This window comes from Calidris pugnax, unplaced genomic scaffold (genome assembly GCF_001431845.1).
Source record: "Calidris pugnax isolate Ruff unplaced genomic scaffold, ASM143184v1 scaffold407, whole genome shotgun sequence".
Classification (NCBI taxonomy): Eukaryota; Metazoa; Chordata; class Aves; order Charadriiformes; family Scolopacidae; genus Calidris; species Calidris pugnax.
The window spans coordinates 1-105,389 of record NW_015091179.1 but is presented as its reverse complement, the minus strand read 5'-3'; the positions used below and the strand labels follow the sequence as shown (position 1 = coordinate 105,389).

Sequence of the window (105,389 nt, the reverse complement as noted above, 5' to 3'; positions counted from 1 at the left end):
CATCCGACTGCGACGGCGCTGGCGCGCCGACATGGCGGCGGCCGAGGGCGGCGGGGCGCGGCCGGAGACGACGGTGCAGCGGGCCGAGCTGGGACCGCTGCTGGCCACGGCCCTGAGGCCGGGGGAGTCCTGGTGAGCGTGGCCGGCCGGTCCTCCCCTCCGTCCCCCTTCCCCTCTGGGCGCTCGGGGCCTGTGGGAGCGGGCCGGGCCCCGCCGCCGCTGAGGGGGCCGCGCCGCCCGGTGCCGTGTGTTGCAGGTACCTGGTGGACAGCCGGTGGTTCAAGCAGTGGAAGAAGTACGTTGGCTTCGACAGCTGGGACATGTTCGGCGCCGGTGATCCCAGCGTCTTCCCCGGGCCCATCGACAACTCGGGGCTGTTCAGCGGTGAGTGGCGGCGGGGAGTGGGGCTCGGGCGGCGGGGCCTGGCGCTCGGGTCGCAGCCCCGGGCTGGGGTGAGCGGCTGCCGCGGGCAGTCCTCTCGTCGGGAGCTTTCGCTTTCGGAGCTCTGTGCTCTGGGAGGATACCAGCCGCTGTCCCGGCCTCGTCCGCCAGGAGACCGGCACGGTTCCTGCCTACCTGTGGGAGCGATGGGGTCTTTTGGGGTCACGGTAGTGCGTGGGTCAGCACTGAGGGGAAAGGGTTCTGTTTGATGCCGTGTTTTCTTATGTCTCCCTTTCAGATCCAGAAACTCAGAGTTTAAAAGAACACCTCATTGATGAGCTGGATTACGTATTGGTTCCCACCGAAGCCTGGAATAAACTAGTAGCGTGGTACGGCTGCATAGATGGGCAGCAGCCTATTGTGAGAAAAGTAAGTATGGGTGTACCGAGTGCTTTTCAGCCTGGTTTCATTACCTGATCTCTACCAGACTCAGATGATGCTTATTTTGCTAGATGTGACTTAAGAAAGGATCCTTGGCAGTTCTTCAGAGATAACGGGGTCTTTTTTCCTTGTTGTCTGAATGAATAACCTTCCAGTATTACAGTTGAAATGCCTGATTCTTGGCTGATTCTCAGTTGATGGGTTATATGGGGTGTGAACCATGAGCTTTGTTTTGGTGACCTTCTTGTGTTATGATTGTTTGGACTGGTGCAGTGCTTTTATGTTGCATGGAATAGCTTGTGCTTTGTTGAAAAATATAAGTGTTAGTGAAGCTTTAATGATCTTCTGGGATGGAATGAAGCATTGGAATAAATTGTCTTTTAGTATAGATGGCTTAGGGACTTCCTCTGAAGTTCAAAGTGGTTCTTGTTTTCTCTTCCAAAGTTCTGTGATTCTAAAATCATGAGAAGAGACATTAGTGGGTTTGTTCCCTAAGTCTTGGCAAAGTCATGAATGCATTCTGAGTATATGATCTGTTTCAGAAGGTGAAATTTGCAAGTTGCTTTTTTTTTTTTTTTGAAATATATTAAATGCTTCTTTATGGCTAAAAGTGTTTTTGTTTTTATTTTAGTCTTGGGTTTTTGCACTGACTCAATTGAGCAGTGCCAGTCTGTGGGGTTCATAAAGACTAATCACTGTACCAAGTAAATAATGTTGATATAATGTATGGAGTTAACATTGCTTAAGTTTAAGTGGTGTTACGTTACAGCAAGGGCTGCCTTAAGGTATGCAAGACCTGTGTGGCACCAGAATGGTAGAAGGAAGTAAGATCCCTCTCTTGCAGACTCAGTTATGCTGATCAGTGGTACTGGAACATTGTCATTCGGTGTGGGTTAGAAACTGTATGTAACAAGAAATTCTGATGTCTTCAGAAAGCGTGAATGATCCCAGGTTCACTCTGCTGAGTAGACAGAACTCCTGTGTAAAGCAGAAGCGGGGGGAGTGGAAATGAATTGTAGCTTATAAAGGAGATGTGTTTTTAGTAGAGACAGTTAATTTCTTGAGGAATAGAAAGTCTATACTGAGAAGAAAACCTGGAAGTATTACTAACAGCGCCTCTGTGAATGAGGAAGCTTTCGTTCCTGAACTGGTGAAGTGCTTTCACAAAGCCTGGCATGTGAGGAGACACTCCCTTTTCCGAAAAACTCAGAAGTTGGACAAGGTGTTTGAAGCTGTTGGGGGAGACACTTGGGTGACAGGCTTAACTGTATGAGCCTCCTTGTCTTGGGGTATCAGGGGTCACTCTTCAGCACTGTAATTAGTGAGGGCTAGGGCTTAAATTTAGTACTCTTTTACAGACAGAAGATGCTGAGTTATTGTGATCCAGTTTTTAAGTTTTGAATTACTATGAGAGTTTCAGTCTGTGTTTAATATTAACCTGGTAACTGAAGTGGATTTTAAATGTAAAAAAATATTGAAATATATAGCAAAAGAGTAGGTTTGTGGGGTGTTACAGACTCTTATTAAAAATATTAAGTGAAAGATCAGTGAAATACATAAACTGCAGCACTGCACCTGAGTAGAATGTGGTCAGTATCTAGTCACAGTGTTCTTCAGATAGCATTGGAGGTAAAGCACTTAAATTTGTGGTCCTTGAACACTTTAATTCTTTTCCTGAAGCTGGATCAACTGTAATTCATACATCAAAATATTCATAAAAATAAAATTTGGGAAGTATTTTTTAGGCATCTTTGCAATTTTACAAGCTGGTGTATGTACCTGACGATCAGGGACAAGCACGGGAGGATCAGATTGGATTTGTTTGTGGTTCAGGTTTCTTTTGATAATCTCAGACTGGGCTTTTGGACAGTCTTCTATAGAGTCCCACTGCAAAGTGTATTAATGTGCAAAATATAGAACAGTGTGCTTTCTCAGCAGCTGAATGTGTGTTGTGCTGAGATTTTTGTCCAGTGGGATGACCTGACTTTGGCAGACTCTGTACAGAGAACAAGTGAGCTGATCAGATGCTGTTTAAAAAACATCTGCAGGCGATTAGAGATTCTCCTTGCCATTCGTCTCTCTTAGTGGACATGATGATCTGATCAGGAACTTCTTCTTGGAAAGAGTTCTTCCATGTCTAAATACAGTTCCTATTTGTTTCTAACTATAGAGTTCTGGAAAGCAGGAAGTCCCATTTAATGAAATTCTTTCTAAAAAAGAAATGGAGAACTTGTGAGTTGTTTCCTTTGCAGTCTTTTAAAAAAAAAATCTAATTTGCCTGTCAAGAAGGTATTTAAACAGGGACTTTTACTTTCTGTTGTAACAGCAAAATAGTGAAGATCTTTCCAAAGGTATTTGTTAATTATTTACCTTTTAAAGGACCTTGCACATTTAAGACAGCCCCGTAAAAGCTCAGAAGAGGGAAGCATTATTTAGCCAAATTCTCACAATAAATCTTAGTCTTAATTTTTTTTTTCTTTCCAAAGCTGGGTAAAGTTGTTTTCTTTTCTGTGAAATGATACAGATGTAGGTCGTAGCAAGTCTGTAAATCGAATAGAGTAGAATATTTCAGTTAAAAGGGACCTACAACGATCATCTAGTCCGGCTGCCTGATTACTTCAAGACTGACCAAAAGTTAAAGCAAGTTATTAAGGGCATTACCAAAATGCCTGTTAAACACTGTTACTTTTAAAAATTATACCTGCTGGTGCAATGAAATATGATCTCAATTTCATGGGCTTTCTAGCTGCAAAGAACTGTGGAGAGAATTTAGGTGTGTTTTGTTTTGTTTCTTCTCTGGTTATCTGACAGTTGTCTCAGAACTGGTCTCTGAAATGTGCTTTTCTTTCTGGCATAATGTGTTTTATGATCTGTAGGTGAAGAGCAGTGCCTAGTCTTACAGAATACCTTTCTAAAAATACGCTGAAAGCTAGTGGGATGGGTAGATGTAACTGTTGGAGTATTCTATCAAATGCAAAATTGATTTGAAAATGACTCTGGAAAAAAAAGCAGTGTCATCAAAACAAGTTCTGACATTTGACTGTTTTTGCAAGGAGAGAGTAATGAGGCAGATTCTGTATGCCATGCTGAAAATAATGCTTTGTCTTACCCTCTTCTAATGGAAAGGATTTTGCTCCAGTGTTCCAGGCTTGTTTCTTTTTTTTTTTTTGTTAACCTTGACAAAGACTAGAGGCAAAAGATACATTATTTTTCTAGAATGCTTTGATTGTGTGATCAGATACTTTTCATGGCTGATTAGATGGCATTATCAGTTCAGCTGTGGTGATAGACCTTTGGAACTTTGCACTGTGGAAGGAAAGCACTGGGATTTATTACAATTTAAAATCCAAACAAAACCCCAAAACAAGCTGGCAGAGCTTGTGACTGAATCTAGACTTGAGAGCAAGTCGGTGTTCTGTTTATGGCTTGACTTGCAAAACTCCTAAAGACTTAAAATATTTAGACAAATGCACCTTACGGAGGACTGCTCAGTATTTTAACTTTGTGTTATTTTGTTTATTGCATCTGCCTTCTGTTTGCAGGTAGTGGAATACGGTCTGTTCGTGAAGCACTATAAGGTTGAAGTTTATCTTCTTGAGCTGAAGCTGTGTGAGAGCAGCGATCCGGACAATGCAATTAGCTGCCACTTTAGCAAAGCAGATACTGTTGGTAAGTAGTTCTCATACATGAAGCTGTGCTCTGATGCTACCTCAGGAGGTATTTTGGAACAATGTTGAGAAACTGGAGCGAGTGTAGTGGATACCAACAGGACAAGTGGGTTGGAGTGTGTGATGTGTGAGAAGAGGCTGAGGGAGTTGAGTTTAGCCTGGAGAAGGCTTTAGGGGGACCTCGTAGCTCCTGTGAGGAGGTTACTGAGAACATAGTCAGGCTATTTACTGAGTTCCAAAGGGAGAAGGCAATAGATAATAGTTATAAATTGAAATAGGAAGAATTCCAACTGAATATAATGAAAACATTTTCACTGTTAGGACAACTAGACATCTGATCAGGGCCCAGAGGGGCCGGGGAATCTCCTTACTTGAACACCTGGTTGGATAAGCCCTAAGCAGCCTGGTCTGAATTCAGTGTAGACCTGGCTTTAAGTCATTGGAATAGGAACATCCCGAGTTTCTGCCAGCCACAGTAATTCTGCTGTGGTTAAGAGCTTTGAGGAGCACATTGTTGACTAGCTCATGTCCTGAATAAACATCCACATCACTCCTGTAAAGGAATTCTGTCTCTGGTTCTCCTATGATTCCTTCTTCCTAGTGTGTCAATATTTTTAGGCATCTTCTTAATGGCTTTTCCTACGCTTCTGTTGTTTCTGAAATTTCACCCATCTCTCTGTTTCTCTGTATCATGGCTATGTTTTCCTGTGTAAAAATTCTGAATGTTGGGTGCCATGTGTGTTCATAAAGATGCTTTATTTTTTTTTCAGTTTGCTGAAATGGTGAATGTTTCACAGAAGTTGGCCTTTGGGCAGAAACTTCTCAATGTGTCTCATTATTGGTTTGAGGACTTGACAGGCAAATACATGACTGAAAACAGAAATTTTAATTTTTTTAGACTGTGTTAGACAAGCTATATAAGCAATTGTAACTTCCATGATACACTTCCTACCCAACGAATTTTGAAGAATCAATGATAGAACTCCTTGCTGAATGTCTGGCTTCTCATTTGCTTTTTCTTTTTTCGAAAGCACTCATGTTTTAGGAATCTTGGTGTTTTTTCCTCCTGAACAGCTACCATCGAGAAAGAAATGAGAAAACTATTTAATATCCCAGCTGAGAAGGAGACAAGGTTATGGAACAGGTATACGACTAACACTTACGAGCAGCTCAGCAAGCTGGATAGCACTGTGCAAGATGCAGGGCTCTATCAGGGGCAGGTAAGGGCATAACGTTTGTTTCCTTTTGGATTCTCGTGTACTGCTTTCTCTGATATGTCTCTTTTTTTACTTTATGTACTTTGAGCAAACATTGAAAATGTGATTTGTTAATGATTTTGCAAAATGTGTAGCAGACTTGCAGATACCTTTCTTTATTACCTGACCTCTCTTTCAGGTTGTTCTAATAGAAGTGAAAAATGAAGATGGCACGTGGCCTGGACAGCATTTCCTGGCAAAGTAAGCAAGAATGTCTAAAGGTTTCCACTGTTTTGTCTGGCTTGTTCGCTTGATTTTAGTGACTACCGTGTTCTTTGTGAAAGCCTAGTTATCACTGGCTGTTGTGGATTTCTTTGTTTTGGGTATTTTGAAGAAGGAGAGAAAGTCTTGAACGTAAATATTCTTCACTGGCTCTGCTGCTGGTTTCTTGTGTTGGCAGCAGTCTTCTGTTTTTTAAAGCCCATTTCGAATAGGTTGTGTAAGGATTAAATAGCTTAGGTTTCTACAGTGCTTAAGAGACGAAAGTGCTATTTATGTTGAGCTAGTCTACTTAAAAACCTACCTTTGCAGACAGTGGAAAAAAAAAAAAAAAAATCTGTCCTCTACCGTTGTAGAACTAAAAGGATCTTGTAGTATATTTCCAAAGCTGCCAGTAGTGAATGCTCAGAGTTCTGGTAGTTCCTCCTTGAAAAGGGAATAGAAATATCTAGGTGCCAAAGACAATTATCGAAATTTCTAAATATTGACACGCTCTCTCTACTACCTAATCTAGAGAAGAGAGGAGTAAGAGGAGGACTTTTATAATTACAAAATTGTCTAGGTTGGAAGGGACCTTTAAGATCATAGAGTCCAACCGTTACCCTAACACTGCCAAGTCCACCACTAAACCATGTCCCTCAGCACCATGTCTACCCATCTTTTAAATACCTCCAGGGATGGTGATTCAACTGCTTCCCTGGGCAGCCCATTCCTATGCTTAATAACCTAATATCCAATCTAAACCTCCCCTGGTGCAACTTAAGGCCATTTCTTCTTGTTCTGTAGCTTGTTACTTAGGAGACAAGACCAACCACTACCTTTGCATGCAATGATGATAAGGAACTGCTCTTCCCAAGTCATACTACAGAAACTAGAATTCTGTGATTATACTGCTCTGATGGCCTACTCACTTTCCCATGAGTAAGCCCTCAGACTTGATACTGATGAAGAAAATGTTTTTATCCACAATGCAATTGACTTATAAAAAATGCTGCAAAGTGATCTCGCTTGAGATCAAGATCTTAATAGTGTTAAACTTGAAGAGTGGATCAAATAGGTCAGTGAAACCTATTTTGAAACAATACTGAGATATAATACTGGGTAGATGGATCAGGAGAATGTTCATAGGATTATAATGAACGTTCTGTAAGGGTGCAATGTGAAAAGCATCTAAACATTCATACCGTGTACATAATCGAGTACCAGTTGACAGTCAGTGTTAGAGAGGCAGCTGGGCAAGACCAGATCATAACCTTTTGTTTCCTTGTGAAGCAAAGCTAAAAAGGAGCCCTGTAGCATTCCCAGGCCTCATCTCTTCTTCTTTTTTTTTTTTTTTTCCTGGCAGCTTGTCTGACAGGTAAATATTTTTAATTAATGTTTAGTGATATTTGAATGAAAATGGTTATCAGTATGCAGATTAATATTTTCTAACAACGTAGAAATAAAGATTTGCTTATTATAATGTAGAACTCGTAAAATTGTTTGACTTGATGCTGATAGTGGTGGCTGAAAGAATTGTAGTATGTCATAGAGGTAGGATTATCTGTTCCTTTGTGCTTTGTCTTGGCTGTTTCTTTGCCCTTATCTCTGTTAATGAAGAAACTAAGCATGTATATTCCACCTAATGTCTTCCTTATACAGTTGCCTGTATTGGTTTAGCAAACTGCTCTCTAGCTGTTGTGCCCTTATTTAGTCTTGTAGGTTAAATGCATAATACCAAAATGTCCAAAAACACTTGGAAGGGAAGGGAAGAAGCTGGACTGTTCCTCCTCTTTAGGATTGATGTTAATGTACTGGTCAGTGAACAAACTGTGGATCAAATGAGAAGGACCTTTTTATGTGGCCGGACCAAAGACTGTCTCTCAGGAAAGCAGTATGATTTAATGTCTTCGGGTTATAACAACTAACATTGTGCCTTCCTATGCCAAAGGTGGCTGTGTCATGTAAGGCAAGTCAGGTAGAAAGATTGCATTTTAAAATTCTTTCTGTGTTTGAAATGGGCAGAGGAAAAAGTTAAGAACTTACTCTTTCATAGGCATATGATAACAAAAGATAATGAGCAGTAAGTATTTCCCTGTTAAGTTCAGTTTTGTTTTCTATGCTATTTTATGTCTTTAAGCTACTAATATTGTACAGCAGTTGCCTTGATAGCCCAAAACAGATACGAATTGTACTCATACCGTTGAAAATAATACACTATACTGGATCTGGACCAGGTGTGTCTAGTAGCCTGCCTTGTAGTGTGGGCAGACGTAGCAGATGTAGATAGGAGAAGTAAAACCAGTTCTCTATAAGATGACATAATTAGCAATGCATCTGCCGCAGTGTATTGCTGCTTCTGGTAGCCTGCAGCTGAGACTTTTCCCGAAATGGTTGAGTCTAGATATTTGTGTTGAATATATGTTGACAGTCTGGGGGGACTTCTGCTCTGCATCGTGGTGCTTCCTCTGTTGCATGTCATCACTCCCTGTCAAATGGGAGTGGGCTGGTGACAGTCTAGGCTGGATCATTTGTAGATGTTTTCTTCTGCTCTTTCAAGGGTTATTTCACAAACCTTTTATCCTATTTTTAAGGGATTTATGTTTAAAAAAGAAATAGTGAAGCTCTGTTTTCTTTGTTATGTAGTATATTCTGAGTAAGCTGAATTTAATTTCTTTCTTGAATCATTGGCTTCATATTAATGCATTTATATTTGCTCTGTGCTTTGCTTTCACATCCGTCATAATTCTGAAGCTTATTTGGTTTCCTTCCCTTCTTTTAGCATATTTTCATATAAACACATAAATACTTAACACTCTGTAGTTTGTGATTTGTTTAATGTTTGAATATCCTCCAGCTAGTTCTCATGTTTTGTTGTGAATTCTTTTTTTTTTTTTAAGACATTCACTTAAAGGTAGTTGTGTGTTTCATTTAGTTTTGAATACACTGTGGGCAGTAGTGTGTAAATTCCACCTCCCTATGAAGTTGAAATCTAGGAAAGCACAGTACAAAGATTTCTTGTTAATTTCAGGTTGAGTCTTTTACATAAAATAATCTTGGAGCAGCATGGACTATTTTTTTTTTTCTTCTATTGGAGAGTGCTAATTTAATAAATAAAATCATTAATAAAACTTTTCAGAATAACTAAAAAAAATCCAACTACTTGTTTAACCAGGTTCTTTCATTTGCTAGAAATCTCAGTGTACAAACCCCAAAGCATACTCTGTGACTTAGTTCTGAGTTGATCTTTGTAATTTTTTTTCTTTTGCTGTGGAAACATTAGATGTCTGTACTGCAGTGAAATGTTGCCAGCATTTTAGCTGTTTCTGTGGGCTGGTAAAAGGCTCTCTAGCCTTGCGTGTAGGGTTCAAATCTCATTACTGGGTTGGGGTGTGTGGTTTGTCTTTCCATGGGTGTGTGCATGCATATGTTTAAGACTCCAGATTAATGAGTTTAGTGCAAAGTCATAGGGACTGTTGATAAGTGTAAAATCTGTGGGTGATTGTGAGCAATTGAACTAGACAGAACTGGTGAGAGAGGATGGAGAAGAGGAGCCAGAGAGAAGATAGAGAGTTCCCAGCCCAGCAGAGTATGACTATCTTACCCTACTCACTGATGAGGTGTTCAGGGTAGGTTATGCTGTATTAATATTGCAGAAAGTAACTTTGTAGTAAAGGAGGTTCCTGTCTGTGGGAAACAACTGATGCTTTTTGTTGCCAAAGCCGATACTGGAAGTGAGTTGGAAGCTACATGGCTAAGGATAAGTGAGACTATCGCCCTGAAAATCTGTTCTGCTCTTTTGTGAGGCTAAGCAAGTCTGTAATGTTGATAAACTGTTATGCTTTCTCAACAAACTTACATTTTAAAGTTCTGAAGAACTGGACTCCTCCTAGCTACATCTAGTGTCAGCAGTGCTCTGTGCTGAGCTGTGGTTCGGAAAAGTTGAGTAACTCTGAATTTTAATGCTGTGTCAGGCAAATATTTTGCTCCAATATTCTGTTTCTCAGCTGGAGAAAATTTTACTTAGCTAAGACTATGGGAAACTTTATAGTTGAAGAGCTTTCTTTGGGCGGCATCACTTTAGTATTAAAAACTTGCAGGAAAGTTTTTCCTTATTTAGAGTTTTGATGGCACAAAGAAATGGGATGTAGAGCATTCTGCTGTTGGTAGCAGGGTGGTGAGCATCTGCACGGCCACCCGTGTGCCAGGAGAGACCTCGGAAAGCCAGGAGTTGGTGTTACTGTTTGCAGAATACATGTGTGCAAGGTGACTGTAGGTGGGTGGGTTCCCTGTCACAGGGATTTCTCCCCAACATTTGCTGCTTGTCAGAGGCACTGGACCCTACCAGGGAATACCACTTTTCCACATGTTTGGCAGCCTTCCACGTGTTTCCCCTGCCATCAAGCTGGCTCACATTTTACAGAAAAAATGCTCTTAAACTGCCTAGCAATCCTTGGGTGGTATATTCAGAGTATGCCTGGCTGCTGCTGTTTGTTAGTTTGCTCCCTAAGGAACACAGTATTTTCTTGTAGTTTGAAGCTGTTTTAACTACTAGACAAGGTTTTAGACTAAGGAATGGATTATGCTTTAGGAATTTCAGAATTGGAGGCATATTTTGTGAAGTGAGATTGTATCAATGACTTTGTGGAACTTAGTCCTCTTGTGAGACTCCCAAAATAAAATCCAGAGCTAGCAGAGTTCCAGCTCAGTCCTAGCATATAAGTTTTTGTGGTTTTTTTTTTTTTATCCTGGGTATCATTTCTTAGCACAAAAGAAAAAGAAATTGTGTTAGAGCTATAAAAATAGCACCTTTTCCATCAGGTACTGATTTTGAAAAGAGGAGTGAGGTTGTATTTAATATGTGCCTGCTACCTGTCTAATGCCTTTTGCAGTATGCAGCAGGAAAATACCTTTTGGTTCTTTGGTTGCTGCTAGAATTTTCTTGCTGTTTCCTCTTCCTGCTCTTCTATTTACTGATGGCACCGTGTACTCGGTGGACTTCCCCCTGTCCCCCCGGTACTCTCATTAAAAATATTGAGGAGTTTTTGCTTAATTCACTTATCTTGTAACAGATGTGGATTTGCTCAAGGGCTCTGTCTTGATTTAGGCATCTCTTCAACCTGATAGACCATTCAGTCATGTTACGTGCCAGAAATTCCTGTGCAATTTTAAGACCTCAGTGGTTGATATGTATTTCGTAGGTACATGATACCATAATGAAAAGCCCTTTCTTATTTAAAGTTGATCTCATTCCCCTATTTCCTTGTGTGCTGGTGATTTCAGAGGACCCTTTCAGCAACTGGGCTAAACATTCTGTGGGCAGATCTTCATTCATGACTTTTAAATGCTTGAGTTTGCAGCAGGTACCATGATTTCAGGGTGGCATTGAGTATGTAAGATAAGTTAAGAAGGCTTTTGCATGTAAGAACTTTCTAAATGAAAATTTATCATGGCCTCTGCTTTGCCAATTAAGTATAAAGTTTAGCTTTTCCTGCTTTGACAAAAATATATCATCACATTGGTTTTAATTTTTTTTTTTATATTGGTAGTTTAAAGGAGAAGGGCTAATTCTACTGCATGCTCTGAAAGTAGCCTCAACTGAACTGAAATACTTTATCTATCTCTGTCTTCCAACCACTTGAAAGCCTCTTACAATATTTTTTCAAGCTGTTCAACTTAGCAGTTTTTCTACTTATCAACCATATGGCCTCACAATTTCTGAGCTGGATTAATCTAACTTTGTCCTCTTTGTGCTGCTAGTCTCCAGATTCCTTCCCGCTTGCCATTTGTGTGTGCTTTTGAGATGTTGCATGACAAGATATAAAAAGGCTGTCTTTAATTGGCAGATGTGGGGCAATGTGCATCAGTATTGTGAAGCATGAAGTTGTGTACATGAGGATGAAGAGCATGAGTCCAAAATACGTGCTGGACTCTGTGGGAATGTGATTCCAGTCCTGGTTCAGTCTCCTGACTGTGAGCTCTTGTAGCAACCTTGAGGCAAAAACAAACAAATGACCTCAGTGGTTTGGTAGGGAAGTGCTGAGTGTGCGTCAGAAGACTCTTTTGGTAGCTGGCACACTGATAAAACTGCACGTGGAATGATCACGTCTTGTGAGGTTGACAACAAATTTGAAAAGTAGGCTAATGAGAGGTTTCAGAAGGAGCCAAGTGAATTGTTGAAGAACTAACAAATAATTTTTGTTCTAGAAGACTTAGAAGTTAAAGTATTGTATCAGTGAGAAACTTGTAAGTTGATTTTAATGCTTAAAAGCTTCTGTGGGATATGAGAAATGGAAATTGAAGAAGTAACTTTACAGGTAGCAGATGGAGACGAGCACAAACTGATGTCCAGGTGATGATCATGCTGCAAATGAAATGCAAGTTTCTTCTGACTGTAAGGATTATCGATCATTGGAACAGTTTAGCTCTGGTCTGCTGGATTGGCTGTTGCTGACCTCTGTGAAACCATGATGGTAGGTTTTTCTAGAAGAGATACTTTAGTTCAGACAAGAGTTATCTTGAGGGACTCGAATTGTGCTTAAGGTGGGGGACTGATTCAGCAGTCATAGCTCGCAATCTCATCCTCAGACCTGTGAAATTATTTTCTGACATCCCTGTAGTGTTACATGGCTAGATGAAGTCTTTGCTATAGCTTACTCCTGTATAGATTTTGTTGATGAAATGGAATGTATTTATCCCTGTCGGAAACATTGCAGTGGTGATCAAAAGGAAGCTGCAGGAGCTTGGCACCTTCCAGGCCAGTGTCTGTTGTGCCTACAAAGAGGAAACTAAGCAAACTGACAGGACACACAACAGACAATACTGCACCTCCTGTACAGAATATTTTGTAAGGTTCCAAGTCATGAACTTCAAAGAAGTAATGTTCATCCCTTGCTTCAAAGCAAGGTGTTGGGGCCTCCATTTCCAAGGGAGCAGAAGTCACATACTGTGAGAGATGGCAGTGGAGGGGCTGAGTGGCTTTGACTGCTCAAAGTCTGCATGTTCCACAGAAACCCTTCTTGGGACACTGGGGATAAATGCTTGGCCCTCAGAACTTCTGTTGTCACCTCTCTGTGCAAATGAGGCAGTCTCCTCAAGAGCTTAGAGTGTTGTGGAGTCATTAACAGTAGCTTCCTGGGTTTAACATGGGGAGCTTTCAGAGAAAAACATTTTTCTTAGCTGCTATCTGTGCCTTTCACCTGGAATCACAGCTACCTTTGTGACCATCTTATGAAATGAGGGAGAACAGCTGTGCTTAGTAAATTCTCAATCTTTCTTCAGTTGTTACAGATAGACAAGTCACTTCTAAAATGTAAGAGTGCTTAGAATTTTTACCTTTTCAAGTTTATTTGGTTTCTTTCTTTTTTTTTTTTTCTTGGAAAGCTGTTGGCCTTTCTTTCATTGCTTTACTTCTTAGATTCTTCCTAATTTTTCTAACAAGAATTCACTCAAGAACTTTGGCTTTCTAGGCAGACTGTTTCTTGCTCTGACTTGTCTCCTATCTTTGCTTTCTGATGCACGCGTAATCTTCCCCATTGCTCTAGCTTTTTTATGTGTGCAGGATACTATTGAACTTCTTGGAACTCTTTGGTTGCTATCTGACTCTTAAGTACTACCTCTATGCTTCTATTGGAAATTTTGAAATCCCTTAAGAGGTCATCCTCATTTTCTTTTCTTCCTCTTAGATGTTCTTGGTATTATTTTCTGAGCATCTTATTCTAAACTCTCACTGAGGTCAAACATGTCAAGTAGAGATGCTACATTTTCAAGTCTGGCATTTTCTAGATTGCTCTCCTTTGCTTCTAGACAATTCACTCCTCCTTCAGACTTTAAAAAATGTTTTCTTAATGGATTTACAGACTATTTTTAGCTTAATTACTTTATTCTTGACCCTCAAAACTCCTGCATGTAGAGCATGAGTCTGGTAATTGTTGTTTTAGTCTGGACCCCCTTGTTCTTCTCTCATTGATCTTATCTTTGTGTCCAGGTAGTCTTGAGAAGTTCCACCTCCAACATGTAATTGTCTTTTCATCTGGAAGCTTCTGTTGTAACTTGTTTCCTTCTGTATTTATTTTGCTGCTATGTTTCCAAACTGGTGAGGCTGTCCAGTTGTTGTGCTTCCCAGTGGCTGTTATGGCTTGGTTTTTGTTTTTTAGTTTTGGCTTCACAGAGGTTTGCCAAGACTGATTTCTTAGTAGCATCTCAGCTATGAATATGCATTTTTAGTTTGCATCATTGAAGAATCAGGGCCACATTAAAAGAGATACAGGAACAAGCTCAAGTTTGAGGGCACTGTCCTCTGCTGGTGTTCTACTGTGCTTTGGGTGGATTAGCCACTGTCGTGTGGTTGTTGGTGTCCTGCACCTTTTTGCATTCAGTTTTGCACATTTATTTGGACAAAGATGGAGAGAATAGACTATTTGCCAGTTAGTTCTTGCTATAGAGAAATGAATCAGTATCAAAATAGTTTCTTTAAGCCTATTTAGGTAGTACTATCTTGTGGTTTTGCTGCATTTTTTTATGGAGCCGAAGCTGTCTGTGACAGAACATTGCTGAATTTTGGTGCCTTGTTGGTCTTTTCTAACATTATGTTCTGGTTCTTTTCCAGACCAGGAGAGTGGTAGTGTGGAATAGCCTGGGATTCACAGCAGAGAGACTTGAGGCTTATGAACTTTTTCCATCTATTTCATTATGTCCAGTGTCAAAACACTGAGGATTGCTGTGTGTGCTGCACCTACACAGCAGTGTGTTTGCCACCAAGCAACGTACTTGTATCAAGTAGGCTTGGTAACAAACTGTTTTATGCCCACCCTGGGTATCTTCTTACTAATGAACCTTCTGTTTGAGGGAGTGATTTGAGTTTCAAGTAGGGAAGGACAGACTTTGTCGCTTTTAATGTGGGCAAGTGTTTTGTGGTTTTAAGATTGAGATTTTTTTTTTGCTTGCTTGTTTTTTGGAAGCTTGTTTCCCTGTCACTCGTGCCATCTGAATTGCCTCCTTATTTCAGTCTGGGACCCAGATTTTGCTTTGAGCGAGAATTGTTACTCCTGCTTCTGATACTTTTGTCTGAGGTTTCTGTTCCAGACAAGTGTTTGGAAGTGTGATCATGCAGATAGAAACAGTAAATTCTGTATGGGGGGACTAACTGTAATGTGCCAAGTCCCTGAAGTTTTGTGGGAGGTGGGACTGGGGGTGAAAAAAGTAGTAGCACTATTTCTACTTCTTTTTCCTTTCTCCCAGATCAAGCACTGCAACTAGCAGAAACTTTACTACCTCTTCAAAATCATCAGCAAGTTCTTATTCCCCAATGTCTGCCACTTCTGTCATTACTAATGGTGATAGCAGTAACTCCTATGGACTGAACAGCTCCCACCTGGGCAGGGGGTAAGAGCAGGAATGTTCTTTTTGTTTCTTTGTCCTTCCTGTGAATAATCCTGAGCATCCTTGCCTGCATGAAAAAGGAGTGTGTTGGTGCCCTATGAGGGGTTCTGCTGCTCGTTGTGTACCTGTTTATCAAACTTTGCTTTTGAAATCACTGCTTTCTGCTATTCCTTGCTCACTTGCAAAAGTAGCACATGTTCTGGAGCTTACTAACCTACTGATTTTTAGTCATTTAGCGTTGCCTGATTTTAAGGGAATTGAGACAGAAGGGATTGTATTATTTTCTCCATCTGCCAATCTAGTAGAAGCCCTTCCAGGTAGAAATCATAGTTTTCTTGTTAGGTCTTACAAGATATCATATAGACTTAAATAGACTTTTGCTGCATTAGCGTGCTGTGTACTTCTAGACAGAGGAAATTACTATGTAATGAGCCATAAATTAATAATAGACTGTGTAATGATTAATGTTTCCAAAGTTAGCATGTATACTCCACATTCCTGGTATTCAATATTAGCCACTATGAAGTAGCAGAAACATATAAACTGGTTAAAAAATTTCATTAAACAGTTTTTTGACTCTTATTTGATGTGACCCTTAGGCAGTATTGAGACTCAGTAAACTCATTGTGGAGTTCACTGTGTTGTCTTTCTTCCAGAGGTTCTGGATTTGTCTGTAACTCTTACAACTGCAGGGACAATGCTTCCCTGTCACAGCCTGGACTCTGTGGACTCAGTAACCTTGGAAATACCTGCTTCATGAATTCTGCATTACAGGTAAGAATTGAAAAGAGCCCTGGTTAGAATTAAATCAAAGAGCAGTCTCGCAGAGATTGTGGATTAAATCTGTGGAAAGGAAGTTGTGTTTTAATGTGATTTGATGAGGAAACTGCACCTGGAATAAAATAAACAAACAACAAACCCCAACCAAAAAATCAGTTCATATTTAGTTTGCTTTATGCGTAGGATGTTGTACTATGTTGTACTATGTTGTACTATGAAACATAATACAGTGTTAAGGACTGGATCTGAAATACACGGCTTCTGAAAAGGCTGTGGGCAAAGTCACACTAAACAGATGCCTAACTGTAAGGTTGCAGTGCTGTGCTCTGACAAAAATGCACTGATGTGGAGGACGTTTTCACTTGTGTGGGCCACATAAGTAACATGAGCAGGTCAACACATGCAAAGTCTGTGTTTCAAGATTTCTGAAAAATTAAAGGGTATGAAAAGCCCCAGGAAGGATTCAGAGTCATTGTGTGGGGTGTTAAGGTTGTAACAGTTATGCAAAGCTAATAATTATTAGTATAGTTATCTCTTAGGTTTATTTGGTTCATTTTAAAAATGCAGAAACTTGTTAGGCATAGTTGTTTGCTAAGAAATTAAAGCAGAATATGAGCCAACTGTAACGAACTTTGATTTAAGCAGTGGGCAAACTTCTAGGGTGGTTCAAGTGCTACGTAGTGACTTCTGTCACTCTGTGGTGGCTTTGAAAGCTGGAACAGGTCTTAAAATAACTATAATGCATTATGCATGTGGTATTCAGGATACCACAATAAACTTGGACTGCCTCACTTCTTTGTTCGGCCTATTTTCAGTTGTCTTGGTAATCTTAAACCATATTGTGTTTTCTTGAACTTTATACCTAAGACACAAGTTTTAAAATTTATTTTTTTTATTGACAATGTAACTTAATCCAAACACACTTCAATCTTAATTTTGCATGCAAGCTAGTTGTTTTAAGGACTAATTACTTTTTTTCCCTTGTATTTACCATTAGGCTTTAATTTTCTACACTTTCAAGTGTGAATTTCTGTCTTAATTTTTGGAATTTTGTCAGCAACAGTCTCCCAGCGAGAGGCTGGTGTCAAATGATAGCAGGCTACAGGCACTTCATTGTCATTTGCCTGGAGAAAGACACTTAACACCTGGGCGTTGGAACTGGAAAAATGTGGTAGGAAGTAAATTCCACAAATAACACATCAAGACAGTGAAAGTGGAGTTGGCTAAAGGACAGGACTGCACTTTTCTGACCCTGTCCAGGTTGCCTGGTATAACTGTGCTGAGAGATCTGTGTACCTGCACCCAGCTGGGGTAGCACTGGACAGGCATCTGCTATGGGACCCAAAATCTCAGGAATTCAGAAAGAGCCCAGTTTAATATTTTCTTGATACTATAGTGCCTTGAAGCCCTAGTAATTTTGATCATATCTCAGATTTGTTGTTTTTTTTTTTAGTTCATGCATCCAAGTCTTGCCTTACTTATCACAGTGCTGTATCTTGCTATAGCTTTGAGTCTTTGAATTACTGAATTAGGGAAACTACTTCTTGTGCTAGTTTTACTTGTGTCCTGAGGTTTGTGGTGATTTCCCAGGATGTATTAAATCATTACCATGATATGCTGATAATAAGTATATAAATGGGAGAGTAGATATGGAGTGGTATCCTTCCTGCCTTTTTGATAGTGACTGTTTTTAATGGCATTAGGTTCTCTGTAGGACAATAGCTTGTGTTCCACATCAAGGAGGAACAACCACTCTTACTCTCACTGTTCCTTGTATTAGGACTTCAAGGTTAGAGAGTGAATATGGGATGTAGACTTGAGAACATTAAGGTGGCATCTCTAAAGACCTTCTGTGCAGATTTCTGTGTCACGTGTCAGTAAGGTACCCTACCACCTCAGTACTGCGTGGAAAAACAGGTCTACATATATTAATTACAGAATTGGTGAGCATTGGCAGGACTGTGATTGTGATCTTTACTCTTCTGACACTTGCAGGTTTGGTTTTTTTGGTAAGACTCCAGCATTGCACTTGGCAGTGTTAGGTTAGTGGTTGGACTAGACCTTAAAGCTTTTTTCCAACTTACATGATTCTATCATTACACCAAGAGACTCTACTGAAGTGTCAGTGGAAGTTACAGAACAAAATAACAAAACGTGGAGGGACATGATACCAAGAGCAGATCTCTTCCTCCCAAAAGTCTGTAGCTTTTTTTTGGAAGGTTGTTTGCCATTTGCTTTCTTGAACTACTAAATACAGTAACTTTAAATGAATGCCTAAAATTATTCTGCACCAAAGAAATCGAAGGGGACAAATGTGACGCCAATTTTAAAGAAATTTCTGAAGAAGAACCAAGGAGCTGTAGACCAGTGACCCTTGTGCTTCAAGCTAGATAAACCAGTAGAAACTGCTCCAGAGGGGAGGCTTACACCCTGGGGGTAAATGCACTGTGTAGGAGAGAAGTCAGTGTGGCACCTGCAAGATAAATCACGTTTCAGAAATGAGCTGATAGTCTTTTGAAGGCTGGGGTATTTGGTGGTGTTTCTTTTATTTCAGCCATGCTCTGAGTTGCAATGGTTACGGTATCCCACCCTTATAATAGGTTTGGGTTTTGTTTTGGTTTTTTTTACTAAATATGTACTCAAGTTCAGTCTCACCAGTTTTGTTAATAGCTTAGTACATGTTCTGATGTGAAGGCTGGGTTTCTTATTTCATTGTCACACAGATTTATTGTCCTGTGCAGTAAATTTGTTTTCTTAATGCTTTTTCAGTGTCTGAGCAATACCCCTCCTCTGACTGACTATTTCCTGGAAGATAAATATGAAGCTGAAATAAATCAGAACAATCCACTGGGGATGAGAGGAGAAATTGCAGAAGCCTATGCAGAGCTCATTAAACAGATTTGGTCTGGGAGGCAGTCTCATGTGGCCCCACGTATGTTTAAAGTAAGTACTCCATGTTCTTGTAGCAGAGGAAGCTAATGCGCCTTCCACTTATTTTGCTGTTATTAAAACTGTAATTGCTGCAGTGTTGTTTCATGTTTTATGCAAATGCTTTTCAGGGTACAGGGAAGAACTTGCCAGTGAGTAGTGTCATAGCCCGGAACCGGTTACTGCTCTTTAATGTTAAATGCCCTTCTCATAAATGACCTTCCAGCCTGAGAGTTGCTTTACAGATGCATCAAAATGATCTTTGCCACAAAACTAGGCAAGGTCATGAGAACTGCCAGCCGTGAAAAGGCGTGCAGGTTATAAATTGGAGAAAATGAAATTATAAAGTTGTGAGCAAAATGCACGCCCTTGTCTATAAAGTTATTTATTGGTTTAGTGTGCAAGCATTTTCAGTCTTGCAGTCCACCTGCTTCAAGATGCTGCCTTATGGCAAGTCTGCACTGTGGGAACTGTAGGTTGCTGAAAGAGAAATTAAAGTGCAAAATGCATCAGGCAGACAGGTCTTGTGTACTGGTTGTTTTGTTTGTAGGTTCTTAAATTACTATTGATAACTTAGATTTCCACTGTCACAGCACTGAATGCATTCTTCCCTCTCAACACTAGGGGGGGGAATAAAAATAGTTGGGAAATTTATTCTGGCACCCTTTCTGCATTAGCATCCAGCTCACTGTGGTCTCCTGCTAACATAAGGTAGCACAGAGGTGATCTCTGCAAAAGCCAGGTTGAGTGTTTTTATTCCTGTCTCTTACACATAGATCACGCTCACCCCCCTCTAACTCTTGCCTTCTTGTTTCAGACACAGGTTGGCCGATTTGCGCCTCAGTTTTCAGGATACCAGCAGCAAGATTCCCAGGAGCTCTTGGCTTTTCTTCTAGATGGCTTGCATGAGGATTTGAACAGAGTGAAGAAGAAGCCCTACTTGGAGCTGAAGGATGCCAATGGCAGGCCTGACTCGGTATGGTGCCCTGTACTTGAGGGCAGGGCAGATAGTGCTTCTGAGGGATTTTAATTGGGTTTTGTGATACTTCCTGGCCTTCCTGCTCACAGGCCACACAATCATCCTCTCGCAAAGCAGTGTACCAGGGAGGAGAGAACTCTGTTGTGCTTTATGGCCTGGGTGGCTCTTTGTGATACCTCATGGCATTGCTGTTGCTCTGCCTTACAGCAGAATGTTCTTGTAATGGTGTGCAGGAAGACATGCTTATGGGACAATGCGGCAGTGGAAAGAAAGTTTATCTTGTAGCATAACAGCTGCCCAACAGTAGGCTGTAGTTACTACCATAAGCTTTACTCTGACCACTCAGGCCCACCTTCTTCCTCCAGGTAGATTGAGCTGTAGCATTAGCATCAGTTTGAGGAGAGTGCTTACACTGCAGGCCATCATACTTGATGAACTTGGGTGGGACTGGCAGCATTCTCACATGGAGATGCTGGGATGTCTCTCAAATGAGGGTCAGAACACATGCCCTGGGCACAGGGTTTAAGCAGCCATTCTGGTGTCCCACTGGTAGGCGTCAAATGGGATGAGCTTTTAGGCCAGACTTCTCATGTGTGCTCCCTCATGGCCTCTAGACAAATATAATCCTTGAGCTAGATTTAAAACCAGGCTGAATAGAGTCTGTGAAAGCACTGGTCAAGGCAGGGAGAGAGCCAGGGTATAAGTGATTTGGTACAGCTATGGATCTTGATGAATTCCTAGTGCTTCGTCAACTACCTACATCTCCTAAAGAAGTTTGACTTGCTTTTTCTTTTTTTTTGGTGCTGTGGAAATGGGTACACTGCTATTAAAGAAACCTTACATTTTATTTAATTGAAATTTGAATTTAAACACCATTGGGCTCTGGTTACCCACTCTACCTAGATAGAAAACTCTTATGCCATTTTCCTGAGAAGAGGCCAGAAGAGTCTCTTCTGTTCATTTTTTTTATTTTTCATTTCCTCCCTTTTCCCTATCCTCTGTTTCCCAGTCAATGCTGATACACGAGGCCTTTGCAGACACTTCTTTGTTCCCCTGAAGCTGGCAAACACTATGCTTACGTTAAAATGAGACACGTAATAGTGAAATGTCTTTCCCTAAGAGAACTCATGTTCTCCTGATCAGGCTTTTGCCACTCGTCACAATCCAAACGGCTGCAACATACTGACAAATGCAGAGTGCAGGGTAAATATATTGGGTGGAAAGATGCATAAGGAGCCTCTAAAAGCCAGATGCAGTGATTATTTTTAGGAAGTATATGTGACTAGTTGTTTTTCCTCTTAACGGGCAATAATGTAATGTCTTCCGCCTTTTCTTGCATAATACAGTGCATGTGGCAACACCACAAGAAGTAGTATATTTAATCTCTCCAAGAAGCGCTGATAATTGTGGGATGGAGAGGATGCCCAGCATCATTTTATGCCTTCATTTTATTTAGGTGCTTCCTTCCCCCGCTGTAGGAGGCGCGCACATGTTTCTGGTTTGCATCCGTATCACTGCAGTTGTTGGAGCAGTTACTCTGTTCCCATCTCAGCATCCTGGTTAGTGACAGTAGCATTGCAGTGTGTGTATATCTATGGCTCTTACTTCACTTAATATATATATATATTAAAAATATAAGGTGCCATGAGCTAGAAGCCTCATGCTAAGAAGAGGCTCTGATGCCATTGAATTGACAAATGCCAGTTACCAGGTGCCCTTAGGTGAGGAGTTTATAAGTTGTGTTGTGAAAGTCTTCAAGGGTTTATAATTTGTCGTCTTTTATACTTTCTCTGTGAGACATGGACCATCAGTTTCCAAGAAGAAAAAGCTCACTGTTTTTTTTTTTTTTTTCTTTTTTGAAGCTGTAACTGTGGTTGTCTTTCAGAAGCAGGGGGCAGCAGTCCCTTCCTCATAGAGGAGAGCAGAGCATGTCTTCTTAGCAGCTTGCTGTCCTGAAGAGCAGCCTGTAACCCAGTCACTGTCCCCTTGGCTCCATTCATGGTTCTGGCATTGCGTGCACCAAGGAATACCTGACCAAGTGATTTGGCTAAAATTATATGTATTACACTTGACTTGATGCAAGGCCATAGTTTCACTGAGAAGAAATCCCAGTGTGTTACGCTGGATGCACTAGTAGACCACCACCACTCCTTTTATGTGAAATTTACTTGTTAGTATCAATGTTCTGAGTTTTCTTTGATCCCTGGGCTTGCCATGCTATGGAAATATTTGTGAGGAATAACTTCTCTTTCTTTTTCTTTTTTTTTTCTTTTTATAGGAGGTGGCGAAAGAGGCCTGGGAGAATCATAGGCTGAGGAATGATTCTATCATTGTGGATATTTTTCACGGTCTTTTCAAATCTACCCTTGTTTGTCCCAAATGCTCCAAGGTTTCTGTGACCTTTGATCCCTTTTGTTACTTAACCCTTCCCCTGCCCTTGAGGAGAGATCGCCTCATGGAAGTTACCCTGGTATATGCAGACCCACAACGTAGACCTGTCCAGGTGAGGCATGTTGAAGACACAAATTTCTTAAGTCATCCTAGTCTTTCTCTTAGGTTTTAAAGTAGAGACTTTTCAAGTAATCTAAAGGACATTGATGTCCATTGATGTGAGGTGGGATGGGTTTTCTAATGTAAAAACTGGGAACTGAACATGTGAAATCAAGTGACTTTGTAAAATCTTGGTTCGTGAGACTGGTCATGGGTCAGCTGGAAGTGGCTCCCCTGTTCCTGTGATGAGATGATCTGTGTGTGAGGTACTGCTCCCTGAAAGCAGTAATGTGTTTGCATTGTCATGTTTACCTCGTTACCTTGCAAATGTAAAGGTGAAACTTATCTCAAAGGATAAGGCCTCTGAACTTCAAACAGGAATGAAAAACAACCCCTTTTTAAAAAAACTGAAAAATTACTTGATTGCTTTTAAACTCAGCTTGATTCTAATGTAGGCTGATTTTTGATTTTATTTTCAAATGGTCCTGTGGGTGGGCACAGCCATACCTAATGTAACCTTGTGCTTGCCACACGTGTCAAGAGCAGCACAAGATGTGGGAGGCCCAAGCAGAGTGACTGGGTGCCTTGATGTAGTTTTGGAGGCACTGACTGGCAATATTTGCATGTGCTTTGGATTTTAACTGCAGATGCTAAACTTTTGCTTTGTATATGTACTGTTAGTTTCAGGGGGATGATAGGTAGTGGAGAATGATGTATACTGAATTCACAATAAATTGTCCTGCCTTTTGTACAACTGTGAAATCAAGGATGGCTACGCTTGTTCTTGTCACCAAGACTTTATAAAGGGCAAGAACAGAGAATGGATTCATTGAGAAAATGAGCAAGATTACCAATAGCGTAGAGACTGAAAGGGTAAATTGTTCTACTTTAAAGAATCAAGATTAACAGAACTTCTGCTCCCTGGAGCTCTTCTAGATGAGTTGGCCACATGCATGTTCTACCTCCCACGTTCAGTCTCCCTGTGAGCAGTTCTCCTCTGGTGTGTGACACAAGGAGGAATTGTGTCTCTGCCGTGTGGGTTGTGCTAAGAAAAAGTGAACTGAAAGCCTCTGGAATATGCATATGGCTAGTATAACTGAGAAGATCCCAGTGTATATTGATACATAATTCCTTTTTTCAGGGCATGCATATTCCACATAATTCTGAGTGTGTGCCTATCTATGAGCTACTGTGCCTTTTGAATCCTCCTCTAAAGCATATGGTACTGATTACTTGATGGAGGAAGGATGCTGGGTTAAACCAAACTAAAGATCCTTGTGTTCTGTCCACCTGTATTCTTGTGTTCATGCGCTTTCCTGGTTGCAGAACATCACTTAGCCATGTTAAAAGCTCACAGATCTGTCTTCAGGGAAGTGTTTAGAGCACTGGAAGTGGAGCTGATAGATTATCATTTGTTTAGCATCTGAGGCAGAGCATTCCCACTGCCTTACAAGGTGTTTCTGCTTAGGAGTGTGAGAGGCTTCCTGACTGTGCTTCTTGTGCTTTCTGTAGCTTAACGTAAGTGGTGTGTTGACCCAGGCCAGCAGCCAGGGACCCATGCAGCCTGTTGCTCATTCCCCCTTGCCCTTCTCCTAGCAGGAATGAGGGGAGACTGGAAAGAACAAAAGCAAGAAAACATATGGCTGAAATAAAGAAAGCTTAAATAGGTGAAGAAGTGGGGAGGTGGGGACAATGACATAAATGATGCAAAGGAAATCACTTGCCACTTCCCAGACCAGTCAGTGGCTGAGCAATAACCTTGAAAGCCAAAACCACCTTTTAATTCTCTACCATAATTTTTACTGCTGAGCATCACATTATATAATACAGAATAGCTTTTTGAGCAGTTCAGGACAGCTGTCCTTAACTGCCCAGTGTCCCCTTCCAGCTTCTTGCTTGTGCCCAGTTGATGGGGTGTGGTAGGGACAGAGGGAGTGCCTTGATGCCACACAAGCACTGTCTGGTGATTTTATTTATTTTTTTTAAATTTATGGTGCGTTTTACTACTGCTGAGCATGAACAAAGCAGGCTGACTGTTTAAGGCCCTTTCATTCCCTCCAAATCCCTGCTTTGTGAGGTGGAGCTGAGATCCAGAAGACCTTGAAGCGTGTAGCTATGACCTGAACTTCAGCAGAACTCTTACGAACTAAGGGCTTGATTTCCATTTTCTTGTTTTGAGCCTTGCATGGATTTATTTTGCCTGGTGTAAGCATGATGTTATCTTTGTTTCTAGTACCGGGTTGTGGTGCCGATGATGGGGGCCATCTCGGATCTGTGTGAATCACTCTCCAAACTCTCTGGTGTTCCTGCAGAAAATGTAAGGATAAATGCAGCACAGTAATTCTGATAAATGTTTCTTGTTCTTGAAGGATTTTGGTGGCTTAGCTTTTAGATGGGTGATAAGCTTGAACTTAATGGAATAGTGGCAAAACCCTAACAAGTTTGAATGCGGTTCTTTGATTGTAAAACAAATGGATGCATGAAACAATCTGTTTATTCTGATACTTCCATTGCCATAGAGAGGCTTAAGAGAAGGGGCAGAAAGCTAGCCCCCACCCTCAACACTTCTGGTAGTGTAGTTTCCTAGTACTGAGAGATGTTCAGTGTCTGTTTTGGGTCCACCTCTTCTTGGACATCCTTTTAATAACAGAGCTTTTCAAGAGGGAATGGTTTAGTAGTTGGTGGGATATTTTTAGGATGCCAGTGTAGCACTTCAATTGATTTTAGTTGTAGATGTGAGTGATCTGTGCCTGAAATCCTAGCCTTTTCCCACTTTGATGTTGGGATCTGATCCACCAGGCTGACTTGCAGCTGTTGGAATTGTATCTCCTCGGTACCTCTGCAAAATCAGTCTATTTGCTTTGGTTTTTGGATCTATCTTAACAAATACAGCTGATTAGCTGCTGGGTGCTGTTAGAGAAAACACTACTGGTGTTCGTGCGCTGAAAATTCTGATAAAGAATAGGAATAAACTGTTGCTTGAATTTAAAGTTAGTTTATCTAAATTTATGTAAAGTTTTATTATAATATTTTTGCAAATATCACTTGCTGTTCTAGATGGTGGTGACAGACGTGTATAATCATCGATTCCACAAAATATTCCAAATGGATGAAGGTTTAAATCATATCATGCCAAAAGACGACATCTTTGTGTGAGTAAAGTGGGAAGATGCCATGATGAGAAGAATACTGCAAAACATTTGCTTTGGTTTCAGGATATAAAACCCGATATTTTTTTAATTCCTGCCCCCCACCTACCCCGAAACCTAAGTTTTCCAGTAGATCTTTTGCATGATTTAGCAGTAATACAGCACTTCTCCTAGCAGCAGATCAGCATGTGCAGTGTTTAGCGGTTGCTTTCCTAACACAAAGGAAGTCATGGCCCCGGGTAAAAATGGACTCTTTGGTTAGTGTTCTGCAGTTTGGAACTTTCTACAAGTCTATTTCAGAGATGATAATCTGTGTCTGGATTACAGTTACGCTTTCACTGGCGTTTTTAGACAAGCTCAAGATTACTGTTATTATGCTCCAAATCAACCAAAAAGTCTTGGAGCCATTACTAGGAAAGCATGAAGTCTAAGCTGTTGTACTCTGACTTTCCAAAAACCATCATCCGTTTTGTGAGGGTATTGTAAAGTGTTAGATTGTAAATTAGTCTGTCTCCAAAGCTAGAAAAAAAAAATTGGGGGTGGGGGGGAAGCGTGATACTACAATGGCAATTACAAAAATCTCCACTTTCCTACAGGCATAACATGTTGCATATCCCTTCACAGAAAACAACTGTGCCTGAATCAGGTCAGCTCCAGGGTGGGAGGGAAGGATTAGCTGAACTGCAGCTCCACGTGTGTTTTCCTCTGCAGTCACCACTTCCTTTTATGTGCAGGCACAACTGTGAGTGAGGTGATGCTGTGAGTCATAGTGAGTGAACTGACCCGGGTTAAAAATAATCCTCCAAGGAAGAGGGGAGGTAGCAGGAGGAAGTCTTGCTGATCCTGTTTTTCTGTGTACACTCTTTAAGATGTTTTCAGCACTGTGGAGTAAGGGCAAGCAGCCAGGCACTAGGGCAAGAATTAGGAGAAAGCTGCTCATAGGAACTCCCTTTAATGGGTGATGCTGCCAGGAAAAAGATATGTAAAAAATATTCTAACCTACAGCTAAAAACCAGCATTCTTTTATTGGGAGGAAGTCTTGTCTCAAAAACAAAATAGCGAAACAGTTGTTCATGAAGAGCAAAGGTTCTTATTTAAAGGCAAATGCTTAATTGCTTTTATTATGGACAATCTGCTTGCTTTGTCTCGTTGTAAAAAGTCTGCTCTTAGGTGTCCTAAGGCTTAATTAAATCATTTGAGAAATAGTAATAGAATCATAGAATAGTAATAATAGTAGTGTGAATGTTCTTAAGTTCCACTCTGATTCCATCTATTAAGGTCTTAATATCTGCTGAAGCGGGTATGAAAGGAGGGATTTGACCATACATCATAGAATGGATTTGGTTGGAAGGGGCTTTCAAGTTCATCAAGTTCCAACCTCCCTGCCATGGGCAGGGGCACCTCCCACTAGACCAGGTTGCTTAAAGCCCCATCCAGCCTGGCCTTGAACCCCTCCACAACTTCTCTGGGCAACCTTTTCCAGTGTCTCACCACCCTCAGGGTGAAAAATTTCTTTCTGATATTTAATCTAAATCTCCCCTCTTTCAGTTGGAAGCAGTTACCCCTTGTCCTATCACTACCCTCCCTGACAAAGAGTCTTTCCCCATCTCTCCTGTAGGGCCCCTTCAGGTAATGGAAGGGGCTATAAGGTCTCTCCCTAGAGCCTTCTCTTCTCCAGGTTGAACCACCCCAACTCTCTCAGCCTGTCTTGACAGGAGAGATGCTCCAGCCCTCTGATCATCCTGGTGTCCCTCCTCTGGACCCGCTTATCAGTTTTGTGTTAAGATTAGGACCAAGTGGGATTGATTGGGGTGGGTCTTCAGTTTGGGATTTAGGAACTGCAGGTTTGAGTGATTCTTTAGGGACTTTTATCCTTTTGCTGTTACTTGCTTGTAGAGCCTGAGGTGAACAGGCTGTGAGAGTGTTCTCCCAGAGCACTTGGAGAAACTTTGAGAAAAAGGGCTCGGTTGAATTTCAGAGTAGCTGTGTTAAATTTTGGGTTCATTGGGCTCTGGTAAACCGGTGACATGGAGGATGTGCTGAAGGCTTGCTTTTTCTTTTGTTTATTTTTTTTACTGCATGTGTTATGTGTTTCTAGTATCTTTCTAAGAAATAGTGATATTTTTTTTCTTTAGTTTTTCCTTGCATGAAATGTTTTGGTTTTTTTTTTTATTATTGCAGTCTGAGGAATATTTGGGAATCTCTGTGAGCTGAAAGTCTTCATTAAGTTGAAACTGGGTTTATAAAGTGTTTGGCTGGATGGTTTTTTCCAGGCTTTTTAAATCTTAATCTAAAATGATGAGGATTACCTGAGTTGCTTTTGGAGGGATAATATTGCCTGTTTGGACTTTGTACATCATTGCTAAAAAAGGACATAACTTCAAAAGTAACATGAATATTTTTGTCCAACTTGGGTTGCCTGCTTGCTTTTTTTGATCAGAAGCAAATGCTGCTCTGACTTGCATCTGCCACCACTACCTGCCCTGGGGCTGGACCCAGGCACTGCCACATCTATTCTCTTTGTGGGCCTCTTCTCCAAAACCAAGGCGGCAGCAGCTGTGTTTGCTCCCCCTGGGTTCCCTGGTTAACTTGTTCCTTCTAGCCTAACTGGTTTAGTGTTCCTCAAATTTCCTGCTTTTTATGTTTTTAGCATGAAAACATAGCTTGTGCTTATTCTGAGTGCCGGCTGAGTACCACCCAGCATTCGTTCCTGTACCGTAGCTGGGCTGATGTAACTGGAACCACGAGGTAACCTGTGTTGGGGTGCAGGGCAGTGTTAAAACAACCGTTCTCTGGTCCAGTGTGGGGTGCCGTGTTGCTCTGCACACCTCTGTCCTGGTGTATGTGTGGAAGTGGCTCAAGAATGGGGCAGGGGTGGATTAAACAGAAGACTTCTTAAGTGCTTCTCAAGCTGTCGGCCCAGTTTTAACATTTCTGGCAGAAGTTATCTGCAGTGACGTGTCGGATCAGGGCTTGCTGCCTTCCTGAAGATGCTGGGTGATCCATGGCTAGTGAATGGGGCAGCCTGGTGGTTGTATGTTCAGGTTGCTGCTGCTGCCAGTAACTTCAGGAGTTTCTGATATTGCAGCATCTTAGTTACCTCCTTAGATTACAGGCAAATATCTCACTGTTTATTAAACAGATGAATAAAAAGTATTGTAAAAAATCTTAAGTCTTTTGAAATCTTCCACCTTTAAAGATCAAACTTGCTTCCACTTGAAACTAAAAATATGTGATTGAAATAACGTATAGTTAAGAGATATTTTATTTCCCCAAAGTAAGTGAAGAAGACTTTGAGTGCCCCCTAAAAAGCATTCTGTTTTTTTAGTTTTAAATTAAGGCCAATTCTTTAGAGAAGTGGCAGGAAAAGATTTGCTTCTTATGACTTAAAGGATGGCTCTGTTGGCCTGCATAGTCTGCAAAATGTTTAGCTTGGAAAAGATCCTCTTGTGCTGACTGGTGATGTAGTTGTGGGATGTACCGCCGGTCACACTGAGTAATGTGTGTCTGTTCCTCAAAGAAAACTGTCTCTGTGTCAGTTAATGAAGGGGAGCAGCTGCCTTTTATTAGAAAGTATTACTGTGTAATGTTTTACAGTGACAGTCTTTTCACGCCAAATCCACGATTGAAATAAATAGCAAACTAAAAAAAGTGCAGTATATCATGCTAACCCATCAAAAGGGTTTTTTTTTTTTTTTTTGCGTTATATTTATACTGGATATTGCCACAAAATAAACTTCAAAGAGGACTTTCTGGAGTGTTAACTTGGGCTGACAAAACAGCATTTGATTTTTAAGCAAGGAAGAAACCCTCCGGAAGTTGCTTGCCTACCATGCTTTGAAAACATAGTTTTTCCTAATTTTTTTTGAATCACTTAATTGCCTTATGTAAAGGCAATATAAGGTCTTAAACATACCAGCTGCTACTCTAGGAGAATAGAAGTAACAGAAAAGATGAGTTTTTTAATAGAGTTGCTTCTGTTACAAATCAAGTAGGAAATCTGCATCGTTTCAGGACACTGTGCTAACAGTGCAGCAAAGCCAAGTGAGAGGTCTGTTGGCTCTTAGCTGGGAAAAATAAACTGGAGAGGGATATCTGGTAATTATAGTACTCTTTGCAGGGTGTGTTCTTAGGTAGTAAATGTTAACCTAGAAGTGTTTAAATTTGACATATATGCAACCTGGGATATGACTGAGGACCATTGGCTCATAGTTTTCTAGAATCAAAACATCTTTTCTACTTAAACTACCATGATAGTCACTGTCTCATGTACTTAAACTCTTTCCTAACTCATGTTTTATTAATCTCAGTGCATCCTCATCCCTTTTATATACTGATCAGCTGTTCTTATTTTCCAGTAACATCCAGTGGCAGGCCTTCCTGCTTGATAAATTGCAATGTGTACGTCTCATCAATAAGTTTTAAGTAGTTGAGGTTAGACATAAATTTCTTGTACAGTTTATTGTCCATTAATTGCTAGTATCAGCTCTGTAGCCTTCTTTAAGCTATAGATGAAGTATTTTATCTAAGATTATTTTTCTTGGGTTGTTTTTTTTTTAGAAGGGATGACTCTTGCTGTAGAGACTTGGAATGTGGCAGCTCCTGATTCTGATACATCTGCCTCTAACACTAGTGTGTAAAAGCTGTTCTGAGGTGGAGTGGGTAAAGGGGCACCTGAGTAACCACATTTCTTCTCTCTCAGTGAGAAGTGTGCAAGATGCTTTTTTGCAGAACGTTATTATACTCAGCTTTTTTTTTTCTAACCCATCTATTCCATCATATGGGCAGGGCTTCATTCAGGACATGCATGAGAGTGGAGTGTTAATTGCTGCTCGTGGAGCAGTGTAGGTGGTGTGAGAGGCAGTCACAAGAATGTTGAGGAACATGTGCAGGTTGTGTACTGATCTGTTTTATAGGGGTCCAGCCTAAAGGTCTCATAGGACCTGGAGTTAATCATAGGTGATGTTCTGGGACTGAGCATGGTCTTTTGTTATTTAATCAGTGCTGAGTAAAATAATAAATCTCTTTGTGGTGCTGTTTCTCAGGAAACTTTAGAAGGTGCAAACCGTTTCCAGTGTTGGTGTCCAACTGAGTAGCATTGACAGGATAGAAAACCTCGAAAGCCGTTTGTGTTGGACTGTCTTATGCTGACTCTGATCTCTAATGCTCTTAGAGGGCTGGGTTGAGGTTCTCCAGAAGGATAATTTTCTTTGTGTACTCTGCTGACTCAGTGCAGGCCCCAGGCTGGGATCCCTTGTTTTACGTAGGATGTAGCAGAACTACAATTCTGAATTTCTTTTTTTTCTCCTCCCTGCTCTACAAAGACATCTTGAACACAGGAATAAAAAAATCTTCTTCCTTGACCCTTCAGAGAATGGGAGTAGCATGTCTAAAGCTGTGAAGAGTTGGTACATCAGATGCTTGATTGTGGGCTTGGTCGTTAGCGTAGTGACATCTTCCATGAAGTCTTTTTTTCTCTTTCAGTTTCAAGATAAGTATGGGAGAGCAGATTAAAGAGCAGTGTGACTTGCCATTCCTGAAAATTAATCTTTTGTAATAAATAGTCCTGAAATCCATATTGTGAGCCATCACTGTGGTACCATTGGACCACATGGTTTCTTTTGACTCTGACATCTGTGAATATCTCATTTGTTGTTTTGTCCGGTAGCACAAGCTGTGTCTCAGTCTTCTCACTGTTCTCCAGAGCTGTTTGTTTTCTTGAATGTTTTTCTTGTGTGCTTACTGACCTTGGATTTTTCTGCAAAGCAGATGTTTCCAAACTCTTTGTTTTCTGAAATGATGGCTGCTGAGTGATGTGAGCTCAGGCCATTAACCGTACGAGAGGCTGGGAGAATGCAAGACCCAAGGTGTTAAGAGGGTTTCTTTCTCCAGAGGGAGCAAACACTGCCTGAGGTATTTCAAAGTGCATTTGGTATTTTTTACTGAGGCCATGATCTAGATAAAGCAACATGTAGTTGTCGGGGTAATATCTTGAGAGGTGAGTGGCAATAGGGGTGTGAATTAGGAGTAAAGACAGAGGGAAGGTGGCAGTTGAGTTGGTGGTAGGTCCGTATCCCGTGCTATTGTGTGCCATGAGAAGTGTTCAGGAAACTGCCTGTCTGTAGCATGAAGACAGAGTACAACCCCTTTTTGTCCTTCTCAGGAGGACCCGTTGGAGAGACTTGTTGGACTGAGTTCATATTGGTTCTACCTGCTGTGCTTCTTGGCAGTGGAAATAACCCCTGGAAATACCTGTCTTTCGAACAGATATGAAGTTTGCAAGCCAAGTGAGGATGGCTCCGAGTACATTACTCTCTCTGTTTACTTTCGGGAAAAGACAATGAGGCAATCCAGCAATACTTCAGGGACCATACTCTTTGGTCAGCCGCTGTTAATATCTGTGCCGAAACACAAGCTCACTGTGGATCACTTGTACAGTGTGATTTTGGAGCAGATCAGGTAAGTCATGTCTGTGCCTTTCCTTCCTATGCAAAGTTCTAGTGGTTGGTCATTCAATTACACTGTAATAGGATTACTGCATCCTGGTTAACAGGAAGGGTTTTCCTTGATTTGTATGTGACTTATAAACCAGGATTTGTGTTACATTAGTGTCTGAAGGCCCCCGGGGACACTTCAAGGTCCTGTTTTATTGGGCTCTGTAAAAGCAGTCTGTAAGAAAGCGGTGGTGGTGGTCACAAGGGAAGCTGCCTGCTTGCTGTTGCTAAGTGGGTCAGGAGCAGAACTCGGGCTGTGTTTTCAGGGCTCTTAGTTGGGGCCACCCAATGTATTTTTTTTCCTTTTCCATCTAGTGCCAGTAGAACTTAAAATAAGCGTCAAGAACAGAGACTTACTGAGTTGTCATTGTTTGACTCATTCTGAGACCTCGTGGCCCATAAATGGTGCTGCACAGGATGGGCTCTGGTTTGCTAAGGGGGATTGGACAGCAAGAACTGATGATGGAGAGAGGTGCTGTTCCTTCTGATGCACAGCTTTGATATCATAATTGTGTGATAAACATTCCCTCTGTTTAGCCGCTACGTGAAACTCCCTTTGGAAGAGTACTCTACACCCTGCTCAGACAAGGGAACTTGCAATGGCTCCAATGGTGTGGTTGAAGGTAAGGTCCTTTCAAAATTGGCTGGAAGCTTTTCAACACTTAAAGCTTTTTATTGGCATTTGGCATTGAGCGCTCTCCATCGGGTCTGATGCTACGATATAAACCTGGCATCCGCTAAAGGAAACGTCAGAAGTAGCGGTTAGCAAGCGGAGATTTCTTTTTCTGTGTGTCTTTTTGTTACTTTGAGGAATCGGTGTGTGTCATAACAGGCTCATGCGAATGGCTGTGCGTGTGAGGTGTCAGTCTAAACTTTCATTAAAGCTCTTTAATATTGTGCGTGTTTTAAATCTTGCCAGGTGACATTGAAGAGATGGAGCATCAGGATGGTGGGCAGGAAGGCAAGGAAAAGCTGGTGGAAGGTGATCCCTGTCACTCTGAAGGCTGTATGCAGATCGAGCCAGCAAGAGACCTGCAGCCTTGCAAGAAGCAGCATTTCACTTTTAGCCTCGTGAATTCCTCTGGGACCTCTGAGATAAACTCCATTGTAGAAGGGAAACTCTTAAAAGTGAATGGTAATTATTATATTGCTATTTCTTTTTCTTCCTTCTCTTTACACATTTGCAATAAATATCTTGTCTTTCTTGTAGCTTTTTCTGCACTTGCCATTGACTGGGATTCTGACACGCGGAGGCTACTTTTTGATGAACAGGAGGCACAGGTTGTAGTATGCTCTTGTCATAAATAAGCTGTATGTAAACTTGCATGGTACTTAAAAGATTACACTAAATGGTGAAATGTAAGTGTAGCTCTCTTCATAAAAATTGGAGTCACCAGCATGAAGTACGTTTACTTAATCTTTCAGTGATAAGGTCTATAGATCTATAATTACACTTTAATTTCAAAGCTACGTAGTCTAGTTCATAATCTGCTCAACAAAAAAAAAAAAATCCCAAAACTTGAAACCTGAAACCAAATTCATAGAGCCTAGTAGAGATCTCAGTATTCTTTCTGTGAGAGTTCTGCTGGATTGTGTTTTGCAACAGAATAACCCGTTGTTACTCTTTTGCAAAAAAACTTTGAAATAAGGTCATATTATATTTTCTCTTATGGACTGTTTGTAATGCCAGAAAGGAGTGGGTGGAAGCTTGAGGTGATTGTGTGGCTGGGGAAGGGGGTGGGCAGAAATAGTCAGCATGGTGAAGGTGAGCATGTTCCTTTTTGTGGTGGCAAGGGTTAAAGACGACATGGAATTGAATAAAGCAGGCATCTCTTTCACTAGGCATTTGAAAAACATGGAAGTATGGTACAACCACAGAAAAAGAAGGCTGTTGTAGCCCTCAGAGACTGCATAGAGCTCTTCACTACTATGGAAACTCTTGGTGAACATGACCCATGGTAAGAGGCTCTGCCTGCCATGTTTATCGTAAAATACTGTAGCTATTTGAATTCACAGTATTTGTCATGGGATTCTGGTAATTTCCCAGGTCTGTCCTTCTGTCTTCCTCTGTGAGAAATCAGCCAAAACGCCTTCTATAAGGCAGGGACTGTATTGCACTGTTGAGGCATCTTTTAATAGAAGGCCAAAAGCTTTTCTTCTAAGATACCCATTCATTTCCTTGTTTGTTACTCTTTCCTCAGGTACTGCCCTAACTGTAAGAAGCATCAACAGGCCACAAAGAAGTTTGACTTGTGGTCTTTGCCCAGGATCTTGGTCGTGCATTTAAAACGCTTCTCATACAGCAGATACTGGAGGGATAAACTTGACACTGTTGTGGAGTTCCCCATCAGGTAGGATTCTTCTCTCAGGCTAGGAAGAGCTTGAAGAAGCTGGTCAAGAGAAATCTACTTCTGATGTTGCTGCTGGGTGGGCTTGTTATTAAAGCTGTAGCTGCAACAGCTCTGCCTTCTGGGTTTGTACTGCAAGACAGCAGGTATGAGTTCGGTTGGTTGTTTTGGGGGTGGTTTTTTTTTGGTTAATCTTAACCTTAATCAGTTCTACACATCTCAAAGAATGCTCTTTGCTACCAGGTGGTGTTTCTTCTGAAATTAGGTTAAAACAGTGTGATTTTGCTGAACTAAGGGAACTTCCACAGAGAATTTAGCAAATTTCTTGGGCAGAGCTGTACTTGTACTGAGGATTACACAAGTACAGGATGAAAGTCTGCCTCATTCCTCTGCTTCTGCTTGTCAGCATCCTGCCACAGGATCAAGCTTATCCCTTACAACTACACTTTTCATGCCTACACAGGGACACTGAACTGTCTTTTGTTCAGCACCTCCCTCTAAATCTTCTGGCAGCGCTTGGATGTGTTTACAGGGACCTGCCCTGTGTGGGAGGGATGACATGTCTGGTCTTTACACGAGTAACATCTGGCTGTTGAGCAGCAGAGTGTGGTGCTTCTCCACCAGTGCCGCAGAGCTTCACTGGTGCCATGCATCACTTCCTTAAAAAGTGCTGGTGACTGGTGTACTGATACATTTGGATTTCCTTCCAGGGGTTTAAACATGTCCGAGTTTGTCTGCGACCCAAGAGCAGGCTCATACGTGTACGACCTCATTGCAGTTTCCAATCACTATGGAGCCATGGGAGTGGGCCACTGTGAGTAACTGCTTTTGTTCTTTGTACACAAGGACGTATAGGCGGAGGGCTGTGTGTGTTGCAGCAGTCCTCACCAAGGTGTCTAGTCCAAAGTTGACCTATATTCTGGGTGCAGGTGAATATCATCTTGGAAGGCAGTGTCCTTCCTGTTAGGGTTTGCAGAGCAGTTAGCTGGTTTGTGTAGTTTGCAGCTGCCTGAGATCTGACTCTGTTGCCTGTGGGACCTTGGTTAGTAGTCATTAGAAGGTGCGATGGTGTTGCCCAGTTTGAGTGGAGTCAAGACTTTTCAATACCAAACATGGCATTCTGTAAAGGAGTGTGCTGGGGAGAGTCTCTGGTGTAAGCTGTCAGTTCAGCTCCAAGACTCAGCTTCTTGCCCTGCAGCACACTGGAGGGCAGCTGATAGTCCAGTGTGGGTGCAGCATCACAACTGCAGAGCAGAGACTGCCAGCAGTTGAGCCAGGCAAGCAGGAGCTTGCCAGGTTCCCTCAGTGGTGGTGAGACAAGGTCTGACAAGCAGCAGTTGCCCCTAGGCCAGGAAGACAGAGCAGAGGACATACCTTGTCATGGAACCTGGGTCTAATGCCATTTTGCATTTCCTATTCAGAGTTTTGTTTGCTGCAGTAGCAATTTTAAAGCAGATTATTTTTTTTCCCTTTAATTTTCCTTTGTTCCAGACTTTTTCTAAAACCAGCCGCAAACATGTGGTTCTTGTGACCTTGGTTGCACAGCTGGTGTTAGCTTGCAGTAGAATGTCTCCACCTTTGCACTGACAAGGGCTCATGTCATGCCATCAGGAAAAAAACACCTTTGTTATATGTGACAAGACTGTATTTTCTGTCACTGGTTTTGTTGCAGCACTTGTTGCATCTGTAAGCGGAGTTCCCTCTGTCAGGTGCCTGTGCAGATCCGTGCTGTAGGTGACCACCCAGAACCATTTTACTAAGACAGGATGATGAAGTCCCATTTGGCAACATGTGTGCTTAACTCATAGGGTATGTCACTGAAGGGTAGCACTAGCTGAAGGCAGATATATTTTGAGATTGGAGATCATAGTCATGGAAGTCTTGATTGGAAGAGACTGCAGGACTTTAGTCCAGTTTCCTTCTTGAGTGAGGACGCTTGCAAGCACTAAACCAGATCCGTCATCAACAGAAACCTTCTCTTTCATGTGAAAAATGTGAAAATGCAGAGTCTTAAACTGCGTGTTTGGGAAAGCTCAAGGGGGGTGAACAAAGAACTGTATTTTTTTCCTAAGTTGCTTTGTCCAATATCTCACCTGTCAGGGGTTAAGTCTGGTATGTGGGATGTGGATTTAGGCTAGCTGGGCCAGCTGGCATGCTCTAGAAGATGAGTATGTTGGTGAAGTAGGTTTGGGGTAGAGCCCCCTCCTGCGCAGGCTCAGTTTGAGCCTCGAGCGCTGCCCGTGCAGCCCCGCTGGCGTGGTGCTACCTGCCCTCCCTCCCCGGGGCACTGAGCTGCAGTTTCTCCTGACAGACACCGCCTACGCCAAGAACAAGGTGAACGGCAAGTGGTACTACTTTGACGACAGCAGCGTATCGCTGGCTTCAGAAGACCAAATAGTGGTGAGTATTTGGCCTGAGGCCACCCTGAGCTTGTGCTGAAAGTGCAGTTCCCTGCTTCGGGCGTTACGTTTCCAGCCAAGCTGCCTGGATTGTTTCAGATGGTTTTCTTCTTTCTTTGGTAGACAAAAGCTGCGTACGTGCTGTTTTATCAGCGCCGAACCAGTGAGGAACATACTGCCCCATCTCCTCCCCAAGAAGAGTGTGACGGCATGGATACCAACTAAACATCATGGATACCAACTAAACATCGCCTCCAGCGCTTGGCCATCACCTTAGCGGTCGCTCTTCTAAAGCCATGCCTGAGGCATCTGAAACTTTTTCTTCCTTCTGTAGGAGTCAAGCAGAAAATCTAGCACTGAAAGATTCAGTGCTGGGGGTTGCAGAATAGCACTGGAGACTTGGGTATTTAGAGGCCAAAAATAATATATATTGGAGCTTCAATAAAGTTCTTTTTAAAATCTGGTTGAGCTGTGTGGCTAGAGGCAGGGGCTGGGGCTGAGCTGGGCTGGGGCTGTGGGTCTTGGACTGAGGGTTGTAGCTGGGGTCGGGAGAGAACAGCCTGAGCTGGAGGCCAGGTCACAGCTGAGCCTTGCAGGGCCTGGGGAGCAAGTTGGTGGGTACGATTCTGTGAATTGGTGTGGGGGCTCCTTGCCAGCCCTCTGGTGTTGCTGTTGGGCTCTGCCTGTGTCAGGGAGGCTTGCTGCACCCTTTGTGGAAGCTGACCTCAAATCTTTGTCTATCTGGCCTGTCTGTTGCAGTCTCTGCCATCATACTTTTGGCCCCCTTGCTACACAGCAAACGTTTCTCTCTCTCCTGTGTCCTTTCATCAATGCATTTGAGACTCTTCTGGGCAGTTTTGACTCGGCCTTTTTCACGTGAACACTGAATCCTGTAATGTGGGAAACTTCACCAGAAGTGAATCCTGGCATAGGCACAGGCTGATCCGCACAGCGGTGCAGGATACAGCTCTTCTGGCTCCCGTGCTTCTGCAGAGAAAACAGCCATCCATGAGGTTGGTGACTTCTTGTCCTCTCCATCCATCTCCTACACCCCTCACATCCAGGCTGCTCCGCAAGCACATTCTGCCTCCACTGTTTCTCCTATGGTTTGTGCAGTGGCAGCATTTTTATCCTTTTTTTGCTCATTTAGGTGGCTTCTTGAAGCTTTTTCTCTAGCAAAGCTCAGCACTGTGTCCCCAGAGCTGTCACCTGTAAGGATGACAGCCCAATTGAATGGATTGTATGAGTTTTTAGCCTTTCTCTTGTGACTTTAGTTTATTTTGGACTGCTTTTTCAGCCTTTCCTCCTCCCTTGAGCGCTGCCCTTTAGATCCTCCACCCCATCATCTTCTGCGAGGCTGCAGGTGTGACCGTGCTGTCCGAGGTCTGTCTTTGCCTTCACTGTTCGGTAGTTCTGCTCCATCTTTTCAGCACAGTTGGCAAATGGCTCTTCCCTCTGTCCTCCTTTACTGTCTGTGTTATTTGTAGGACTCCAGTCCAGCTTTCTTCTTGAAGGAGGACTCCTGTGAGCACTAGATGCCATCAGTTCTCAGTGGAGAACTGGTCTTCCATGGGAAAAATCTAGAGCCTTAGTCTGTGGTTTTTTTAGGGAAAGATCTAGCTTGAGGTGGTGAACAAAACGGGAGAGATTTTCTTGAAGCCAAGTGCTTTGGCAGAACAAAAGTGTAAGACAGGCTACTGCCCAGCTGTTTTTCCCTCTGCACCGTGTGTGCTTGTGGCGACTCAGTCCCCTGTGCCCGGTCCCTGTGGCTTTGTCACTGCCCATAACCTCTTCTGATGCTCAGCTTAACAGCGCTCTTCTGTGTACCCCCAGACACCCCAGCTCACTGCCCCTTCCACAGCTCTCAGCAACAAGCCCTGCAGGAAGCTGTTGTGTGCCCGTCCCTGCACCCAGCGAAAGCCCAGCCGCTCGCTCTGTGCCCTGCTCCGAGCCAAGGGCAGGGGGGACAGCACCGGGTGGCCCCTTGGCCAGGGCTGCTTCTAGCTGGCACAGTAGTGCTGTGATCCTCTTCAGTGGAATTCTGCTTTTAAAGCCTTGAAACTTTGAGATCTCAATTGCTTAATTGCTTCTGCTGGTCTGGTTTTGGGGCTGTTTGGGATTTTTAGGTCTCTTAATCTTTTTTTTTTTCCTCATTATTGAGGGGGAGCATCCAAAAAGCAAGTTTTAAGCTGTAGCACTGCACTGAATTACTCTGATCATCGTTTGTTTAGTTCATTTTACCCTGAAAGAAAATCACGTGGGCATTCCGAAATAGGGAAGAGAGGAAAGAGAGGGGAGTAAAAGATCTTTTTAAAAGAAAAAGAAAATCAATCTGAACCAGCCTTTGTTCTCCTCCTCCCCTCCCTACCTGTGCTGACACTCGGAAACGGGTCGGTGGGGCTAAATCTCCGCTGGGCTGGGATGCTGAACAGACTCTGGTGTGCTGCAGGAGAAGTGGCCCAGCTCTAACTTTCTCTGCCCTGGAGCTGCTGGGCTTGGGCTGGTGTGTGTGTGTGTGCTGTGATACCAGACCTGGTTCTTAGACTAGCACTTTGTAAGTGGCTGGCTCTGTTGTACAAAGAGGAAAATTAAAGAGTGGTTTGCACTGAAACTGGGTTTTGTTGTGTTTTCAGCTTTTGTGACGTGAACCTGAGGCTGCTGGTTGTGGGAGTGCCTGGTCCCCAGGAGCTCTTTGGGCTGGGGAGGGTGAGTCCTGCCGAGACGTCCCCTGCTTGGCCAGTGGGGATTTGGGGAGAGAAGTAGCTCTTGGCTGCACCTCTCCCTGCATCTGAGGGTTCGTGCTCACTCCAGGGTTGCCTTTTCCTGGTGCTGTAGCAAAGCCTGTCCTTGCCTTTCTGTGGCACTGGGAAGCCTCAGCTGTGGCTTCCTCATCATTCCTCTTCCTCCATGGATCTCAGGGAGGGCTCCTGGCCTCCCTTCTCTCAATTTTTTTCCAGGGGATCAAGGCTGCTTGTGGCTATGCCACCAAAATAGTTGTCCTGCAGTCACTAAGATGTCCTCAAACCAACCTGAACAAGTACATGGGAGCAGGCTGGAAAAGACTGAGGAGGTTAAATGTGAGAAATTTGTGCATTTAATGTTGGGGTGAGTGCTGGGGGGCTGGCGATTGCCAAATCTGGCAGGTCAAGGTGGGCTGTGAAGCCCCAGTAAGTTTTGAAGTCTCTGTGTCGCGATTACAGTGTGACAGTGGAGGAGCTTCATCTCAGGTGGAGCCTCAGAGAGGGTGAGAAGAGCATCGCTGTGGAAGCTCACAATCTGCAGTTCTATGTGAGATGTTGACCTCCAAAGCGTGGCATGAAACCCATCACGGGAAGCAGGGAAAGCGAAGTGGCAGCTTTGGGACACAGAGGTGTTTGGGTAGTCTGAGGTGGAGCCTCAGAGAGGGTGAGAAGAGCATCGCTGTGGAAGCTCACAATCTGCAGTTCTATGTGAGATGTTGACCTCCAAAGCGTGGCATGAAACCCATCACGGGAAGCAGGGAAAGCGAAGTGGCAGCTTTGGGACAGGGAGGTGTTGGGTAGTCTGTGCAGCCCTGCAGGAAGGGCTTGTGCAAGAACACTGAGGGCGTGAAGCGAGATGAAATTCCCCATTGCAAAAGGCAGGGGAAAACCAACCTGAAACACTAGTTGTGTTGCCAATGAGGCACTCTTATTAGCCTTCTGGAAAGAGATCTCTGAGGTGGCGAAGAACATCTCTGACCTAATGCTCCTCTTCAGAGGGGAGATGATTTTGGCAAGAACAGAAAACAGGCTGTGTCTGAAAACAAGTTATTCTGTAAATAACTGAACGGGGAGTACAGGCACCAGCCAGGCAGCCTTGCTAGGTGTACGCCTGCTGAGGGTGGTGGGCAGGAGGGCTCTGCAGGCATTATGAGGTGCTAATTAATGGACTTGGGAAAAATTAGATTAATGGGGAGTAGTCTGTGTGTTTGCTACCTCTGCGTAGAAATGCCATCTCTGGCTCTCCATCGCCCAAAGACCTCTGAGGAGCTGCTCTGCCCAGGAAGGAAAGCAGTGAAGAGGGGGCCAGAAGTTGCCCCTGTGACCACTGGTGTATCCACCAGCAGGTTGAGGGGGGCAGAACACAGATGGGATTTTGGGGCAGTGGGGAGCCTTGGCACAGGCTGGGTATGCGAGGAAGGTGAGCTGTCCCACGCTCTGCCATGGGCAAATGGTGAGTATCTCCCTCTGGCTTTTGTTGTTCTGTTGTGGGGTTTTTTCCGAGAGCTTCAAACCCCAATTATTGTAACAGGGAAAAAAAAAGTATAAAAAGGAGAACCACTGTTTTCAGAAACTGAATGCCCACGCTGCTTCTGAAGATGCGTTAGATGCTTTGTCGCTGTGAGTTTTGAATTGCTAACGTGATGATGGCTTAATTATTCAAAAGCTAAGGATACCTATGTGTTTGTTTAAAGGGATAAAACCAGGAACACAGGCACTCCTTGTACTTTTTCAGCCTCATGAAGTTTTAAGTTCCTTAACTGAAACAGGCTTGCACTTTGTGTATTAGAACTAGAAATTTTAGGTCTTTTCTCCAGCATACGTTTCCCAGGATGAGAAACACAACTCAGTGAGAAACCCACACCCAAAGCCTTTGGCTCAAATGCAACATACTCACTGCTGGGGCTCAAATCAGAGTTAGGGAACTGCAGCTCTGAACACGGTGGTTTTCTTTTATTCTCAGCCTTGCTAAAATACATTATATAGTTTTAAGGAACATTTATTTTCAAATGACTTTTACAAGAAGAGACAAAAGCATGTTCTCTAGTTCAGAAGATGGAGGTCTGAAGTTCTTCCTTAAACATGCCTTCAAAATGGAGGTCCTTTGCCATGAGCTCTTCTTCTACATCTTCTAAGGCCCACTGATGATCAGTCAGTTCTAGAGCTTCCCATTCCGTCTGTGTTGATAATAAACAGAGAAAGGAAAACAACACAGTATTAAAGAACTACACAAAGCAGTGCTTACCTTAGAACTGCAACAAAGCCCAAGCTCTATTAAAAACCTGGCAATCATTTTATGCTTAATTGCATATTAGATGTTGGTCAATACCTCATAGAAATGAGAAAAATTACATTATGTGCTTTTTGAAAACCCTCTGACCTTCTGGAATAGTCCATTTCTAAAAGAGCTGTCTCTAGAAACAGAGCCGGTTCTGTTCTGGGGGCGTCAAGTGCTTTGTGGTTACTTAATCCTTAAGTTCAGAGACATTTAATAAAAACAGTTACAGGCCAAAAATTTCAAAACTGAACAGAGACATGATGTGCCTCGTTAAACCAACAAGCTTCCTGGAGCTGCAGAGTTATTAATTCATTAAGCCAGGGGTTTGTACCACCCCAAGACCTAAGAACAGAATTTCATCCTAAACCTGAGGATGATCCCCCCTCACTACTCATATTCCACCATCCATGAACACAAACCTCTCCTCATCTTACTCCATTAAGTGTTGCTCCAGTAAGTATTGTGAAATAAGCTGCAAAAATCACGCTATGTGATGCCCAGCAAGGGACATTTTGAGAACTTCAAGCCACTGTCAGACCCTGGCAGATTTTCCATTGAGCTGACTCGCTCACTTGATCTTCTTACCCACATTGCACTGTGTGCCTGCTGGACTTGTGTTAATAGTGCAGCTGAGCACAACTTTTTGGGAGCCAGCTTCTGCTTTGGAACTAGATCTCAACAGAAAGAGAAAAAAAATCTTCCTCTGCAAAAGCAGAAGACGGCTCATGAATTCAGCTTTTTTTATCAGGAATGACTAACCCATCAGGTTTACTCTGCCAGACCCAGGGCAACTTCCATACCCTTCATCAGTTGTCAGCTCTAATTTTAGGAACAGGAATCCAGAGCAATTCCCTTACTTGGCACAGGGAGAGGCCGAGTTCCATACAGCCCACAATGCTGTAAGTTCACAGCAGACAGGAAGACTGTACCTTAAATGCTTTGTTGGTATCTGCTGGCATGGCCATTGCCGCCCCCGTCATTTGCTCCTGCATCACCCTAGACTGGTCTGCAGCTACAAGAGAGAAATGCAAGATTGTTTTTTATTTGTGCTATTTAAACAGCATTTCTTGGAGCACAGTACCACCAGGCTGGTTTCTAGCTATAAAGTTGCAGAAACACCCAGAATGCAATACTAACATGCCAGAAAGAATTCTTATAGGCTGGTTTCTAGCTATAAAGTTGCAGAAACACCCAGAATGCAATACTAACACGCCAGAAAGAATTCTTACAAGACATCTTGTTCCCTCCCTCTACATCTTAGCTAAATTTACATAAAATATGCAGACAAATTGAGGAAAATACAGTCTACTAGATTCCCAGTACCCTAAGAAACAGTATCTGTCCTGCCCCACATCTAGCATTAAGAAAGCTTTGCAGATTTTGTTAAAACTGATACTTGATAGAAATAAAAGCAAGCCCAAGAGCAAAACTTCTGCACGCCACTTTGCTGGGAAGGAAAGCTCAGGTTAATTAGCATGCAATTTTACCAGCAGTTGGCAATGCCTGGTGTATTAGATTTGGGTGCTTGCTGCAGGTGATGTCAAAGCTGGCCAGCAGACAATAACCTCACAGAAGAGAGGCTCTCAAAAGCTTTTTGGCTGGAAATCTAGAAATCCTTCCCCAGCCTCCCTCAGGAGTCCTCCCGTGGAAGAAGTCGTCGGCTTTTTCACAGAAATGACAGTGTCTTACCGTTATCTTGGCCCAGGATGAGAGTATAAATGCTTCTGAGTCCAAACACATTCAAGAAGTACCAGGAAGCAGAGCTCACCCTGATAAATCAGAACAAGCACAGTTGATTTCAGTTCAAAGCAATCTCCCTTCAGAAGCACACACAGACCGTTCAAGGGTTATTAACACATTCAGAATTTTCCTTGCTTGCGGAGGCCACAGGCTTACCAGGACGCATCTAAAGTGAGAAGTTCAATTCCCTGCTGCAACATTGGTTTGAAACGCAGTGTCAGAGGGAACGGGACCTTTGCTGCAGGATAAGAAAAAAAAAAACAACAACACAACAAACCTCACTTAACAAAGCGCCACTACATAATTGCAAAGCAAATGGCAAGGCAAGTAGATAGTTCTTTTATTAAACTTAACATAGCCTGAATGCAATACATACAATAACAAGTTAACACATACTTTTGAAAAAGCTGTAGTTCATATTTTAATATGATAAGACTTTTTGAAGCTTAATGGTTGAACATCATAGATTTTGTTTCAGTGACTGTGAAGGGGAACATCTATTGCTAAGGAAACAGTTATCACATAAAAGTAATAAAAAGAAACAGAACTGCGTATTTAAGGAAGTATTCTTGATCCATACACCCTGCATTACACAGTAACCGACTCCTTGGATAGGTTCAGAGGAAAATTCACTGTATCAACTTGAAGTTTTGGCAGTTTCAATAAATGTAAGTATTGATTTTGCCATTACAATTCTTCCTGAATACACGAGCTGTTCTCTTTGTGACCATGGCTGGTGCTCTGAAAACCACTTTCCCTCCTTTGCTATGGGGCAAGCGAATCAATGCAGCTCATGGAGTGAATAGTGACAGTGCCACAAGCCAAAGTCACTTGGCAGAACCTTCTAATTGACTGCTTTTAGGTAGAGCAGCAAGTCTCCGATGCAGCCCAGGCCCTTGAGGTCATCATCAGAAACACAGCCTGACCCATGGGCTGTTATTCCAGACACCTACTTGTGACAAATCCCGAAAATGTCATGTTGATCCAGCCACCGATGAGGATCATAGGCAGAACATTGGTTACATTCCCTTTCATCATATCTGTCAACATGGTAGGATCTGCAATTCAAAGATTTGATGTGAAGTAGCAGCGTATCACAATAAAGCGAAACAAGAGATGACTTTACCAACGTCAGCTATTTTAACTAAGAAACTGCATGAGAGGTAGCAGCCCCATCCCACTCTCCAGCCCCTTTCTATTATTTTCCACTGTTGTAAAATACTTTGCAAAATGCGAAGGGCAGCCCGTGTGGTGGTGGCGGGTGCTGCTGCTGAAAGGGTCTTGTGTTCTCTGCTGTGCCTGACCCCAGCTGCTTTGTCTGTTTAACCCCATCCCTTGCTCCAGATCTCTGACCTCGCTGGGCCCCTCTGTGAGCTAAGTAGAAAAGAGACAACAAATACCCAGCTAATTTGCTGCAGAGGTCTTTGGCCACGTTAATAAATTACATCAGTTTAGAAAAGATCCTGCAGGAGCTGGGGCAAAAAACTGACAAAAGGACATGAGTGAGAGCAGGACTTCATATTTCTGGCAACACTGAGGTGGTCGTGCTCTCCTGAGACACTGCAGGTAGCTGGAGGCTGAAGTTAAGCAAAATGAAGTGACCTAACACGTTGCTAGCAAAGAGAGGGATCTCGCTGCCCCCTCCTCCCCAGTACCCATCTGCACAGTTCCACCCCCTCCCTCACATTCACTGAGCTCTTTCCAAAGTTGATTCACCTTCCTGCTTGGCAGAAAATTACTGTTTTCCTGCCTGGCTGTATTTATGGTACCTTAACGTACCTGTCATTGGTGACGGAGGCACTACCTTTCTTTTCGTTTTCTTAAAAAATCCATCCTCCGGGTTATTAAAGTAATATTTCCGGGTCAGGAAAGACTGAAAACAAAAAGAGCCAATGCCGTAAGAAATTAAGGGTTTTATTTAATATTTCCGGGTCAGGAAAGACTGAAAACAGAAAGAGCCAACGCTGTAAGAAATTAAGGGTTTTTATTGCTTGCTCAGACATGCAGACATCTGATGAGCTCTTTCATAGCACATCCTTCTTTCTTGCAGAGATATGTCACTGCCCCCGTGCTCTACAGCTCCTCGCTTTTCCGTTTCCCTGGATCCAGAGTACCAGCTCTCTGGCTTCCTAAAATTCTTGAAATAATTCTAAGAATTCCCTGAAGAAGTATCTCCATTAATTAAAGGGCTTTTAGCACTTTGTGCAGAGTTCTTGCTGGCTAAGTACTGACACCAGCATTTTCATTCCCCAAGCTAACTTCCAGATTTTACAACACACATATTTGGCAGCAACTGAGCCAGTAGGAGCAACTGATTTTTAGTTCAGCAAATGTTACAGCTGACATTGTACGAGAGCTAACTTCCAGATTTTACAACACACATACTTGGCAGCAACTGAGCCAGAAGGAGCAACTGATTTTTAGTTCAGCAAACGTTACAGCTGACATTGTACGACCCCCTCATTATCCTGAGCTTTTATTAAACCCCAGTGTGTTTCCTGGTAGACACTAAAGACGATGGTTTGGACGCAGACTTCATTTTAGCATGCAGTTAAAGCACCAAATAGTGGAAGCTAACATTAATGTCAGGGGACAGGCATGCACAGTGGTCCTGTGTCCACCTTTCCTCAGAAGCTCCCCACTTCTAGACACAGTTCTGGGCTGGGGGAGCCCCATCCAGGCCACCCCACTCCAGGGGGCACTTGTGCAGAAGGTGTCCCGCACCCGAGAGCAGCCCTAACCACGGCGCTCCCCTAATGCAGCTTCTGGGTTTTGTGCTGGAATCCAAGCTATCCTCCATGCCAAGCAGAAAGCCCTTCGCGCCATCTCCCTACCTGTTTTGGAATGTATTTTCCGTTTTCCCGCAGGACTCTGCTCCGAATCAGGACTTGGCTGGAAAAAGAGACATGTGGCGTTAGCGGCACGGCGGGAGCGGGCCTGCCGCTGCCCCCGGGGCCGGGGGAGCCCGGGGAGAGGCCGACGAGAGGCGGCGGCAGGTCCGAGGCGGGTGGCGGGGCCGGGGCCGAGACGAGGGGGGTCCCGGCGGCGGCCCTGACCTGTCGGACACCTGCTCCTGCGTGAGCCTCTTGTCGCTCTGGAGGAGGATGGAGACGTAGTGCCGGATCATGCCCACGAAGAAGGTGATGAAGACGATGGGCAGCACCACCCATAGCCGGATGTTGGAGTCCAGCAGCAGCTCCGGCTCGCTCATCGTGGCGGTACCGCTGACCGGACCCTCAGACCCGGCCGCCACCGGGCCGCCCCAGGCCCCGGCTCCTCTTCCGCTTCCGGGCCCAGCCCTTCCGCCGCCGCCGGAAGGACGTCACCGCGCGCTCAGCGGCGGGAAGCTCGAGCGGCGGCTGTGGGACGGCGGAAGGCGGCTCCCGGCGGAGGAGGCGGTAGAGCAGAACCCGAGGTGACCAACCTGTTTCGTGCCCCGAACGGCCCCCCGAGCGCCCCGGCGGGGTCGGCTGGCGGGCACGGGAGTCTCTGAGGAGCCGGGAGTGGATGGGCTGAGGAGGGGCCCGACCCGCGGCCTGTCAGGGCGGGTCCAGATGAGCTGCCTGATGCTCATCGCGTTTATTTTATTTTAATTCTTCCATTCTGATATTTTCCTGCTCTACTCGGCGCTGATGAGGCCGCACCTCGAGTGCTGTGTTCAGTTCTGGGCCCCTCACAGCAAAACAGGCATTGAGGGGCTGGAGTGTGTCCAGAGAAGGGCAACAAAACTGGTGAGGGGTCTGGAGAATAAGCCTTATGAGGAGCAGCTGAGAGAGCTGGGGTTGTTCAGCCTGGAGAAAAGGAGGCTGAGGGGAGACCTTATCACTCTCTATAACTCCCTGAAAGAAGGGTGTAATGAGGTGGGGGTCAGTCTCTTCTCCCAAGTAACAAGTGATAGGACAAGAGGAAATGGCCTCAAGTTGCACCAGGGGAGGTTTAGGATGGATATTGGGAAAATTTCATCACGAAAAGGGTTGTCAAGCCTTGGAACAGTCTGCCCAGGGAAATGGTTGAATCACCATCCCTGGAAGTATTGAAAAGATGGGCAGATGTGGTTTGGTGATGCTTTTTGTCAGTGTTAGGCTAATGGTTGCACTCAATGATCTTAAAGTTCCCTTCCAACCTAGACTATTCTATGATATTTTATGTAACTAATTTTAATAGTCTCTGCCAAATAGTTGAAATGGAGCATGAGGTGATCGAGTGTCTTCTTTAAATAATTTTTAACTTTTAAAGGTGAGCCAAGATTTATTAATTCATTTTTCATCACTGCCACCCACCAAAAGAAGATGAGTTGGATGGAGGTTAGTGCTGACAGAACCTGCAGATGTACCGGGTTAGGAGCGTGAGTGGGGCCAGCTGACGTGGCTGGGCTCCTGGGCACTAAATTGCTAGTACTTTGTAGCTTTGTTTGGGCTTTAGATCAGTTTAAATCAGCGGATTTAAGACCTCTGAGTATCACTTTCCATTTAAGGTGCTTGGCATCTGAATGAAAAGCCAAGCCTTGTTTTATGAGAAACTGAATTTTAGAAAAAGTGATGTATCACACCATTTAAATACAACAAACTCCAAAATCACAACCTCTACAGTAGAAAAATGTGGTATGGTACTGGTTAACCAGGCAATCTGCCTTTGTGCAATTTCAATTTCTGGAGCATTTTCCTTCACTATTCACTAGTACATTCTACGTTTGCTTGAAAAAAAAAAAGAAAAGAATTAAAGTCACGTCACCTTGGCTTACTTGTATTTTTCCTGCGTTTTTATAGGCAACAACAAAGGTTTTGTTACCATGGTTTCAAAAAGGAAATTGTCAAAAGTTGATGCTTCTGGAGAGAGCTGCAAGACAGACTTGCCAAGTAGGTGCTCAGGTATAAACTATGGGGGAATGGAGACTTTTGGTAGAGGCAGCTGCCTCCGGGCAAGAAGAAGGCCAAAATGTAGGTTAAAAGGTTTGATAATGCTAATTGTTAATGATACTTCTGACCTTTAAACACTTTTTTCTTTTAACCACAATAAAACAACACTGAAAGCAGTACCATATCTTTTCTCAGTCCCTCTGTTCTCATGCCTTTGTTTGGCATTTACCATCTTGAGCTTCACAGTCTGCAGATTAATCACATTTGATCAAAACTGATATCTCTAAATCAAACCAAAGTAATATGTAGCTGCAGAGAAGATAGTTATTCTTCATGTTAGCAGATGGGTGGATGCCTAAGAGACAGAGCTGGTGGGAGAACCTGTATTAGGTTTGTGTTTTCCAGGCTAGAGGAAAGTATGTGCTGTAGCATTGCTCATTATCTCTTAGTGGGTATGTCTCTCACGGGAGTAAGCCACTGAAGGTGTATTCTAACTGTCACTAAATGAGTGAGTAAGAAATGTCCCTTTTCTGGTGTCATGCTGGAGGGATAACTGCTTTATACATCTGTGAATTGGCATCTGAGGCAGGTAATGACTCCCCTCAAATAGCAGTACAGTTTGTTGGTCTGGTCCCATAAATGTATTCCTGTGTTCCTCCAATTTCTTACCAGAAGGTTAATTGTGAATTAGTTGTTTATATGAAGGAACCTTGCTATTTTTATTGCAGAGTATATTTGATATAGCCTGTCTTGTTTTCTCAGAAACAAAGAAGTCACGGATTTCTGATAAGGAAAAAGAGTCAGCCTGTGGTGGACTGGAGAATGAGGGAGTCTTTGAAGAACTCCTTAGAACATCAGGAATTGTACTGAAAGCTGGGGAGGGACAGAATGAAATAGGTACGGGTTTACCACTTGCTCTCTCTGTTTCTGTCTGAAAACCTGCAAAGATGGCTGGTACAAAGTAAAGATGCATTTTACTTGTAGAGCAAAAATGTTTGAGTCTGCTTGTTCCAAAGTTCAAGCAAACGTTCATCTGGCCTCTTATTTGTCACACACCTCTTGAATTGCACAGTTCCTGCTGAATTCAGTTCATCACCTAAACTCCAGCTCTTGGGTGTATAAATGCTAAGCCAAAATACTTCTGAAAAATTATTGCAGGTAGAGGGATTAAGATAAGACTGCATCTGTGATTACAATATTGAGTTACAGAGGCAGGAGCTCTGAAACAGGAAAATGAACGTGTCACGTTGCCTTTCGGCTCCGACAAGGCTTTCAGGAATTTGTGTATTAAGCATTTTTAATGCTATTAGCTCCTGTCAGCCCAGACTGGAGAAGGCACAAGTGGTGATACCACTCAGGCTTTTGCAAACTGGACTTCTCAATAGAGCAAAGGCAGAGGTACTGGTGGATGGGCTTGAGAGCTTGCACTTAGTGTAGCTGTTGTATGTCTAAAATGTGTCTTATTTTCTTTTTAAACTTTCTCCTTAGCTGTGGACCAAATGACTTTCCAGAAGAAGCTCTGCCTGGCCCTAGAGAAGCACCCTACTTACCCAGGCGTAAGTAACAGCTTATGCTTTGGCAGGAGCCAGCTTTAAAACTGTTTGCTGTGTAGCAGAAGGTGCAAATGCAACTGCCTGTTGCTGCTAGTCTTATATAAAAGTAGGCAACTCAGTAGCTTGTCTTGGATTTCTGTGGTCCAGACTCCCCAGTTCTCTCATTGTTGCTGTTCCAGCCTTTTGTTCCCATTGTCCTTCTGCTACATCTGTCTCTTCTCAGCTGTTATGTCTGAACAGTCAGAAGAAGACTGTGCCTCCGTTAAACCCGCCTTGGTGTGCAAACTCCCAGACTCGTTTCGTGCAATTCCAAGCAAAAGTTTTGCACTTCCACCGCCATGCCCTGTCAAAGTAATTAATTGGCAATATTATTCAATAAACAAAGGGAGAAAAATTGCTTCCTTAATTTTCTAGTGGAAGCTGTGTTTGGTTTTGTGCTGCCTGGGAGCTGGCAGCAGTAAAACTGCCACAATGTGGTGCTCCTCTCCAGTCAACAAGCCCAGTGTGGAAGTCCTGAGGCCGGTGATCTGACTGCAAATGTTTTCTGGGTGCATCTCTTGTCACATTAAATGTTGCTGTCTCAGCTGAACCAGAAGAAAGGCAAAGCCCTTTTAAATCAAAGTAAAATGTAAGACTGTTGCTTTAGAGTTATTCTGCAGAACAATCAGTGTTTCCTTTTGGAAGTGGTTTAGACTAGAGTTCATTTATTATTCGGCATTCCTTCCAGGACAGTTTCTGTCTGTCTGCAGTTTACTGGCCAGGTCCTCACTGTCCTCCTCATCTGCTCACAAAGAGCATCCTCAAGGACAGCAGTGGATCAGGGCGTCTTTTCCAGGTGTGGATAACTTCTCTTTGCTTTGCAGGTTGTGAAGCAATTTATCAGCGGCTTGGAATCTCACATCAAGGACAGAAACCAGTTCAAGAACTGTCTCTTGCCATGCACTCCTGTTCGGGCTGAGGGGTCGAGGTCAGAGAAAATGTATTTTGTCTTCCTCTTCAGTCAGAGGTGGTCTCTGGTTAATTGTCACAGAATGTTGAGCAGAGTGGAGGGAAAGGCCGTAGCTCCAGCTGAATCACAGCAAGACTTGTTTCTTACGGAAAAGGGACTAGTGTAGTACTTTGCTGTTTAATAGCAGAAAGTATGAAGTGGTAGATCACAGAATTTACTAGCTGCCTGTGGCATGCCTTGGGCTCCATGGCATTTTATGGCAAGAACCAAATACTGGGGAAAAGAAAATTAACAAGGTCAACAGTTTTGACAGTTTTTCCAGGAGATAGAGCTTAACCACAGAGACTGTTGCATTTCCAGCTCACACTAGTCTTGTAGAGAGTAAACTCATTTAGACCTAAAGTGCAATTTTAAATGTTTTTATGTGTGTCCGAGGTCACCATACATTACCATAAGTCATTGTAAGTGTTTGTTTGTTTTTTTAAACAAAAAAGAACTAAACAACAAACCAGTAATTGAAAGACTTACAGCCTGTTCTCCTCACATGTTTTTATCACAACTGTAGTGGAATCTTTCATCTTGCAGGACTCTGGTGCACTCATATTGTGAAAGCCTCATTAAACTGCTTCTTGGAATTAAGGTCTTACAGGTATGGACATTGTGGCTTGCTCTTTATAGTGGTGTTTATTTGTTTATTGATCCTTCTGCTTGTGTCAGTAGAGGATTAGTAGAACTGGTTATGAAGAAGGTGAGGCTGCAGCTGGAATAGCGTCCAATTTCTTGTTTCTTTAGGGACATAAAGATGCTCAGGGCCTGGAGCACATGGCATATAAGAAAAGACAGAGGGAACTGGGTTTGTTCAGTCTTAAGAAGAGAAGATTAAGGGAGATCTTGTGGTCTAAAAATATCTAGTTGCATGGTGTAGGGAAAACAGAGCCAGACTCTTCTCAAAGATGAACAGGGGCAGGATAAGAGCTTAAGAGATAACAGCTCGGGTCAATCAGGGGACACTCTGATGGGATATAACCACTTCCACTGTGGAGAATGTCTTCCTTAAGTGCTAGAACAGGTTGGCTGGAGAGGTGATGGAAACCCCGTTATTGGAGGAATTTGAATCTTGGAGGTGTTTAAAAATGGGCAAGACGCTGAGCAACTTGATCTGACCTTGATAGTTTGCCCTGTTTTGAGCAGGGGGTTGGACCTCCAAAGTTCCCTTCCGACCTAATTTTTTGAATTATTAAATTACATCCCTGAACAAGGGTTTACATGGAGCCAATCCATACGAAAGGACAGAGGCCCTTCCAAGACTTCCTTGGGTGTAGCAGGAACCTTTGTTCACTCCTTGAGTCAGTCGCCTCCCCTTCCTGCAGCTGCTAGCAGCAGATGTGGAAGTGGGAAAGGACAATGGATCTTCTCTTTGCTTCCTCTGTGTTACCTTGGGGCAACAGAGTAAGCCAAGGAAGGGGAAAATGCCCGAGGACCAGCCTCTAGGTTGAAGGAATGTTGGGACAATAAGATGGTGTATGGTTCTGTCTTTACCCTCTTCTGTATTTTCCCTTCCCCTTTTCAAACCTAGCTCCAAAGACAATTGCTTTCAGTCCTATAGTGCAGGTAAATCTCCTTTCTGGCAACTGGTATGGGACCCCCTTAAAAGAACCATAGGACAAAGGTACTTTGTTCTTGTTGCAAAGCATTGCTGGCAAGAACAAGTTCTGTTAAGTTCTACTAAAGTTGCATCAAGATGTATATGGAGTTGACGATGATTGATATCTCACCGAGGCATGGGAAACCTGACAGCAATTGTAGATTTAAATCCTCTTTTAATTAAAATGTTTTAAAAGTTCTTGTCTTAAGTATATTTTTGGAGTTGCTTTTGGGTGAGAATTAAAAGGGGGAAGGTTTAGAGCTGCAAAAGGAACGGCAAAAGCATGTCAGCGCTGTTTTCAAACTTATCTAAAGTTGATGCTTTAGATTCCTACGTGTTGGTGCTTTAGATTCCAGCAACTCATCTGGGTGTGAGACAGAGTTTCATTTGGTGTAGAGGAATTGTACGTCCTGCCTGTATGCTCTGCTTCTGTTAGATTATATGAATAGTTTATACCTCTTTATATATAGCATTTGTGGTTTTCTGCTTTCAGGCTGTATGCCTCCTTTCTGGCATTAGGGAAGACATTTCTTATACAGGAAAGATTTTATTTGTCCTTTTGAGTCTTTTATTCTCTGTGCATATTTCATCTTCTGTGAAAGATCAGTTTTGGTGGCAATGCCACAGCACAAGCAGTAAATCACCATCCTAACACTGTCTTTCTGCCTTTCTTCTAGCCTGCTGTCATAACGCTCTTGTTGGAAAAGATACCCGAATTCTTTTTTGACATGTGAGTATATAGACTGTCTTCTCTCTGCCTTGAAATGAGATTTCTTCTTTTGGATCATCACTAGCTGTTTCACTTCAACTGTTTCTTCAAATTTACTTGAATGGATGTTTGCACTGATTGTTTTTTCTTCATACCCTTGTAAAATTACCTGTGAGGTACCATTTTTAAAACCTGTGGGTGCGTAAAGCAGAAGAAAAATTTATAGAAGCTAAAATACAGACATACCCTATGATTCATTATGTTTTTTGTAGCTACTGGCACAAGCTTTGAAAGTATTTCAGCAGAAGGACTATGGAGTATTGCTTTATTTAGAAAAGGATAAAAGTGGCTGGCAGGATAAATGTACTGGCAGGATAAATGTACTGCAGGACAGCAGATGTGGAGTGGGTACCAGCTTCTGCCTTGGGGATTTGCTAAACTGCTTATTGTTGGAGAGTGAATGGAAACTATGAAAAGATTGCTCAGTGAATGCCCTGCTACCCAAAATTTACCCAAAACCATCTAATACTGACTACAGCTGGGGACAGGGATACTGGGCTCAAAGGAGATGTAGGCTAAGCTCACTTAGCCACTCTTACGATAGGTAGCGCAGGAGATCTGCAGTAATGTCACGTTGTGTGTTTTGCTCTTTGTGCCATAACTGAGAATGTTGTTGTTGGTGGTGTATTGAAACAGGCTGGTAGTATCCCTGCTTTGTTTGTGTAGCAAGTAAGAAGTAGTGTTCTCCTTAGATCGTGCTAAAATCTGTAGGGGTGTTAATGATATTTTCACAATATGGTTTCAATAGTTGGTTAATGTGAATCGCATCTTGTGGTCTGGCAGACCAGCAGCAAAGCTTTTGAGCCTGTCTGTAGGTCTGACTAATCTGTGCTTCACTTTCTGCTGTTTTAGCGTGGGCACCTTTGGAACAAATTTTCCCCGGCTGAATTGTACGTCCTGCCTGTATGCTCTGCTTCTGTTAGATTATATGAATAGTTTATGCCTCTTTAGATATAGCATTTGTGGTTTTCTGCTTTCAGGCTGTATGCCTCCTTTCTGGCATTAGGGAAGACATTTCTTATACAGGAAAGATTTTATTTGTCCTTTTGAGTCTTTTATTCTCTGTGCATATTTCATCTTCTGTGAAAGATCAGTTTTGGTGGCAATGCCACAGCACAAGCAGTAAATCACCATCCTAACACTGTCTTTCTGCCTTTCTTCTAGCCTGCTGTCATAACGCTCTTGTTGGAAAAGATACCCGAATTCTTTTTTGACATGTGAGTATATAGACTGTCTTCTCTCTGCCTTGAAATGAGATTTCTTCTTTTGGATCATCACTAGCTGTTTCACTTCAACTGTTTCTTCAAATTTACTTGAATGGATGTTTGCACTGATTGTTTTTTCTTCATACCCTTGTAAAATTACCTGTGAGGTACCATTTTTAAAACCTGTGGGTGCGTAAAGCAGAAGAAAAATTTATAGAAGCTAAAATACAGACATACCCTATGATTCATTATGTTTTTTGTAGCTACTGGCACAAGCTTTGAAAGTATTTCAGCAGAAGGACTATGGAGTATTGCTTTATTTAGAAAAGGATAAAAGTGGCTGGCAGGATAAATGTACTGGCAGGATAAATGTACTGCAGGACAGCAGATGTGGAGTGGGTACCAGCTTCTGCCTTGGGGATTTGCTAAACTGCTTATTGTTGGAGAGTGAATGGAAACTATGAAAAGATTGCTCAGTGAATGCCCTGCTACCCAAAATTTACCCAAAACCATCTAATACTGACTACAGCTGGGGACAGGGATACTGGGCTCAAAGGAGATGTAGGCTAAGCTCACTTAGCCACTCTTACAATAGGTAGTGCAGGAGATCTGCAGTAATGTCACGTTGTGTGTTTTGCTTTTTGTGCCATAACTGAGAATGTTGGTGGTGGTGGCGTATTGAAACAGGCTGGTAGTATCCCTGCTTTGTTTGTGTAGCAAGTAAGAAGTAGTGTTCTCCTTAGATCGTGCTAAAATCTGTAGGGGTGTTAATGATATTTTCACAATATGGTTTCAATAGTTGGTTAATGTGAATCGCATCTTGTGGTCTGGCAGACCAGCAGCAAAGCTTTTGAGCCTGTCTGTAGGTCTGACTAATCTGTGCTTCACTTTCTGCTGTTTTAGCGTGGGCACCTTTGGAACAAATTTTCCCCGGCTCATCGTCAATCAGTTTAAATGGCTTGACAGGCTTCTTGACAGCCAGGTGGGTGCTGATGGTGCAATCACATCTATGCTTTTTCCAGTCAACTTCTGGAACGTCTCTCAGGTGGGATGAGATCAATTATTATGCTAATGAGAACAGTGGTTGTTTTCATATTCACATGCTGAAGGAGAAGTTTAATTCTTTCTGTTTTATTATGATGCCTCCAGTGACTTTTGAACATCGCCTTTTACTATTTTTCTTCTTCCCTTGATCTCTCCTTCTTCATGAATTTGTATCTGTACATATGTAGCCAGATGGGTGGCCCCACTTTGAAGCTGTTGCTGACCAGAAGTTACAATCCCCTCTTGTTTAATTTTAACAAGAGATACTGGATACTTGCAAGCATCTGGGGATGAATTCTCTGATCCTGCTTTGGTCATTCTTTTCCTTCTTTCCTGAAGTCAGTCAGTCTCTCTGGGTTACTTTGTACTGGAAGGCTGTTACTCGAGAGCCCCGGCATGGACTGAATCAAGAAGTCACACTAAACACTGAAAAACTTCCCAGTTTCCTTTGCTCACCAAGATAGTTATGCCCTACAAAATACCATTGTTCCATAAAAGTCTATGCTACGAATCGTGACTTAAGGAAGAGTTGGCATAAATCCAGACAAATGACTTGCTGAGTGACCTTATCTGCGTAATATTGTTGCAGCCCTAATGAACTTCTTCCTCACTGTTTTACACTGTTTTAAAAACTCACGCGTTTTACAAGTGTTCCCCTTGTCTGCAGGGGCTCGTCAAGAAGTTGGTGGAGATGGTTGGTGTCTCTCCAGTGCCAATCCAGCATGATATTATCACCAGTTTACCTGAGATCCTGGAGGATTCCCAGCAAAGTGAGGTTGCCAGAGAGCTCAGGTACAGATGATTCTCTTAGTTGGGTTTTTGAAAACCACATGTTGAGAGAGGAGCGATAATTCAGGGAACAAGTTTTCCATAATGCCAGTTGTTGTCAGTTTCAGAGACTTTTTTTGCTGTGACCACAAAAACTACTGGAATCACATGTTTGTTTTCTTTTCCTTGTATCAGCTGCTTACTGAAACAGGGCAGACGGCTGACAGTTCCAGTCCTGGATGCCCTTTCTCGTCTGGATCTCGATGCAGAACTTCTGGCTGAGGTAAGAGCTTTTACTGAGCAGCTGAGCAGAGCCCAGCCCCTGCTTGGCAACACAAGAACTGGAGCTGTTTGGTTGTTTGAAGTATTTTGCTAAACCTGACTCCTGTCAGCCTTGAAAAGTCCCAAGCTCACTGAAAATGGAAAGGAGTCAGAGAAGCTAAAACTGGTTTTGGAAACATGCGTGAGGGGTTCAGTGAGAAGTTTTCTGGCTATTACAGTTTGCATCCAGAGATTTAAACACAACTGTTTTAGCAAATGCAAAAGCACTTTGTCCTGCTGCAGTAAATGTTTACTGCTCATCTTAAACCTGCTTATTGTCACTATTTCTTTTTTTGAGAAAAGTGACCAGGCTAGACTTCTATATTCTAAGGGAGACTGGTGATTGGATAATTGCATGATGTTAGTTTTTCTCTGCAGAATGCTGATAAAGGATACAAGATGACGTGCCTTGGGACTTCTGGACATGCTGAATTGTTGCACTTCTTGCAGTTAGGCTTCTTAAGAATAGAATAAAATTGGTTCATTTGAGTTCATGAAATACTATTTTATGTAGTCCCCAAAGGCTAGTTCTGCCTATCAGGTTACACATCTTCCATGTTTTTCCCTTTTGAAAGCCAGTTAAAAAATGATGGAGCCAAGCTCTTCTTGGTGCCAAGTGAGGTGACAAGGGGCAATGGCCATGAATTACAGTGTAGGAGGTTCAGGTTGGACATCTAGAAGAAATGAGTTAGGGTCTGCAGCACTGATGTAAATTATCAAAGAGGTGTCAGGGCTGTGGGGTTTCCTCTGTCCTTGGGTATCTTCAATATGCCGTTGGCAAAGCCAAGGCTGGTCTGCTTTAGTGCTGCCAATATCCATGCTCTGAGCAGAAGGCTGGACTATCAGCCTCTAAAGTTTCCTTCCCACTAACAGAACTATGTCTCTGTGAACCATAGTCTTCCAGCTGATCCAGTGTTGCTTTCTCCTCAGGTGCGGCAGTCTGCCATGACCATTGTGCCTTCTGTAAAACTGGAAGATTTGCCTGTAGTAGTAAAATTCATCCTCAATAATGTCAAGGCAGCAGATGCAGTAGAGGTACAATATTTTCTCTATACTAAAGACTAAGAAGTTGTCTAATCTAGTCTGTGTTCTAACAGAGAGCAGTTGTTTCACACAGAGGTGTATGCTTTAATGTTTCCAAGTAAATTTTTTAATATTGCCAAGGATCTACAAGGATGTAGAAACTGTATCTGTCCTTTGACATGCATTTGGCTCTACTGTCAGGCATGAGAATTGAAACCTCCTCCTTTCTGCTGGCTATTGCAGATTTTTCTCATTTTTTCTTAAATTTGGCTTTTTTTGGTGTAAACATCTTAACTGACAGCATTCAAATTGTCTTGAGTTAAACTCTTAGACTGAAAAAAAATGTAGACAGGTGACGACTTTAAGCCTTTGAATTTTATGTAAGAATTTTGCACTGTACAGACTTTTAAAGGGTTTTAAATTCCAGAAATCTCAAACAGACACGGGACTGCCACTTGGTAATTCTCCTCATTTACTCTACTGAGTTCTGTTCTAAGTCATGTTTTGGAAACACCCCTACAAGGGTGCTTCTCCTGTTGGAGGACTGTTTTCATTTGAAGATGTGAGCTTCCTCAGTTTTTGAAGTTGCTTTATTTAAGGAAATGTACTCAGAATATTTTTTAAATGAACCAGATGTCGAGCCAGCCTTGCTGAACTATTGAACATGCTTTTTTTTTTTTTTTCCTTTTTTTTTTTTTTTTTTTTAAATACTTGGAGAAAGCCTCAGCTTAAGCCAGATGTGGATTGTGATCTGCCCAAATCTTTCATGGAGACCACTCTGAAAACATGCAACCCAGTCTGTGCTGATCCACCTCAATTAAAACTAGTTCACAGCAACACAGAGCAGATCTAGATGGCAATTTCATGGAGAAACTCTTAAGAAATCCTCTTCTGTTTTCTGAGTACAGTGCATGACAGTGAAGATCAAAGTGTGACTGGTTCACCTTCTACATATTAAAAAAAAGCACACGTTTGAGCACAGTCAAATGATTATAAGTCTTTACAAACATGTGAGGTTTTGATTTGTAATTTTAAGGTTACTCTGTGAGATTGGTGTGGTTTTTTGTTTTGTTTTGTTTTTTTTCCTCACATGTCACAGTGGTTTGTGCTGGGATTTGTGTTTTACAGGTCATTTCTGATCTTCGTAAGAGCTTGGATCTGTCATCGTGTGTTCTGCCCCTGCAGATCCTCAGTTCCCAGAAGAAGCTAAAAAGCCAAGTCCAGGCCAGGTAGTTAAGCTGATTTACATGATTCTCCAAGGGTAAGATGGGACAAGAGAACTTCAGCATGTCTTTACCTGGTCTCTGGCACACGTGGTTACATACATCAGCCTAATTTATCCCAAGTAAAGGTGTGGACATTTTTATTCCTTCCTGCTTGGTGCTAATATAACACATTTGTCAATCCATGTGGAGCCAGCTTCCCCTGACATGCATGTAGTTCCTTTTGAGCCATCTGCATCCATGTCTGCATGGGGACATGCAATTCCATTTATAATAATGTTGTTGTTAGTTCATCTAAGTTCCCCCTGGTTTGTCTTCGGTTGATTCTGCGACCTCTTCTTCCACCCTTTTCTGAAACTCTTCTGAAATTCCATGTCCTTGCTGAATGGCTGCTTTAAGTAACTGCTGTGACTGCTGGGCTGCCTTGGTCCTTTTACTACAGTATTTACAATGACTGAGTGTCCTCCTTTCTGATCATTTACAGCTCTTCCATGAGCCAAGTAACCACCAGCCAAAATTGTGTGAAGCTACTTTTTGATGTGATCAAGTTAGCTGTGAGATTTCAGAAAGACGTCTCCGAAGCTTGGATTAAGGTTAGATGCTTCCGACCTTGTTTCCTTATTTAATTGGGCTCCTAGGTAGAGACTGAGCCTTTCTTGTAATCAAATGTGTTATCAAATGACAAATGTTAGCCCTTCATTTTACTGATACAGATTTCATTCTGCTTTCCAAATTAGCAGTGTTTTTTCAGGAGTCTGCTTTCTTCCTCAGCTGCTGATTTCACAGTGCTTGCAAGGTGGCCACTGGGCTCCACTGGACAGACCCCGCGTCTTGAAATGCAGGATAAATCTGGTTCTGCATGTTTACAAGAGAATTTGGGAAAATATAATATTTTTTTTTCTGTCTGCAGGAGAGCAAAAAATTATGTTTAGAGTGAGCTGTGTAAAGCCTTAAGGTGCTTGAAAATGTCCAGCAAGAAATCAATCCTGGCTGGTATTGGTATTGGCTAAAGTTAATTTGAAATTGCATTTCAGTGTAAACTATGAGACTGTTTGTTGTTCTCAGCCTTTCGTTGCTCAGTACCTTAGTTCCTTTTTCAAGCCTGATGTTATTTGAGAACATCTTCACTCAAGCTGAACTTCCATGCTGGTTTTTTGAGTGCCTTCTGGGTTCTGTGCTGTTGGCAAGATCCAATTTGCTGGCTTTGATAGCTGTCATGGCGTAGAGGAGAGAAATCTGTGAGGAGTATTTCTTTCAGTGTCTGCCTTTTATCATTTGGTTTTGTAATATAGTATCATACTCCAGCATAACAGCTTTCTTGTGGATTTTTTTTTTCTCCTCTTAGGCTATTGAGAACTGCACGTCTGTATCTGACCATAAGGTAATACTTCTGACTCTGACTTGTCTCTGGGGGTGTCCTCTTCTGCTGGTGTTTTCAAGAGCTTTCTTCGTGGTTGTAGGCAAAGAGATTTTTCTGTTGCATGGGTGGTTCTTTTGATATTTGACTTGTTCCTACTACAACAGCTATCCATTTTCTTTGTAATTCTTAGTTCATCTCTTCTAAATGTCACGGGATAGAGTTATCCTGCTTTAATTCTCTCCTGTTGGACTGAGGAGGTTTTTCTATGCTTGAGGCTGTCGGAGCTTTTTGAGCTCTTGAGTTTCTTCTCAGTTTTGATTTCAAAGTGTGTAGTTGTCTGGACTGTTTAATATCTTTTCAACATAATGATTGGTGGTCATTTCCTCAAAAAGGTTCTGGATCTGATAGTTTTGCTGCTAATCCATTCTACAAACACCAAGAACAGGAAGCAAACTGAGAAAGTATTGAAGAGCAAAATTCGACTGGGCTGCATGCCAGAAGAGCTGATGCAGAATGCTTTCCAAAATCATTCAATGGTCAGTGCTGATTCTGCTTTGGGACTCCCTCTTCTCTTTTATCTCTCAAAGATCTTGTCAGATGATAATTTAACCCCGTGCTGCGTTATTTTTAATATTCCTGTTATGTACACCAACTTGTGTTTTTAAATTGTTGGTCCCAGATCCATCTCCCAAGGCACGTGTCTGCTGTTGTAACTGTCACATGGTATTTTGGAGAGGAGCTTTCCTCAGAATTGGGTGGGCTTTTTATTTTGGTGCAAACCCTCTCAGCCTAAGAGATGTGGTCTAGCTCAGGATCTCTTCTGTGTGTTCCAGACATGCTCTTATCTCCCACAGTGCTTTTAATTCATATGTTTACATGCACTGTTCTTTCAAGTGTAATGGTTTCTTGGTCTAGGTTTCAAGATCTGAATATGTGTATATATTTGGCTTATTGTCGGAGCTTTTTGAGCTCTTGAGTTTCTTCTCAGTTTTGATTTCAAAGTGTGTAGTTGTCTGGACTGTTTAATATCTTTTCAACATAATGATTGGTGGTCATTTCCTCAAAAAGGTTCTGGATCTGATAGTTTTGCTGCTAATCCATTCTACAAACACCAAGAACAGGAAGCAAACTGAGAAAGTATTGAAGAGCAAAATTCGACTGGGCTGCATGCCAGAAGAGCTGATGCAGAATGCTTTCCAAAATCATTCAATGGTCAGTGCTGATTCTGCTTTGGGACTCCCTCTTCTCTTTTATCTCTCAAAGATCTTGTCAGATGATAATTTAACCCCGTGCTGCGTTATTTTTAATATTCCTGTTATGTACACCTACTTGTGTTTTTAAATTTTTGGTCCCAGATCCATCTCCCAAGGCATGTGTCCTCTGTTGTAACTGTCACATGGTATTTTGGAGAGGAGCTTTCCTCAGAATTGGGTGGGCTTTTTATTTTGGTGCAAACCCTCTCAGCCTAAGAGATGTGGTCTAGCTCAGGATGTGTGTTCCAGACATGCTCCTGTCTCCCACAGTACTTTTAATTCATATGTTTATGTGCGCTGTTCTTTCAAGTGTAATGGTTTCTAGGTCTAAATATATGTATATATTTGGCTTATGTAAGGTAATGTAAATTACCATTTACTATGAGAAAACTGAAAAAATCAACAAAACGGTGACACAGCGCTGCTTGTTGGAGGTAGAGGGCAGTTGAGAAACACTGAGTTAGGAAATTAACTGAACTGTAATAAAGCCTTAAGTAAGTATGTTTTATTCTGAATATAAGTGATTTTAGTTTAGTCTTGGTTTAACTCCCAGAATAAATTAAGATGAGGTAAATTAGGCCACTTTACATCTGAATAAGAGCTTGTTGTTCGAAGGAGCTCTGTGTGATGAAGCTAACTTTAAAGTTAACTTAGATTTTTCTGAATATCTTGATGTAGTGGAGTCCTTCTGTTAAAGCAAGGCCACGAGGGTGTCTGTGGAGCTTTCATTTTGTATACGTTGCTGTAATGTCACTTCCCTGGTGCCACCCGTAAGGGATATGTTGCTGTGAGCTCTGCAGCTGTGCAGATTGCCTTCTTACCCAATCTGTAAATCCTCTGTGTGGAGAAACCCGTTCTGGTGTGCCTTATCTGCTCTCATTGCCCGTTTGTGCCAGAGAGACTGGCAGAGATGGCAGGAAAGCACCCGCTAAACTAGACAAAGCTTTTGGGATAAGCTGTTGCACATTCTTTATTTAGAGTGTGTTTGAAATGAGCAGCAATAACCTCCTCTTTCATGATGTCTGTATTTCAGGTTATCAAAGACTTTTTCCCTTCGATCCTAGCACTTGCACAGACGTTCCTGCACTCTGCACACCCAGCCATAGTCTCCTTTGGCAGCTGCATGTACAAACAGGCCTTTGCAGCCTTTGACTCTTACTGCCAGCAGGTATAGTGTGATGGATGGCATCTGTTTTACTCGTGTTTGCACTTTTTTCTGGAATGTATGTCATTATCCTTTAGGGGGAGAGGATGTGAGGCAGTTGGAAGCCTTTGGAGAGAGGTCTATGCTGTAGAGTAGGCCAAGCAGAAGATGGGGAAGAGTCACAGCGAAGCCCTGGTAGCAAGTGACTCAAGCACAGAGACTGCTGGAAGCAAACAGGCAGGGCCTCAGAAGTGACAGAATGAAAAGTACTTAAGGAGCAGACTGAATAAAATTAAGGTTCAAGGAGAAAGAGAAATGTCAACAGAAAAATGTCTGCCCTGTTCTGCTCCTATAGAATATGTCAGTCAAGTGCAGATAACCATCCTGAAACTCAACCATATTATTCTAAGTCCTTTCTCAGTTTGCTCCTTATTTCCTGATATCCACATTATTCTATGTCAATGTCTGTTGACGTTTCTCTGGGGGCTGTTTCTTCAGGAGGTTGTGACTGCTCTGGTGACTCATGTCTGCAGTGGAAATGAGACAGAATTGGACATTTCTCTGGATGTGCTGACTGATCTGGTGGTGCTGCACACATCCCTTCTGATGCGCTATGCCACCTTCGTGAAGGTATGAATATTTCAGGGGTAATACTGCATTTCAGGACCCTCACACCACTTTGCCCCACATCCAGAATAGGTCAGCACTTTTTCCGAAATCAGGGTTATGAAACAACTCATACCTATAAAGCTGTCTGTCTTGGGAAATGCAGTGGTGAGAAGTGAGAGGTATCTACTATGAGCTGTAAGATAGGACTGTATGATTTTTTTGGCAGATGAAAATGAGATAGACAAAGGAAAAAATTACACTTCCCTGGAACTGGAGAACGCTTAAATTGCAGGTGTGGAATGACAGTTATTATGGAAGGAAAATGCTCTCTTTATTAACCTCAGCTCTTTAAAATACTTGGCAAAAACCTGCCCCCTTTGCTGACTGCCTGTTCTACCACATTGAAAGACTGGCAGTACTTTAGCCAGTATTTGAATCCTAATACAAAACTCTTGGCAGGGATTGAAAAAGACTTACGTCCTGCAATTTAAAAGAAGAAAGTACTCAATGGGGATTAAAAAATGGGTTCTTAACTCTTCTAAGAGTGACAGGCAGAGTCAGGCCTGCCCAGTTGCCTGTTTTTCTAAAACTAGTAAGTACTCAATGGGGATTAAAAAAATGGGTTCTTAACTCTTCTAAGAGTGACAAGCAGAGTCAGGCCAGCCCAGTTGCCTGTTTTTCTAAAAGTAGGAAAAGTGGAGATTGAGAGAAGAGCAAATCAGCAAGGCAAGCATGTGGCAGTACTCTCCTTGAACACTCTCCTAGCTGTGCTGATTTGTAGCTTAAGGACATCCTGTATTTAAGAGCCCTTGAAGAGTCTGGGTATGTGTATTCCCCCCACCCCTCTGACTTTTTTGATGCCCACTTGGTGTCGGTGGATTGTACGGTTTTAAGTACACACTGTGGGAAAGCTATATACTTCTTGCTGTTTAGCTGGTTGACAAATTTAAATTACTTGCTTAAAATATGCTAAAAAGGCATTAAAACCTGCCATAAGAGTTTGCGGTGCAATCTGTCACACATTCAATGGCTTTAACAGGAACAAATAGAACTTGCTTGCCTCCTGGTAGAGGGAGGATGTGATAAGGACTCGGGATTGAAAGTAGTTCTTGAAAGAGATATAACCTAAAACTGCTGCTCAGGAGTGTGATGGGGAGTGCTTGCCCTCATCAGTCTGCTGAGACCTGTTGCCCTTCCTGCTGACCTTGTTGGCGTGTTCTTGTGCTGGCAGATCACTGTGGGCCAATCTTTGATGCATTACCAAAGAGTGTATATGAAACACAATCAGTGTTCTGGCCAGAGCTCAAGGTCTGGCAGTGTACCATGTTTGGCACCATCTCAGAGTGGCTGAGACACCAGCCAGTGACCTGTAGAAAGATCTGTAGAGCTGCAGATGCCTGGTGTTTTTGACACTGAGCTGGAGCCTCTTCAGCACAAAGAGAACATGCAGATTTTAGCACAAATCATATCCCCAAGCAGCTATTTTTTAATCTTAAAACTAAGTGAATTTTCTTGAGGGTTTCAAAAGTGGTTATCTAATCCTGTCAAACTCGACACCTCATTCCAAATTCTGCTTGAGGTCAGCCAATAGTAGGAGAAATGTAATGGCAGCAAAATGCCGTGTCCGTGGTAGAACAGCTACCGTGGCTCTGGGAAATAGTTGGACTGTCTTCACCAAAGCACAAAGAAGAGATACTGTGAAGATGCAACCAGCACAGAAAATTCCACACCCAAATTATTAACAGTTTAGCTGTTACAGGCCTTGTAATGGAAATATTAACAAAATCCCATAATGTTCATTTTGTAAAATACTTTGAATGCTGTAACCAAACCTGCAATAAAAGATAAATAGCTGTCACTAATGAGATGGGAGCAATCCCAAAACACTTATCGTAGCCAGATTGTTCTTCCCATTTAGCCTCTGATAAAACAAACTGTGCTAATCGAGGCCAGAGCAATAGTTCTGAATTTATGTTTATTTAATTTGAATGTAGCTTTTTCCTGCCTGTACAAAAAAGGTAAAGTTAATTGGGTTCCCTGCAATTGATAATTGTGTATTACTGGGAACATAAAAATGGATTCTTGATATATCTGAGCTAGTTTGTGGCTTCTCTCTTACAGACCATTTTAGACTCTACCCAGAAACTGAATCCATGCCAGATTCGGAAGCTCTTCTACATTCTGAGCATGCTGGCGTTCAGCCAGAGGCAAGAAGGAAGCTATATTCAGGTAAGCAGAGACACAACAGAACGGAGTTCAGGCTGTTCCTTAGTTCTTTTTGCCAGGTTAACTTCCAGAGATCGTGTTGTGCAAATAGTGGCCTCATGTGTGAACAGTGATTGATGTCAGGGTTTCCTTCAGCTTAGAATTCTCCTCTTCCCAACTGGCTGCAAGCCAACTTGTGGCTCCAGACTTTTCACCCTGTGTAGTAAGGGCATATCACAGTGACTGCATACCTAATATCTTTCCTGGAAAGGTCCTCTTCTCTTGCACATCTAAGAAAGGTAGAGTTAATAGAAATGTTGGTGCAAGGGGACTGATGGCAATCTCTAGTCTAACCTGCCAGTCAAAGTGGGATTGTCACCAACACAATACAAGGTTGGCTGTGACTTTGACAAGCTGAGCCTTGAAGACTTACTAAAGTATAAATTCAGCAACTTCTTCATTAAGCTTTGTTTCTTCATCTCTTGGAAGCATTCAGAAAGCATAGTTCAGCTGCTTCTCCGAGATGTTCATCTCGATTCAGCTGCTTAATGCTTGTACAACAAGCTTGGACAACAAAGACATTCATGTTAGAACAACTGAACTACACAGAACAGAAGATTCTGCTGTGAGGTGGTAGACTTCACACCTCTTGCACCTCTAGTTTAAACACAGGAAACTATCAAACCTAGTCTGCCTAAATTTTACATAGGATACCTTGTATGACTCATAATAGGGGTGGTCCCCAATACCTATGTCTGGATTTCTGGCTCCTTGAGCATGGCAGTGATCAGATAAAGACAGTGGAGATGTCTGAGTTTAAAATTTTTCCATTTGTAAAGCTGGGCACCTAGAAATTAGGACTGTCTGTCTTTGAGTGCCTGCATAGTTCCTAGTTGCGGGTATGTTTGCACATGCAGCTTGAGACTCTGAAGGAAAACTGCTCTTCATCTCTTCCTGATTGGTCTGTGGCCTGTAAAACAGCATGTCTGTAGTCATTTGTTCCCACTCACTGTCCTGTTAAGCTGGAGCTCTTCACTGCCAAAGTTTCCAGTAGTATGGTATGTTTAGCTCCTTTCTGAACTACTTTACTCAGTAATTTCTTTCCCATAGCCCCAAGTTGTTCTTTCTTACATGCAACTTGTAAAAATTGCCTTGGCAATGCACAAGGTGACTTTGCAGCCCAGAAGGACGATTGTCAGGAAAAAATGTTCTGCCTGTCACCCTCATAAATTGGAAAAGGAAGGGGAGGGGTGTAAGCTCTAGAATTTATTCTGAACTGAGAGTTTGTGACTGGGGGGGTCCAAGGTTGGCAGTTTGACTCTCCTCTGAACCGAAGACTCTGGGGGTAGATAACAAAAGAAACCAGTATCCAAATTCCTCTTTGCTGTCTCTTAACTATACTTCTAAAACTGATGCCTCTTGGACATGAGAATCTCTACAGGCAGATTAGGTGTTTGTCCTTGCACTGCACAGGTCATTCCAGAGCCATCTTGCCTAGTGAAGGTCAAGAAAAGTTGGCATAACCATGTACTGTCCTTTTCTCTGCTACCTGTTTGATCTTGTTGGCACTGGTAGTTTGCACAGCATGATTCAAGCCTTCATCACCTCCATCGCCTCCATCTCTCTGGTGTCTGCTACCTGTTTGATCTTGTTGGCACTGGCAGTTTGCACGGCATGATTCAAGCCTCCATTGCCTCCATCTCTCTGGTCAGAGCTTTCATGCAGCTCTCAACCCCTGAGGATCTCTGTATGGGCTAACCCTCCTCCTTTGCAGGACCAGTAGGGAGAGTTAAGAAGAATCGATGCAACCGAGGCTGTTTTGATTCCATAATGTTTTTCAGTGGCCTGCAAGATCTTTCCTGCTTTTATGGAGCTGCTTCTGATTTCTCACACGTGCTCTGTTGCAGTCTGAGGATGCTGCCTCTCATCTCAGGGAGGCTGCTTTTCCACAGTGGTCGCTCCGTAAGCTAGCAATAGGGCTGTTGCTAACTGGCCTTTGCAAAGCTGTAATCCCAATAAACCATCCCTCTGCAGCCTTTGGAGATGATGTTAAGTGAAGATGCCAATGGAATTGTGAGTGACGCACACAAGTACCTCTGTGGTGACGTGGTTTGTGTCTTTCTTTCTAGGATGATATGCACATGGTGATCAGGAAGTGGCTCTCCAGCACCGTTCCCAACCACAAACAAATGGGGATTATTGGTGCTGTTACCATGATAGGCAGCGTGGCATTAAAAAGGTGAGGAAGAACGTAACAGAGGTGAATTTAACGTGCTTTCAGTTCAGACCAAGCCTGGAGTGGAACAAAGAAAAGGGGGCGTTGCCTTCAAGCTCACGCACATTTTGGTCAAATTCAGGAACTTAAAACTCTTTTCTGCAGACTGTGGTGTTTGGCGTTATAACCCGTTCAATACTGCTCACCTGCTGCTAATCTCAAAGGCATCCCCAATTTCTTGTTTATGCCTATTCCTGGATGCCCTGACCAGCACACCAGCAGGACCTATTGCTTGGAAAAACATCTCAACGCTCTGGTGGGCTGATTGCAGATCAGCTTCTGACACGGGGCTGAATAACCTGTTGTGCTCCATGTTTAAATACAGGGAAATCTAAAGGAGAAATAAGGAGAAAGATTGTTACTGCTGTGCTGGGCATTGGCATGACAATTTCCAATGTAGCATATAAATAAATAAACAGCATTTGTAAAACAGGCAAACTGCTGATAAGAGCTGTGGCAAAGGTTAAAGCATGTGAAAAATATAGATTTGACTGGTTTTATATAGATTTATATATCTATATATAGATATAGATTCCCAAATATAGATTTGGGAAGCATTATTTAGCACGCTGATTTTGCTCTTCTTAATAAAATGGTTTAGCTGTTTGTTACATGAAGAGAAAAGTTTATTTTAGGTCCAGGCCCTGAGTCAGTGGATTTCATTATGGTTGCACCTATAGCACTGACATCAGACTTGCTAATTTAGAGGCAATGGTTCAAGTCTACGCAGGGTATGCCAATATAGTTATTTCAAGAGGAGATTTAGAAAGTCCTAAAATAAGAATTAGAGGGAAAAAAAAACCAGAAGAGCTTGTGGGGTTATCAGTGCGTCAAGGCACCTTTGGTGGCAGGGAGTTTGCTGGGTAAAGCACACACAAATGATCCCAGCAGGTGGAACATCTGTGCCTTGGAAAAAGGAGTAAATACCCAGGGAACCTGTTTGGCCTGTAGAGAAACTCCTTCCCACTCAAATCTGACCCAAATTCATGGGGAAAATCTGTCTGCTGGCACTTGAGAAATACCTTGTGTTCCAAAGAACATCTTTTTCATGCATAATTCTCCAATTTCTGGAGAGAGAACTTTGTGTGTGTGATGGATTTGCCATCTCTTCAGTGTTGTGCAACAAAAGCAAGGTTATCAATTGCTTTCAGAAATGAAGGAGATGGTAGTTCATTGGAGAGACCAGAGCTGAACAGCGAGCGCGATGGGCAGGTGAGTACCCAGAATGGGGCAGTGTGGGAGAGAGGGAGGATATGGTCAGCAAGGAGGTGTGACTGGAAACACAGTCTTAAATGAAGTTGTCTGTGTGTGTTTACTGAGCCTGGGATTCTCAAACATCCTTGGCAGAGCCAAGGATCTATTAAAAATTGTTTTGGAGAAACAAAGGTCTATATTAAGATATCACCCACTAGTCTTGCCCACTGCTTGTCTAGGACAGCAGTGCTGCAGCCATCTAGTGAAAGTCTTATACCCAGACATTATTTCAAACACAGAGGAAACAAACAGGACAATCTGCTTCAGTGAGCCAAAGCCAAACCTTCACCTTCCTCTCAGCTTGGCAGCAGTTAATTTCAGGCCATTTAGAGAAAGTACTTCTGCTGTACAGGGTTGGCCTAGCCTTGGCCTCTTTCTTTAAATCCTGTTGAAGAACCTTCTTCCAGGATGGCACTTCATTTAAGGGTGGTCCTGGGCAGACTCTTTTGTTATTTCATGGTGGAGCAGGGTCAGGACCTTAAAAGACCCGTGTTCCTTCTTAAACTGTGTCTTTGCAAGACAAGTCACCATGGGCTGTTACCCTAGAGATGAGGCTTTGGATACGCCTCAGAGTAAATTAATGTAAAAGGGACTCAAGGTAAAAGCTTGAGTTGGATCCATTTACCTCTCTCTCTCCTTTCAGCTTTCTACCTTGCTGGACCTTGTGGGCTTCTGCTGTGAGCAGACACCGGAGGTCTTGGCTCTGTACTATGATGAACTCGCCGGTTTGATTGAGAAGCAGAAGGGGAATTTGGACTTGCAGCTCCTGGTATGTTGCAGAGTAGTTTGAACTTAATCACTTAAATGAATTCTTCAGAAACGTGGTGTTTTTCAGGCATTGACAGGACAAAGTCGATTTGAGGATTTCACTACAGTCTGAGATTGATCTGATACAAAATCCTCTTTCAGCGCTATCAGCTTTTTTTGATTATGGCAGATTCCTCATTGTGCTTTAACAACTCCCTTAATGTGAACTTTTACAGGACAACTGGGAAGCCTTTTAAAGGAAATCAAATGACATTTCAGAGCATGCTTTTAAGATTTATAGATAAAAGCAGAATCTGAAAGAACTTTAAACTTAGTATTGAAATTGGCTTCTGGTCAGACTACGAAGGCTGTTTGATGTCTAAGAACTTGGAGTAGCCACAGTCATAATAAATAAATAAACAAAACCCATTTATGGTAATGGGAAGAGTTTTGTGAAGGGCACTGGACAGCTCTTTCTTCTTGCTGGGGGCTCTTTCACATGTGCTGTGCCTGCCCAGAGGGTAACAAGCTGTGCTGGGGCCCAGGAGGGCATTGAATGCTGCTGTGGAACACACAAGTGCTTTTTGCACCTGCTGGTTACAGAGGGGAGGAAACTCATGTTAGAACGAGGGGAGGCAACCAGGGAGCTGTGAAGAGCTGGCAGTCACTCTAAACAGCTCTCTGCTTAGTGCTAGAAATGCCAGTCTCCTGAGGTCCAGCTGAGTGCTCTAAGGAGGAAAAGCAAAGGAGGGTTTCTCCTTTTTCCTTGCAAGACTGAAATGCAAAAACAAGCTAAGGTTCTTCTCACAACTTGTATGCAGGTTTTTTGGGGTCTTTTCATTGTTTGCCCAGACTCTGTCACATCTACTACCTCTCCCTTAATTGTTTCTAACAATGTAAGCATGTGAAGAATTTCACATTGTGTGAAATAAAACTTTGCCAGCACTTTATAACCATTTCACCCTGATCATCGGCACAGAGAACTTCCCATGGCTGCTTTCCCCTTCCAGCCAGCTGCTCAGCCTCTCTGCAGCTCTGTGGAACCTGTAGATGAGCCCACACTCCAAGAGCAGGGAAGAAGTTGTGCATGCTTAGAGGTGCTTCCTGGCTTTGTCTCCAAAGGCAGGCCTTGGCTCTCCTTGCAGGCACTGGGCTTCATTGCTGTGACTGTTCCAGGATACTTTCACTTAGCCCTATCTTCTGTGTTTTCCACTGCTGCTGTTGGGCTTCATTGCTGTGACTGTTCCAGGATACTCTCACTTGGCCCTATCTTCTGCGTTTAAGGTTTCTTCACTGAGGCCCTTTCTTGAGCAGGTTTTTTTCCTTTCTTTATAGGACAAGTTTGGAAAGAGTTTGGTGGAGGACTTTCCCTGTGACTTTGTGGTGGATCTCAGCCCTACAGTGGAGGGGTAGGCTAATCACAGGCTAAGTATTTGTAGTGTTGCTGTCACTGAGAACTCAGTTTGTCACCAAGAGCTTGTCTGTCTTTCCTTGCAGTTCGTTCTTGTTCCCAGTGAAGTCCTTGTACAATCTGGATGAAGATGAAAGTCAGGGAGCAATTGCTATTAACCTCTTACCATTGGTGTCGCAGAGCGAGCTTGGCAAGCTCACCGATGGAACGAGTAACCAGAGTAAAAGGTACTTTGCCACTTAACTGGGATGACTGCAAAGGTAAAGGAATTGTTTTCATTTGGTGCACTTCACTACTATCAGCCCTGCCTGCAAAGTGCCTGATGTGGAGAACTTACCTGTTTCCAGAGTTCTTTTCCTTCTCTTGCTGTTAGACATATTCAGATAGATCTAGAGGCATAAGCTGGTTGGGAACTGGCAGTCTGTTCTGGCTCAGGCTGTTTAGGTGATCTTGGGAAAGTCATGCTGCGTCTGCCTTGTTCCCCATCTCTCAAAGGAGAATAGTAGCTCTTTCTTCTACTGTTATGGTGATACTGAATGCCATATTGAGATGGATAGGCAACTTTGAGCTAGCAAAATTCATATTTTGAGCAAGGATTCTCAAACAGAGACCCACGAAGGACTTAGTGTGCGTCAACAGTACACAATTTTTCTCACCTTCCGTTGTACTTGGACATCACAGACTGTGCCTTAGCGCAAACCCACAAACATGCAGCCACAATGAAATTCGACAGAGAAGTTGTACTTGGACATCACAGACTGTGCCTTAGAGCAAACCCACAAACATGCAGCCACAAGTGAATCTCGACAGAGAAATAAGGGCTTTGTCTTTGGAGAATGGAACAGGAAGCATGTAAGAAATAAAGAAGTCTAATTAAACAGCAGGGCATCAAAGTTAAAAATAATAAAAGGCTATTTTAAACTGGCACCTTCATATCCTGCATAATTTATTGTCATAAGATTTTGTTGAGATTTTAGTTATGCTTAAAAAAAGACATGATCACTTTAAAATAAAAGGAAATTTAGCTATTTTATATGCATCTATGGAAAAATGTTAACTTTCCTCACTCAGAGTGTGAGCAGTGGCATGCTACAAAACATTCAAGAGGTTTCTCCAGTGTGAGCAGCTGTGTTTTGCACAATTTCTTATGGTTTCTTCTGAATTATTCGACTTTGATTTCACCAGAAATAAATCTCACCCCATTTTTGTTCATTACAGCCATTTTTCTGCCCTTATATGCTTTTCCAGAGAACGGGTGATCACTATTTTTTAAATTATTTTTTATTTAACCATATGGTGCATTTCTGCTCTGTGTTTCTGGGATTTGTAAGAAGCAAACCAGCAGACGTAGGCAAGCTGGCATGGGGAGGACATAGGACATAATGGAAAAGCAATGGGCTTTCTGGAGATATGTAAAACATAGGACCCACTCCATATTATTTTTTTTCCCCAGGGTAGTGTCACCGATATGTCTGTCACCCTGTTTTCGATTGCTGAGGCTCTACACTGGAGAGCAAAACAGTGGAAGCCTGGAGGAGATTGATGCCCTGTTAGGTATGGGGAATGGACCTTTCATAGAGTTTGTCTGGCTGCCTTGTTCCTGTCCCAGTTCCTCCTGCAGTTGTAGGAAGAATTGTGCAGCTTGTGATGGAGGCTGAGGTGCTCTGTTGCCCACAAAGTGGGAGGGAGGGCAGGGGAGGCAATTGCTTTGTCTGGGTGGCTTAGAAGCTGACTGCAGATAGCCCCTGGAATTGGTACAAGCTTTAGTAAGAGTCTTTGTCCACCCAAAGATCAAAGGATGGGTAGCAAACACAGTCCCACATGTTCTTTTCTTCCTCTGTCCCAGGTTGCCCCCTGTACATGACTGACCTGGAGGTTGAAGGGAAGCTGGACTCTCTGTCCAAGCAGGAACGGGAATTTCTGTGCTCACTCCTGTTCTATGCTCTCAACTGGTTTCGTGAGGTGAGTAGAGCCTTGTCTGCAGGATCTGGAGTGGCACTGAGGAGTAGCACTTACAAACACAAACCTTAGGCTTCAGGGGTGCAATTGTTTTTGAAGAAGAGTCTTGCCTCTTGAAAACCTTTTAACCATATGGTGCATTTCTGCTCTGTGTTTCTGGGATTTGTAAGAAGCAAACCAGCAGACGTAGGCAAGCTGGCATGGGGAGGACATAGGACATAATGGAAAAGCAATGGGCTTTCTGGAGGTATGTAAAACATAGGACCCACTCCATATTATTTTTTTTCCCCAGGGTAGTGTCACCGATATGTCTGTCACCCTGTTTTCGATTGCTGAGGCTCTACACTGGAGAGCAAAACAGTGGAAGCCTGGAGGAGATTGATGCCCTGTTAGGTATGGGGAATGGACCTTTCATAGAGTTTGTCTGGCTGCCTTGTTCCTGTCCCAGTTCCTCCTGCAGTTGTAGGAAGAATTGTGCAGCTTGTGATGGAGGCTGAGGTGCTCTGTTGCCCGCAAAGTGGGAGGGAGGGCAGGGGAGGCAATTGCTTGGTCTGGGTGGCTTAGAAGCTGACTGCAGATAGCCCCTGGAATTGGTACAAGCTTTAGTAAGAGTCTTTGTCCACCCGAAGATCAAAGGATGGGTAGCAAACACAGTCCCACATGTTCTTTTCTTCCTCTGTCCCAGGTTGCCCCCTGTACATGACTGACCTGGAGGTTGAAGGGAAGCTGGACTCTCTGTCCAAGCAGGAACGGGAATTTCTGTGCTCACTCCTGTTCTATGCTCTCAACTGGTTTCGTGAGGTGAGTAGAGCCTTGTCTGCAGGATCTGGAGTGGCACTGAGGAGTAGCACTTACAAACACAAACCTTAGGCTTCAGGGGTGCAATTGTTTTTGAAGAAGAGTCTTGCTTCTGGAAAACCTCTAGCAAGATCCTGGTGACCTCTTTATTATCATTTGTTCTTTATCCTGCTGCTAGCAGCAACTGATCCTGGTGACCTCTTTATTATCATTTGTTTTTTATCCTGCTGCTAGCAGCAACTCTGCTTGGTCAAAGGCTCTAGGGCCTGCCTTCCTGATCTGAGTTTTCCACCTGCTACTCAGCTGCAGTTTGTACACTCTGGCACATTTTGGTGCATGAAGCTCGGTTTTGCTCTTGCAGGGAGGGTGCTGTAAACCCCAAATATATGTCTAAACTATGAAGGGAGCATCAGAAAGAAAGGCCATTCTCACCATGCTGGAGAGCAGAGGAATCACCAGCTGGTCAAAGGCATGGATCATTGCCTTCTGTTTGGCACAAATGAGGCCCTGCCTGCAGTACTGTGTCCAGTTTGGGGCTCCCATTGTCATTCTGGAGTGAGTCCAGCAGAGGCAACCAGGCTGGTGAGGGGCTGGAGCACATGTCCTATAAGAGGAGGCTGGGAGAGCGGAGGTTGTTCAGCCTGGAGAAATGAAGTCAGAGGGGAGGGCATACTGTGGTCTTTTACCATGGTCTTCTGTCACCTAACAGAGAGGTTGTGCTCCACTTCTAGAGAAGCTGTGGGCTCACCTTTCTTGCAGATGCTCAGTGCTCCACTAGGAAAGGCTCTAAGCAACCTCTTCAGTAGACCCTCTTTTGAGCAGAGTGTTGGACTAGAGGCTTCCACAGGTCCCTTGCAGACTCGGTGGTGATTGTCCACTTAGTTCTGTACCTCTGTGAGCTTACAGAAGAGTGAAATGCAGTACCCTCAAGCAGATTTGGACCATGTATTTGCTACCATCGATGGTCAGTGGGAATGTTCCCTGATGGGGTTATTCTGATAACATGAACTATGTCAGAGTTGGTGCACTTCCACATCCCCAGTGCTCCCTGTTCCTGCTCTTCTCCCAGGACTGCCTCTTTCCTGGCAGACCTAGGAAGTGCCAAGGGGTCTCCAGAGCCACAAGCGGCACAGAATCCAACAATGTGCTGTCTGCTATTTCCTCTTCTTCAGTTAATATTTCATCTGTAGGTGTTGCTCTATTGCTTTTGTTAGATTGCACCAATTATGCCTATGTTCTCATGGGCTTCTGAAGAGCTTTGTTCATGCAGTCTGGATCTGATCACACAGGCCACTTGTGCCATGTTGTGTGCTTATTCAGGAATGGGCTTCTGAAAAGCTTTGTTCATGCAGTCTGAATCTGATCACACAGGCCACTTGTGGCATGTTGTGTGCTTATTCAGGAGCTGAGGATGCTATTCAGAAAAGAAAAAGTAGTAGAAGTGGGTACAAATCTCCCTAAGTCAGTGAGTTTTGTTTGTATCTCTAGGTTGTAAATGCCTTCTGCCAGCAACAGGATGCTGAGATGAAGGGGAAAGTTTTGACTCGCTTACAGAACATCACAGAGCTGCAGGCTGTGCTGGGAAAATGCTTGGCGGGTGAGTATGAAACATTTGTATATTCCGGGCCTGTGCCAGCTGTGCAATGAAGGGATTGACTTAAACATCAATGGAGGAAGTATATGGTAACACACACTGTGTTTTTACAGTGGCCTTTTTTTTTCCTCCCATCTTATCAGTTACAAAGTCCAGGTGTCTATTCCCAAACCATGCCTGCAGTTTCTTAATGGCCCATCAATTCAAAACTGGAGACTTTTGGTCTTTGACATTGTCTCTGTTATCCCTTGTCTACCAGGTTTGTGTCTGTCTGTTCTTGTTTATGGCTTTTCCCTTTACTTACTATCTCCTTTTACATCAAAAAAGTCTTTGAGAAGCTCAGCATAATGAAGAATACACTGTCACTTTCCACATACAGTACACAAGCTATCCATTAAGAGCTGTGTTTGTAAACCAACAGACCAGCTTAATCCAAAATGAAGTGCAGCTTCAACACCTTTCTGCTGCTCCAAGGACCTACAAGCCCAGGACAGAAAGGGCTTAGACGTGCTAGGACAGCCCTTTAAGCTTCACCAACGTGGACAGATGTCCAGCCTGCAGTTTCTTAATGGCCCATCAATTCAAAACTGGAGACTTTTGGTCTTTGACATTGTCTCTGTTATCCCTTGTCTACCAGGTTTGTGTCTGTCTGTTCTTGTTTATGGCTTTTCCCTTTACTTACTATCTCCTTTTACATCAAAAAAGTCTTTGAGAAGCTCAGCATAATGAAGAATACACTGTCACTTTCCACATACAGTACACAAGCTATCCATTAAGAGCTGTGTTTGTAAACCAACAGACCAGCTTAATCCAAAATGAAGTGCAGCTTCAACACTTTTCTGCTGCTCCAAGAGCACTACAAGCCCAGGACAGAAAGGGCTTAGACGTGCTAGGACAGCCCTTTAAGCTTCACCAACGTGGACAGATGTCCAAGGGCAGCTGGGCACTTGTTATTCTCCCTTGATAGAGGAATGCAAAGAGCTGTAATTCCAGTGCAGTGTGGACATATGATAAAGCTAATTAGAGCTAAATGCACTTAAACATAAGAGTTAGAGGGACGTTCACCAGGATAGTGAAACTTATGGTACTTGTTCTTGCCTGTATTTTGTCATTCAGTAGCTGAACTAACCCAGTTTCTACACTTTGGCTCTTTCAGCAACGCCTGGCTACGTCCCACCACCAGCTACTTTTGATTCTGAGGGCCTGGAGGCCGTATCATCCATTAATGCTGTTGGTCCAGCGAGAAAAAGGAATGGTAATGAAAGTTTAAAATATTTAAGCAAACAGATGTGATGTGAGTTTTGACTGGCATATTGCACTGCAGCCATTGCACTTGTGTGTGCATAAAGCACAGAATGTAGGCAAGCTGGCATGGGGAGGACATAGGACATAATGGAAAAGCAATGGGCTTTCTGGAGATATGTAAAACATAGGACCCACTCCATATTATTTTTTTTCCCCAGGGTAGTGTCACCGATATGTCTGTCACCCTGTTTTCGATTGCTGAGGCTCTACACTGGAGAGCAAAACAGTGGAAGCCTGGAGGAGATTGATGCCCTGTTAGGTATGGGGAATGGACCTTTCATAGAGTTTGTCTGGCTGCCTTGTTCCTGTCCCAGTTCCTCCTGCAGTTGTAGGAAGAATTGTGCAGCTTGTGATGGAGGCTGAGGTGCTCTGTTGCCCGCAAAGTGGGAGGGAGGGCAGGGGAGGCAATTGCTTGGTCTGGGTGGCTTAGAAGCTGACTGCAGATAGCCCCTGGAATTGGTACAAGCTTTAGTAAGAGTCTTTGTCCACCCAAAGATCAAAGGATGGGTAGCAAACACAGTCCCACATGTTCTTTTCTTCCTCTGTCCCAGGTTGCCCCCTGTACATGACTGACCTGGAGGTTGAAGGGAAGCTGGACTCTCTGTCCAAGCAGGAACGGGAATTTCTGTGCTCACTCCTGTTCTATGCTCTCAACTGGTTTCGTGAGGTGAGTAGAGCCTTGTCTGCAGGATCTGGAGTGGCACTGAGGAGTAGCACTTACAAACACAAACCTTAGGCTTCAGGGGTGCAATTGTTTTTGAAGAAGAGTCTTGCTTCTGGAAAACCTCTAGCAAGATCCTGGTGACCTCTTTATTATCATTTGTTCTTTATCCTGCTGCTAGCAGCAACTCTGCTCTTCTCCCAGGACTGCCTCTTTCCTGGCAGACCTAGGAAGTGCCAAGGGGTCTCCAGAGCCACAAGCGGCACAGAATCCAACAATGTGCTGTCTGCTATTTCCTCTTCTTCAGTTAATATTTCATCTGTAAGTGTTGCTCTATTGCTTTTGTTAGATTGCACCAATTATGCCTATGTTCTCATGGGCTTCTGAAGAGCTTTGTTCATGCAGTCTGGATCTGATCACACAGGCCACTTGTGGCATGTTGTGTGCTTATTCAGGAGCTGAGGATGCTATTCAGAAAAGAAAAAGTAGTAGAAGTGGGTACAAATCTCCCTAAGTCAGTGAGTTTTGTTTGTATCTCTAGGTTGTAAATGCCTTCTGCCAGCAACAGGATGCTGAGATGAAGGGGAAAGTTTTGACTCGCTTACAGAACATCACAGAGCTGCAGGCTGTGCTGGGAAAATGCTTGGCGGGTGAGTATGAAACATTTGTATATTCCGGGCCTGTGCCAGCTGTGCAATGAAGGGATTGACTTAAATATCAATGGAGGAAATATATGGTAACAACACACTGTGTTTTTACAGTGGCCTTTTTTTTTCCTCCCATCTTATCAGTTACAAAGTCCAGGTGTCTATTCCCAAACCATGCCTGCAGTTTCTTAATGGCCCATCAATTAAAAACTGGAGACTTTTGGTCTTTGACATTGTCTCTGTTATCCCTTGTCTACCAGGTTTGTGTCTGTCTGTTCTTGTTTATGGCTTTTCCCTTTACTTACTATCTCCTTTTACATCAAAAAGGTCTTTGAGAAGCTCAGCATAATGAAGAATACACTGTCACCTTCCACATACAGTACACAAGCTATCCATTAAGAGCTGTGTTTGTAAACCAACAGACCAGCTTAATCCAAAATGAAACGCAGCTTCAACACCTTTCTGCTGCTCCAAGGACCTACAAGCCCAGGACAGAAAGGGCTTAGACGTGCTAGGACAGCCCTTTAAGCTTCACCAACGTGGACAGATGTCCAAGGGCAGCTGGGCACTTGTTATTCTCCCTTGATAGAGGAATGGAAAGAGCTGTAATTCCAGTGCAGTGTGGACATATGATAAAGCTAATTAGAGCTAAATGCACCTAAGCATAAGAGTTAGAGGGATGTTCACCAGGATGGTGAAACTTATGGTACTTGTTCTTGCCTGTATTTTGGCATTCAGTAGCTGAACTAACCCAATTTCTACACTTTGACTTTTTCAGCAACGCCTGGCTACGTCCCACCACCAGCTACTTTTGATTCTGAAGGCCTGGAGGCCGTATCATCCACTAATGCTGTTGGTCCAGCGAGAAAAAGGAATGGTAATGAAAGTTTAAAATATTTAAGCAAACAGATGTGATGTGAGTTTTGACTGGCATATTGCACTGCAGCCATTGCACTTGTGTGTGCATAAAGCACAGAATTCCTGGCAAGGTCTATCTACCTCAAAATCTTATCTGATCAATTCCTGTTGCAGCTGAAGCAGGGATGTAAGAATATCTTACTCCAAGCAGGTGTTGGATAGTCTGTCTCCTTGGGAAAGCTGATGCTTAGCATTTAACAGAGAAAATCCAGGGCTTTCATTGACTGTTTTCAGCTGCCAAAGTATTTTCTGCAGCAGTAAATTGTTCTGCCTTTGACAGGTTGGTACAATTGTCTGGTGCTGAGCCTCTGGCTCGAGCTGCCTTGCAAATCCCTCACCTTTAGGTTGTACCTAACTGAGGAACCTTGTTATGGCTCTGCTGAACCAGGGAACACTTCTTGCATCCTGTCCCATTGCTAGCTCCCACAGAGAAAAAATAGAACTTGCCTTTCAGGTTTTCAAGCTGAAATAGATTTGCTTTGTTCTTTCTGTCTCTAGTTCTACTTCTAGTTTACATTAATATTTCCTGGGAAAGTCCTGTCTGCCTTTCAGCCAAACTGGACTTCAAAAATTCACATTCCATTCAATGAATGCAACTGGAGGAGGCCACAGATCAGAGAGCTCTTTTCTCCTGTGCAAAACCCAGGGACTGGACCTATCACATTAGAGTGATTAAGGCAGAAAGTTATGACTATGTTCTGCAGACAAGAGGAGGATCCATCACTTCAGAGTTTTGAACGAGCAGAAGTAGGTGCTCAGACTACTAAGCCCAGCCCAGACCAAGAGATTCCTGAGCTTAGCTTGTCTTGCCTACAAAAAAAATCAGTGAGTTCTGTCACCATGGGTCATAGTTATGAGAACATACAGTTTTGATACTAACCTTGCTTCTCTGTTAGGTGTGCAGCATCTCATTGTGGCTGAGCCAAATTAAATAGTTTATTGCCAACAAACAGGGGAAGGCTTCCCTCTCCCTCTCACACCTGTGCTCTCAGCTGCCTGATTTCCTGCCCTGTATTATTACATGGTAGATATTTGGGCTAGTTTCTTTTTACTAGATTAGTTTTTTGCTGTTTTAACAAGTTGGCTGCTTAACTGGTGATCAGGCTTCCCAAGTCAGTGCAAGGCAAGTGCAAGGGTGTGTGGCTGGTGTGTGAGGCTGGGAACAGGAGAAAGAGGTAGGAGTAGAAGCAGAACTACCTCAGAGCCATTAGATCAGCTCAAACACTGACACAGAGTCTGGCCTAAGACTGTTCCTCAGAAGACAAGGAACAAGGAGCTCCTTAGGAGAGACGTAACATCAAATTCACTTTCCAGTCTGATTCAGAAGGTTTGTTTATTAGGAAGACTTTCTTCTGTCTGACTCTGCTCTTCCAAAGACAGTGCAATAAAAGATGCAGCTTCATTGATCTTGTTTCACTTCATCTATGGCCTGGGCCCCAGAAAGGATCACAGAGGTACAAAAGCAGAAGTCTCTGATGCTCATCAGCACTGCACTTATAACTGGCAATGAAAGGGTATGCCAAACTTTGCACTTGTTGGGGATTTCCCCAAGCATTCCCTTCTCCAGGTTGCTTATGAAGTTGAATATAACTGATTCCTGAATGACTCCATGTCTGATTCTATCTGAAAATTGCACATTAAGTACTACCCTTTGCTGCTTCTGTAATGAGCTTTCTGTCCAAGAAAGCACTATTCCAGTTCAGCTCCTTAATAGTTTCTGGTATAAAATCATGTCAAAGTCTTTTTGGAAATCTAAATCTCTTCTAGCTGATGGATCCCTTTTATCCACATGACACCTGGCAGGCTCGTGAGGCAAGATTTTCCTTCGCAGAAGCTCTGCTGACTTTTCCCCAACAGGCTGTATGTCTGTGGGCTCAGTGATCTTATTTTTTATGGTAGACAACTCTGCCATTTTCCCAGTGATGGAGAACAGACTCACTGGTGTTCTTTGATTCCCTGGCTTCCCATTAGATCCCTTTTTATTAAGGGGAATTACATTGGTAAGCTATCAATCTTCTGTCACTGCAGTCAGCAGTTCTGAAACATCGCATTTGAGTTCCATTGGGAACCTTGTGTGAATGTCACCTCACTCTGGTGACTTATTGGTTGTCTGTTTGGTCTAATGCATCCTGTGCAATTCCTTGAAATCAATGTAGTTTCTTTGATCTCTCTGCTACGTGGTGTGTCAGGTCCCTACTGTCAGGTCAGAATCTCCCTACTGTTATCAGCAGTGAAGACCATTGCAATTAATGGATTGTGTTGCTCTGCTGTTGACTTGGCATCCCTGCAAGTCCCTGCTATAGTTGTGTCTTATCTTCCTTTTCCAGGCCCTCTTCCTTTCTCAGTACTGTGTTTGAGGAAGAAATATTAAACTTTGGTTCAAGCATTTTTTAAGACGGTGTCCCACTCAGTTTTGCAATCACTTCATAAAGTTTAAACTCCAATAAGAACAGTGAGACTTGCTTTAATTTCTTACTGTGATTTTATAAGAGGGAAGCTGGTTGGGGGGGGATCCTGAGATGCATTTGACTCTCTTATGGACCGTGATCCTGGCTATGGATGACACACAACCTGTGCGTGCTCCATACTTTCTTAGGGCTGATTAAAGTAGAGCCTGTGCTGTTTCCCTGGCTGCAAGTGCTGTCTAGTGTTTAGCTCAGTGTAGCCTTTGTTTCTGAAGTTGCTTTTCTCTTTAAGGAAAGAAAAAAAAGGCTGATGGCAGCAAAGCCTGCTCTGCGGATCGTTCTCAAGCAGATGACAGTTCTGAGGGAAACCAGCCTGATACTGAGCTCTCTGAGCTGGAGAAGGTAGGTGCATACTTCTGGGCACTTGCAAGAAAGACAGACTAGGGAAAATGACATAGAAGCATAACAAACCCTCTCTCAAAGCTTTTGTTTAACTCAAAGATTAATCACAGACAAGGGGTTCAGTTCTGCTTTCTGTCACCTGCCTCCCATCTGAGTTTTGAAAATTGCCTGCTTGGTATCTTGAGGTATTACCTTGAGGTATCTGGTCACTATATTTGTGATAAGGTGTCTTTAAAATTACCCATTCTCATTACATGCTAAGAACTACTTCCCAAATCTATCAACAAGTGAATTATTGAATTTTGTTTCTTGTTCTTTTGAACAAGCTCTTACAGTATTGTCATCATGTCTGGAATGTGGAATCTGTGCTGGCTGAAAGAGAGAAGCCAGGGAAGTACACCCAGCTTCGGGCTCAGCATCCTGGAGGCTGGTTCTCATAAGCATCCCCACAATCCCCTTCTACCCCTGTTACTAATAAATGTTATTCAGAGTCCATTTTATCAATTTCAGCCAGGAAAATATGCTTTTACTTTCCTGCTATTGTACAGGTATGTAACTGAGTCAGATATAATAACAAAGTTACTTAAGTTCCAGGGAATAAGCAAAGTCTTAAATAGTTTTGGGTGTCTAATCGTCTTAGCTAACTAGAGTGCTGGTCCCAGACCAGTTCTTAGATGCCCAGGATGACAGAATACAGAAATCCTGGTGTAGGCCACATGTAATATACATCAGCTCTCATGACAGGGTTGTGTGGAGCTAATCTCTAAAAACTTACAGATTGTCACCCAGAGACAGCAGACCATCCCATAGTTTACCAACCTGGTATTTATCAAAGATAAAAATATTCATGTCTCATGGTGCTTATGGTGCTTGGTCTCTCACCAAATCCAGAATGGGTTTTGCAAGGGCCACTGATTCACAGAAAGGAGATAACAAAGATTATTCCAGTTTCTTTAGTGTTATCTTTTTTCTAGAAAATTTTTAGTGACTAGTACAGTCCAAAATGCAAATGCTTCTGATTCTGTGTGCTTGTCTCTACTAGCTATTGTGAATTCTTCTTAGTATATTTTTTTCAACCTGGCACAAAATATGTCTGTGTGAAAGAAATAGCTTTATTTGAGCTAGACGGTCTTATAGTCTTGCAGGTCGCAACCTTAATTCTGCCATTCACTTTTCAGACTGCTGCTGAGAGAGAGGCAGGAAATCCCCTGGCACAGCTGCAGAGCTATCGGCCCTACTTCCGAGAGTTAGACCTGGAAGTGTTCACTGTCCTCCACTGCGGGCTGCTGACAAAGTCTGTCTTGGACACAGAGATGCACACAGAGGTGAGCACAACAGCGTAAAACCATACGGATAAGGCTCAGCAGCCTTGGCCCCTCTGCTCCACTAAAATGGCCAGAAGATTGATATTAAGATGTGTTGGTCCAGGGCTGTGAGCTGCGAGGCACTGAGATAAAGAGGACTTTCCTGAGAACAGCAGACCTAGCAAAGTTAAAAACTAAGTAATATAGATGTTGTAAAAAAGGAAAGGAAGGGACTTTAACACCCTACAGTTTAGCAGCTTTTAATATTAAATACACTATGAGGTGGCATGCCTATGAAAAAGAATCTGTGACATTAAATAAAGCCTATGTTGCAAAAAAGGCAAGTGTCTCAAGGCATCAGCAGATCAGAAACTCAGCACAAACATGGGACTGGTGTCGTGGACTGGTGCCCTCACTGGGCAGGGATCATCTGGGAGCTTATGTAAAACTGTTACTATGGATGTGGAAAGCAGAAGTGCTTAATTTTGTTACCCTCTTTGTAGGCAGCTGAGTCCATCTGGAGTCTAATTTTGTTAGGCTACACTAAGATTGGTAAAATGTAAAAAGGCCGTGGCAGGCTGGAGCACAGCCTGGCCTGCTCCAAGGACAGCTGTCTCTGTGCATGCGGGTACCAGGCCTGTTTGACAAGAATCTTGGGCTTTGTGGCATTATTTCAAATTATTTCTTGACTGTTACTCAATTGGTGAATTTTGTGACTCTGGGCTTAAACCTCTTTTTTTCCTCGGGACCTTATTTTCAATGTATATAAATCAGTTCTCAGTAGTTGGGTGTTAGGGACATCACCTCAGCTCTGTTCAGAGCACCGGGTTTGCTTCATGCTTTGAGCAACAAGAACCAAAACCCCATACCTGCAGTGGGGGAGACACAAAACCCTTGCATCTACCAAAGAGAGCCCTGGCTGAGGTTAAGTAAGCCAGAAGTTGTAACTGGAAATGGAGGGGGTGAACTTGAGCTTCAAGGCACTACAATTACCTTTGGGTCCTGGGATTGACTGTTCCTGTAATTGCAGGCTCGTGAAGTTGTGCAGCTGGGACCTGCTGAACTTTGCTTCCTTCTGGATGATCTGTGCTGGAAGCTGGAACATGTGCTGACCCCGGGCTCCACCAGGAGAGTGCCCTTTCCAAAGGCAAGTACAGCAGCAGCTGATGGGGCCAGACCTGGGCTGAGACAGAGCACGTCAGCGGCCTCCAGGCCTTTCCCATGAGAAATGTTCTTCAGAACATTTCTTATTTTCACCTAACAGCTAAATGGGAGTCTGATGCCCAACTGTGTGTCAGAGCAGCACTTGCTCTTTCCAAAGAGACTTCTGTACCACTTCCCTCGCTGAAGTGTTTGTAGCATTTGGTTCTCTGCAAATGCTGTCTCAGGAAAGGGAATATAACTGAGGGAAAGCCCTGTAGCCTCAAAACTCAAGTGACCCTTTTCCTACCCCTCCCTGTGGACACTGGCTCTGCTGTTCAAGAAGCAGCTCAGGCTGAGCAGGCCAGATAGCTGCAGCATCCAGCAGAAGCTGCTGGATCCAGGTTTTTGCTTTTTTCTGTAGTCTTTACATGAACATCCTGAGTGCAGTGATTCCCTGCATTCCTGGCTGATGCCTTCAGGAGGAAGGTAAACATGTGTGGCCCCTTGCATTAAACTATGAGAAATTTACGACAACCTGGAGGACTCCATCATATTCAGTGTTCTTTCTCCTTGTCTTTCTACCTATCTTAATTCCCATCTGCAGAGACTGTTTTCTTTTAATGTTTGAGTAAAATGTAAAAGAGCTACATGTCACATCAGCTTTATTCTTTTCATTGAATGTTATCCACTTGTCTGAGTTGATGCTGGTTGTTCAACAAAAGCCAAATTTTCTTATCCTGTGACCCTTCCTGGCAGTGTATGGCATCAGGAATTGCACTGCTCAGGAGCAGTCTAGGAGGTAGTGCTCGATGTGGAGTTATTCTCAGGTAAGGCTGGTAAGTGACTTTAATCTTTTGGGTTTACTGCAGGAAAGAGGGTACAAGGATATTGGCTTTTCCCACCTGTGTCAGCGATCCCCCAAGGAAGTTGCTACGTGTGTAGTGAAACTACTAAAGCCACTGTGTAATCACATGGAGAACATGCACAACTACTTCCAGGTCAGTAGGCAGCAATTTTGACTCAAAAAAACTGTCAAGTTGTGTCACCTCTAAAGGTATTTTGGTTGGTTATGGGGAAAAGAGAGTGGCTTTGTTTTCTTCAGTTTTTTTAAATGTGAAATTTACAGAAATGGATACTTGTGCCATTATCTTTCCTTGGAATAGCATTTAATGAATTATTTGTTTGGTATTAAAGGCAGTTGGACGAAATGGGGGTGTAGAAGGTGACCCAGGAGTGAACATTCAGGAGCACCAGCTGATGTCCTCTTGTTACCAACAGCTGTTATTAACTTTTCGCTCCCTATTTGCTTGGTGAGTTTAAACAAAATACTATATAGTCACATAAATAAGCACGGTCTGTTTACTGCTTCCTCTTCTTATTACTTTTCTTTAAAGTGTTTGTACCCAGCCAAGATAAAGGGTTTATGAACCGAGTTAGCTGTCAAAATCAGTTTTCAGCTTTTTGTGTCCCCTTATAACATTCATATTGCAGGGTTCTTCTTGCATATCCAGCTTCTTTATTTTCCTTGTTACAAATATATGCCCAGATACGGTTTTGCATTTAATACCTCTCTTCCTGCTAGTCTGATGATGAACTGGATTGTTTTTTCCCTTCTCCTCCCTCAGGAATGGTTTTTCTCAGCACGAAAATACTGACTTGCTACGGTCGGCTCTCCAGGTGCTGGCAGAGAGGCTGAAGCCAGGAGAGACAGAGTTTCTTCTTCTTGAGGAGCTGATAAGGTAGAATCAGTATTTCCCAAGATCTGAAAGGGAGGAATTTCAAGCATTTTTCCCTGTTTTGTGTGGGCATTATGGATAAATGTGTGTTTGGCAGCTCTCATAGAGACCATACTACTTTCAGAGAGCTTTGTATTGAATTGAATGGCAGTGCAGTCAAACCTAATGAAAAGGAGCTATGGGATTATAAAATATGCATTAACCTATGGATCTCACTCGTTTGTGTGCTATTTGAGGCAAGGAGATTAGCAAGATTCACAGAAGGAATTAGTATGTTCTGGATGGTTAAAATGCCTACAGGAACACTAGGCAAAAGCAGTGTATAAAGATGTTGCTCGACTTAGAGTGACTGGGGTTTGCAGTCACTTGGTGACTGAATTTTTATCTACTAATGGTTGACGACCCCTTCTTCAGAAGAGCACTGCCAAAATACTGGGCTGGGGAGACTTTGGATCCGAGATAGGATAATCTCCCAGAAACACATAAATAAAAAGGAAGAATTAGACTATCCACACTGTTTTTACCTTTCCTCTTTCCTGTCATCCCCAGTGAGAGTTTTCACTACCTACTGAATTTCCAGCAGAGTGTTCCCAGCTTCCACTGTGCGTTCATCCTCAGCCAGCTCCTGATTGCCATCGCTGAGAAACCAATGGCTGGTTGGAAGAAAGAGAAAATGGGTAATGTGTGAAGAACCTCTAATTAGTTTTTGTGCTGTCCTTTGCCTGTAAGACTCGGGTTCAGTCTCTGGAGTGCATCTTTTGGGGGAGACTTTTTCACTTTGGTATCCTAGCAATCTCACTGGGGTGAACAGTTCTAGCTGATAATAAAAGTAATAGCAGTAAATGTATTGGAACCTCTTTGGTGTTTGTTTTGCTGTGCTTTGGTCACATGCAGGAAGGCAGACTCCAGCTCTCTTAATTGGTGTTTTTAAAAATCAGAGCCACACAGCTTTTAAGAGTTCTAAGAACAAGCCTGCTGTTCAATTTTGGTACCATTTTAACCACTGATTGTGTTGGTGATCGTAGACTTAATCTGATGTGTGTAGTGCTTTCCTAGTGTAGGTACAGATGCCTCAGTGTGCTGTGACAGCTCATTTCCAAAAATTATGGAAATGAACTGCAAATACAGCTGCTGCTTCAGGGCAGAGGGAGGAAAACCTGTATGTTCTTCATGCCATGCAACAAATGTTTTCAATCAAAAGAACTCCTCTCAGGAATTAGGACCTGTTCTGTAAGAAGAGCAGCATTCAAGCACATAAGGCATAGACATGCTTGCAGGGAGTGTAGAGGAAAACTATTGGTCTCCAATTTGTCACACACTGAAATAAGGACTCCAAACAGTCACCTCTTTCAGCTGTACCTTGTCATATTAAGACACCTCTAGAATCTGTCCTTCTCAATCCCCACAGCCACTCAGAATTGTATGTTCCCTACTTTGAGATTATTTTACTGTTTTAAACAGTCCTGCATGGGACAACTGCCCACTGAGCGTGGCAGGGAGTAACCAGTTCTAACTACTAATTTCCTGGTTTTATACATTTCTGCAAGAGACAAACAGTTTCATTAGCAGTTTTGATTTAAAAATCTGTAAACTTTAAAATTGCCTCTTCCCATTTATTATTATAGTGCTGTCACCAAGAAGTCAAGTCACTTGTTATTGGAATTCCAGTTCTAGAAATGGATGCCCTGAGGGTTGCAGATTGGCCCTAATTAACAACAAACAGTTGGCTCTGTAGGAGCTGCCAGACAAGCAGTGCTTAAAATAAGTTTGTCAGGGAGAAATCACCAGAGATGTATCACGCTCTGATGCAAACAGGCATTCCAAACCAGGAACACACTGGATGTGTATTTATTTTATTATCATAATATAGGTCCTTGTGATCTTACTGCTTTTTAGGGGAAATGTATTCTGACTTAACAGAGTTCAGGCATAATGAGCAGTAGCGATACTATGATTGAATGGCTTTCCAAAAACCACTGGCACACACTGACTTTACATGGAAGAAGGAAATTGTCTTGGATTCTTGCAATACACGGGAAACGAAACAGATCTATTTCCTTCAGTAATTTATCCCTTATCTTTTACAGCTTCCCTAGCAAAGCAGTTCCTCTGCCAGTCGTGGGTGAAGCCCAGTGGAGACCAGGAGAAGGGCAGCCAGTTCAACAGTGCACTGCATACTCTGCTCTGGTAAGGCTCAGGCCATTGTCCCAAGTGTGTCGAGACACTCTTTTTCTATTAATTACTGTTCCTGCAGAGGAATGACCCCTCTCAGTCGTAAGAAATTGTCTTGGATTCTTGCAATACACGGGAGACGAAACAGATCTATTTCCTTCAGTAATTTATCCCTTATCTTTTACAGCTTCCCTAGCAAAGCAGTTCCTCTGCCAGTCGTGGGTGAAGCCCAGTGGAGACCAGGAGAAGGGCAGCCAATTCAACAGTGCACTGCATACTCTGCTCTGGTAAGGCTCAGGCCATTGTCCCAAGTGTGTCGAGACACTCTTTTTCTATTAATTACTGTTCCTGCAGAGGAATGACCCCTCTCAGTCGTAACGAAATTGTCTTGGATTCTTGCAATACACGGGAAACGAAACAGATCTATTTCCTTCAGTAATTTATCCCTTATCTTTTACAGCTTCCCTAGCAAAGCAGTTCCTCTGCCAGTCGTGGGTGAAGCCCAGTGGAGACCAGGAGAAGGGCAGCCAGTTCAACAGTGCACTGCATACTCTGCTCTGGTAAGGCTCAGGCCATTGTTCCAAGCTCTTTCTCTATTAATTACTGTTCCTGCAGAGGAATGACCCCTCTTAGTCGTAACCCTCACACAGTTTGGCCTAAAGCTTTCTACAGCATTGAAAGGCAATGAGTAATAGGAAGAATTCTGTTAGCCATTGGCCATAGAAGCATGTTTGGACCTCAAGTTTGCTAGACCATAGCTTGTCAGTAGAGATCAACACACCTATGTGTGTATGCCTGCATGCATACACATGTACGTGTGGATCTAGACCAGAGTGTCTGGGTTTGTTTTCACTAAACCAGAAGCTATGTGTGTATGCCTGCATGCATACACATGGACGTGTGGATCTGGACCAGAGTGTCTGGGTTTGTTTTCAAACATGTTGAAATCAGCTCTCACTAAAGTCAAGGAGAGCAGGACTGTGTATTAGGTGAAATACAATCACAGAATCACAGGATGGTTGAGGTTGGAAGGGACCTCTGCTCCAGGAGGGCAACCTAGAGCAGGCTGTCTGGGACCATGCTGGGCACAACTGTCTGAGCTTGGCCACTCAGCCAGTTCTCAGTTTACCTTGCTGTCTTCTCATCCAGCCTATACTTCAACAGCTGTCTCACTAAAGTCAAGGAGAGCAGGACTGTGTATTAGGTGAAATACAATCACAGAATCACAGGATGGTTGAGGTTGGAAAGGACCTCTGCTCCAGGAGGACAACCTAGAGCAGGCTGCCCGGGACCATGCTGGACACAACTGTCTGAGCTTGGCCACTCAGCCAGTTCTCAGTTTACCTTGCTGTCTTCTCATCCAGCCTATACTTCAACAGCTGCTCTGTGAGGATCTTACAGGAGGCAGTATTGAAAGCCTTACAAGTCAAGATAGACAATATCCACCGCTCTCCCCTCATCTACAAGCCAGTCAATTCCTCAAAGGTTACCAGGCTGGTCAGGCATGACATCCCCTTGGTGAATCCACACTGGCAACCCCCAATCATCATCTTTTCCTTCATGTGCCTGGACGTGGTTTCCAGGACAGTTGTTCCACCACTTTCCCAGGGATCAAGGTGTGGCTGACTGGCCTGTAGTTCCCTGGGTCCTTCCTCCTGCCGTTCTTGAAGATAGGAATAATGTTTGCTTTCCTCCAGCCCTCAGGCACCTTTCCCAATCACCATGATCTTTCAATGATAATCCAGAGTAGCCTCTCAATGACATCAGCCACCTCGCTCAGCATCCTGTCAGGGTCTGTGTTTCCTCCTGCCGTTCTTGAAGATAGGAATAACATTTGCTTTCCTCCAGCCCTCAGGCACTTTTCCCAATCACCATGATCTTTCAAAGATAATCCAGAGTAGCCTCTCAATGACATCAGCCACCTCGCTCAGCATCCTGTCAGGGTCTGTGTATTTATGTATGTCCAGTTTGCTTAGCTTTTTCCCTAACGTGATCCTCTTCCACAAAGTCTTCCTTGGTCCAGACTTTCCCCCACTCTGAGGCATGGGACTTCTGGAGGCCAGTTTTCCTAGTAAAGACTGAGGTAGCAAAGACATTCGGTCCCTTAACACAGAGGCCAGTTTTCCTAGTAAAGACTGAGGTAACAAAGGCATTCGGTCCCTTAATACATACCTCAGACTTTTCCATGTCCTGTGTCACCTGCCCTATTCATCCGTGGATGAACATTTTCCCTAGTCTCTCAGCCTTTTCCATGTCCTGTGTCACCAGGACCCTGCCCTATTTATCCATGGACCCACATGCTACTTATCCTTTTGCTACTTATACACTTAGAGGAGCCCTTCTTATTGCCTTTGGCACCCCTTGACAGTTTTGACAAATTCAACTCCAGGTGGACTTTGGCTTTCCAACCACATTTCTGCATGCTTTGACCATGTCTCTGTACTCCTCCCACGTTGCTTGTCTCTGCTGCCACCTTCTGTATGCTCCCTTTTCGTGTCTGAGTTTTGCCAGAAGCTCCTTCTTCATTCATTCAGGCCTCCTGGCATTTTTATTTGACTTTCTGCTCTTTGGGACGGACTGTTCTTGAGCTTGAACAGACTGTTCTTGAGCTTGAAGGAGGTGATTCTTGAATATCAACCAACTTCCTTAGATTCTTCTTCCCTCTAGGTCCCTGCCCAATGACAAGAAGATCCATGAAGAAGCCAAAGCCTCCCTCCTTAAGTCCAGCATTATGATCTTGCTCTTTGTCCTTCTCCCTTCTCTCAGGATACTGACTCCACCATCTCACAGTCACTGCAGCCAAGGCTGCCTTTGACCTTCCCCAAGGAGCCCTTCCTTGTTTTTAAGCGTGAAGTCCATCAGAGTACCTCTCCTCATCAGCTCCTCTGTCACTTGTGTTAGGGTGTTGTCATTGATGCTCTCCAGGAACCTCCTGCATTGCTTAAACCCTGCTGTGTTGTCATTCCAGCAGGTATAATGGTGGTTAGTCCCCCGTGTGGACCAGAGCTTGCAAACATGGCACTGCTTCTAGCTGTCTGTAGAAAGCTTCATTTACTTGTTCCTGATCCAGGTGGCCTAGAGCAGACACCCACTACAGTGTCACCCACATTGGTTGGTGCTTTCTTCATTACCCATAAGCTCTCTGTTGGCTTATCACCCATCCTCAGGCAGAGCTCCATGCATTCCAGATGTTCTCTCACATAAATGAGAACTCCTGCTCTTTCCAGCCTGTCCTTCCTAAATACAAGAATGAGGAAATATTAAATCCAGGTTTGTTTCGGATGACGATAGCTTTCAATGACATCACTGACAGGTCTAAGTATCACTTCGTATTATATGATTGCCTTTGTAAGAATGAGTTTGACAGTTTTAGGCCATGTTGCAGGTAGGGCAAGAACTTGCTGCATAATATTTACTGATGAATTAAGCTGGTTTTGGTTTTAGTGTCTACCTGGAGCACACAGATAACATCTTGAAAGCTATAGAAGAGATCTCCAGTGTTGGTATTCCTGAACTGATCAACTCTGCCAAAGATGGATGTTCTTCTACTTATCCTACACTGAGCAGGTAATTATATTAGTAGAGACTTTGAATTTCATGAGATGCACAATGGCAATTTTTGCTTTTTAATATTTCATTTTCTTATTTTGTGGCCTATTATGGTTTCGTGTTAGTCCTGCTGTGGACTGCTCTGGACATTTGTAAGCATTCTTTTGGCAGTACGCAGCGGGTTGGTACGTGGTTAGCTTTATGTCAAGATGGCATAGCCTTGCATGATAACACAATATTGAGTTTATTATTTGTGAGCCACTTTAATTGGAGAATGAACTGCTGTCTGGTATGTTGCCTCTTTCTGTGCTACTATGGTGGTGTAAAGCACTCTAAAGGTCAGCCTCAGTGGCCTGGGCTGGTATCAGCGTGCCAAAGCGCACACAGGCTGTTTCTGCTCCTACCATGGGGATTCAGAAGCACGGTTTATGCAGGGATGGCCAAAGTTCCTGCACTTTGGAACTACCAAAATCGTCTTATGCTCACAGTACCAAACCTTTCACTGTGCATCCCCCAGATACCACCCCCTTCTTTGTAGCTCTATCTGTCGCTCATACTGGGGAAGGGATAGTTACTTCTCAGGATTCTCAATCTGTCTGGGCAATGAGGGCTGGGCTAGACATGCTTATGAGTCCTAGGGTCAATCTCTGGTGACTTCCTATTGAGAAGGATGCCCAGCTGGGTAACCTTCAAGTTTCTGAGAACAAGAAGCCTATCCAGATGCTCAAAGCTGGATTTCAGTTTTACTCTCACTTTCTCCACAGGCAGACATTCCCAGTTTTCTTCAGAGTGATGATGGCTCAGCTAGAGAGTTCAGTGAAAAGCATCCCAGCTGGGAAACCATCCGACTCAAGTGAGGTAGGAAAATAAACACACTGGACTTCTTGAGGGGAAGAAGAAATAAGTTAATCTGTACAGTACAATAAGGATGTATAAATTGGAAAGGCATCTACTTCTGAAATTTGTTTAGGAAGTGCAGTCAGCTTCACGGATCAGCCAAAACTGATATACAGGGTGATATATAAGTAGCATTCTTTTTTTTCCAGTTTGTACCATGTCAAAAATCCAGTAAATCCAGCAGAAGCTATAACCAGGCTGTAATCAGCAAAAAACTCATCTGTGCAGTTGGTCTGCACACCCGTGTGGGAGCACAAAATTATTTCACAAAAGCTGCTCTGAGAGGAAGGAAGTGTATTAACTCTTGGCATTTTAAGCCACGTGGGCACTGATCAGGCTGGAATTGCCATGAAGTGGTTTTGCTGTGATAAATCTGCCTGTGGTGAAGCTTTATTCCTCTGTTTTCACCACCAACAACAATAATGCTGTGGGTACAGCAAATGCTGAGAGAGCATCCAGCAAGGTGAGAGGAAATAGACCATCTTGAGTTGTTGTCCCCTTGTACCACCTTAGGTGCAACTGGAGAAGCTGCTGCGGTGGAACATTGCTGTGCGGAATTTCCATATCCTTGTTAACTTGGTCAAGGTGAGGTTCTGGTTGTTCTTCTGGCTTTACCTTCAGATTCCCAGCGAAGCCCAGTGCACCCAGGTTCATGAGCATGACTAAAAACATGAAGTACAGCTGACTGGTGGAACAGCCTGCAGGTGGTAAATAAAGCCAGTTATAATCCGTATGCAAGGGCTTCCATTTAGCTCTCACTTCAATACCACGTAGTTCTTACAGCCTGCACATCCTACTAACATAGTTCTCACACAAATAATAAGCTTGCACAAAGACAGGATGAGGGAGTGCAGAAAAAGGACTGAGTAAACACGCCAGTTCCCTAGTACAGTATTTTGTGTCAGAGTCCACTGCCAGCTGTGGAAGAGGGAGATGGGATAAATCCTTCAGGTAGATCTGCAATAACATGACAGAAGGAAACACTCTCCTGATGTACTCAGCTGAAGGCAGGCTGATGCTCTGAGCAGGAGGCTTGGATTCCTGTCTGTAACAGGCATTCAGTGTTTACCCCATAGCCCTCAGGTTTACTTGCTCTCATGGTAACATAAGATCTTCCTTTGAATCCCACCAACAATTCCTGTCCTCCTGTGGTGATGAACTCTAGAGGCCAGCCCCACTGGATGAAATACTCCCTTCCATCAGTTTTGGAGTGGGTACATTCAGTCTCACTGAGTGTGATGATGTTTTGGGCAGAAGGCAATAGGTTCGGTTGCACTTTTCTCCTCACTTAGGTTGATCACTACTGTTTGCTTTTATCATATCCAAAGTGATGATTAGCAAGTCCAGCTTTTTCAAGTTCAGCTTATTCCTGGTGAGTTGAGCTGACTCTTCTATACAGCTGCATTCACTGGAGCCCTCCCTGTGCTCCAGGTGCCTTTTGAGAGCATAAAGGGTAGAGCTGGACCAGCCGGTTCTGTTCTGCAATCCATAGCAGCACCAGCTCTCGCTAGTAACTGTGCGATGTCAGTTAAAACATCCACTAATTAGTTATAGAATTGGTCACTGGCAAAAATATATACGCAATTGTACACCAGAAGAAAGCCTTCAAGAGAGCTGAGACCATTTGTTCCATTTCTTTGTTTGCTGTTGGACCATAGCTGTGTGTGACCTGTGCGCTGACACCTGGTGTCTTGCCAGCTGGCACCTTTAATGTAATAGCTTCATTATTTCCTCCCAAAATACATTATTTTGCACATCTCAGTTTTGCTTTGTTCATTCTGTGATTACTTGCCCATCAGCTGGACTTGGGGCTCTTGGGTCCCATATTATTAAGAACTTCAGAGTCGCTGAGATAATTTTGTGCCATCTGCAAAAGGTGCACCTCAGATCACCAACCAGCCATCCTGCCAAGTGCTTCGCCTGACAGCCACTGCATCTCACACTCTGATGTGGTGGTCCCTCTCAAAACTTGAGAATGGATATTGCATTAGAAGAGGTTTCACACTTTAATGAAGGGCTATGCTTAATTGGCTGCTGTGCTTACATTGTTTCGTTTAGACCTGTGGACTGATCTGGCTCTTTTTCCCTCTCGCCCGAGTAGGTGTTTGACAGCAGGCCTGTACTCAGCATCTGCCTGAAGGTAAGCGAGGATTCAAAATAACTGAAGAGCAGTTTAAGTACCAACTTTCTTGAATTGCTGTCTCCAATGGAGTAGAGTGGTTACTGAATTCTCTGGGAGAAGCAGATACTGTTTCTTATACCTTTAACTGTCCACTAATCCTTATTGTATGGCTTGACCACAATGAACTCATTGCAATTGGCATTACTGACTTCAGACCCCTTCCCCTGTCTCCTTTCCCCATGGTACTCCAAATGACAGGAGATGTCACAGCAGACAGGTCTCCCTTGGAGCCCAGGAAGATCACTGTTCCCTCTGCAACTCTCCTGTTTCTGGCTAGAACTCATATATATATCTATAGTGATTCTAACATTTTGTATTTAGTTCGATTTTATTCCCAGTTTGCTAGTGAATGAAGCCAGGGATGTGCACAGTGATGAGAACTTGTCCTTCTAGCATCTCTTTGCAGTATTTAAAGTGGGACTCTTCACTGATCCTGTATATTCCAGTACAGCCTTCACATGAATATAGAATTTTACTAAGCAAGAACAGTTGACGGGGTAGCTTGAAAGAATGTTATCATTATCCTATTGGACTTTGATGGTTCTTTGGAAATAATTTCAATTTGCCTTCTGATATAATTTTTTTATAGTACGGCCGTCTCTTTGTAGAAGCATTTCTGAAGCTTGCCATGCCTCTGCTGGACTACAGCTTTAAAAAGCACAGGGTAAGCCTTTCAGAGACAGAACTGTCTGGAACCAGTTGGGAAGCATCACTGCTGCTTGCTAGAAAGAGATTCCTGTGTCTGGTCAGGTGTTGGCATGACACTTGTGACACTTTATGACAAATATGCTTAATGTCTCCAGCTGTGCTCTGCCCAGTTTACTTGCCCACCCAGTGTTCTCTCAGCAAACAGATCACTGATACCCAACTTGCCATCACTCTTCTGGTTGGATGGCTTCACTGGTAGCAAAGGAAGCCCTTTCAACCTCCAACTCCTTCAAAAGATATTACTGCAAAGGTGACATTCCCAGAGTAGGAAACTCATGTGAGCAGTCAGGTTGGTGAGGGGATTGTGGGTTGGTGAGAGCTTGTGGTCCAGATGGACAGTGTCATTGGTGTCTTTGCAATAATTCTTGGAGCTTTGAGTTCCATGACACCATGTGGGAGTGCAGATGGACAGGCGCTTACTGCACCTCATGATGACCAAGAACAGCTCACCTATTCCCCCTGCTTTCTTGCAAGGCCACCCAGCTTTGACAGTGAGACTCGTTCTTTGGCTTAGTCTTCACAACTTGTGTTTCAAATAGATAACTCCTTCCTGCTGCAAATGTAATACCCATTTTCATGGATATTTGAGGGAGTGAGGTTATCAGCAGATACCTAGTCACTGGACAACAGAAAGCGCTGTGTCATTTGCTCAATAAAGAGGATTGATATCCAGAGTCCATGTTGGATGTGTTTCAAATACCAAAATCTAGCAGTGTGTTTTACATTTTTCCTCTGGTTCCCCTATTTCAGAAGGTTGTACTTGAGGCGAGATGTGACATGGTTGTCTTGATTTTAATTGCCCCAAGTTCACTGATACGTGTTCATTCCAAACTCTGATTCAAAGTCAGTTTCAGTGGGAAGTGCTTGGCCTTATGACACGTGGTCATACTTCTACCAGTTACTTGACTTCTCTGCACAGTGCTGGTCTCCTGTGGCTTCATCCCATTCGTCTGACACTTCTGCATACGTGCATCCTATCTCTATCCCATAACCCTTTGAAAGGATTGCTAGGAATAATACTGTTTCATTATTCTTGTTTCCCTTATGGAAAAATCCTTTGAGAATGACTTGCTGGTCTACTTATTTATTGCAGGATGATGTGCAGAGTTTGCTGAAAACCTTGCAGCTGAGTACCAGGCAACTTCATCACATGTGTGGCCATTCCAAGGTAAGATAAGTTCTAATTGCAGCATAAAATCCTGTCCTAAGAATGATTTATTTCCCTTCCAATGCTTTTCCAGGGCAGGGGCAGGTTCTACTTGCAGGCTTCTAGCAGTGTCTGTGGAAGCAAAAGCTCTGAGAGGGGGAGAAATAGCCTTGGTTAAGGGCCCCAGAGTTGAAGTATTGGATCTGGAAGTGGCTGATTTTGATGTCAGCTCAGGTTAGCATGCTCTTATGTAGGACAAAGGTTCTTGACATCTTTGGTTGTTGGTATCTGGAAGAGGGTGTTTCTGAGGACACATGCTAAGACCTTAGAGACCTCGCATAAAGTATAGATGTCAGCTTGATAACATGGGAGGGAAGCTTTGACAAAGATCAACAGCCTTGCGAGTCGGAAGAATCAGCAACGGGAGGCAGCAACTTCCCCATAGTAGGGAAGAGGGCAAAGGCAGAGGTGGAAGCTGGAAACACGCAGTCTGCCAGCCTCTCTGTACGAGGCTTGGGGCAGGCAGGAAGGAGAGGATTAGCACCCTGCTCACAATGTGGAGAGCCTGGGAAAAGACAGTTAGAAGGCACTTAATGTGTGCTGCTTTGTTCCTGTTAGATTCCAAAGAGGTTCAGAACACACGTCTGAAAAGGGAGCTTGGCCAAAGTAATTGGAGGGAGAAAGCCATGTATTAGTGTGGCTCCCCAGCCTAGATTTGCTACTGATGTAGTCCAGAGCTGGCATCGGGAGTGTAAAAGTCTGGCTGGAGATCAGAACGTGCCATTGCAGCTATTAGCATAGGAGAGAACTGGAAGCTGGCACAAACCCTGGAGATGCTAAAAAGCCCTTCTCATGTTTGAGAAGATGCCCGTTATAAAGTCACAATTCACCTTGTAAACAGGGTAACATCATTGCAGCTTGCGATGTCTTGTTTGTCTTTGCACTTGACTCGCATTTTCAAGTGCTGTGTCCACAGCCCCTGTTAGCATATAACCACAATTAGTGAACACCTGGGTTTTACCACTGCTCTTGGATCTGTTGCAGCCCAATTAGGTCTCTGTGCCAAATCATTTTTTCAAGAATGAGAAGGCAGCAGCTGAAGTTAGGCAAAGAATGTATGCGGTGATGCTCCATACATGTTTGAAGAGGAGTTAACACCAACATTTGTTAAACCACTCTTGATTTCACTTTCATACAAAGCTAGTAGGTGCTCACTGATGTACTGTGCAGCGTTACCAAAGATGTGCTCCTCTCCCTCAGTGTGTTTACAGAGCATCACACAGCAGACAGTAGCAATTGGCTTCACCTGTAATTTCCTAAGTATTTATCATTTATTTGTCCACACCAAGCCCCTCTTCTGTTTGTGTATCTAATGCTGGACATAAGGACAGCTCCTGGAGACAGATTTTTGTAGATGCCACGGTGCTTTGCTGAGTCTCCAAACTGCCTGCAGACGCTTGGGCAGGTTCCAAGGCCCAGGGAGGGGAGCACTGGGGTTGTTGGTTGTGTCATTAGTGAGGTTTTCCCCAATTTGGTTCTGATTAGTGCTGTTACACAGGGCAGAGAACAGACTGCTACTGCTGGTTGGTACTTGATTACCTATTCCCTGTTGGTAGAACACGAAGCTAAGCAGTGTCCTTCTTCCCAGGCATGTTGAACTCTTCCAAGAAATGAAGCTGATCTGATTTCAGAGTATAGCTAATGAGAGCATCTTAATGCAAGGTTACAAAGTGCTCACATGAAAGAGGAAAATACTCATGCACAAAATAATTGGTTGTGGCTGTTGGCAGCTTTTCTGGTTTAGCAATGACTCTATCCTGTACTGCAGATCCAAGCCTAGCAGGAAGAGAAGCTCACCCAGAGCTAAATCTCACCACAATACCTGGCATAGCTGCTCTTCTGCGGCTGGTTTTTGCTCACAGCAACTCCATCTGTTCCCTCCTGGCCTAGTTCTCCAAAAGCCAGTGCTTCCTTGGTCTGGACAAGTTTATATTGCACAGACATTCCATGTAGCTAGGGCAGAGGAATTGCATCAGACACTGAGCAAAAAAAGATTGTCATTGCAGTAGCTCATTCAACACCTTTCTCCTTCTTTCTTCTCTGTGCCTGGGAATTCAGCAATTTCCTGATAGGAAGCTCCCTGCAGCGTTAGTTTGCAGCCTGTGTCCCTCAGCAAGTATTACCTCCCTTCCTAGGTGGGGCAGTGCTGGAGTCCCGTAGAGGGGGTACTGGTCTCTCTCTAAAGTTCATGAGAAAAGCTGAGGCCCGTTCTGTTTTTATCCAGAGTGCATATGGCTGTTTGGATTATTGCAAGGGATTGTTTTGCTGCCTGAAGCAAAATGCTTATCTGAATTTTATTTTTTAACAAAGCCTATACAGAATTTGGCAAAGAAACAATGTAATCTTTGCAAGCTTTGTGGAGATGGTGTCCCTCCCACCTGTATAACCAATGCCTTTCTAAGAAGCCGGGACACCCAGGCAAGGATCAATCACAGTCATGTTTCACTCTTTCATGTTTAGATTCACCAAGACATTGGACTGACCAACCACGTGCCGCTGTTGAAGAAGTCACTGGAGCAATTTGTGTACCGAGTGAAGGCAATGCTGGCGTTCAACCACTGCCAGGAGGCCTTCTGGGTTGGCATCCTTAAAAACCGGGATCTTCAGGTGAGAATCACTGTCCATCCTGCCTGGGGCAAGTAAAACCTGGGCGAGGGCGATGCTCATCTTGCCCAGACAACTATACCTGCCCTCGTGTGCAGGTAGAGCTGGGAGGCCCCATTCAATGTGACTGCATTACAGTTACATTGAGTGCAGCAGAAAGAAGGGTTTGGTTTCAAGGTTAAGGGCTTCCTTGCAGTGAAGCTGTCACCCTGAGGTGGTGGGGTTTTATCATTTGTAAGGCATGAGCATGGAGGGTCATTGTGCTGCTCAGAACCGAGCCACAGACACAAAGAGGGAAGAGGCAGAGGCCATCACACCTCTTCACACATGCTCTGGTGTGTGGCTTTAACAGAAGCCAATTCTGGCCCTTTTTCTTCATCTTTCACTGTAGAAGAACGGTTGAAAACAAAACCAGCGTTTCACTCAAAAGCCTTTTATTTAAGATGGTCACAAAACACAGCTTTCTTCCACCCCCTCTTAGCGCACATCAGCTGCCCCGCATGCACTCAGTTACAGGTCTTTTTGCGTCCAACTCAGGGAGAAGAAATTTTGTCTCAGGTCTCTGAAGAGAGGGGCTCGGAGGAGGAGGAGGACTCGGCAGAGAGCCCGGCTGAGGTAGGGCCGCCGCTGCGAGCGCCTGGGCACTGACTCTGCCCGTGAGGCGGGGGGGAGGAGGGGGGTTCAGACCCGGCACTGACGGCGGTTCCCCCGCAGGAGCCCAGCGGCACGGACGCCAGCGAGGACGAGGAGGAGGCCGGGCCGGGCCCTTCTCCCGCGGAGCCCTGAGACACCGGCGGCGGCGGCGGGGGCGGCTCCGCCCGGCGATGCGCAGGCGCGGAGGGCGGGCTGAGGGGAGGGAGGGAGGGAGGGCGGTGTGTGCGTAGCTCCGCGCAGGCGCGGGGCGGCGGGGGCGGCCATGTCGGTGCAGGAGGATCCGGTGCAGCGGGAGATCCACCAGGACTGGGCCAACCGCGAGTACATCGAGGTGATCACCAGCTCCATCAAGAAGATCGCGGACTTTCTCAACTCCTTCGGTGAGGGCGCCGGGAGTCAGCTCCCACTGTGACCCAAGATCTATCATCTGGGACAGGTGGGATGAAAATCTTGGAGAAATGGCAATGAAGAGCTGCTCTCCAAAGACAGTGTCTACCCTGTGCTAGTGGCAAGATCGTATTTAGGATCCTGTGTGGTTCCGGGCCGGGGTGGGCCCCCGCTGTCTCTCACTGCCGCCTCCCCGCAGACATGTCGTGCCGGTCCCGGCTGGCCACCCTCAACGAGAAGCTGACGGCGCTGGAGCGCAGGATCGAGTACATCGAGGCCCGGGTGAGCAGCGGAGCGAGGGCGGGGCGGGCCGGGGCCAGGCGCGGGTGAGCACCGGCGGAGCCCGGCCCCGGCCCCGGCTGAGGCCTTTCCTCTTCCCGACAGGTCACCAAGGGCGAGACGCTGACGTAGGCCTGGGGCGGCCCCGGGCCCCCCTTTCCCCGTTGGAGCACCGCCGCCCCGCACCCTGCTCGGGGCCTGCCGCCACCGCCGCCTCTGCTTGTGTTGCCAATAAACCGCTGTGCTCCTGCCCTGCCTGCTCTCTGCCTGCCTGCCTGGGGCCGGGCCGCGGGATGCCCGGCTCCCTGTCACCGTCTTGGATGTCCAGAGCCTGCCCGTCCGTCCGTCTGACCCTCAGGGTTCAGCCCCGCGTTCCTCCCCACGTGTGGGGGCTGTGATGGGAGGGGACATGCTCCAGGGCCTGGCTGCTGTCAGCTCCAGGAGGCACCTGACCAGCCTTTGTGCTCCTGCTGGGGTCACAGCAGAAAATCTGGTGATCCTGATGGTTTGGAGGGTTTCTCAGCCTTCATGTGTGCACACTGTCAGGGCTGTGTGGGGACAGCAGGCTCACCTGGCATGGTGCACATGCCACAGGATAGTGCCCATTGTTGGCACCTAAACAGAAGTGCTTATCCTCCTCTCTAGGGAGGCAGGTAACAAGGAGAAAGAAATCTCTCTTTCCACCACTTCTCTATTTATTACATTTTTTCAGTGGGCATCTAGAGCTGCAGACTCAAGGCTCATATTTAGTGTTTGTTGGGGAGTCCATGGAGTTGGTGTCAGTAAAGGTCTTTTTGCTGCCCAGAAGGCTTTAAGTGTCTCGGAATATTATTTTCCAACTGAAAGCTATCTTAATGTGATGTCTGCAGTGTTTACTGGGTAACTTAATGTCATTTATATTTTTGAGGCTGGCAGCTCTGACATCATCTGGCTGCTCCTCAGCATAGGTCCTCCAAGCTCATAGTTTTATTCTCCATAGGAAGCTCTGTATTTTCTATTGTTTTGATAAGTGCTCCTCCAGCCTTTCTCTCAGCTCACCTAGCCAGTTAGGCGTTCTTCTCAGGTTGGGCCATACATCTGGGAGGCTTGGCTGCTTCTGGTGTGTAGTCACAGCAGAAATAAATGCTTTGTAGCAGCCCTGCAGAGCTTAAGAGTAGAGTGTAGCAGCCACAACTCACTGCACCTTCACTTGGGGGCAATACCAAATGATGAGAGATGGTGCTGTCATACAAGATTGGTAGGTAGAAGGAAAGCACCTCTCTCCTCAGAGGCAGTTGTTCTGTTGCCCAGGTACATCAAAAGTACGCCCGTGGCCCGTGCACTGCTTCTGGGTGTGCTGGAGTGGAGTCCTCAGATCTCCATCTTTGGAGATAACTCAGTTTTGTTTGGACAAGGCCCTGGATAGCTTGATCTGACTTTGAAGTAAGCCCTGCTTTAAATGTGTGGGGGGTGGGTAGGGTGAGCTAGAGACCATCAGAGGTCCCTGCCTAAACTACCCTGAGATCCTTCACCCAAAGACTGAATGGGAAATAGAGGGTACCACAGACATCCCTGGGACTGGGGCTGTACTGGGCTGACTTCTTCCCTTGAGATCCATGGCTTGTTTCTGTTCCCAGCTGGCAGTGTGGTGTGTCCCTCTCGGATCCCTTCCTGACGGGCTGTTGTAATGGTTCTCCCGTTTTCCTCTGACCCTGCATTTCTCACAAGAGTAGCTGTTACAACACGGTTGGTGCGGCCAAAGCAGTTTTGATATAGGAATCTGTGTTCTGGAGGGTCCTGCTCCTCCCAGAACGCGTGTTCTCGCAGAGCTTGGGCACTGTGGGATCAGCCTGCCTGGTTCATGTCCCAGCAGGGATGCTGGGCAGCTCACTGGTACTGGAGTTTTGCCCTTTTTCTTTCAGGGAGTCTCAGTAGTTCCCTAGGGCTCTGCAAGACCAGGCTTTGTGGCTGGTTGCTGCTTATTCCAGGCCACCTCTGGGAGGTGAAGCAGCATCCTGGTCCTCAGGCTGATACTCCTTCCAGCAGCTGCTGTGGTGTATGGCCTTCTAGTAGATGGAGCTTTGGCATATTGGAAGCATTCGGATTGTTTTAAAGGCTGGGAAATTCTGCTTGCCTTTTTTCTTGTCTTGTTCTGTGTCTTTTAAAGAATATGATGCCCCAGGAACCCGCATTAAACTTTTCTGGAGTGGATTTGTGTGCTCTGAATCAGGAGGTGGATTTACGTGCCGTAGCAGTGGTGCTGTTCTCCCCACCGCACGTTTAATGTAGCAGGAGATGACAATGTGCTCTGTGTCCTCAAAGCATAATTTCCTCTTGTCCTGAGGGAGCTGGGTGCTTGGGCAACCTTGCACCCAGCTCTGGTTATTGGTAGCTGAGACCTTTTCCCAGAGCCTGAACTGGGGAGCAAGCTGTTTAGAAGCCTCTTACGACGACACTGGAAGAGAGCAGTTTTGTTAGAGCTTAAGCCACATCTTGAGGCTTGAGAAAGGTTTGTGCTCTCAGAGGGCGAGCAGTGAGCTGTCAGTGCTGGCTGCCTGCTGGACAGGCTGCCAGAGGTCATGGAGCCATCAGAGCAATCCTCCAGCCCCCGTTTGAGGTAACGGTTCCAAGGTTTGGGAAGGAGTGGTAGTACTGATCTCGGGTGGGAGTATCACATGGTGATACTGTGCTCACATCACCATTTTTCTGGTGTCAGCAGCAGGAGATACAGCTTGAATTCAAGCTTTGCATACCCCATACAGGTTGTAGTGTCTAATCCAAAGCATATGTTTTCAGATCAATGGGTTGGCCCTAACCTCTCAAATAAATGTAGCTTCTAGTAAATAAACTTTGGGCTCTCTAGGTACCTACTGCAGAGTCTTGATTTTAGGAAACAGCTTTAAAGACAAATGTATGTTCGTCCCCTCTATGTTGCAGGTGATTGAACCTGACAGTAATCCTCAGACTCCAGCAGCCACCAGCTCCTTCCTCAGATCACAGCACCCCACACCTTCCCCTTGCTCCTTCGCAGCCATTTGGGAGCAGGGCACATATTTTTCTATTAGTAACAATGGAATTGCACTAATTCAGGAATCTGCCCTTTCCCTCCAAATAAAGTGGGACAAAGCTGTCACACAAGTGTCCGGGTGGTACCAGCAGCAAATCCCTGAGGCACCAGCGCTGGCTGAGCTCCACAACCGGCCACAGTCACCCATGGTGTTGGCAGGCAGGAAAGAACCCAGAGTCTCAACTCTCTCAGAGGCTAGTTCCCAAAGAAAGGCAAAATAACCACATGCAATACATGAGAACTCATTCTAGTGAATGCTGCGGGCTTGGGGCTGAGTGGCTCGGGAGCTGCCTGGCAGCAAAGGATGTTGGGGATGTTGGTCGACTGAGCCAGCAGTGTGCCCAGGTTGGCCAAGAAGGCCAACAGTATCTTGGCCTGTATCAGGAACGGTGTGGCGAGTACGACTCCGAGAGGTGATCGTCAGCCTGTACTGGGCACTGGTGAGGCCTCACCTGGAGTGCTGTGTCCAGTTTTGGGCCCGTTACCATAAAAAGACTTAGAGGTGCTGGAGTGGATCCATAGAAGAGCAAGAAAACTGGAGAGGCGTCTGGAGAACAGGTCTTATGAGGAGAGGCTGAGGGAGCAGGGGTTGTTCAGCCTGGAGAAAAGGAGGTGAGACCTTATTGCTCTCTACAACTACCTGAAAGGAGGGGGCTGGTCTCTTCTCCCAAGTCACAGGTGACAGGACTAGAGGAAAGGCCTTGTGACACCGCTGTGCCCTTGAATGTCCCTAGCAGTCTCCTGTGACACCGGCTGTTGCTTTGCACACAGGTTTTCAAGTGACCAAACATCATGCTTAGCCAGAGGCAATGCTCGCTGAGGAACAGGAGCTCTTGCACCAGGATGTAAGACAAATCCGAGCGGAAGGAAGCCAAAGCCAGAACTGTATTTTAGCCCAGCGACTACAAGGTTGAGTTACTTCTGAGCAGGCCTAGAAGGAGCTCAGGAGGCCACAGGAGCTGCAGTGCTTCCTTAGGTGAGACCACTGAGGGCCAAAGGCAAGGGACTGGCATAAGAAGGGCTTAATTAGTTAATTGTCTACCCAGGGGCAGCTGTAGTGGGAAGCACCAGCGGAGCTGGTGTGTGTTAGGTGCTGAGCTGGGCTTCATTTTCTGCTCTCCTGCACAGGAGAGGTCTGCCCCCCGCCTTTCCTACTCTCTTGTTGCCTTCTGAAGGCTGGCTGGGTCAGAAACCATCTTCTGCTGGAGAAGGAGCAGCTCCCCTAAACGGAAAACCCCAGGGTGCCTTCCATTTAATGTTGTGCTGAAGAGTTAGAGGTGGAGGAGAGCAGCCATGAGCTTACCACGGGTACAGGACAAAGCCAAAGAGAGGGATGCGGTGTTTCAGGTGACTCTAAGGAGGGCAGTGAGGATTGCAAGGGAAGGGTTGGTAGTAGCAGCCCGTAGAGAGCCAGGGCACATGGGTACTGCCCAGCCAGGCAGCGAGGACGTACAAGTGGTCACTAGCACGTGAGAAATTGCCCACGGGCAACTCGAGCATCTGAAGGACCTGTGTTTTTCGGGACTCTCCACCCGGATGTGGGATGTGCTCCCCTCCGCATTTGTGT

The 105,389-nt window shown here is 43.9% G+C and overlaps 4 protein-coding genes across 13 annotated transcripts; 3 read left to right on the top strand and 1 right to left on the bottom strand.

Moving 5' to 3' along the window:
- The first annotated feature begins 6 nt into the window (after positions 1 to 6).
- Positions 7 to 37,357, top strand: USP4 (ubiquitin specific peptidase 4 (proto-oncogene)). Of its 10 annotated transcripts, XM_014959427.1 has the most exons (23): positions 7 to 132; positions 257 to 384; positions 680 to 810; positions 4,365 to 4,491; positions 5,565 to 5,710; positions 5,886 to 5,947; positions 7,311 to 7,322; positions 15,185 to 15,328; positions 15,982 to 16,099; positions 18,875 to 19,048; positions 19,851 to 20,009; positions 22,291 to 22,515; positions 24,736 to 24,819; positions 25,560 to 25,654; positions 31,919 to 32,110; positions 32,683 to 32,768; positions 33,065 to 33,280; positions 33,356 to 33,426; positions 33,988 to 34,103; positions 34,347 to 34,496; positions 35,204 to 35,307; positions 36,805 to 36,893; positions 37,016 to 37,357. In XM_014959427.1, the coding sequence occupies exons 1-23, from the start codon at positions 32 to 34 to the stop codon at positions 37,115 to 37,117; spliced, it is 2,832 nt and encodes a 943-aa protein (XP_014814913.1). In that variant the 5' UTR covers positions 7 to 31; the 3' UTR covers positions 37,118 to 37,357. The 10 variants fall into 10 exon arrangements, 6 of the variants coding, with proteins under 6 accessions (XP_014814913.1, XP_014814914.1, XP_014814915.1 ...); XM_014959428.1 differs by lacking the exon at positions 7,311 to 7,322; XM_014959429.1 differs by lacking the exons at positions 7,311 to 7,322; positions 15,185 to 15,328.
- A 4,208-nt stretch (positions 37,358 to 41,565) lies between these two features.
- On the bottom strand, positions 41,566 to 46,951 carry EMC3 (ER membrane protein complex subunit 3). The gene is made up of 8 exons (XM_014959484.1): positions 46,708 to 46,951; positions 46,486 to 46,543; positions 45,431 to 45,524; positions 44,605 to 44,709; positions 43,808 to 43,889; positions 43,601 to 43,680; positions 42,841 to 42,923; positions 41,566 to 41,810 (listed from the first exon to the last, which is right to left on the bottom strand). Exons 1-8 carry the CDS (start codon positions 46,860 to 46,862, stop codon positions 41,682 to 41,684), a joined length of 786 nt encoding a protein of 261 aa, XP_014814970.1. The 5' UTR covers positions 46,863 to 46,951; the 3' UTR covers positions 41,566 to 41,681.
- A 42-nt stretch (positions 46,952 to 46,993) lies between these two features.
- Positions 46,994 to 100,306, top strand: FANCD2 (Fanconi anemia complementation group D2). The gene is made up of 44 exons (XM_014959465.1): positions 46,994 to 47,066; positions 48,418 to 48,519; positions 49,270 to 49,404; positions 49,996 to 50,063; positions 50,924 to 51,027; positions 51,595 to 51,658; positions 53,332 to 53,384; positions 55,532 to 55,610; positions 56,340 to 56,464; positions 56,636 to 56,723; positions 57,692 to 57,796; positions 58,913 to 59,013; positions 59,492 to 59,600; positions 60,353 to 60,388; positions 60,760 to 60,903; positions 62,654 to 62,788; positions 63,263 to 63,394; positions 65,495 to 65,602; positions 67,708 to 67,817; positions 69,005 to 69,065; positions 69,751 to 69,876; positions 71,190 to 71,263; positions 71,352 to 71,492; positions 72,719 to 72,819; positions 73,112 to 73,227; positions 75,511 to 75,619; positions 76,773 to 76,871; positions 81,845 to 81,954; positions 83,133 to 83,279; positions 84,289 to 84,405; positions 85,271 to 85,399; positions 85,596 to 85,711; positions 86,027 to 86,140; positions 86,687 to 86,814; positions 88,225 to 88,324; positions 91,754 to 91,876; positions 92,623 to 92,716; positions 93,269 to 93,340; positions 94,857 to 94,895; positions 95,527 to 95,601; positions 96,739 to 96,813; positions 99,313 to 99,459; positions 99,994 to 100,071; positions 100,171 to 100,306. Exons 2-44 carry the CDS (start codon positions 48,441 to 48,443, stop codon positions 100,240 to 100,242), a joined length of 4,338 nt encoding a protein of 1,445 aa, XP_014814951.1. The 5' UTR covers positions 46,994 to 47,066; positions 48,418 to 48,440; the 3' UTR covers positions 100,243 to 100,306.
- Positions 100,307 to 100,330: 24 nt separating this feature from the next.
- On the top strand, positions 100,331 to 101,583 carry BRK1 (BRICK1, SCAR/WAVE actin-nucleating complex subunit). Its single transcript, XM_014959463.1, has 3 exons — positions 100,331 to 100,490; positions 100,697 to 100,779; positions 100,882 to 101,583. Exons 1-3 carry the CDS (start codon positions 100,373 to 100,375, stop codon positions 100,906 to 100,908), a joined length of 228 nt encoding a protein of 75 aa, XP_014814949.1. The 5' UTR covers positions 100,331 to 100,372; the 3' UTR covers positions 100,909 to 101,583.
- The last annotated feature ends 3,806 nt before the right edge of the window (positions 101,584 to 105,389 follow it).

What these genes read in the sequence shown, in the direction of transcription:
- BRK1 (XM_014959463.1), top strand. Translation starts at nt 100,373, where the DNA reads ATGTCGGTGCAGGAGGATCCGGTGCAGCGGGAGATCCACCAGGACTGG. An exon ending in GGACTTTCTCAACTCCTTCG is followed by an intron (nt 100,491 to 100,696) that starts GTGAGGGCGCCG and finishes GCCTCCCCGCAG; the next exon opens with ACATGTCGTGCCGGTCCCGG. An exon ending in TCGAGTACATCGAGGCCCGG is followed by an intron (nt 100,780 to 100,881) that starts GTGAGCAGCGGA and finishes TCTTCCCGACAG; the next exon opens with GTCACCAAGGGCGAGACGCT.
- FANCD2 (XM_014959465.1), top strand. Translation starts at nt 48,441, where the DNA reads ATGGTTTCAAAAAGGAAATTGTCAAAAGTTGATGCTTCTGGAGAGAGC. An exon ending in CTCAGCCCTACAGTGGAGGG is followed by an intron (nt 71,264 to 71,351) that starts GTAGGCTAATCA and finishes CTTTCCTTGCAG; the next exon opens with TTCGTTCTTGTTCCCAGTGA. An exon ending in AACCATCCGACTCAAGTGAG is followed by an intron (nt 92,717 to 93,268) that starts GTAGGAAAATAA and finishes GTACCACCTTAG; the next exon opens with GTGCAACTGGAGAAGCTGCT.
- USP4 (XM_014959427.1), top strand. Translation starts at nt 32, where the DNA reads ATGGCGGCGGCCGAGGGCGGCGGGGCGCGGCCGGAGACGACGGTGCAG. An exon ending in AGCAGCCTATTGTGAGAAAA is followed by an intron (nt 811 to 4,364) that starts GTAAGTATGGGT and finishes TTCTGTTTGCAG; the next exon opens with GTAGTGGAATACGGTCTGTT. An exon ending in GTTGTGGAGTTCCCCATCAG is followed by an intron (nt 34,497 to 35,203) that starts GTAGGATTCTTC and finishes ATTTCCTTCCAG; the next exon opens with GGGTTTAAACATGTCCGAGT.
- EMC3 (XM_014959484.1), bottom strand. Translation starts at nt 46,862, where the DNA reads ATGAGCGAGCCGGAGCTGCTGCTGGACTCCAACATCCGGCTATGGGTG. An exon ending in CTCACTTTAGATGCGTCCTG is followed by an intron (nt 43,681 to 43,807) that starts GTAAGCCTGTGG and finishes CTGATTTATCAG; the next exon opens with GGTGAGCTCTGCTTCCTGGT. An exon ending in ATACCAACAAAGCATTTAAG is followed by an intron (nt 41,811 to 42,840) that starts GTACAGTCTTCC and finishes TTATCAACACAG; the next exon opens with ACGGAATGGGAAGCTCTAGA.